Source organism: Bactrocera dorsalis, chromosome 3 (genome assembly GCF_023373825.1).
Source record: "Bactrocera dorsalis isolate Fly_Bdor chromosome 3, ASM2337382v1, whole genome shotgun sequence".
Lineage (NCBI taxonomy): Eukaryota > Metazoa > Arthropoda > Insecta > Diptera > Tephritidae > Bactrocera > Bactrocera dorsalis.
The window spans coordinates 55339614-55483792 of record NC_064305.1 but is presented as its reverse complement, the minus strand read 5'-3'; the positions used below and the strand labels follow the sequence as shown (position 1 = coordinate 55483792).

Sequence of the window (144179 nt, the reverse complement as noted above, 5' to 3'; positions counted from 1 at the left end):
ATCGATAGTGCGAAATTGCTAAGAAGCGCCTCAAAAGATCGATGAGTCATAATTTGGCATGAAATTTCTTCTTACGTCTAGTGTAGTGTTGTACTTTCTATCCCTGTTTAAGAAAAATCCAACCAAAACTTGAAACCAAAGACTTCAACCGAACCTCCTCCGAAAAAGGCAAATATTGTATTATCTTCCAGAAAAGAAAGGTGGAACATGGCAAAACGGTTACGGGTCGATTTAACATCGAATTGCTCAGAAAAATTGTACTTTTGAAGAAGGTGCTCTTCCACAATTAGAATGTCTAAATTGGTCGAATTAATCTATAAACCATTTTGTCCCGGAATTTCTGTTGGTTTCCAAAATAGGAAAAGTTTATCTTCAGGGAACAGTTTGGGGAGATTATCGTCGTCAGGAAGGCTGATTTCCAGACCTCTAGAAGACGTATTTTTCAAACGTATTAAAGAAATTGGCGGCAGGTGTATACGTAAGATGACTATATTGAGAAAGATTAAAAAAAAAGAAAGAAGTGCTCTTCCAATGCTAAAGACTGTAAAATGAGAGAGAGTATTTGAGAAATATCTCTAGAGTAGCCTCTAGATACCTGTAAAATATGGGAACAATTTACAGTTGTTACGAGGACTGTCTGTTAAGAGATGAAAGACATCTGATAGGATACGTAAGATACCCACAACTACTTCAGCAGAGCCCAGCTCTTAAGTTCTTTTTGAGTTTCAAATATGAAGGAATATTTTTTCTTAGACCCTAAACCAATTCTCACGCGCTGCTTAAGAATTTACTACGTCCTTGTTAATGGTACTGGTGGTTGTACACAACCTCAATTGGGGTTTGGGGTCTGAACGCAGTTCCTACAAGCACTAGAATAGTAGAGGATTTATCAACACCTATTATATTCAAAAAATTGTACTTCAAATCGTTGTGACCTTGTTCCTATATGGTACACTGTCATTTTTGATTTTGTGTTTTCTTTACACACACACACACTCGCGTGTTTACTTTGCCTTATTGTATCACAATTTGTCCTTTTTCTTAATATTTAATATTATTGTCCTTTGAGTGTTTTGATTATTCTTTTGTTTTCCCATTTCGAATTTGTTCAATTTCACCCTTAAGCGCGCACGCCATATAGTGCCGCCAAAGGCAGTGGGATGGGGCACTGAGGCTGCGTCCACGGCCTGCCTGTGCCTTTATGTGCGTGTATGTGTGTATGCTTATGTGGATATTTTTCTCTATTTTATCACATACCTCTGCCGCCCCACTCTATTTCGAAAAATTATGATTACATTTGTAAATTTGTTTCCGTTACAGTTTCCTTTTACCCCAGTGTCCTTTTTGGCTCGTTGCTTTTGTCTTTTTATGTTTTCCATTTTCATTTTATTTCCGCTTTCTTGCATCCGCTTGTAAGTAGTTAAGTAATACGGGCCGCCACAATTACACACACACATATACTTCAGTGGGTAAATGTTTGTTGGTAAACGTACACAGCCATATGTGTGAGTGCTTATTCGCACGTGTGGACATATTTTCCTATTTAACTGTAACTGCCTCTCCTGCCTGTGTGGCCGTGTGTGTGTGCACGGCAAGTGCTTTCGTTTGTTTTCCCATTTTTATAGTTTCACCGTCGCTTCTTTTACGGCCTTTGACATTTTATGATATTTTATTTGGATAATATTTTGTCTTCTTTCACCGCATCCCAAAAGCACAAAAACAATATTAACATGAGTTTGTGTGTGTGTGTAAACGCGTAAAGACATAAGTTTATATAAGAAAGGCATTCCTTGGAGTTAAAAAGGATACTGCGATTTGTACGAAATGACAGCAGAGGTCGATACCTTAAACAATTCGACGCTCTAAGTGTCTTCATTATTTGCCGTACAAACTAAGTGAGACCCGAGCCTCGCCTGCAGCAATCCCTACAAGTGTCTGCTAAATAATTTCACCTTAATAGTGTCTGTAATAAATTTCTCAAAATTATGTGCCAATATCTTACTTGCTGTAGTACGAAGGTATAGGTATATTATATAAAAACATACAGCCCATTTCCAGTTTTTATTAAGAGCTTAATGTAAAACTCTTGTTGAATCAACCAAATGATGACTACTCAAGTTTACACTCCAAGTTTATATTTCTATTTAAATGAAACTTTTAAATAATATTTCTCTTTATTAAGACGGAAAATATAAAAAATATTTTATTAGAAGCACTTTTGTCCTTATTTTATCACCGATTTAAAAATCATAAATTAGGTAAGATGCGAGTATATAGATTTTATAATCCTTTATGCCAATATTGTCGGTAGGTATCACTGAGAGGAGGAAATACGGAAAAGGTAAGATCAGATTTGTCATTTTTTGAAAATTATGAACTGAAGTGCCAAGAGCTGCTATAACGGGAGATTCAAGTGGAATTTAATAGCCCTTTTTGAGCTACCATGTTATTGTTTGGCATTTCATCGTGGAAAGACTTACACCTGAACAACTTTAACAAATCATTCAAATTTATTACGAAAATTTACGTACTATTCGCAACACCAGCACCCATCTTGAGACCCAGCATTCAGCGACCGATCTATTAGAGGCTAAAGGTCTCATACTCTGGTTTTACTATGTCAACAGCTTACTTATTAGTTGCAACAACGCCAATAACGATTATATCGGCTAAAGGTCATAAAAAGTAGAGAATTATGCTCGTGTCTCGTATTAAAGGAGCTTAGGACACACCCATAAAAACTATAGCCTTTTCGAAGAGGCACAGTTGGTTTCACTATTCACACTAATCATAATTCTTTGGCTTACGGTCGTTAATGTGAATTTGTTGAGCAACATATCTCCTGAATGGTGATTTGATGCGGCAGTGCTGCTACAAAAACAATTAAATAGCAACAATATGTGTCGCACAGTGTGTCATTTTACAAAAGAAACAATTAATATACAACATTAAGACAACAAATAACTGCAAGGTATAAGATATATATGTATAACATAAATATAGGCCAGTGGTTCCCAAATTTATTTTGTCTACCGCTCACTTTGAGAATAAATATTTTTTTAGCGCCCCCCATTTTTTCACCTATTTAAAAACCACTATAACTTCAAATTAATTATTGTGACCTACAGTACTTGTCCAATAAATTACGAACGAAGTAAAAAATAGTTCTAACTTTAATCATTAATAAAAACATAAATATTTGGCTAATTTTAAAAAAAAAATATTTTTTATATGCTATATACATTAAACTTAAATTATTATATTTTTGTATTGAATCATATTCAATATTTTGTCGCCATATATATACATATACATATATATATTTTTGTTTTTTTGCTCTCGTTCGTAATTTATTGGACAAGTACTGTATATATGTACGTATATTAACGGAGAATTCTAAACGAAACTTTTACTATAACCGGCAACTTGAAACCTGAGCGCAGTAGGTAACATACAACGGCGCTTAGGTCTCAAGTTAACTCTTACGGGCTCCACCTGCCAATAAGAATGTGTCCTCACTATGACGTGTGATCTCTATTTCTTTTACATATGTATACTCATACACTTGTTCATTTTCGTATATGTATTCATTTTCTGTATTTGTTAATTTTGAGTTCAAGTTTGTATTCAATGCTAATGTAGAGACAGTTGACAAGAAGTAATAAAACCGAAAGGTCCATTTGACAAAAAGCTGAGTGTCAAATGATTATTGAAACACAACTTTATAGTATTAAAACAGAGAATCTTTTATTAAAAATTAAACTAAAATAATCGATCCATATATAAAAACTAATGTGAAGAATGAATCTGATGCTGTTAATACGTTTGTTAATATCAGGTTCCAATTTACTCAAGAACAGTCGCAAGTCGCCACGTTCGGTAACAAGCAAACGATTTCTATTTTTAGTAAGCAGTGTTGTCACAGCACTAAATCCACATTCACACAAATATGACGATGGGAATGCTATCAAGAATCGTTGAAGGATTGACCACAATCCAGGGTACAATTGCGAGATCGGTTTTTGTAGCCAAAATTCTTGGAACCATTTTTGAACTTGATTTTTATTTCCTCGTTTGTTGTCAATTCTATAAGTTCTTCTTCCAGCTGAGGTGACATTGCTGTGTTGACATTTGAAAACGGATCCAACACCCAGTCTGATATCGTTAGTTTCCAAGAACTAATCTATCATTCAAAGAGCTGTTGCGGATTTTATTGACTGCTTTGATGGAATATTGCAGTGATTGAAATAGTTTTTCACTTAAGTTTCTAGCAACTAAATGTACGCCAAGGACATCTGGAATTTTATTTTCTAAGTGCGCTATTAAGCCTTTATGGAGCCGGAGCGCCATCCGTAGCAATTGAAATAATATTTTTCAAAGGAATCTCTTCCTCATCGCAAAACTTTTCCAATATATTGAATATGGTTTCGACTTTTGTATCGGTCTCTAAATTTCTAGCAAATAATAGTTCTTCACATATTTTCTCATCTCTACGCCTCTTTCTACACAACGGCTCCATTTTCTTTCTGGGTTTCTTACCGCCCCCCTTGACACCTGCAGCGCCCACAAGGGGGCGTTATCGCCCACTTTGAGAAACACTGATATAGGCAAATAACAAAAGGATTGAAGTATTCAACTCTTTTTGAAGAAAACAATATACCCCCAACGGGGTATATTAAGTTTACCATGAAGTTTGTAACACCCAGGTGGAAACGTCGGAGATGGTATTAAAAGTAAATATTAATCATCAGCATGAGAAGCTTCAGTTCAGTCGAAGGTAATATTTTTCTTTGTTTCAACAAAATTCGACTTTATTTTTTTATGTATGTAGTTCAAAACAAGTCTGAGGCTAGGTGATGACTTCCTTCTTGCGCCTAAATTTCTCCTTGGACTCAACAAATCGTGTTTTTTTTCATAAATTGCTTCCTTATCATAGAGACTATGGTAGCAACGTTTTTTGGAAATTCGAAAAAGGACGAAAATGTTAGAAGAAGGAACCGTCGGTTCCTGTTTTTGCGTACTTGCAACTTTAATCGAGTTTTCCTCAAAACTGTGTTTTTATAAATTTCCTCAATCGGAAATGAATGGAACCATTTATTTTACAATATAACTAGCTTAGGGCAGTTCGTAAGAGTATGCCCCAAATTCGCACAGAGCATCAATATCTTCATAAAGTATATATCTCTTTGATCCTCATTTTATGGTAACTTAACATCATCTACAAATTGTTTTGTCGCTATCGCTTATGAAGCCACTTTTTGGCATCAGCTTATTTAAACTAGTGGTTTGATCCCCCTCCAGGAGGATGGAGTCATGTGTAGAAGTTCACGCACGTAAGGAAAATTCTCTGAACGCCATTCACTTGGGAAAGGCCAGACACGATTCTTTTACTTATGGCTCAAGCAGCTCACGATTTCCGGTCTTAGACCAAGTATCCTCTCGGTAGCCAAAACACATCCGTTTGAAGGCGAGCTAAAGTGAGAAGGCGAAACATCCCCTGCATAGGGTTGTGCGTTGGGCTCGGGACCCGCCACGTAAAAAAAAAAACCCCATTGTAAAACAACAAACAGCCTCGGATGAGAGACCCTCCTTTGGAATATCCAATTGTCGCCACGTAGCGAAGAGAAGAAACGACTGGCGCGCTGTTGTTGACTCGGCTAGAATCGCGTAAGCGGTCTCTACGCCAGTAAAGAAGAAGAAGAAGGTTGATTAACACTCGGTAATCCTTTTTTTATATTCCGCATGGCTTTTAAAACACAGACCTAACTTCAAAAATATGAATTCAATTCTGTTGGTGCATTGTCAGGAAAGGAAAATGCTAGAAACTTATCATCCTGCCTGATGAATAAAAGGAATTTTTCCCACTTTGAGTATTGGAGGGTTTTGAAATGGTCACTTCCTTAAAAGGGCTTCCACTTTATATTATATAACATAGCTTTGAACTAGCATTTTTTTTTTGTTCAAGTAAAGATTTATTTGCAAGAACTCGGCTAATTCGCTGTTGTGAACACTGTAAACTGTGACAGCACTAGCAGAACTGTCACAGCATCAGACCTAAAACGCCTCATTGTTCCCGTAAGAACTTCAATTTACTTCGACCACAAGCAGAGCGTCGTAAAATTGTTGCAACAAATTTTGCGCTCATTCCAGATTTTTACAACACTTTAACACACTTGACATCAGCTCACAGCACCGAGCAGCGCAACGCAGCATAACACAGCGCAGCCAAGCACGACGCAGCGCAGGTCAATTCAATTCGCCTAAGTTGCGTACACTTCATTGCGTTTGTTCCAATTTCGTGCTATGTTTTAGTAGATTTAGTGGCTAGTTCTGTTTCTTTTCCTTTCTCTGCCAGCCACATTGTCTTCAGGCGGCCATTTGCGCTCGCTTAAAGTGTTCGCAGCTCTGTTGGTCTCTTTTGATTTCGTTCATTTTCTTTATTTCAATTTGCAAACTGAATTTGGCCGCCATTTTCGTCTAGTCGACGACAAAGTATCACCTCGCCGAAGACGGCACGACTTCATAAGGAAATTAAGTGAGCACACGCACACAGACACTAATCACAGATGCATAAGTGCGTGTGCAAATGTTGTGTGAGTGCGTAGAAATAAATTCGGCATAATCTAATTGTGTAGCGTCGGAGCGTGGCATTGTCTGACGCAATGAGAGCCTGCGGAAACGCACACAAGCCTACGCACGTCCTAAAGTAAGCTGCAAGAATGTCCTTGCTCATACGTGCTGCCAACTATCCACTCCCTTTTATATGTGTGCGTGTGCATATGGCATATATGTATGTATGTGTGTGTGCATAAAAGCATACAAAAGTAAGTCCATCGTCGGGACACGCATCAACCGGAAAAAAGCACTCAAGCAAAGTCGCTTTATTATTTTGAAATAAAATTTATATATTTTTAGTGGCAGCCATAAACAAGTGAGTACAAGTACACACACACATACACGTACACAAAGGTATGTTGTTACAAAAACAAAACAGCAATAAAAAGCACAAACGTGAATGATGGCGGGGTGGAATTTAACGAAAGCCCAACAGCTCCAACAATTTATGTTTGTCCTTATCTGCCGAGTATACATCTAGCATCATTTACGTAAATGTGTGTGTGCACGAGATATCTTGTGAGCTTGTTTGTGCGTGAGTTGATTGCCGAAAATGCTCCAATTCCGAAAGATGATAGCTGCACTGAGTGGCCCTCAATAAAATGTGCAATCACCAATTCAATATTCGCTTTCGAAAATTGCATGCCTTTCACCTATGTGATCAAATGCGTAGACATACACCTACATGTACACACATACAACATAGCATTAGCAATAAACGATACAGGGTGTTTCACATATTAGAAATTCACATATTACTAATAACCTAAATTAGATTGCCGTCGAACGTTTCTTTTTTCTTGTTTTCATAAAAAGTCTATAATGCGCTCACGAAAAGTTTCCCTCAATAAATTGAATGTTTCGTTGGTTCTTTGTAGACTGCGCTACAGTCTAGTTGAAACGAAAGGTTGTCCACATTAACATCGTTCAGACAGGAAAATATTATGAATCATGGCTCTATATCGTTTCCCATTTACTGTAACATTTTGACCGGCTTGATTTTTGAAGAGGGAGATACCAACTTTTTGACACTTTTTTGAGGATGTAAGGCGTCTCAACTATTGCCAGTGGATTATCATCATTCCAAAATCGACAATTTGGTTTACCAAAAGTGAGGTTCGTCGCTGAACAATATTTGCTTCGGAAAATCGGAATCTGTGGCCATCATTGTTTTGGGCTTATTTACAGAACGTGCGATAAGTTTGATGGTCGTTCGACTTCAATTCTGGCACGAGTTGGATTTTTAAAGCCCACAAAAAAAGATCTTTCGGCAAAATTTTTGCGTGGGATGGCGGATGAAACGCATTCGGGTCTTCTTCGATACTCTGCTCTACAGCAGCAATAGCGTCTTCTATGCTCAACTTACGGCACCTCCGAGAATTCGCATTAACCATTAGAGTAAACGTGGTGTGAATGTGTGATTCATGGCTACTATAATTACCGATTCTGCTTGGTGATTACATCGATCGAATATTGGACACAGGAGGCGATGCGTTATTCATAAATGTTCACGATTTGCACGTTGCTCCGCAATAAGTCTGTTAGATCCTTTGTAGTTAAATACTCAGTCCTCAGAATTATAAAAGATACAAGCGTATTTCATTTCAAATGTCGCCGAAATCATGATCTTCAATTTCAGGTATCAAATAGTCGGTTATCATGACGCGAGAAACCACACCAAACCGTTGTTTTTTTCTTGATGAATGACAGCTCTTGAATCTCTTAAGGTTGCTCTTCGTCCCAAATGAAGTTCTCACAAGCTGTATCGTGTTCGCTTTAAATTTAAGATTTCGATGTAAAATGCGCCAAGTCGTCTCATACGTTAGTCTGAGTTGCTGCGAATGGCGTCGAATCGACTCTCCATGGTCTTCGTGTACACTCTCTGCTACGGATGCTTTATGAATGCTGGGTCTGATTAGGTGATGGTTTTGCGAATAGCACACTCTGAAGGCCGAATATGCTATACAAATAATAAATAAAGATCTGTCAAAACAGTACCTCCATTTAAAGCACCCGTTATTTTCACTATTTTTTTTAAATAGAAAACTCTTTTTTCTTTAAGTAATTCAACATTGAAATATCTTTTTCTTCCTTTTAATAAAATATAATTCAGGACAGAAGAAAGTTCCATCACATCAAGAAATTGTTACGCCAAGTAATGTCGTTTGATGCTCAGAATAAGTAATCGGTCTCGCTCAAGAGTTTTCTTTCAGTTGAAGCTTTTTAAAAGTTTTCTCCTCTCTTTAGTATGTTTGTATGTTACAATATTTGTTTTCAAATCTTCAATTACATCAATCTCCTGTCCCTAAAACTTTACCATTAATTTTACAACTGATTGCTTCTTTTATTTTCCTTAATAATATTTTATATTTTTTTCCTAATTTTAGAATGCAGCATATACAATATATGTACGTGGAATAAACGTTTCACCTGCTTACTATGACAAAGCATTATCTCTGGCAAAATCAAAACATATCATATCGCAACAAATAAGCACGAAGCACCCTCTATTCGAAGATGAACAATACATTTTTATTGCAAATAAAAGCGCTCCTTTAAACCATACATAAGTTATAGCCTTATTGATTTGGCGACATTTGGGCCATCAAATATTTATATGTATGGGTTATAAGCGAGCGATTATAGTGAGATACACCTTGTCTAAAATTAATGGCAGACATTTTATTTTTACTTTTACTTACGCAGCACTTAATGGCATTTTAACTAAAGGTACGGTTTGGAAGAACATACATACATATATTGATATGTCCGCTGACATTAAACCCCCTTGAGGTGGAGTACTTGACGTAAGTAAGTTTTTAAATTCTTACTTTCCAGCACCCAATAAGTATTATGCTACTTACTTATGTAGAAATATGAAAGGTTGAGCATACTGTTGTTAGGTTTCTCTGCATATTCCTTAAGTCTGTCCAGTGAGGTAATTGTCGCGTAAGAATACTCTCGCCAAGAATTAGTGTATATACATGTATAGTCTATATATTGTATATCTCACACATTGATCGATATTTTCTGTCAAGAGTCAGCTATAGGTACTTGGTTCCAAATATTCATAACTAGGGGATTGAACAGACCGTGTTGGTTTTGGACAGCTTTTGGTCATAAGGTGACATATTTTAAAGGAAATATTCGTTCTAAGTTTTATCCCGTTATGTTAATTGCTTCTTGTTTTTGTACACTGGGAAGTGAAAGATTCAAACGGAATTTAAAATTATACTCTATGAGCAGTAGACGTGGTTGTGACTCGATTTTGCCCATTTTCACACCATGACATAGGAATATGAGAATAATGTCACATACCAATTTGGATTGAAATCGGATGAGCGGGATGTGACTTCACTTGGGCGGTGCCATGCGCTTCGTTCAATTACTATAAACTCACTCATAACATCTCGGAGGTAAATTTTAATGTCTCTGACGTATTTAGTTATTGACTTATTGCACTTTTAATAATTAGATGGGGAGATGACGGGTAATCTTCCGATTTCATTCATTTTTACAGCGGCGGTGAGGGTGCTTAGGAGATTTATCCTGAGTGAATTTGATTATTGTATATTAAGTGGTTTAGGAGATATATACATTACACGTTCATTTTTTTAATTTTTAGCCCACAGGCGCCTTTTATTACTGTTGTTAAATTATGGTTATTTATCTTAATTTAGTGCTTTGTATTGGCACATTACTGGTTTTTACTAAATGGCGTTTTGTGAGCGTACAGTGATCCAATAACGCCCATCTACAAAGTGTTTTGCAAGAAACACGTATACCAATATTCAACAAGATACCATAACAATATTTACTCAAGTTATCGCGTTTACTGGCGAACAGACGGACGGAGAGACAGACAATCTGGTGAAAACAGCTCTAAGGCGGCTTTAGATTAACAAAGCTACATAGGTCGATGGATTACCGGTGGAGCTGTTTAAAGCCGCTGGCGAGGTGTAGGAAAGTTTCAGCTGCTAAGCATGATCTGGTCGGATAAATACATGCCCAATGATGGGTAATGCGAGGGTACTCTGGCCTATCCACAAGCAGGGAAATCCCGCAGTCTGCGGTAACTACGAGTATCGCGGAATCAGTCTTTTATTATTGTGCGAAAGACTTAAGCCCATTGTAAATAATACTACATAAGGCTCTCATTATTCCCGTCCTATTACGAGTATTCGGCGCAGAAACATGGTCCGAAATGAGAGAGCACTTGGAGCATTCGAGAAAACGAAGAAGATGGAACCACAAACTTGATGACCTATATGGCGACATGGATGTAATAAATAGCGACCTTTCTACACTTGGGATGTACAAATGGCATAAACTCTTAAAGTATGGAAGCAACTGGCGAAGTTTCGTGTTCTTGTCCCAGACCAACCCTGGGTTTTGGTACCAAAGGAGGAGAATTCAATCTGTCGTAATATAAAAAAAATAAATATTTCCAAAACTTCACAATAAGTGTGCCCTTTAATGTGTCTCTTTTTTGTAATTTGAAAAGCATGAACAATAGTATTATTGTGTATTACTAGTATTACTCTTACCTTTGTGGCAGTTTGTGGAATCCGTCCCAATACTATATCAATAATAAATCAATCCAATTTTTGATAACCTGTTTTCATGTAAACCGTTTTCCAGTGAGGGCGTTCTGCATCGACCGAAACATTTTGCAATCAGAAGGAGCAGGGCTTTGGCTATAATTTGGATGAGGCAAAACTTCTTATCCGCTATTTTCTAAGTAGTTTTTAACCGGTCTTGCAACGTGAGGTATAATACAGCACTCTGCTCTGATCACCTCAAATGCAAAGAACATTACCTTGGCATCATGGATATTCGGCTTTACCGTTGATTGGGCTGGTTGTCCTCGTTTCTCAAATATTAGATGTAGAGTCTTAATGGATTAAATTTTCAACACCAGTCGCAATCCGATGTAAAGACAACTTATTTTTGTTACGTTAAAGCGATAATTCTGACTTCGTCTCTTGAGCTCAATTAATATTATATCCAATCACTTTCCGAATAAACTTTTTGAAATATTCAAACTCAACTCAAATATTCTGCAAACTTTTCTTGTATTTACGAATAGTCTACTTTCTCATCTTCAAATTTTTTGGCTTCCACTAAAATACGATGACTTTCGCCTGAGGGTTTCTTCATATTAAAGTAATGGAGAACTCCTCGCAAAAACACTTTTTCAGGCGCAAAAATCTATGTAATTGAGTGAAACAATTTCTTTTTTCGCTTCAAATGAAAACCATGCTTCGAAAAAGACGCACAAGGTCAGTAGCTGTCCAACGCGTGTTCGGAATTTCGTAACAGAGGAATAATGCTGAGGTTACACTATATGTTGGTAAACAGCGCGAATATAGTTCTAGGCCCAAAAGTTAGTTCAGCAAATCAATCGTTTACTCAAACGCCTCCTTCATATTCTAAACTTCAGGTGTAATTCATTTCAATAGTTTGAGCTCAATAATCTTAAATTTATAAGTAGTTAAATTTGACTCTGGGAAACTGAAAATGGCTTTTTATTATGATCGCTAAAACTGCAATTTGAACTTGGAAAGCTGACAAACATCTGCTGCTTTTTTTGTAAATTTATTAAATTTGGATGCCAATTCTTATTACAATTAAAGAGCGATAGTGCCTCAACGCATTAACTAATTTTCTATAGCTGTTTAGACATTTAAATAACTTTCAATAAGTATTCTCTTACTTTTTAGCTAATAACAATAAATTCACATACACACATCCACACTGCAAATTTTTTCTACTGCAAAAAACTAACCACAAATCCTGAAAAAGCCCATATTACTTTTGATAAATTTAATTTATTTTATATTAGCCCTTAGCCACCTAACGCCGGTCACAGTGACTCTACGTTTTCTTACAAAATTCGTATAACAATGAATAAAAAATGATATTGAAGTATGAAACTTCTTTTAAGTTAATTTTTTGTTAATATTAAATAAAAGATACAAAAGAGTTGATGTTTTATTATTATATTTATACTTTAAACACTAAAATTATGTTAACTTTGACCGACGATAGATGGTAGAGTGTTTAAAAAAGACGTTAGGTGGCTAAGGGTTAAGTGTGTACCTTAGTCACTAAATTTAATTTCTCCAAAAGCGTTGTCCTCCATCAAGTCAATCACAATACGAGTATACCTAATGCAAATTGCAACATCCGGAAACTGTGCGACCAAAATCCTAAACCACCCTGTGTTTCATACAGCCTTCATTGCAACCATTCGCCGTTAGGTGGCGCACAGAGACAAGTCAAAGATGAATTCTATTTTATGTTAGAACCAGACGTTTTTGGTTTTAATTCCTCTGAGAGAGACTGTAGTTTAAAGGAAGTGAAAATTAGGAGCATGTCTTGGCTATTGTTGAGCAACAAGTTAAATGAAGGTCAAGAAAAAGTTGTAAAATGGACGTGACTCCAAGCGCCAATAAATTAAACTGTGTACAACAAAATAAGCTTGATTGGAAAATCTCACTTGAACAAATCACTCCGTCCCAACCAAACTTTGCGAAAGTACTAGATTTAGCGGCCTGAAATTTTCATAGGTTAAAATCTGATATCGCACAGAGTATAATAGTTTTGCTCACACAACAATTAAAACAATTCACGGCAGGTATAAAGTTATATTTTATATTATACAGGCTGTAAAGTGCTTAGCCCAACAATTTGGTCTAACTTTGATCCCAATATCCAAGCGATACAATTACATTAATTGTTTTGATATGTTTGAGATAGACGATGAAAATAATTCCAAATACTGCTTGGAACATTTCCGAGCAACAACAGCGTCCTACAGATTGGAATTAGATGTGTTATGATGTTTAATCTAAACATGAAATATGCTTTTTACCATTGTAAGAAAAGAAGCATTCTTCTTCTTTACTGGCGTAGACACCGCTTACGAGATTACCGTCGAGTTAACAATTGCGCGACAGTCACTTCTTCGCTATGTGGCGCCAATTGGATATTTCAAGCAAAGCTAGGTCCTTCTCCACTTGGTCCTTCCAAAGGAGTGGAGGTCTTCCTTTTCCTCTGCTTCCCTGGCGGGTATACTTTCAGAGCTGGAGAGTTTTCGTCCATTCGGACGGCATGACCTAGGAGCGCAGCCGCTGTCTCTTAATTCGAGGAACTATGTCAATGCCGTCGTATTTCTCATACAGCTCATCGTTTCATCGAATGCAATGTTCGCCGTGGCAAAGCGCAAGGGACCATAAATCTTTCGCCGAACTTTTCTCTCGAAAACTCGAATTGTCGACTCAGTTGTTGTCATCGTCCAAGCCTCTGCACCATATAGCAGGACGGGAATTATGAGCGACTTTTAGAGTTTGGTTTTTGTTCGTCGAGAGAGAACTTTACTTCTCAATTGCCTACTCAGTCCGAAGTAGCACCTGTTGGTCGGAGTTATCCTGCGTTGGATTTCCAGGCTGACATTGTTTTTGGTGTTTACAATGGTTCCCAAATATACGAAAATGTCTACAACTATGATGACTGTTTGTTTGATGACAGAAGATATTTCGTCTTGCCCTCGTTCCCTACCAAATCCATATGATTCGCTTTCTTATCCTGTCTGGAGAAAGCAGAACTAACGGCGCGGGTGTTGAGGCCGATGATATCAATATCATCGGCTTACGCCAGCAGCTGTACACTCTTATACAAGATTGTACCTGCTCGATTAAGTTCTGTAGCTCAAATTATTTTCTCCAGCAGCAGATTGAAGAGGTCGCACGATAGGGATTCGCCTTGTCTAGAAACTCGTTTGGTATCGAACGGCTCGGAGATGTCCTTCCCGATCCTGACAGAGCGTTTGGTGTTGCTCAACGTCAGTTTACACAGCCGTATAAGTTTTGCGGGGATACCAAATTCAGACATCGCGGCATAGAGGCAGCTTCTTTTCGTGTTGACGAAAGCAGCTTTCAAATCGACGAAGAGGTGGTGTGTGTCGATTCTCCTTTCACGGGTCTTTTCCTAAATTTGGCGCATGGTGAATATCTGGTCGGTTGTTGATTTGCCAGGTCTAAAGCTACACTGATAAGGTCCAATCAGTTTGTTGACGGTGGGCTTTAATCTTTCACACAATACGCTCGATAGTACCTTGCACGCGATGTTGAGGGGGTTTATGCCACGGTAATTGGCGAAGATTGTGTTGTCTCCGTTTTTGTTGATTGGGCAGAGCACACTTAAACTCCAATCGTTGGGCATGCTTTTGTCCGACCATATTCTACAAAGAAGCTGATGCATGCTCCTTATCAGTTCTCCGCCGCCGTGTTTGAATAGCTCGGCCGGCAATCCATCGGCCCCTATAGCTTTGTTGTGCTTCGGTCGGAAAATTGCTTTTCGAACTTCTTCATGGTCAGGCAATGGAACGTCTCCTCCATCGTCGTCGATTGGGAAATCGGGCTCTCCATCTTCAAGTGTTATGTTTTCACAGCGACTCAACAAGCTGGAGAAGTGTTCCCTCCATAATATCAGTATGCTGTGGACATCAATCACTAGATCACCTTTGGGGGTTCTACAAGAGTATGCTCCGGTCTTGAAACCTTCTGTTAGCTGCAACATCTTTTCGTAGAATTTTCGAGCATGACCCCTGTCGACCAGCTTGTCAATCTCTTCGTACTCATGCCTTTCGGCCTCTCTCTTTTTGTCTGCAAATGCATCTCGCTTCCCTCTTCAACTCTCGGAATCTATCCCATCCCACAGATGTTGTGGTCGATTGTAACGTTGCGAGGTAGGCAGTCGGTTTTCTCTCCCCCGGACACGGTACTCCTCATAATTTCAGCTGTTTTTTTTTTGCATTTTCCGAAAACCAATGGTATCGGTTGCAGCTGTACGTAAGGAGCTTGAAATGCCATCTCACTGTTCTTTTATACAGAGTTGCTGATGAATGCTCTCAGAGAGCAAGAGTGCAAGTTGAGTAGGCAAACGTTCGGCTGTCTGTTGTGATTGCAGCTTCTCGACGTCGAACCTTCCTTTTGTTTGTTGGCGTGCGTTTTTTGCTGCACAGAGGTGTATGCGAATCTTGATTGCAACAAGATAGTGGTCCGAATCGATGTTAGGACCTTGGAGCATTCGCTCGTCTAAAACACAAGAGACTTTCGTCTACCACAACATGATCAATCTAATTGGTGGCTTTTCGATCCGGAGACAGCCGGGTAGCTCTATGAATTTTCCTATGCTGGAATCTATTACTACAGATAACCATATTTCGGGCCCCGGGGAAGTCGATGAGCCTCCACCTACCTGGAGGTGTTTTCTCATGGAGGATGAATTTACCGACCGTTTTGCTAAAGATATCTTTGCCCACCCTGGCGTTAAAGTCGCCAAGCATGATTTTGACATCGTGGTGGAGGCAGCTCTCATAGGGGCTCTCCAAGCACTCATAAAAGGCATCTTCGGTCCTTCTCTTCCGTCTGGGCGTGGGCGCAAATGAGCGATATGTTGAAGAGCCTCGCTTTGTAGTGGATTGTGGCGAGACGTTCATCCACCGGGGTGACTGTCAGGAGTCGGGGACGGAGTCTCTCTCCCACCATGAATACCACACCGAATTTGCGCTCCTTTATATGGCCACTGTAGTAAATGTCACAAGGACCTACTTGTCTCTGTCCTTGTCCCGTCCATCGCATTTCTTGGACGGCGGTGATGTCAGCCTTTATTTTCACGAGGACATCAACCAGCTGGGCAGCGGCACCTTCCCAATTAAGGGACCGGACATTCCAGGTGCATGCCCTCAATTCGTAGTCCTTATTTCGTTTGCCATGGTCGTCATCAAAAGGGGGTCACTCATCCGAGGCTTGTTGTTCCTTTTCATTGGGGGTGTTTTTTTACGTGGCGGGTCCCAAACCCAGCGCACAACCCTATGCAGGGGATGTTTCGCCTTCTCACTTTAGCTCGCCTTCAAACGGATGTTCTTAGGCTACCCAGAGGATACTTGGTTAAAGACCGGAAGTCGTGAGCTGCTTGAGTCATATGTAAAAGAATCGTTTCTGGCCACTCCCAAGTGAATGGCGATCAGAGAACTTTCCTCACTTGCGTGAACTTCTACACATGACTCCATCCTCTAGTACTACAGATAACCATATTTCGGGCCCCGGCGAAGTCGATCAGCCTCAACCCATTTGGGGATGTTTCGTCGTGAAGGCTGAATTTACTGACCGTAGTGTACAAGCATTAGCATGTAATAATAATAACGGGTGATTTTTTTGAGGTTAGGATTTTCATGCATTAGTATTTGACAGATCACGTGGGATTTCAGACATGGTGTCAAAGAGAAAGATGCTCAGTATGCTTTGACATTTCATCATGAATAGACTTACTAACGAGCAACGCTTGCAAATCATTGAATTTTATTACCAAAATCAGTGTTCGGTTCGAAATGTGTTTCGCGCTTTACGTCCGATTTATGGTCTACTCATTTCTGGTTGAATGGCTACGTAAATAAGCAAAATTGCCGCATTTGGGGTGAAGAGCAACCAGAAGCCGTTCAAGAACTGCCCATGCATCCCGAAAAATGCACTGTTTGGTGTGGTTTGTACGCTGGTGGAATCATTGGACCGTATTTTTTCAAAGATGCTGTTGGACGCAACGTTACGGTGAATGGCGATCGCTATCGTTCGATGCTAACAAACTTTTTGTTGCCAAAAATGGAAGAACTGAACTTGGTTGACATGTGGTTTCAACAAGATGGCGCTACATGCCACACAGCTCGCGATTCTATGGCCATTTTGAGGGAAAACTTCGGACAACAATTCATCTCAAGAAATGGACCCGTAAGTTGGCCACCAAGATCATGCAATTTAACGCCTTTAGACTATTTTTTGTGGGGCTACGTCAAGTCTAAAGTCTACAGAAATAAGCCAGCAACTATTCCAGCTTTGGAAGACAACATTTCCGAAGAAATTCGGGCTATTCCGGCCGAAATGCTCGAAAAAGTTGCCCAAAATTGGACTTTCCGAATGGACCACCTAAGACGCAGCCGCGGTCAACATTTAAATGAAATTATCTTCAAAAAGTAAATGTCATGAACCAATCTAACGTTTCAAATAAAGAACCGATGAGATTTTGCAAATTTTATGCGTTTTTTTTTTTTTAAAAAGTTATCAAGCTCTTAAAAAATCACCCTTTATATAGAAAATATTTTGAACTTGAGAATGATTAAATCAAATATCTTGAAGATCGGACAGTGTTCTAGTTAAATAAAAAAACTCTAAGGAGAGAGTCGAGAATTTTTATTTGATATTGATATTTTTCAACCCTTATTGTTTATACATGACGGAGCGAATGGATTTGGTACGGAAAAATCGCCAACCTCGACTAGCGATTGAGTAGTATACAAGTACATATCTACAAATACATATGTTCAAAACCACTACACATAAGATAATTATATAATACCATGTTCCGACCGAAAACTTGAAGGATTAGATAAGACAGTCTAGTCCTCACTGCTGTTGGAGATTTATAAAACTGATGTTTTTGTCATTAAGAAATTCACATCGTTTAATATTTATTTAAAGAAAACCCTGTGAAAGTAAACATTATATATATATATTTGATGATCAGTTCTGGTAAATTACTCAGTTTGAGACGTTCGCAAATAAATAAAAATAAAGTATATTATAATAAAATAATAGTCGTAAAAGAATCGCTCAACAGTCAGGAAAAAAGTTTAAAAGAAACAACTAAGGAGAAAGTAAGTTCGGAAATATGTAGCTGAACATTTCATACTCATGCTTCATTTCCGGTGTATAAAGTTTGTTGGTTTGTTGGTCCCGATTTTATCCATTTAGATACAAAATACATAATAGTTCATTATCAGAAAAACACGCTACCATAATTTTAATAACATAACTCACACATTTGCCGATATATGCGTTATAGCGTCGTATTAGGTATATGGGGGTTAAATAAATTATTTACTCGAGACAACACATTTTTCGCATACATGCGTACTATTATTAGAAAAGGATTTTCTCGAAATTTCTATAAGATGTCTCACAGATTGACCGATGTGTTCGTTAAAAAGTTCGCAATTGGAAACTTGATCCATATATGCGGTATCTAGGGACTGAAATATATTTGGTCCGATTTGGACACTTTTTGGTCATAAGGTGGCCTAATACTAATAATCTTTTTGTGCGTTGCTGTTTGATTTGCAAACTGAAAAAAGAATATGATGGAATTTAAAATTGAGTTATATGGGATGTAGGCGAGGTTGTAGTCCGATTTCGCTTATTTTCGCACTGGAATATAAAAATGTAGAATAATAGAAGATAATACATATTATATACTAAACTAGCTGAACCCCGCCCGCTTCGTAGAGCGTTATGAAATAAATTACTACTTTTGTTTCTCGTTTCGTACGCTTCCCATTAAACATGCATGGCGAATGAACTTTAAATTCTCCACACGGGTCATGGATCATGCTTTTAACAACGGCAATGAACAATTCTGGATGTGTCGTGGCATCGGGAATTTCTGCCGAAATGACATCTAAATTTGATGGCGTTATTTTATTCACTAACAAAATTAAATATGAGCAACACTCTACAGAGTACATTCAACAACGCACCTCACCAAAAATAAGATAAAATTCAATCGCTCAGTTTCAGTCTTTGCATACATATCTACAGCATACTGATGGAAAAGTCGTCGACAGTGCAAAATATGATTAATCTCATTTTGACGGATCATCAAATGATATGAATAATAATTCATTGCGCTCACCATTTTATTTATTTCAAATCTACAATGAAACAATGCAATCGACTATAAAATAAAATATTTCTCAATAGATTTGATGTAGTTTTCACCATCGTTCGATGGATTTATCATTTTGACATTAAAATGATTCCCATCCTCTCCTTGCCAAAATATAATCGGATATTGTAAAGCATTATAGCAACGATGCGTTTCAGAAACACGTTGTAAATTCGAATTCCTACGATGCAACACAATATCACGCGACTGAAACTCATCTCCGACAATAACAATGGCAACTTCATCAATCGTAGGAGCACTAAATCTCTTGCGTGCTCCCCAAACAGGAATTTTATCAGCTGGAATGACATCATCCGACGGCGTACGATCAAGGGCTGTTTAAAACAAGCGAACCAATTCATTTTCACCGTGCTAAAAATTTTGTAGGCGTTCAACAATTTCTCTTCTCACACTTAAAGCGATAGAGCAACGTCGCGACGTTCAACTTCAGTATTAGAATTCCCAACAAAATAAATACGGAAAAATTAATTGTTTGCATCAGCGAATGGCAATAATGAGACTACTCTATGGTAAATCTGGTCTTGAATCTATAGTGTAGAATTTTCAACAAAGAGAACATAATTTTTGCAAAGTACGTAAAATTCATTTTCATCAGAACGGATGTCAGTTACATTAAAAGGTGGAAATTACTTTAATAGTGGGCATGAAAAACGTGATAAACGAATGACATGGTCGCACCAAACAAATTCATTTTGAAGCATGAATTATACATACGTTTGTAAATTCGCCAAAAAATGCTTCAGCTCAGGTGTAACTCCCAAAACCAAAGTGCTTTGAATGCTTTGCAATGTTCACAAACTACAGACATTTATCCAATATTAACTGATGCGTGCAAACTACTTTCAAATGTATTATTATAGTTGAACGCTGCTCGATTCAAGTTTGCCGATCAACTAAGCAAATGCTGCACATCACTTTCCCGTGCTCTCCTAACTGCTACCGGTGAAGCTACCTATTCTCTGTCTAAATTTAACATTCTCTCTTATTAAATTAATATTTTCTAATTTTTTTATACTCTCACAACAAAGTTGCTAAGGAGAGTATTATAGTTTTGTTCACATAACGGTTGTTTGTAAGTCCTAAAACTAAAAGAGTCAGATATAGGGTTATATATACCAAAGTGATCAGGGTGACGAGTAGAGTTGAAATCCGGATGTCTGTCTGTCCGTCCGTCCGTGCAAGCTGTAACTTGAGTAAAAATTGAGATATCATGATTAAACTTGGTACACGTATTTCTTGGCTCCATAAGAAGGTTAAGTTCGAAGATGGGCAAAATCGGTCCACTGCCACGCCCACAAAATTGCGGAAACCGAAAACCTATAAAGTGTCATAACTAAGCCATAAGAAACAATATTAAAGTGAAATTTGGCACAAAGGATCGCATTAGAGAGGGGCATATTTGGACGTAATTTTTTTTGGAAAAGTGGGCGTGGCCCCGCCCCTTACTAAGTTTTTTGTACATATCTCGGAAACTACTATAGCTATGTCAACCAAACTCTATAGAGTCGTTTGCTTAAGGCAATTACATATACAGTTAAAAAATGGAAGAAAAAGGATAATAAACACCCCCACCACCCAAACAAATGTTATGTTGTAAATAACAAAAATTGAGTTAACCGACAAACAAAAAATGTCAGAAACACTAAATTTTACGGAAGAAATGGCAGAAGGAAGTTGCACTCAGGGTTTTTTTTAAAATTGAAAATGGGCGTGGCACCACCAACTTATGGACCAAAAACCATATCTCAGGAACTACTAGACCGATTTCAATGAAATTCGGTATATAATATTTTTTTAACACCCTAATGAGTTGTACGAAATATGGGCGAAATCGGTTCACAACCATGCCTTCTTCCAATATAACGCCATTTTGAATTCCATCTGGTGCCAATGATGATAGCGGAATAAAACCTTACACAAATACGGTATTTGAGCTGAGGTATCCCTGATGGAAAAATTGTACTAATAGGACTATCACTTTTCAAGGTCCCTGATATCGAACACGAAGAACTCAGTGCCTAACCTAACCTAACCTAATTTTTCACCGAAAATATCGGTAAATCTCTCAGAGTTTAATTCTAATTAATTTTACAGCAAAATAAAAAAAATATGTAAATGACGGATAATGAAATCTCGATTATCACTTTATCATGCGAGAGTATAAAATGTTCGGTGACACCCGAACTTAGCCCTTCCTTACTTGTTATGAATAGCTTCGCGCAAACGACGCTTAACAGTCAAATAGTTATTCCTTGTTGACAGTTTGGCCAGTCGAAGAAATTCGGAGTGCACTACACCTCGATAATCGAAGAAAACTGTCACCATAAACTTGATTTTTCCTTTCTTTGTCGTGGTTTTTTCGGCTTAGGCTCATCTTTGCCACGATATTCGTCTGTTTCCGGGTCGTAAGCAAAGATCCAAGACTTATTATTGTTTCTCAGAGTTAATGTGCTTTTACTTTTCTTAGCTACAATTCAAATTTCAAAAGTTTTCATTGATCATTTCGATATTCCAACGATGCCAGTAAGATCTCTGACTATTAATATGTCATTTCCTTTATTTTATTGACGTGTTGATCATCAGTTGATGTTGAGGGTCGTCCTGTACGTGGCTCGTCGGCAACGCGTTCTCGATACCCTGTGAATAATGTATACCAATCAAAAACACTTATTCGCGGCAAAAAATTATCACTGAATGTCTTTTCCAACAAATATAACTTTATGCACTTCGCACTTCAGAAAGACAAGCGTATAGTAAACGCTAACAATTATTTTGATGAGACTTTTGGTACAGATGTCTCCGACAGTCATACCAACCTAGAAAAAAGTATTTCGACGGATGGGTTTTCGCGCAAAATTTAAATTAAAAAGTCTTACTGTTTTTTGCCCAAAGTTATATACAAGATGCATTCCAAAGTAAACAGGACTTAAAAAAAAGAGAGAACAAATGGTTTTTTCGGCAAAATCAATATAGTATTGTTCTGCTTCAATACAGCTTTTTGCACGGTCGAAAACATGTCGAACGAGTATTTTAGCTCGTTGGCCGGTATGGCCGCAGGATGCCGGTGCAAGCCCTTTGAATGGCCTCTACGTCTGCATAACGCTTTTCTTTCATCGGTAAATACATATTTCCGAAAAGGAAGAAGTCGCTCGGTCCCATATCAGGTGAATACAGGGAGTGCTTAATGGTTAAAATGTGATTTTTTGGTCAAATAATCGTCCTTCGAATGTTGGATTCGGAGCAATTTTTGTTCGTCAGTCAATTTATGCGGAACAAACCGTGCACACACCTTTCGTAAGCCCAAATTTTCAATTCCATTTCCATGAATATCAATGATAATTTCGGCTGATTTTTGATGAATTCACGGACAGTTTCGATGGAATTTCCGGTGATCACGGATTTTGATTGGCCAATACCTTGATGGTCATTTATGTCCTCTCGACCACTTTGAAAACGTTGAAAACACTCCAGCACTCTGCTACGGGATAGGCAATCATCACCATAAACTTGTTTCATCAATCGAAATGTTTCGGTAAAAGTTTTACCAATTTTAAAACAAAATTTAAGGTTGGCTCTTTGTTTGAAGCTCATTTTCACACCGTTAGCACAAACATACTGACACTTAAAACACAATAACTTCATTTCCAACCAATGAACTGTCATGAAATTCTCACTGAACAATCGAAAAAGATAGTAGATTCTAACGCACTAGTCGACATATAGATGGCGCCACCAGAGGTTGCTAGATTCAAAAAGTCCTGTTTACTTTGGAAAACTTCTTGTATTTGTACATATTTTACTTACACTTGGCGTCCATTAAAAGTTACCGAATTGAAAGCCATAAGTACGATTATTTCCATTTAATGTAATTAATTTTACATAATTAATTTATTGAGTACCACGTTTCAAAACATCTAATGTGATGTATGTATGTATTTATGTATGTATATATGAGCGTTGATTTTATTTATTCCAATACGTTATGTCTGTATTGTAGTATTTAATTTTCTGTAAAAGTTACATTCATAAAACGTTTAATGCAAATGCAACACACACATACACACAAAGAAGTGCATGCACGCGCGTACATAAGTTCATCGACTTTCACTTGACTCCTTCTAAAAAATCTCTTCATGTAAATGCTAAAATCGGATTTCTAAAAACTTTCTCTTAAGATTAAATTAACGGAAGTTCCAGCGGCGTTCAGTGTAAACAATATCTCAATAATTTTACGATTTAAGCTAAAATTGTACAATAAATCAATTCGCCAAGCAAATCAGTGCGTTCAACATGTTTTCGTCTAAACTAAATTTTGTCAAATTATAAAAGTTAGAACAATAAATTATTTTTGTATTTCATTCAATTAACTCTAGGAGCTTAAAACACTAATTAATTAATTTAGTTACATTGAGTATACGCATACATATGTATTGCAAATCCTTAGACTACGAGCTAATTAAAAATGCATGGCATATTGCATCATCTTCGCCAACAAACGCACCTCACACACACACACACTCGCATGCGCAATGGCGTGCGAATGCGCTGTGTGCGAGCGTCGTGTTTAAAAATGTCTCACATTGAACTTTCATCTTAATTTTCTACGTATTCACTGCAGATGCCATACTTTTCCTTGAAATTACTTTATTTGCTTGATTCTGCTCAAGAATTATTTCAATATTTGATTTTTCTCGCTAAAAATTCCTTAAAGTTTAAACAATTACTTTAACGTAAATAAATTGCCATCCAGAGGACTATCACATTGGAATGCGGCGCACCAGCAGATACTCGGAGAACTGTTGCCCCTCTACGCCGCCGCCGGTGCTCGCCTCGATGGTGAAGCCGGCATTTAGTAGGCGTGTCAGCACCTGCACCGAATTCAACTTGCAGTAGCCGTTCAATGGAAAGCGTATGATTTGCCGCCAATCGCCCTGGTTCCACGACACGCCGCTGCGGCTGGTCTGTGTGCCCTGATTGGCTTCGGGAAAGACTTCGTCGAGTAGTGAACGCTCGGCGGAGAGCATAATGCGCTCACCCAAGTCGGGTGATATATGCAATGCGACCACTTCGTAATTATATTCGGGGGAGGAGTTGGTGCGCGGGCTGCTTTTGATGCGTGCCGGAGGTGTTGGTGGCGCCACTAGATAATTGCCATTGCGTACGCGATCCTTGCGCATGCTCTCCAGTTGTTTGATCATCGCTGCAAGTGAGGAAATGCATACAAGCATATTAGAGTTTTGTAATATTTTTAAAACTGTACAGTTATGTACTATATGTGAAATTAATACAATATTTTGTAAAATGTATATGGTACTCTTTAGAAGAATGTACCAGATCCCGAGATGGAAACTCGAAAGGCTTAATGGAGTTAAGTTAACCCTAGAGGAGTGTGGCAAGTAGCTGAGAGTAATTTTGGCAGCAAACTCATTGTGGAAGAGAGGATAAAAAGGCTTGTAAGAAAATGCTGAGGGCCTATCACCTGCCCTCAAGCATTAACGTTAGACAGCGGTAGTCAATCCAATTTTGTTTTACCGTGCTTTAGTATGGTGTCAGCAAAATATCATACAGTTTACAGTTGGAGCGAATACAGCAGCTCGCTACTAGACTACTGAGATAGCTAAGAACATAGAAAAGAAATCAATATAAAATTAAATTTCCGAAAGGGTTGCCAGCGGATGAGGGGGGATAGCATGTTATAAGAATATACAGGATCGCCAAGATCAAGTACAAGAGCTCCAAAGAAACTTACACATTCTTTTTACTCACACGGTCAAAAAGCACTACGAGACCGTTGTTGCCATAGTGATAAGTCACAACTTACTGACATCGGATGAAAGCCGGATGGGCATATGTAAGGATGGGACATGCATAAAGAGCAGGGAAGTAGGCAGCAGCCTTGAACACCTCGATTTGAACCCCTGCTCTGTCCAGACTTTCAAGAGTTTGTCTTAGATGTCTAGGAGCTTCAAGGTTTAAGGGACTAGATCTAGTATAAAAATTAGATATCAAGTTTACCTTAAACTTCGCAAAATCATTCACACCAATAATAATTCCAGTTTTTAGTTACTCATTTATGTTGGCTCTCTTTGAAGGGACTATGCTATGCCTCCTAAGTATATACCCGTGAAAGCGATAACTGGAGAACGACTTGAAGTATTATATATTAATAAAAACCGATATGTCTCCAGCTGGAACCCCCCCCCAACAGAAGAACTTGACAAAAACACTTAAGCTTGAGCCCAGTCATCAAATAAGCGACGAATTTTAAATTTGGCACATGAGTTCGCAGTGGAAGGGAGCATATACGGCTCAAAAATATTTATAATTTCGCTTATGGAAAAGTATTGAATTGGAAATCAATTTCTTTTATCGAAAAGTTTTGCAGGCACCCGCCTTTTTATACAACCCCCGAGAGCAGTCAATGGTTCTTTACTCTCAATCAAAACCTTTCTCGCTTATATTATATAAAGACATACATATGTGACTCAATTATGTTTACTTACGTTCCACCTCAAAGTAACGTGCCTCCTCGAGCAGCAATTCGAGATCGGGAAAATCATCGGCAATCAAAAGTCTTGAGTTTCTCATGAAGTTCAGTACGTGTCGGAACATGCCCCCATCACGATCAATGAAATAGTGCTGTTTCAGCGAGTCCAACACAATCGGTATGGTGCCGTTGAAGAGCTTTGCCAACTTTGAGTCCGGATACTTGGTGAGCGTTTCCAATGAGCTAGTGTAAATCGTGCCACCCACATCGATATGTACGGGTGCCGTGTATCTCGAGGCAGCTGCTACGCACGGTATGCCGGTAATGGGCTTGTGATTGGCATGCAAATAGGAACTGGCGCTGGCGGCAGACGTGCTACCAGGAGCGCTGGATGCTCCGCCACCCACGCTGGTCGGCAAACCAATTGGGGGCACCGATGAGCTGGCTGGCGGTGTGGGTGTGGGCGAGGAGGAATTCGAGATCGTCGGTGAGACAGTGGGTGAGGCGCTGCAAGTTAAAGAAGTAAATATAGTCTGTTGCCGCGAATATGTATCTGTTGAAGCTTACCTTATTTTAATGTCGCCTCTGGCAAAGATACGTCCCGTCGATGACAGATCGCGGGGTTCGAGGGATTTTGTATCTCTTTCGCGTTCGCGGTCCATATCGCATTTTTTTCTGCAAAGATGAGAAAAGTGTAAAGATTTTATTATAACTTTTTGTCAAAACTGTACAGTTCATTTAACGAATAATGGTTCAATTGGCACAAATTCAATCTCTGCTCTCTTTGTTAAACTATTTCGCTCTACCTAAACGAAACGAACTACCTATTGCATATCGAAAAGTGAGTTTTGTTGTAGCTTTAGCCTGAAAACTTCAGAAACTGATTGGCGCTCTATTCACATGCGATTTGACATATTTTACGACCGCGCCACCACACTAACTCGCGCACACTTCACGATTCAATCCTTTTCTCTTACCACACACTCCAGTCTCGCGGCATTGGCGCGTAGGTTCTGCGCGTTAAGCTCGTTCGCTGAAGAAAATGCCGCAGTGCCTGCAGCTGCAGTACCGGCAGCGGTGTGTAACAATAACAAGAACACAAATATATGAACACAACAACATTGTGTGGGTTACAGTGTGCCGTCACAGCGTTCCATTTTTCGCCTCATCTACCATATGTAACTGCCGCTCACGAGGTCTTCGTGTATTCCTTTGAGCTATAAGAGGTTTGGGTCGGCATTTTTATTCGGTTTATTTTGTTAGCGCATAAAAGCTTAACTTTTCAGCTTTGATTTTTTGTCTACGCTGAGAGTTATGTAAATCTTTCACAGTTAACACAGTGGGGCACACGCAACAAGTATTCAAAGTAAGAGTAAGAGTGGGTGATTTCCAGTCGCTGCGTCGTGTGTTGAAATGCTCGGTCAATAGGATGATGGGTTGATAATAAAGAAAACGCTTTGAAAGGATCATCTCGTTTTAGTCAAGGTCAACTTTTGAGACAAAAATGAACAAGGTATACAATATCAAGTTTGTCACGCTGTTTGTAACAAACAGAAGAAAATGTCAGAGACCCTAAAAATATATATATATATAAATGAGTTGAAATTCTTCTTCTTGTCTGTGCAAGCTCTAACTTGAGTAATCGTCATGAAACTGTGTACACGTGTTCCTTGTTCGAATCGAAAAGGCTAGTGATATTCCAACCCATTCAAGCTAAAGCAGCCAAATTAGGCCAGGAAAAATTATGCTGGCCCCTCTTGCAATAGCGTGATAATAGGTAAAATCGAATAAAATAGCTGAGTTTATACCCCATACATAGGCCGATATATGAGTTCTCTTAATTAAATTGAGAGCATAATACAACTTAGTGAAATACCAAATTTGATTGTAATCCATACACAATTTCGTCGAATAATCAATGTTGAACTCTTTCGCTATTTTTTTAAATTAAAATTTGCCCACACCTGAAGGTATTTCCCTGAATTTGACCCATACTTATTGCACGGGTATGGAATATTCGATTATACCTGAACCTAACCCTTCCATACTTGTTATATTTACAAATATTAAGTTATTGCAATCGATCGAAATTAAAAGAGGAACAAAATTTTAGCGAAAATAAACTCATAAACTTCGGAGCAAACCCACAAAATTCAAAGGCGAAATCAGTTGAAAAAGTTTGCCAAACTCAAAAGAAAACTGAAGCAAATGCCTGGAGCTGAATTTATAGTTGTTGTTGTTATTTCGAGTCAAAGATTGCATCCGTTTAGCTGCGAAGGTGTGTGTGTGACCAAAGGGAAAATGGCGCACGAGTTTTGCCAAACATGATCGCCGAAAGTGTGCGGGTATGTGGGGTTATATGTAAATATGTATGAACGTATGGTGTACTAGTCTACAGAAATATGAGTTACAGACAGCGACAAGGTTGTATCCCGGGCTACAATAAACAAGGAATAAGGTTGGGTTAAATTGGGGAAGAATCGAACGTTAGATATTCTCGAAAATTGCAAATATATAAAGGGTGTGAAATACTTTGAAAAGAATAATAATTGTAAGGAAAGTTCGCTGATTTTCTAATTATGTATTGATATTAGGGCTAGTCGGTGTGTCTCAATGTGAAATTTAAAAAAATCGATTTTTTTTCATATATCGATTGCTTATACCTTTCAATTCGATATCTCAAACAGGTTTCGAATTATGTTCATTTAAATGGCAGCCGTCAATTGTCAATGTAGGCAATCAAAACGAGTGCATAAGAATAACCGGTAGCGTAGAGCCGCCATTTACAGTGGAGCCATTAATACATTTACCGACTCACTCTCAGTAAATGGCGTACTTGTAGTCAAAGCACCACTCTTTGCAGGTGACGAGCTCGAGTTGCCGCGAAAATCGAGAGTGATCCTTGCGCAGTTTCGCTCTAATTACTGCAGCAGGTTAAACTCTTACTTATACAGAATTGACAATGACATGTGAAACGTGCACCGAGTCCCCGCATGACACTAACCACCTCTTTGCGTATCCTGCTAACCATACACCTCTCGCACTCCTTTCCCCGTCGAAACAGCACGTTTCCTGGGTCTACCATTGGATGCCCTCGATGGCAACTTTTCTAACCCTTACCATCCTAACGGAAACTGGATAATCGTCGTCCCCGACCATATAGGTGCCATACAAAACTATTAATCATAATCCAGTTCAGTTGAAACTTTTGTGTTTGTGAAGAGTTTGTATTTCTGGTCACGGCGACGAACACGACATCTCAACAAAAACCAACAACTCGCTTCTTAATATTTTAGATTGTCAGAAGTACGATATGTATGTCTAATTTTGATTTTATTTCTGAAGACTTCAGTTATATAGAGACTTTCTAATAAATCAAAGCCATATTTTCTTTTAAGGGTGCAAATACAAGTATGTTAGCTGCCTTCACGATCTTGGGATTGTATTCGCTATTTGATTTCCTAAATACTATATCGTATTAAGTGGACCTTAAACAACTAACATTGTTAAATAATTTCTCACAGAGTGGATGATATATAGTGTGTCTTCTCTTTTTAGTACAGTACGGCATTTAGCCACCCGTATACAACGCCACGCATAATTAAGTAAACCACCAAAAATCGTTTGGTTACAAGAAAACTAGAGCAGTCGCAACAAGATTTCGATGTGACTTTAAAGCTGCCCTCACCATTTTTGATATGGTACAATGTTGCTGAAGGCAGTAGCGAGCTAAAATTCATTGCGCCAAAGCTAGAGTTTGTAGCTTTGCATTAATCCATATGTATCTATCCTTTTCTCTGTGTTTCTTTTCTCCTGGAGCACATAATAATATTTCATCGTGACGAAAAATGTGGCAAGCTTAAAATTCCTGCAGGCTCTTTAGCCGGAATTAGTGCCATACATAGAAGGGTGCATTTTCAACGGTACCCAAGTACATGCCACATAGCCACACGCATATGAAGTTGCATGTAAATACAAGAAAGTATGCAAGCGCTGATGTGGGCACTAAACACTTAGAGAGCTGCAACTTGAAGTTTTTCGAAAGTCATATAACCTATAAGCGCTCTGAGCTCACAGTTTACATTGTTTCACAGTGGACCATTCAAATAAAAACAAGAATTCGATAAGCTGTGTCTACATGCTCTTAAAGCCGACGCGTTAGTGAAACAATTAGAGCAATTAGAATCGAAGTCGAGCATTTTGGCTTCGACTAGCAACTGAAGTTTACGTTCGTAAGTAGCTGGCACAGCAAGCAGCGGCAGCAGCGCCTGTTCAATTAGCAGTAAGATATCTGGAACAACAACAACAGTAGCCAATAACATAAACTCTCCGAATGCTGCCTGTGGCGCTGTGTGTGTAATCCTTGTGGCAACGTACATAAGTAGGAATGAGCCTTTATCCGTGTACTCTTCCGTCCATGCCTCCCCAGTGGAACGCTTCGAGTCACAAAAAAGAGAAAACTTTTCTTTCCTCTATATTTGTTTGTGTTTACTTACTAGTATATGTGTTTGTATTTGTATTTAAAAGATATTGCATGTGCATACTCGCCAATGTGGATGTGTTCTTGTGCCGGTGTAGGTGTGCATGTGCAAACATCTGTATCTTAGCATACGTAGAAAAGTTTTTCAGGCATAAACCTTATCTCAATTTTAAACCGCCCTCAGAGGTTTTGTGCTTTGCTTCGGCTCAACTGAAGCCAAAACCGAAACCACACTACACTAAGAATGCCACACATATGTAAAATCCTATAAGCAAATGCACACAAACACACAGACACGCACCAATTCGCTTTAATATCAACAAAAGCCAGCTACGACTCAATGAAGGCAGCGTGGCTAGGGAGTGAGAGATAAAACAAATGAAAAGTACCTACAAGCGGATTTGTTTGAAATAACATGTGTGTTAATGTGTATAGCTCCCGTGTGGGAAAATCTGTCTTGTAAAACAATCTGATAGTCCACATCACGGATATGTATTTTAGTACGTAGTACCCAAGGATTTAAGCAATTACAGATTTAATAAATGTCATCAGACTTTTTTGAGCAGTTGACATGAAAATCAGATCTTTGGTGAACATACTTTTTTCCCAAAAAGTTCCGCAAGCATTAAAATAGAGCAGGTTCTTGCTGATCTCAGTAAATTTAAATTGAGCAGAAATTATCAGTGGTTATTAAAATGTCAATTTCCACACTTGCTTGATTCTCAGCATGGTTTACCTATGCACTAATAACTATAACAGACTATGCCAGAATCCTCCTACCATTTAATAAATATAGCTAAGATGACACTAGAATACATTGTTGATTTAACAGAAGTCCAAATTTTCCAGCAGGGTAGTTACTGCGCTACTTCCGATGCCTAACTTAACAATACGGCGCTTGCAGCTTGATATTCTTATGAAATATCGTTTGTCCTCCCACAATAATCAAAATATCAAGTTCATAGTGCAGGCAAGGCGACAGAATAAAACAGTGCATAAACAGCGAATGAAGTTAAACTAGGGAGGAGGGCGGAAAAGTAGACGCAGCGTCTCGTTGTCGCTGAAGCAGAAAAACTGCACTGAGAAATTATCGCTCGAAGGCGCAACGAGGTAGCGGATATACTGGAAGGCTCGGAACAGTGGAAGCAGAACGACCAAATATTTTTTTATTAAATGTGAGAAGAAAAATTCTGTTAGATCATAGTTACTAAAAGAGTTTTTGAAGACAACACTCGAGCCGATAAAAAACGGTGTGTATTTTGTACACATTCAAGCTCCATTTCATTTACAAGAATACCCGAAAACTTTCAGTAATGATACAAAAAGAGTCTTTAGAACTAAAGCTTAACAAACAACGCTCTGTTATTTAGGTTTTATATAAAGTACCGTTATTTTCTTTTGGAATTGGACATTCATAACCTGAATTGTAGTGCTGAACAAAGTGAACAATCAAATACTTGTCATTGTAAGGAAAACTTTTTTTTGACGAATTTCGTCACAAAATTTTGCAAGTCATCGCCTTAATCTTCGGAGAAATTTTTGAGTTCGATCTACTAAATCATATACTTGACATACAAGCTGACCGATCAAAAACCGGTCATTGTATGGAAAACTTTTTTTCTGATGAGATGCATTTAAAAAATTTGGCATAGATTATTATCCAAGGCGTCGCTGTAATCTCGGGACATATTGTTGAGATCGGACCACTTTATCTTATAGCTGTCATACAAACTGACCTATCAAAATCAAGCTAAAGACCTTTTGATACCCTTTTATGCTATGAGCAAAGTACCTGTGAAGGGTATTATAGCTTCGGTGCAGCCGAAGTTAACGCGCACTCGATACACTGTGCTGCTTTCGAGAATTTGAAAATAAAAGCAGTAAATCACTCGCTACATGCAGGGTAAGGCATCTTTCCATATCGCATACTCACTACTCATTTGAGTAAAACTTTGAACTCATATGGATCTCAGTACACATAAGCACACATATTTACCCATACGAGAGTATGCACTTCCCCTTAAAGTTCTAAACGCTTTGCTTGAAACGTTACGAAAGTTTTCCTTCTCCTCTCATTTTTTTGCAAAATATCCGAACTAATAGACGTACACTGCAACTCCCACTGCCCCAATGCAACAGCGCCATCAGCAACTCCACCCAAGCATAAGCCACCAACAGCACTAACAGCGACTAAAGATTATACTCACACACACACACAGGCGAGTATAGACTAGATGAAGACACACCAGAGAATTGCACCGAAGGCAATATGGGAAACAAAAACACAAAAACGAAGATAGAATAAAACGAGAAAAGCGAGCGGAAGAATCTAAAGCTGGGCAAATCGATGAGGTGGACGATGATGACGACGCCGACGACGACTGCGATAGCGTTGTCGGATGTGAAACAAAACAAAACAAAACAAAAATATTTGGAAAACTAAAATAACAACAATAACAATGGCGAAAGCAACAGCAATGTTTACCAAAAACGAATACGAAAGAAGCACACAAATCAAAAACTCCTTGGGGCCAAGTTAAGAAAAATTCATCGCCTACGGGCATTTGGATGGGTTTCGTTTCATTTGGTTTGATTCTGGTTTCATTGCGTTACCGCTTCTTCGCACAAACACATGCTGGCACATACGACGAATAGGTCCGTCCGTTTGCCAAGCGCTCAGAGGCGCAAGTACTTGGTGCTGGTCTGAGTCCAGGGTCGAGGTGGTTCGGTGTTTGCCTCTTTTTGTTTGGTTGGTAAGATGTTTGTGCGGTGGTTTGTTGTTATTGTTGCAGTGTTGCCTTTTGGACTGAATTAAATCACAACGCTGATGAGATGGCAAATGAAAAACTTTGGCCTGTGCGCGCTCCGACGCGGCGGCAACCCGAGGTAGACGAGGTGGGACGACGTGTCAGAGGCATGAGTGCAGTGGAACAGCAATATGTGGAGGCAAACAATGCTTAGAGCCAAAAGGCGATAACGACACTGAGCAAGGACTCGGATGACAATAATGGTGACGGCAAAGGCGGCGCACACGACTGGGCCGGTGATGGTGGCGATGGTGACGGTGGAGAGTGACTTCGCTAACTGGCTGTTGGGTTAGTAAGAGGATGGCCGCGAGCAATGAAGGATGCATGGCAGTATGGTTGAATGATTCGTAGGGATGATGGTGGACAGGCTACAAACGAAGTGGATGTTGTGAGTATGTATGTGGGAGTGTGTGTATGTGTGTACACGAATGCCCTACAGCCAGAGAAGTCGCCGTAGTGGGAATAGAAGTTACACTCGCTCTTACCTCTGCTTTAGAATACACACATACACACTTGAGTATGTATGTGTATGCGTTTGTGTGTGGGTGACTTATGAGTTGATATGCAATGTACCATATATATTTATACATATTTACATGTTAGTGCATGTATGCGCCTTCGTCTACTCGGCGAACTGAATGTACGTACACATACGAACATACGCATGCTTGTACGTGTGTGCATGTATGCAAGACGCAGCGCAACAAAGTTGTGCAAATATATTTGTATGGGCACTTGTAGATATTAAAAGACTGGAGGGCTTTCAAAAACAAACTTTGAAAAATTTATTAGAAAATATGAAATAAAGAATCCACGTACATACGTCAATACATATACACACTGTACACTACAAACACACGTCGTCTATTCGTTAGTTCAAACACATAACGAAATGTACGTTCGACTAATAAAGCACTGGAACACTGCAACATTTTCAGTGAGTAATTTATTTTTCCGAGGTAGAAATTTTGTGCAATATTTTTCGTTTGCACTGCACTACACTGAAAAAGAACGCATAGGAAGGGTTATGCTCGGGTCCTTCCGAAACAAAATTTAATTAATTTTTTTTTTTAATAATTGAAAGGTTGTAATATATTTCCACGCGTATAGAAAACTATATGTTTTTAAGGTATCGATCTGAAATTTTGCTCATTTATCGAAACCGTCAATATCGGAACCTGGAGCTGGCACCGATCGATCCAGCTCTTGCATGGGACGTTTTGTATTTGTGAAGGGTATTACAGCTTTCGTAACCGTATTTCCATTTTTTCTTGCTTCGCTTTCATTGGCGGACATTTCACAAAAGGAGAGAGCCATAGACCTGAAACCTCAGTTCCCCATGTTTATCTATCAGATTAATTTGCGACTTTTCCCATGAAATTGGATAGTATCCAAAACTAAGAATTGCATGGAAGAGCAAAGAGAGCACCTCTACAACAGTATTTGGTAATTCAATTAGCATTTTAATAATTTACTGTGCTGGCGGCTTTTTTTGGATTAAGTTCTTCTATGAATCTAATAATTTCGGAAAGTGAAGCCCTAAAAGACTTGATCAACTTGTTAGCTATGGCGGGTAAGATTGACAGCTTAAAGTTGTTCTTTCGTTACTTTGAAATATTTATCTTTCTAGGTGATTTGCTTCAATCAGCCTTTTCCTCGGGCGCGTTCTCTCCGGTCAACAAAAAATGACTTAAACATGCTTTACTTATTGGTTGCAGAACAAAAATGTACTACGACTTTGCTAAACTTGTAAAAATCTATAATACGAGGTGTGTTCAATTAAAGTATCGCGAATTTTGTGTTTTTCAAAAATTATTTATTTAGTTCATGAATTCAGGTCTTTCTCCACTTGGTCCTTCCAAAGGGAGTGTTTTCGTCCATTCGGACAACATGACCTAGCCAGCGCTGTCTTTTAATCTTCGAAGCACTTCAAAATATCATTTCGTCGTATTTTCTTCAGCTCCTCCTTCGATGCCGTCTTTTCTCGTCAAGAGAAGCGTAACGTCGTGCTTTCATGGGCCTCTTCAGTTTAGGAAACAAGAAAAAGTCACACTCAGTCCGAAGCAGGGGAATTATCCTGCGTTGGCTGCAGGCATCATTAGTGTGTTGTTTTCGGCCAAAGGTCGCGCACAAGCAACGATGTGTGTGAGCAGGGGCGTTATCGTATTTTTGTTCTTCCACAAATCCGGGCGTTTCAGGCGGATTGCTCACGCAGTTTACACAGCCGTATAACTTGCAGGTAATATTCCTTATTGACCGTTCTTCCTTGTGGCAATAACTCATGATGCACCACGCCCCTGCAATCGAAGAAAACTGTCAGTTACGATTCGCGATACTTTTTTAACACACCTCGTATAGTGAACGACCTTAAAAATTATCGTGTAAACACTTCCGAAATGAAAAGCATTGTTTAGTTGCATTTATCTCTAAGGAATCCTTAGATTTTGCATAGATCTCCATCCACAGTAAGCCGTATACAAAAGTTTGCCCCTCGAGTTCGATCAAATTTCACCTATTATCGAAACATGTTGCTAAGACCATAAAAGTTCCAATCACTTAACGGTTTTTTTGCTAACATAATCTAAACAAATCTGTGGTAGACAATATTTGTTCAGATCTCGTGGTTTTTATAATTCTTAATTAGAATTTTTTGCCGATGATTTGAAACACTTCATATTAGTTTCATTCTAACGAAGTTCAATAATATCTAAAGTTACCAAAATTTTCTTTACTTGTTTAATCTCTTTATTAATTTAACTTCATGCTACTTCAAACTCCTCATCTTTAATCAGATGTCTTGACAGAATTCTCACTCATTTTCAGTTTTACCTTTAAAACTCAGAAAATAGTCCACAATTTATATTTTTAGAATCATTTGAGAGGAAAACTGGAAATCAACACAAAGACCTTGATCTTAGATCGGCCGTATTTATATATGAACGATTCTATAAGCATTTCACCGTCAGGTTTTCACAACTAAGAAATGGCAATATGGAAAAACTCTATATTTCAGACGGACTAAAACGAGCGTAATTCATAGAATGTGTGAACATGTTAATCAACACTATTGCGCATAATACCAACAACTAACTGTGGGCGCTAGCAACTGTGAGTATCGTCGTATGTGTGTATGCTGGTTTGTTTAAATAATTGCAATATTACATGTATAATTGTTTTTACGGTTTCATTGCTACTAGAATATGAATTGCACTGCTCTGAGTTCCAGCCGTCTCTGCTGTGTGCTTTTGGTTGTGCTGCTTGTTGGCCAAAAATTTCATTAAATCTCTCCCATTGTTGAGTTATGTATCTTACATGGGCGCGCCTGCAGCTACTTGTCAAATTCACATAGGCACACACACACACATAAACACATACCTACACGCATGTGGAGATGTGAATAAAAGTAAACTTCTCGGCTCGTGCATTCATTGGGCCTTATGACCGTTGCTGCAGCGGCGGATAACTTCAGTGACTTTCTTTCAACTTCCCGATATTTTACTTGCAATCACAAATTTCTACAAAGAGATGCATTGCTTTCGGCCAATCATCGATGTTTTGTATATCTCCATCGTGTGTGGTGTTCACATACATATGTATATCCGCACTTATATTCACCATAGATTTGTTGCAACAAGATGTCGGCTTTGAATTTTTGTAAAAATATTTCCTTTTCTTAAAAGTATATCAACAACGAAAATCTGTCTTTGTCTACTAATTTTAATAAATTCGTTATCAGTAAATACAATGCATTTAAATATATTTCCAGCATCATCATACTCAAAAATTGAAAAATCCAATCTGTTGGAAGTTTATTTACGCTCCAAGCCCACAAGATGTTATACCCTCAGGGCACAGCATGTTCAAAAAACTAAAAAAATATTTTCGTTTTCCAAAGTGGAGGTTTACGTTTATTGCAGAAAAAAAATAAAAAACTGACTGTCTTGATATATGTAGCTAACGTATATTTAATACTTGCTTTAATCCTTCGTGTTGTATGTAATGATTGCAACTTGCAACTAATTGTTGCGCATATTCCACAGGAAATGACCTTCAGGTATGTTACAATAGCCGAACGATCGATGTTGATGTTAAATATTTTTTTGATATATTGTCATTGAAGCCAAAACATTCTCAGCTGGATTGGAGTCTCGTCACTGTGATGGCTAATCTAGGGTAATAATATGGTTTTCTTGATTCCAATGAGTAAAGTGTCTGTACCTACATTTCGGATCATTCTCTTCATGCCTCAAAAGAACAATAAATATGACCTCATTTATAGATGTCACGTGATTTCTCCCTCTTCCTGTCTTGTCATTCACGTTTCCTGTCTACACAAATGTATTATTCGTGATTGACTAATCTTCAGTTTTGTCCAGTTGGCACCCTTAGTATGCTTCGTTATAAAGACTACTTCAGAGCACAGAGTTTTTTTATTTCCCTGTACGATGTGACACACTAAGAAGATCGAAAAAAACTAACCGAATTGTACGCGTCCCTTATCGCAATTGAACCTGTGTAGCTTTCCTTGAACAGATCGCGTAAAACAAAACTTTATTTTTTGAACGCACTGTAACAATAAAAAATGGCTTTCAGATTTTTAAGTACTCTGTAACGTACATCAGTGAGCAGTAAAACCTTATTTTCAAATTCTTTAAGTTGAAGAATAGTTATTATGGGAACAAAAAAAAAATTAATGCTTCTGAAAGAGTGTTCAACTCATTCACACATGAAAGGGATCGCTTACAATTATTGCCGCTGCACATTTCCTCACACAAATTTAGTGGTAAGACTAAGTGGAAGTATTTTCAATGCTCCCGCGCCAAATATAGCAATCTTATGTAATTAAAAGTCCTGTTGATCCCGCGATCATAAAGCTTAAGAATGGCTGCATGGAAAAATTGAGAAGGAAGTAAATGCGGAAAATGAAATAAGACATAAGAATTCGAATGTAGGTTAAGTTTCGTTATGAAACCTATTGGATTATGGTATTTGGACTTTCCGTAAAAATTGGATAGTGCCTACAAAAAATGAAAATAAATCTTCATTCACTGCTATAAAAAATTATTGCAAGCAGTGTAAAATACTGAACACGAAAACTATTGCTAATTCTGAAAGAAATTTTTAGTTGCGCATAAGGTAAACAATAGTTTTTCAATATGTGATATTCTACTTGACCTTTAGAAATACACTTCTTCAGAACTAAAAACAGATTTTGAGCTTATTTTATGGATTAAACAGTTTTGTTAGTGACATCAAAAAGTAGTCCTGTTTTTACTCCGATTTCAGCAAAGACGGTATTTGGAAGTACTTGACAAGTATGACGTGTATTTTTGATATCAGATATTTTAAAAGACGCATCTATGATTTTAAGCCAGATCATAGTAAGTATAATAAACCATCTTCGTACCTTACTTTAGGTTTCTCGGATTGGATCGGATTAGGTTTCTTTCAAAATTAACGAGATATAAATATAATTTTGAGACCAAACATTTTTACAAAACTCGATATTTTTAATTCTATTTTCTGAATGGACATATCTCTAAGAGCACGCATAGAAAATTTCATATCGTTCTGTTGAATATTTTCGTAAATACACGCAAATTTGAAAGGCGTTTCAGAGTGCTTGAAAGAGCATTCCAGACATCAAACGAGTTTTTCTCAAAATTGGTTTTTTCGAAGTGGGAGACCAACGAGCTTCTAAATATAATTTAACGGCCATTTTGTTATTTTATTTTGCTTACTCTTTTTACTTGCTTTACGCGATTTAACATTACTTTATCAAAATAATCTTTTTTTTTTTGATGAGCTGTAGTTCCTATTCAAAAAACTAATTTTTCTAATACTAAGTCTTAAAATACAGTTAAAAGTTATCAGAAAAAATTTCTCGAAAATGCTTTTTTTCCAACTTCTAACTGTATAACCTTTGTTTCCTAAAATATATAAAGACCGAAAATATATAAAGTCGGTTCACACCTTACTGTAGAAGAAGCTCTGTTTCATGCATATGTACCATCCAACGAAGGCCTCTCGTAAACAGAATTAATCTATATGGATCAGCCTATTTGATGTGAACTATAAAATAAATATTTAAACTACTGAATATTTTAATCAATTAATTCCGCAAGTGCCCCAGAGCTTTAGCACATTGCTTTAATTGCTTCAGGTCAAGCGCAATCTGGCACTTTGCCGTTTGAGTGCCCGAGTGCGTCTCTGACAGCTTGTCATACGAAATTTTTACAGTTTACCGTTGGATGGCGTTGTCGTAATGACTCGTGGACAACGGTTTGAATATTCAATGGCGCTGAGTGTAATGATAATTATGCTTTTGGTACTGTTATGTGGCTAACACAAATGACGCGTTGCAACAACAAAGGTGTATAAACAAGAGCACGAAGGTGTTTGTCAAATGACAACACACAACCGTTGTGCAACAACCACACAGTTTCAATTGTAAGAACGGCTGTGCGCTGCGCCAAAACTCACACTTGCACTGTCAACAGCTACAATGGCTGCAACGGCAACACAAAATAAACGACAGTGCCCAACCGTCAGCGCTGCCATTGACGCGTATGCGTAAACAACAATGCAATAATACACGTGTGCGCTTAATTAATGCAACAGGGAGGTGCGCAGTGGCGGCGCCAGCTGCATTGCCGCCAACTTCATCGACATCGCTGAAGTCTCATTAAGCAATTAAAAGATAATTAACACATTTTTGCACCTTGACTGCCAGTGTTGCCACACAGGTTGGCGGTGTTGTTGCTTTTTCACACGCATCGCCGTGCTGTTTTGCGCTGGGCGAGTTTGCTTGCCACACGCGCTTACGCGGAAGGTGTCAAAACCACTAAAAAGGCAACAACGCAACTTGACTGCCAGCGACAACAGCAGCAACAACATCAGGTGCAGTTGCTGCACGGCGTGCCGGTGTTTGTGGCATGCGTATTTAAGTTCACATATGCTGCGAGTGCACGCGTGTGTATTGATAGTGCCTGTATTTGTTATTGTAGCATATGTTGCTTGTTGCACGGCACTAGCTGCAGCAATAACAAATAACAACAACTCGGACTTGCTCGGCTGATTGCTACAATCAAAAAGTCAATTTGCGCGCAACGCGAAATGGCAAGTTGCCACGTCGCGGAGTTGCAAATTGAGCGCGTAAAATTTACCAACAAAAGTCTGCCTAAGAGGACGGCTAGTCCAAAACGCACACACACACACACACACCTAACTGTGTCAACATAGGAAGTCGCTGGCGTGCATGCTTATTTACATAAATGTGAGCTCTTTTACCGTAGATAGGTATGTATGTATGTGTGTTTGACGGAGTAGCAGTTGCATGTGTGCATATACGCGCTGCAAATATGCATAAGCGCATGTGGTGTTGTTGCCAGCGACAACTGGTAGTTTGTGGAACGCTTTCTTGGCAATGAAGAATTTAGAGTTCGGCATTGGCCAATAAACGACTAAAATATTATGATGTGAAAATGGGAACGGATCATTACACAGTGCTAAAAAGCTCCTAGCGCTCTCTTAGGTTAGGTTAGGATAAGTTCTTTGGCTGATCCTGAACAGCGGTGATCGCGCTTGAATTATAATTATCATATATAGTACTTTGTGAGTCCAGAACAAGAGAAATGTTAACTTTGGTTGCACCGAAGCTCTTCACAAATTCAAAAGATTCCACACAAGAACTTAATTTTGATCCCCCCCCCCCCCGATAAGTTTGTTATGGCAGCATACGCCCTCTTCGAAAAAAAAAAAACACACTTTTACAGTTTTTGAAGTTATACTTCTTAAACGAGTTCGGAAAAGGTTGCGATAATTGTTTAACGCTTACATATTTGCGCTAGCTTGTCGGCGAAGATGTTCGAGCAGCAAGGGAAGCGATGATAATCGGCGATCCTTTGTTAGTTTCTCAACTATTTTGTGTGACTTTTGGTTGAAATATTCTGCGTTGGCTGTTGAAAAGTTAAGACTATACTTCACAGGATCATTTTTGTAGTCAGTCTTCATTTACTTTCTTTGCAAATCGAAAGTATTAGCACCCGCGATGAGGAGCTATATCGTTTTATCTGACAGCGTGAGGTTTATGAACTTCATTTGTAATTTTGTCTTGTGGCATATTAGAAATGATGTTTCTTCGATGATCGCTCGGTTACGGATAAAACGACTTCTGCGTGGTGATTTTAATTAATAAATTCCAAGGTTTTATACAAATAATTATATATAAGAATGCAATCAATAAGTAAAGTATATATGTATATATAATAGGTACAGTACGCATATGTATGCTTGCGCATTATTTTTCTTTCGTTTCTGTTTCATTTCTGCGAATTCTCAACTAACGGGTGATTTTTTTTGAGGTTAGGATTATTCATGCATTAGTATTTGACAGATCACGTGGGATTAAGACATGGTGTCAAAGAGAAAGATGCTCAGTATGCTTTTGACATCATCATCAGAATAGACTTACTAACGAGCAAACGCTTGCAAATCATTGAATTTTATTACCAAATCAGTGTTCGGTTCGAAATGTGTTTTCGCGCGCGTGTTTTTGTTCAGCGATGATGGGACTCATTTACCGCTCTGGTTGAATGGCTACGTAAATAAGCAAAAAATTGCCGCATTTGGGGTGGAAGAGCAACCAGAAGCCGTTCAAGAAAATGCCCATGCATCCCGAAAAAATGCACTGTTTGGTGTGATGGTTTGTACGCTGGTGGAATCATTGGACCGTATTTTTTTCAAAGATGCTGTTGGACGCAACGTTTACGGTGAATGGCGACCGCTATCGTTCGATGCTGAACAAACTTTTTGTTGCACAAAAATGGAAGAACTGAACTTGGTTGACATGTGGTTTCAACAAGATGGCGCTACATGCCACACAGCTCGCGATTCTATGGCCATTTTTGAGGGAGGGAAAAACTTCGGACAACAATTCATCTCAAGAAATGGACCCGTAAGTTGGCCACCAAGATCATGCGAATTTTAACGCCTTTTAGACTATTTTTGTGGGGCTACGTCAAGTCTAAAAGTCTACAGAAATAAGCCAGAACTATTCCAGCTTTGGAAGACAACATTTCCGAAGAAATTCGGGCTATTCGGCCGAAATGCTCGAAAAAAGTTGCCCAAAATTGGACTTTCCGAATGGACCACCTAAGACGCAGCCGCGGTCAACATTTAAATGAAATTATCTTCAAAAAGTAAATGTCATGAACCAATCTAAACGTTTCAAATAAAGAACCGATGAGATTTTTGCAAATTTTATGCGTTTTTTTTTTTTAAAAAAAAAGTTATCAAGCTCTTAAAAAATCACCCTATATTTTGATTGACTTTTGGTTGAGTATCTGCGTTAGCCGTTGAAAAGTTAAGACTTCACAGGACCATTTCTGTAGACAGTATTTATTTACTAATTACTTCGTGTTCTATATAATATTGACTTACTATTTGTAGTATTAGTACACGGTGAATAGTGATTCAAACAAACAATAAAATAAGTGAAAGTAATAATGCGCATAACACAGCGGATTCCGGGTTATGTGATGGTAAGTTTCTCATGAATATTTCAATTGTCCGTAATAGATGCACCTTGTGCATTAAACTTGTGCTCTTGAAACTAATATCAATTGGATTGGCAAAAATTTTAGTGGCTTGATTTTAAATTGATTTTACAGTGGAAAAAGACAGTGCAGTCCATGTTTCAAGAGGGGGGAAAACAGCACAATATTATCGTGAATACCGAGCACGAAAGAAAGCAGAGCGGGAAAAGGAGAAATTGGGAATGATAGCTGGCAGTCAATCGAGGAAGAGGAAAACAGCTGAGGAATATTAGAGAGAGTACCGAGCGCGTAAAAAAGATTCAACGTCTGCTGTTCCATTAATCTCTGCGGGAGCATCTATAACTACTGATGAATCAACGATCGATAATTGACGATAATTGCTGGGCCTTCAACGCGTGTTGATGGATTAATGACGACTGGACCTCCGATCAATGTTGATCCATCAATGATTGGTGGACCTTCTACGCGCATTGATCCATCAACGATTGCTGGACCTTCTACGTTCCTTGCGAGAGATTTCAATATCAATTTCTCATTGCCAGACAGAAGCTATACCATTACTGGCATTCCTCAGAGAGAAATTTTCATTTAGAAATGACCCTACGACAAAAGGAGGTACGACTATTGAGGCGGTTATTCGCGAGGAAAATATAGATAAAATAGATGTAATACATTTCATATCGTATTTTAGTTATCATAATCCAATTGTAAATATTATATATATCAATCCGTCAGAACCCAGACATGATAATTGATTTGGACTTTGCTTTATAATAAATTTAGAAAATTTGGATTTAAGAAAGTATTGATCACTCCACCATATTTTTATTCTTTCCCTCTCGATAGTTTTCTTTCATACAAAATTATATGCATTTCTTGGAATATTATTAAGAAGTTTCACTTCTTCACGCACCTTTTTTTTAAGAGACAACCACTTTCATTAAATTCATGTTTAAAGCATTAAAGCAAGACTTATTTTGGTGAAAAATTCAAGCACAAACACATAAAAAACCTTATAACTACAATTTTTTATGAACAATAATAATGTAATTTTTAAACAAGTTATTTACATATTTTGAGTTTTGTGCGTTCTGTATTTAATATTAGAGTGCAGAACAAAGCAAAATAAAATTATTTGTTAAAAAAATTTTAGTATTTTTTTCAACACCCCCGTGGTTTTTCGCTTGGGGATGGATTCAAACAAACGTTGAAGATAATTTCTATTAATTTCTTCATTCTACACAGCTTCAAAAATTTTTTCCATTTCTTTCCGACTTTTTGGACGCTTTTCTCTTATCCTTTTGCTCATGTAATGGCAGCAGTTCTCAATTGGATTGAGATCTGGACTGATTCCTGGTCACGTCAGACACTCAATTCCACAAAAATCTTTTTGATTTGCAACCTGTAAGTGTTTGTAATGAATTAGTGAAAAATCAATTTAAATTTTTTGTATTCATTTGTTACCATTTTGGCTCCATGACAAAATCCGATTGTTTCGTTTGAATGGCACCTATATACTTTGATGGTCCGATACCGGCGGTTTCACCTCCTTTGGGAGAAATTTCAGATCGATATCTCATAAACTAAAGAACTAGTTGGCGTATATGCAGACATACGGACGGACGTACAAACAGGCAGATTGGCCTGGCTAAATAGACTCGATTCGACATGCTGGTTCAACACTTGCTTCTGTGTGTTGCAAACTTCAAGGGAAACTTAATATACTCTATTCACGATAAAAAAAGAACTGCTACAAATATATTAATGTTGTGAAACATACCTCTTCCAAGCAGCTACTACAGCTAACATCCAGCAATATTTTTAAACCTACCGCACATAAATACGCGTAAATAGGGCAATGACTAGTTAGAATCACTACATTTAAGGAAGAGCTGTAGGCCAAAACCTCGCTAGTTCTTTAGCGATAAAGATGGGGGTCTTCCGAACGCGTCCGTCAATTTGTGCGATTCATCGCGCACTGCATCTAATATTCAGTTGACGTAATCGCCTAGCAGTCGGTAATTCGAGCAACCAAAGACTGGTTTCACATTACGTTTACTCTAGTCGATAATGCGCATCCTCAAAAGCAGTACGCACCAGATGCGCTGCTTCATTGCTATTGTGAAGTATCGAAGAATACCCGAATAAATACATTACCGCCATTGCACACAACAATTGTAGCTCTGCCCATGTACATTATAAAGGATTTTGCATTAGAATCTTGAATTGAGGGTTCACTCGTACAATAATTAAAGCCGACCAAGTGAATGGGATGGCCACCGATCCCGATTTTCACAAGTAAATTTTGTTCAGCAATGAAGCTCACTTTTGTTTGAATGGAATGTGGTTAAAATGCACAAGTCATAATTGAGACGCTGTTACATCCTCAAAAGTCACTGCTTAATGTTCTCTATGGCCAGAGAGAATCATTGGTCCATATATATTAAAAAGATATAATATTGTGATCAAATTGAAATGTGAATTTTTAATTTATACTTCGCGTGTTTTTCGAATCGGTCGATTTTTTTCTGTAAATTGGTAGAACTGTTGGTGACATCTATGCTAAATCGTCACGTCAAAATATTCATTAGTATTTGAGATACGCGTCCTTTTGTGAGGTTCTAAAAGTGAATTCTTCGATTTTTACTATGTCTGAATTTATTGAACAAAGAATTGCGATAATGCACCATCTCATACTGCATTGGTTATTCGTGATCATTTCGCCACATTTTCAACTAATACCACCGCATTCGCTTGATTTACCTTCGTTTAACTTCTGGCTATTCAGCAAATTCACATGACCACTCCGAGGACACCGTTTTGACTCAATTGAGGATATAAAAGCTGAATAGAAGAAGACTCTGATGGCAATCACGACGGAGCATTTCTGCAAGTGCTATGATGACTGGAAAATTCGTTGGCATAAGTGTATTGCAGCGGGAGGGGATTACTTTGAAGGAGATGAAATGTACAAATTCACCTTTCAATTTGATCACAGTAGTATGTACAAATATATAAATTACTAACAGCTTTGCATGAATTGGATGATGTTGATTTTGACGACCTTTAATTGCAATAACTCGGTGCTACATGCCATACAGCGAGGGAAACAAGCGATCATGCGATTTAGCACTGCTGGACTATTATTTGTGGGGTTGTGTGAAGTTATTTGTCTACGCAGATGAGCCCGAGACGATTAGCGTTTTGGAAGACTATATTTGACGCGTTACTGCTAACATACTGCCACAATTGTCGCAAAAAGTACTCGAAAGTTAGGCCGCTGAGCTTTATAATGTATCTAAATTCTTGGTCATATCATTAAACTATATGCCTTTCTTCTTGAAAACCACATGTCTAAGCAACACAGTTTTCAGTAAAGCATACTAAAGTAAGCCCTAACTTATTTCGAACCGACTTTAATTTGGTCAGTATCGAGAGCCAAATTATGCAACTCAAAATGCAATTTACTATTGTTTAAAAATTTCGTATGTATGTATGAGTGTATACATGTGTGTTTATGGAATGCAGTCATGGATTAAAAATTGTTAGTGGGAAAATTTACACTTCAATTGAAGCAATAATTTAATATTTTGGAAAATTGGAAATTTCTTTGCACATGCATAAATTAATTAATTTTATTTATATTTAGTGTTTATATTGGAAAAATGGCAAATGTTTTTGTGACAAAAATAAAGTCGCTCGAGTTCAATGCTTTCGAATTTCACACAGAAGTGCATGCCAAATTGTGAGCATAAAAAACTCATCAAATCAGTGAAGCTGAAATTATTCATGAATTTATTAATTAATTGTGCATTATAAATTACCAATACTATTGAATAGTTCAGCAAGCCGGCGCATTGGTAAAAGAAATTAATTAAATAAAAGCTCACAAATAAAGTTGCCTATGTCACATGCAGCAGCCTGTACAGTACAGTACGAACGAAAAATATGCGCCCAATAGCTGCAGCCGAACGAGGCAAGGCGGCTGAGGCCGAACAAACAAAGCTTAATTGTGGAAAAATAAATGACAGCAGTATGAATTTCATACGAATTTACAGTTTAATGCTGCACGACGCGCTCAGGTGGAAAGCGACGATAATTGGTTTCGACGCAGCAGATTATTATGAGTGGCAACGCACGAGGTGTCGCTATGCCGGTGTGTGTGGCTGTGTAAGTGCGCGCGTGTGGCATGTGGCAGCACCGCAAACTGCTAATTGATTGAATTTGCTTATTTGAGCAAATCATAGGCAATTTGTTAGCAGGGGATTTGTGTGCGGTGTAACGGTAAGTAACAACAACAAAAACAACAGCCTACCGGTTTTGCAACAGAAATATAAGAAAAAGTTGCTTACCTTCCTACATATTTACGTGTAATTTCTTGCCATCAGTGCCGGAAACTGCCAAGCAATGCACTACTAGGGTGAGATATAGTGTTTAGAGGCCCACCCCATGCTCCCCCAGATATTTACTACTCTTACTACGGGAGCCAAGCGTATTTCGCAGATGCTGCCACATGCCGAATAAGGCATACCATATGGTAGGAGCACAATCACTTTGTGTGGGTTAATTAACGCAAACAGTATGCAACATGCAGCATGGTGTGCTTGCAACAGCAATTGGGGGAACGGCTGTTGTGCATCTTTTGACTAGTGAAGCGTATTGAAAATCAATTACGAACATATTAATACCCCTCACAAACAAATAGGCCTCCATGCAGAAACAACAACAACAACAATTAGTGTGCTGCATAGCATTACGTTCTTGTTCGTGGCAGTTGCATTTACACTTGGTTGCATTTTGCATTCACTGCATTTAAGCCGTTATAAACGTGTTGTTGTTGTTGGTGGTTTTGCTACTACTGCGATTGCTCATGCAATCCGAAATTGCTGCCTATATGCTAGATGTGAAACGTTAATTGACTGCCGCAAATTGCTGCATGCGGCAAGCGCACAAAGGCCTTTACGCAATTCTTTTCGCCTTTTCACTTAAATGCACCCGAATTCGCTTAGCCGAATTTACTGGTAATTAACAGTACTTTGGGTTGATCAGCTTGTGTGAATGGCATTTCGCCAAATAAGTTGTTGGCTGTTGGTTGTTGCTTCTTGTTGCTCGGAGAACTTCTTTGCAGCAGTGTGAGCGCCCATTGTACTTCCATTCTCTAATCAGGTAATTATCAAGGTCTCAATCATATAGCGAAAGAACGTAAGAATATACCATAACTTAAGGAAGTCAGTCCCAACGTTCCTCATACTTAGCATAGACTTTTGTCTATTGTTCTCTATTAAGTACACCTAACGGTTAAAGAAGTTTAACTTGGATATGAATGTGAGAGAGTCGATAATTTGAAGAAATTACGCTATCTTTTTCGAACTATCCACTTACCTCAAACTTAGAAACGATTTTCTTCTTGGAAAAGATGTCACTAAAATGTCAGAAGAAACCAAAACATATTTTGAAAGCTTCTCGCTATCGAACCGGATTGCTGGAGAACGGTTATAGAAGATGCATTACTCTAGATGGAGACTTTATCGGAGCATAATATCATAGCATTATTTAAAAAAGTTTAATTTCCTTGTTAGGTTAAATTATCCTAATAAACTATCTGCAAATGAAGGGTTTTTTTGTATTTGAATTTAACTTTGAAAATGTTACTATTTAATAGCCTCGTAACCTAGCGTTAGATTATGCAAGCAAGCAATAACTAGACTCTCAGTAGGTAACTCGGTTAATATCATCTCGTCACCCAGCGAGAGAAGTAAATTTAAAGGCAGGCGAGTTGGTCCATTCAGAGGTAATTGGGAACACAATTCACGGAAGCTGTCCCAAACCAGCTCCTTCAAGGGTTATTTAAGCAACGGCTCCTAGAGGAACACCTTAGGTCACACAGTTATTTTGGTTTAGTGGTGGTGGTAAACAGACCAAAAAGCTTCTACTTCTAGGGAAAAGGAATATTAATTATATTGTAGGGGTCATTACTGGACACCTATGTTTAAGATCCCATCTTCAGAGAAGTGGATTCGGTGAAATGCAGGACATGTGGGGAAAATCATGAGATGTTGGAATGTTATTTATGCAATTGTCCAGCCTTCAGCTGGATGAGACGGGACATATTCCATTGTAATACAATGAGCCTAAGGTACCTAAGTGACGCCGACTGGTCTGCTCTCATGCATCTCACTTTTTAACCAACCAACCAACTTTAATCTAAAAATAAAACTTCCGAAAAGTTTACTCCGATTTATGGAGTTCTGGTAATACTTTGCTTGAAATGTACGCCTACAGAATATTCTCTACGTTTTTAAAATTGCGGACTTCATATTCACTAAATCACAATCTCCTGAAATCCAATAAATCAGCAAATCTCCAAATTGACTCACTTTGTGAAGAATTTGATCTTATTATTTTGCTAGGTTTGCTGCTTTTTAAGCCCACTCGAACACTGCTGCTATACATTAACATGTATAAATACACCCTGCTGGACACCCACTGCTTCCGAAGTTGTTTGGTTCTCATCCTTTTTGGAACAGTACAAATACTCGAGCATACGAATCTACGTATTTAATAAATTTTGGATTTTGATCGCGTTTCGCTTCCACTTCTAAATAAATAATATGTAACTTTAGTTGGAATTAGGCAAAGAAATATTTTAAAATTTTCCCAGTAAATGTCCCTTGCTCTTCAAAAGTTTTTTGTGTATGTTTCATCTCTCTCGAAATTTCAAAAAGACGAATTTCGAGAAATTCTAGAGATTTTTATGATTTAGTCTGAGACCAACCTATATTTTGCGAATGAGTTCTTATAAACGCTTCTCGTGCCACGAAGTTGAACGAATAATTTATAATGTTCGCGTCCTTGATCATGTCAGCCATCAACCTTGGCTCTCAATCACTTCCATCAATATTCTCCAGTTTCCGATATTTTGCAATTATTTGCCTTTTATATTGTAATTAAATGTTCTATGGACCAAGTTTTATCTCACAATCGTTGACCGATTTAAAATGATTGCAAGCTGGTGTGGATTAGTTAAAAATTTACTACTTTCGTACTTGACCGACTAGTTTGAAGTTCCCTAATGGGTTATCACATCAATGCATCCATGACACTTTGGATATGAGTTAACAGCAAACTGAATTCTCCTTGGCAACTTTTCAATTTCGGAATTACCCAAAAATGCCTCAGTGTACGGTACACATATCTTTTTTGTTGTCTTTCACACCGCTCAAAGCCAAATTTGTGATTTTTTTCGTGTTAACCCGGGGTGTGTGTGTCGGGCCGCCTCGGTTATCTTTACGTCATCGGAGAATTTACATACTTACACACGTGCACACATACAAAAGCAAATGCTTAAATGTTGGTATCCTTAGAATGTGCCCCTGTTGGCCCTTACCGCTACTTTCACTTACTTTGTTTACTTTTTTCTGTTTTTTGTCGGATTTAGTTTCGAGCCGAAATCAGAATTCACAAACCAAAGTTAAAAAGTTTACGAGCTTCTCGGCAAATTCGCAGAAATATTTGGATTATCAATATTTTTAAATTAAATATTTGCTTTACAATATTTCACATGCTTGAAAAATATAATTTTAAAGAAAAACAATTTTATTTTGTCAAAATTTGGTTTTATATATTATTCCATATATACATATATTCGCCGCTAACACAAGGTTCCTAGTGATCTTCCAACCTTTGCATAATATTCGAAATAATCTTAGTCTCGGCGATGAACTTTTTTGACATTAAATTTGTATTTAGCGATGATTCTATTGAGGTCTGGGGACAGGGAAAAATTACTGGGGACCAGGGTCAGAGAATACAGTGGGTGGATGTGGAAGCGATTCGCAGGGCATTTCATACAATTGTTCAGTAATTTTTATTGATTTGCGTATGGTCCTTATGAAATAGCGTATCCTTCTTACTAAAACGGATCCGTTGTGGTAGAAAAAGTTCCTTTCTTTCAAAATTGGTGACTCATTCGTATATCAGTGCTATTTCTAGTTCTCTTTCTTTTTCAATATGCCAAAACTTGCGCTTGACGCTGGAGAATTAGAGACTTCAGACAACTTAACATTACTTTGTTTTATAGGTCAGATTCAACTGAAAGAGAACTCTGGAAAAGTTGATACCAACGTTTCAGCCTCACTCGATAATAGAAACAATTTTTTGAGATTTTGGAATTTTACTTTTAATGTCTTTTTTATAAGACCCTTTTTCAAGCAAGCTATTTATACAGAGGACTCTAGAAAATCAAGTTTCTCGCTTAACTTATTTCTGGATTATTCTTCAAGTATATCCACGCTTTGATCTACACTTTTCTCATTTCTCGGAAATATACCCTGTCATGAAAGTGTTGAAAAGTTAGTTTTGAGTTCAACCACAAATTCTTGACTAAATATCATTAACCGATCGTTTTTATTTACCATCCGTCAAAATGAGATTGTTTTTTTCTTTCAATGCAGCAAATATGGCGCTGAATTGAAATTCCAACTTGAACAGTCGAACTATTACACCCAGAAATATGATTGCTAACCATATTCCTCATATTTTGCACACACGCCCACACACACAATAATCCGGAAAGTGCAAGTAACTCCAAGTATTCGTAAAACTTGGGAAATAATTTCGTTTAGTGTTGCAAAACGTTCACGGAAATTGGATTGCGATTGAATTGTTTGTTTTTGTTGTTGCAAAGGCTAGTGCTCTGGTTGTGATTGTGAATGCAGTGTGTGGCATGCAGGAGGTGAATTCTCGAAGGGAAATTGAAAAAAAAACTACGAATAGTGATGATCCTGACGAAGGAATCAAACACTACAACCAAAATACCCTGTAGGAAATATTGCATAAATAAATTTAAGTTCATTTCCTTAATATTAATAAAGACCTCTAAGATATCTGCTGTTATTTCTAGTGGACTTAATCAGCACTTGCTTACAGTGAGTTTGCACACATTTCTTTAAATTGCTTTCGACTCACTTGGGATTACCAGATCAAAAGCAACAACAAAGCAGATATTTTTTATTCTTGTACACTATCTTTGGTAAAAGGGCCCAACGAGCAAAGTACTGGTGAATCGATGGCACGTATGTATATTGTATAATTAGCATTTAGCGCCCTTGCTTTTGCATAGTATACATTTCCTGCAGGTTATGTATGGCAAGCTAAGAGCGGTCGTATGTGTAAAAAAATAATGTGTGTCTGTAGCGGTATCACTGTACCCCCGGCAGTCACTTCTCAACCAAACTTTTGCAGGAATGTAAGCAAATGAAGATTGACGACAGACAGGTAAATTGGAGGTAGGGTTGGTTGGTTGAAGGATAACGCCCGTGGCACTATAAAAGACGAATGAAGCGCACACAACACTGCTTGTAGGGAACAAACCGCAAAAAGGATAAAGAAACACGAAAATTTAGCTCGAAAGCTAGCCACACAGAAAACGTCCCTTACACAGTTACATAAAACGCTTGGAGTGTGTGCACGACGGAATGTGGACGTCTGAGAGAAGAGAAAAATTGCAGATTTAAGAACCGATTCTGCCGTATTCGGTATTTTAAGCAGTTAAATAGCCAACTTTGCTAACTACTAATCGAAAATAACGTTCATATTATCGGTTTATAGATATAGTCATGGCAAAAAGTGTGTATACCAAAGAAGTTTTTTTTTCAACCAATTTCGTTTCTGGTCGTTAGGAACTCACTTGGCCATGGCAGGAATACATTCATGCCAATAAAAATGTGTTTTGAGAAGAGATCGTTATTAGAAAAACTGTTTACTTCAAAACTTCGAATTTTGTTTGAACCAGTATTGGTAGTATTCTAGCAACTATAGAATGCTTCGCAAGCTCATAAGAGTAATCTTGTACTCTGAGTAACCCACAAATGCACATTTCTATTTAGTGAATACATTCGTGTGTGGTATTTAGTAGTAGAATTTATTTGTTGCATTTGTTAGTGTATCAATTCTCCTTTACTGCTTGTCTTCGAATTTCCCCAAGTTTTCTATAATGAAATTTTAATGGCCCCAAGTTACGTGCCATACATGTAAGTATGTATTAACAAGAGATGCCACACGCACACAGGCAAGTGCAGACAAGCATCAGATACCCGCAGCGTAAACTATGGCGCACGCGAGGTATTCACATATTCAGATGCCTTCGTGTTTGTAAGCTTGCGGCAGCCCAGCAGTGAAATCAACTAGTTAATCTGTAACAAATCTGAACCGCTACTCTAACTAGTGAAACGACTCTATTTCTCACGTATTTAACCGGTATTTTTTAAGAGATGATTCTTTAAGAAAATTGAAATCTCAGATATTGGTCAGCAATATATCAGTTACATAAGCGGTAATCGAGGCTATTATCTTATACATAGCTGTCTAGGTAATCTATATTCAAAGGGAACAACCTGAATTTAAATTTCTTTAGGTAGTCTCTGTTTTGCTTACAAATCGCTGATTCCCGACGTAACACACTCTTTCTCTGAACCACCAAAATACTGTTGCGAGATGTTATGTTCTTCTGACTAATTCGATTTTAAGCAGAAAATACAAGCTTTGCACGGGTATTTCTCAAACTACCTTGCGTTTTCACTGCAGGGTTAAAATGATATAGACACATTGCTATATTTGGGACCACACCGAACTCTGTGACCTCGGGCAAAGGTGTGGGATTCAATATGCCTACGGCAATGTTGCAAGTATTTTTGTTTTTCTACACAAATTATATCCGTTGGCAGAAATTTCGTTTGTGCTTGTAGGATGCAGTGAATGTTGGGAATCATTATTGAGAACAGAGCAAAGAAGAAAATAACGGATGATCGAGGTTTGGCATTCAAAGAAAATACGAGGCTTAGGGCACAAGCAGAGAAATTCAACATATTGATACATATCTATGTGCATTTGAATTTTCCACCCTAAACTTGCTGGTCTAAGAGTAGTGTATTATTGAACTATGTGGCCTAAAATAATGCATTTATGATAACTGTCTTTAGCATTCGGTCTCTAATTACTGAAAGATTTTTTCTGATAAGTCAATAATTCTTTTCCTTGTTGTTGTGTTAGCGGCATGAAAGCGTAGATAATAAGCTATGCCTGCCGAGTTGACAGCCTTGCTACATCGAATTCGTTGATGTTGCTATGGTTCTATAGTCCTGCTTGAGTGTTTAGACGGAACCGGACTATAAGGAGAGGGGTGTTAGATGAAAAGGGTTCGTTGCACATGCAAGGAGGTAATTAGAGTAATGCGGGACTCATTGCGTGATAGGATCACTCTAGATTCTTGTGGTCAATTTCTACGACAGTCGGTTCTAGGTTACCAGAATTCATCAGAATTTACTACGTTTTGTCTGCGTAGCTGTTTAGTTGAACTCGTTTCAATACAAAATCATTTTTTATGATTCCAATTATTAATTTTTAATGAGTAATAAAATAATCTTCTGATGAACGTAAATATGTTGGCCATCCATCGACCAGATTCCAAGAAATTATTAATTCTTTCTAGTTTGCGCTCAAAGAGACGTATGATAAATGTTCTCAAGTTAGGAGTCATTGGCCCGATAGAATTCCGTGTCCATCTCCGCAACATAGGCTCGACTGTTATGAGAAATTCCATCTCAACTCTCGTTCTCAGTGATTTCTTTATCAAAATAGCGAGCACATCTCCAGTTCATTTGGTGTTTGAAAACTCCGAGTAGCGCTTCCTAGTACCATTTAATTATGTAAAAACAGGTGGCAATAATATAACGTGAGTAACAGCAATTCCCAAATTGTCGACAACATCGACAACAGCAATTGTAAATTTTAAATTGCACAACGAAAAAGGTACGAGACGTATACAGAAAACAAATGTAAACATAAACACTTTCAGAAGAGACCAGCAGCAGTCAGCTTCAACACCCACAACGTCAGGCAGCATTCATTCTTACATGCACAGGATAACTAACGGATTGCTGATAAAAAATCTGTAAAAATGACAAACAACCAGAAAATGAAACCAAAAATTAATGGCCAACTTTTGTTGTTCTAATTTTGGTTGACCGGCACGAGACAAGTGCTACCAAACAACTGACCCACACACACACGCGAATGAGCACATACATGTGCACACGTAAATGTTAGGTTGGCTTCTACAGTCCGATATTATGTATTTAGTTGGCGACTCACCCATTGTGACCCGAGCAATTTCCCCACATAACGAATTGTGCAAACGCCTAACAAAAGTCCATGGACCATAATGCCAAGCTGTCTTAGTCATAGTATGTATATGTATTGAGGATAGTATGTACATATATCTGTAGCATCGTGCACACAAACATTTTGCTCACAAATTTACGTAGAAGACAACTCTTCAAAATTTTCATCCAAAAGACTGGCCGCGGGCACTGCGAACAACACTTAACTGGCATAGAAAAGATAGAGCCGCCGGTGAAAATGGACTAGAATAGACACGAAAGGCGGATGAGCACAGAAATGTGGCAAAGTGTGTGGTTGTGAAGTTGTTGTGGGTGGTATACCTAGACGTTACTACAACCAATTTTACACTGTAATGTTACATCTATGGACTTATGTGTATGTGTACTTACAGACCCACATTTAGGCAATAGCCGCTTGCAATGAACCCAAATGAAATTTCATGGACGATCGTAATGGGAGATTCCAAGTGTAGCCAGGTCATTCTCCATCTGGTCTTTCCAAGGAAGTGGAGGTCTTCCTTTTACTCTGCTTCCCCCGGCGTTTACGATGTCGAATACTCTTAGAGCTGGAGTGCTTTTATCCATTCGGACGACATGACTTAGGCAACGTAGCCGATGTCCCTTAATTCGCTGAACTATTCCAATGTCGCCGTATATCTCTTACAGCTCATCGATCCACAGAATGCAATATTCGTCGTGGCTAATGCGCAAAGAACCATAAATCTTCCGCAGAACCTTTCTCTTGAAAACTCGTAACGTCAACTGATCAGATGATGTCATCGTCCATACCTCTGCACCATAAGCAAGACCGAAATAACAAACGACGTCAGCAGAGGACTTTACTTCTCAATCGCGTTCTCGGTCCGAGGTATCACCTGTTGTCAAGAGTTATTCTGCGTAGGATTTTGAGACTGACACTGTTGTTGGTGTTAATACTGGTTCCAAGATAGACGAAATTATCTATCACCTCGAAGTTATGACTGTCAACATTGACATGAGAGTCAAGTAGCGAGTACGACTGTTTGTTTGATGATAGGAGATATTTCGTCTTACCCTCGTTTACTGCCATATCCATTTGATTGGCTTCCTTATCCAGCCTGTAGAAAGCAGAACTAACGACGCGAATGTTGAGGACAATTATGTCAAGATCATCGGTAAACGGCAGCAGCTGTACACTCTTTTAGAAGATGGCGCCTGCTCGATAAATCTCTGCAGCTCGAATTATTTTCTCCATCAGAAGATTGAAGAAGTCGTACGATAGGGAGTCGCCTTGTCTGAAAATTCGTTTGATATCGAACGACACGGAGAGGTTCTTGCCAATCCTGACGGATCTTCTAATACCTCTAGAGTTACATAATTATTTACATCGACCAACCAAGGTTATGAATTAAAACTCTTTTCCCAAAAAACAAATTTATACTATGTGACGTCTGAAAACACAGAAATGCCGAAGATTGAATGTTTTAAGAATTAAAACTTTGAACTTGAATCTCTGCTTTAATATGGCATAAATAAGTTTTTAAATACAAATATCAGGAGATCTTTCATTTCAGCAGAGAACGACCAAAAAATCATAAATATTCTTACACTCCCTTCCAAACATAAATGCAAGGCATTACGTAGAAGTGTAGATTATATCTGACGGAGTAGATGAATACCAAAAAGAAAGCTTCTAATACGAGTCCGAAGTGTGTACCCCTTACATGCATCAGCTTCAACAAGCGGCCACATTCACGTATGGCCACATTCTCGAAGTGAGATTAATCTGCGTTGTCTTCTCCTTTGGAAATATGTACATATCCACGTGGGCAAGTGTATCGTGGTTGCATGCAATACACTCTGCTTTTGTTATTATTTACGACTACCGCTACGGCCAGGGAGCTACAGCCGTCATCCGTTCAATCACAAAACTACCATGGGCACATAAATTGCTATTGCTCATGCTGACTCCTGCTTCTGGTTTCCGTTGTGCGGACAGCTGTGTTTGCTACTGTTTTGCGAGAATTGTTGTTTTACAATTTCCACCTTTGACTGATGCCTTCATCATCCTCATCTTCGACTTCAGCCACCGCAATGCTCTTCAAATATACATAAATTCACTGGTTCAGTCTATGTGTGGCAGTCTGGAAGCGTAGCGTGTAAATTCCAACTGGCTCCGTAGCTGCATGTGGCATGATGAATGAGTATCTTGCAGTTTTCTTCTTAATGTGCAACGTCATTTTTCAATTTGCAACGGAGAGAAAAAGCGCCACTACTTTTCTTCTATGTTTATTGGTCAAAACAGAAAAAATATTTTCATTTCATATCGACAACACGGATGTGGTGATAGTAGGCAGGAAGCGCTTGTTGTCCGTAAAGGTTGACCGATACAGTCTTTCTCTAATTATGCGTTCTTTTGACACGGACAGAATTCGATGTATTTGTAAGCATTGCTGCGCCCATCTTTAATTGATAATATTCCCGGATCCGCGAAAGAGATATTTGAGGTTATAAATGCAAGATCCACGAGTGAAGTTCAAACCAAATGCCTTAGATATAGCACAGACTAAGTCGATTATATCGGCCGATATCGGATAAGTCGTGTTTTTGTATGGAAAACTTTTTCATGTGTGAAGGGTATTATAGCTTGGGAGCAACTGAAGCGTTTTTTCTTGTATGGAAAACCTTCGCATTTTTCGTGGTATCTTCACGAATTTGACTTGGATTACTGCTTAGGGTAAAAATATAATAACCGAAAAAATTGTTCAGATCGGAATACTATAGCATATAGCTTCTATACAAGCTGAACACATAGTTACCAAAAAAATGCACATGTGAAGGGTATATTAGCTTCGCTGCTGGCGAAGTTAGCGTTTTTTTGTTTTCTTTCATTCCGACCTGAGGGGTAATGAAAGTAATCAGTAATATTGTAATTACATAGATGCTTCAAAGACATCATTGTGATGCAATAATGTTTGGGGAATACATATATTTGGCGATGTAATATAAATCTGTCTGTTTTCTACATACAGCAGTTTTTGCAATAGTTCTTAATTAATTTTTCTACTTAGTAACCTTATCACAATCAACAAATTAAAAACACACTGAAGTGAGCAACTGCAGCTCCATGTCAAAGCAAAGCCAATATAAAAACGACAACTTCTCAAAGCAAATTACTTGCTACAAATCGCCTATAAACGGCACAGAGCAAACGACAGATAGAGCGCAAAAAATAATACGCAATAAAAAATATTATAAAAGTAATGGAATAAAGGGAAAATAAAAATATAAAAATAATATAAAATCCATGAGAAAGCCTTTGGCAATTTCGCATTTAAGCACACATAAAAGCCTGACAAACAACAACAAAAAACTGCACTAACGTGTATATAATACAAAGGTATACATAGCTACAGTGATTTATAAAATTTTTCACAACACGCCTCACACACACACACACACAAATGCGCTTATAACTCGAGTAAGCCCTGCTGCACAAAGCACTCAATCGCCCGCCCCCCTGGCGCACCTTTTGAACCCCCCACGACATTCCCTTTAAACTACAGAGCGACATAAGCCTCTATGGTCGCACTAACCCCACCGCTCCAGCGTCGACTGACCACCCTAGCACACCAACACCACCGCGCACATGTGTTTTATGTAGTTAAAGTTAATCAAATCGTAATTACCAGAAATATTGCCCCGGGCATCGAAAACATTTTAAAAGCAAACTTGTTTAGTAAATATAAGTACTGAGGCGCATATAGCCGCACTGCTGTGTGTGTATGTGGTGCAGCGCAAAAATATAGTAGGTGCACATCACACTCGCCTTCACACACTTACATATTTATAGAATTATACCTGCAGCCATATTTTGACGACGAACAGCGTCCAACACTCGGCTACGAACATGCGATTGGCAAATGCACATTAGCAGAGCTGTGAGGCAGGGCATTTTTTGTGTGTTCTTTTCTTCTAATACTTGTATCAATCCATGCATGCATGTATGAGTGTGTGTTGTGTGTGTGTGTGTAATGGCAAAAATTTAAACAAAACATTGAAACGAAAACAATATGACTTAAATAAAAAATTAGCAATAAAATACTTGTATATACTCATGTATGTATGGCTACATGTATGTATGCATGTATGTGGCGATATGACAGGCAGTTAAGGTTGGTTGGAGGTGTTGGTGCGGTAGGTGGAACACAATCGCCGGCGGCCAAGTGGACAAAGCATCATCGTCATGACACAACCGGTTGCAAATGTAGCAAGACAAATTGACCGCCGCATTGGGCATCGGAAAGCTAATGAATACTCGCACTAGTGTGGGCCAATTCAAGAATTATATGGGTATTAAAAGTTATTTGAGCATTTGTGCTTAGCCTACTGCTCTAAGAATGGAGAAGTCACTTTGTATTGATTTTAATAGTAAAGATTCTCTGGCCACTCTTGAAATAATATCAACTAACAATTTTAAAATATTAAGGTACAATCTTTTTCCAATACAAAAATGAGCCTGTGATTAAGGCCCTCCTTACATTGATAAAGCGCTTCAGTTGAGAAAAGCTTTACTTTGGCAGCGAGCGATCAAGAAAGTAACTTCGTACCGACGCTTTAAAACCCTGAATAAATCAAAAAACAAGGACTTGATTTTGATCGGTCAGTTTGAATGGCATCTGTATGCAGTGGTTTGATATCGACGGTTCCGACAAACGAGCAGCTTCTTGAGGAGAAAAAGACGTGTGCATAGTTTCAGATCGATATTTTAAGAACTGAGGGACTATTTAGGGACTCTGACCACTGATAGACGGACAAACTCAGCTGATCATGCTAATCTTTAGATTAGGTCTGTGATTCGAGTCTTATTTTATATAGCGCTTCAGTTGAGCAAAGCTCTTCTTCAGAGCAATCTTCTATCAGGTAACTTCGAATCTCGAGCTGTATATTTTTCTGTGACTACTCATAGAATATCTTAAAATCAAGAAAGGCCACCAAAAGCTTACTAAAGCTTTCAACTAGTTTCTGTCCGACCGGACAAACAAAGTTAAGCCTAACAAAAGGGTCCTTATTAATTTGTGCTGTATTTCCCGAACAAGGATGTTAACACTACAACTGTCATAGTTTCCGCTACAAAGTAGCGACTGATGTCTTTTTCTAGTCAAAATCGAACCACGAGGCAATCTTGACTTGATCGGAGGACTAAGTATTGCAATACTGAAAATTGCGGATTTTTTGTGTGTTTGTAAGTGGTTTGCCGTAAGAGAAACCGAGGATCTGTTCAAATCAATGATGAAACATCTCAAAATTAGTAAAGGTTGATCGACTTTGCCGAGTATAGAAATACGGTTACCTGTAGTACTGGATTCCGAGGTCCTAACATTGAGTCGGACCACTCTTGTAGCAGCGAAGGTACGCACGTCAACAAATATAAGGAAGGTTCGAAGTTGAAAAACTGCAATCACAACAGACAGACGAACCATTTTCTACTCGTCTGCACTCCTGCTCTGTGATATTACATCGGTGAATGCTTATTATCAATATTTGCATCAGAGTTATTTAATCTATTAGAACTATTTGTGGATAGTAACATCAACCAAATATACAAACTTCTATTTTTGTATTCGCACATCGGTACATCTTTCAACCTTAACACTTTCAGTCAGTTACGTAATACCGGAAGTCAGCTGCACAGAAACACAAACGGTAGCCAAGTGATTAGCTGAAACTATTTGCTTGTCAATGAAAATGCAACAAGCTGCTATATACTCGTATGTACCAATTCTACTTAGTCCACCACCAGTATATCTAAACAATTCTACAACGATTTACTACACGACTCTTAACCAGTCGGTCTTAAATATACTGCACTGTACTAGGTCCGTTGACTTCGTACAAGATTCGTGCATAAATGCTATGTACAATTGTTTGTGAGAAACGCCTGAAGCGCTCCGATGTCAAGTAAGTTACGAGCTATCAAGTAGGCAGAGCCGGTTGCCAGCCCCCGCCACTAGAAGGTGGTGTTGGCGCAATGAGCAGAGTGCTCCGATTATCAAACGCAACATTAAGTTGAATTATTTTCGCAGTCAAGAAATCAACGAGCCAAAGACTTGAACATCTATACATCAACTGCATACGTCCATCCATCCAGTCATTCCTCCAATCCTACTTACTACTCTACTACCAATGTCCGAAGCATCCCATTCTCTCCTCTCTGTTCTCTGCTGACATTGTTACAACATGTGAGAATGAAATTTAGATATTATGATGATTTGATATCATAGGCAGTTGCATTTGCATTGTCTAGTTATTTATATAATTTTAACACAAGTACCCTAACCCAGTAAACAAATTGCAAAATTTTAAATTAATTAATGAATACTTGCACCCATTTTCAAGAGCTATTCTTAGTATTTGCCTAGTGGACAATAATAACTTAAGTTCAAAATATTGAATGATATCTCAGCTATCTAACGCAGGAAACCCCACGATATTTGACGTGGTATTCAGGAAAAATTTGCCGAAAGTATCGCAGCTGAACTTTTTTCTTCCCTTTAGTTATTTCTTATATTGATTCCTAAATATTTTATATACTCGTATTTCTAATGTTTACTCAGTGTTTATGACAAAACTCTAAAATGCATAGTTTTTTTGTCTACGGAATTGTATTAATTGTGCAAAACTAAAGTTAGGCTTACAGTTCTTGCTTAACTCGAGATCCCTGTTTTGCTGAATGGGTAGTGCAAGCACAGGCGTAAGTGCCCTTAGTCTACCATACAGGTGTTGGCGTGCATTTAAATACGAGTTCTCATTCATAGGTTCATTTAGGGCTTTTGCAAAGCGCAAACCTGGCAAATTAAATCTTCTCACTTCTCCGTGGGGCAACCCATTTTCATGTAGGTATCTGTGACTAATATACATTTATTAACAAATTAACTAATACTCTTCTCAAATTACCTTTTTTTTAATTTGTTACACAAGACAATTTTGGATGCTGAATAAAAGTTTTATTAAAAACTCCTGTTTAGTATGTAGGAATATATTGCAATATTGTTCTCACTGAGTAAAGCTATCTCTGACACGGAAATAAGTAATTAATTCAAGTTTTGGGACTAAAAATGAAAATTTTATACCTGAATAACAAATTAAAAAAATGTTTACTTTAGGTTTATAATTAAAATTTACAAAAATTGTGTGTATGAATTTAAAATTATCATACGGTGCTTCCATTCTCCCTGTTCTACTATTTTGATTATCTTTGGAAAAGAGAATTTTATTTTTAATACGATTTTAAGGTAGATTAACACCGCTTGTGTTATTTACGAGTACATTTAATTACTTTTAATCAAATTAAAAATTTCCTCATTGTTTTATTCCAATTTCCAAAATAAAAATTTCCGTTTTTTAATTAAGGATTCATGAAAAAATAGTTGTAGTACAAAATCTGCAGTATTAAGACGAGAATTATATAAAGGGTTTCCAAGTGATATGATTTCTTTCACAAGAAAAAAAACGCTAATTGTTAATGAAATTCTATTTGTGTTTTTATTAAATGTGAAATACAATCGATACAATTAGTTCTGAATATAATCTCATTCAAATGGCCTCCACGACTTCTTTTGTAGGAACAAATTCACTGAACCCAATTTTCGAATATTTTTTCCATTAAATAAAGTTGTATGTCATGAATAGTATGTTCAATATTGACTTCTAAGTCTTGAGGAGATGGTTTATTGCTAAGACCCAATGACTTCACATAATCCCATAAGAATTATCCTAACGCAAGTAGTGTTAAACCACAACTTCATGGAGGCCATTAAAAGTCAGACTTTCTTGAAATAATCGAATCACCAAACTTTGTATCTAATAATTCAATTGGAACCAAATATTATCAAAATCAAATTCTTAGCATAGGAGCCATAAAAGGTTGGTTATCATCGATTTATACCGCTCTCCATTGACAGTAACAGTGTCACCAGCTTTACTTCGAAAGAAGTATGGGCCGATGATTCCACCCATAAATAATTCATAGATTTTTTTCGCACCATAATCGACAGTTTTTTATTTACCACTCCATTCATCTGAGTGCTCATCAAAGAAGACGATTTTCTTAAAAAAAATAGTTATCGTTCTTACAAGGCAAAATCAGCAAATTCACGACGTTTACCAATGGCTTAAGTTTTTGAGTGGGAACAATTTTATCCAGATGCGAGCCCGAAACTTTCCTCAAAATCCGCCAGTTATGGTTTGAGACAGTCACAATTCTTAAGAACATCTTCGAATCGACAAATTGCCATCTTAAACAAGACTTGACCGACCGAAAGCAACATTTTCATTACTTCTAGCGGTTATTTGTCTTATTGACACTTGAGCATTATGTAAAAAAAAAATGTACGCTCGAAATTTAAAACAATTCGACGAATAGCGAGCACAGGTGGACGGTCATTACGACCTTAAATTGGCAAAAACGCACGAAAAGTTGCAATTGGAGAATGATTATTTTGATTATAAAAACGAAGAATTAGTAAACGTTCTTCTTGCGTAAATCTTTCCATGATGAAATTGTAAACATTACTGGAAACAATGAAAAGCAAGTAAGGAAGAGATAAGTTCGAGTGCAACCGAACCGCAGAGAATGTATCAATCGAACATATCACAGATGGAACTGAATATTGCATTTTCAAGTATTTCAAGTTCTCAGTCATGCCGCTTCGTTTTTAATTACGGATCTGATAGGATTTATCACGAATTTAATCTGTATACGTTGCTACACTTTGTAACTTTAGTGGTAACTTAGCATTATTTATTATATTCAAAAATGGAGAAAGTCTTTAATTTTGTTTCTGAAATAAAATGGCAAATTTCTGGATTACATTTATATTGCTTTATATTTTTGGGGTAATTTCCCCATTTCCCTCCTCTGAATCCGCCACTGTAACATATGGGAGTTAGAGTAGTATCGACCCGATTTATTAACTATTATCATGGTACATACTAAAAAAATGGAGTAAAGTCACCTGCAAGTTCGAAAATCTTTATATACGTTATATGGGAGCGCAGGGAAATATTGACCCGATTCAAGCCATTTCTGATACACATATTTACTATTGCCAGGAAGGGTTCTTTCTCAATTTCAATTGCATATCCCATACTTTCACAAGAGTATAAAATGTTCGGTGAACATTGTGAACTTAGCCTCTCCTTACTTGTTAAAAATGCTTATGTTTAATTTTTCCCACATCTGCCCTTCTACTGAGTTAACCAAACATCTTCTTCTCTAACACTCTTACAAAACCTAGTTCCCACCTCATTAACTGCTCTCCCACAAATATACATATGTATAGAAATATAAATATATGCATATGTGTTATATCCTCATATAAATATAAAATATTATTATCGCGCTAAAATCGTTAATGTTGCACTAATGGGAGCATTCAAGAGTAAAACAAAAAGCACGAGAACGTGCTGTCATCTCTGGTGCCTCAGTATAGGCCCATTCATACATACATATGTATGTGTGAAGAATGTATAAATGCGGTTGTGAGAAATGCATGAATTGAGGTTGATCGGTATGTGAAAGGAAATGTGATTGGTTCCCAACAAACCGCGTATTCCCCAAAGCTCTGCGTGGCATAAACAACACACAACCACGCACACTAATACTCAGAGTTGTTCACAATTGCACGGTGATAAGCGCACAAGAATTTATGTAAAAGATGTGTATGTGCATCGCAAGCCGGCGTTTATTGCACTTACTCCCATGCATGAGAATATACATACATATGTATTTGTGTGTGCATGGGATTACATTGAAATAATTACCCATATTTCACCGGCTAAAGGCGACTCATCTTCAGTGTTGCGTTACAGCGACGACGATTTTGGCTATCGCTTTATAACGTGCTCTTGTTGCCTCGTCGCCTGTCGCTATGTTATTGTGGCCACGGCTGTGTATTTAGTGTCAATCACAACAACAATAATACCCATAAGATTATTGACGGCAAAACAAATCAGCCGACACAACAACAACAACAGCGGCGATAGCTACATCGTCGGCGCAGCCACAACCACAACGACAACTAAATCAGCGTGATTTTCGTGCGAAAATCTCGCGATTTACCCGCCGGCTATACAACATATTCAACAGCAACAGCGGTCAATAAGAGGCGAAATAGCCACAGTCGAGCCGATTCAACTGTAGCGCAACCAACTGAAGATGTGCCGAACGCGATTCATGTGGCCGGTTGCTGCCTGTTGGCGCGATCGCTGGGTAGCCGAGTTGCCGAATTGGCTTGCGGAAAGCTTTGGTTGACTTGCTGGCCGTTGCCGAGACCGCGACCGAGGCCGTTGCCGATTGTCTTATGTCCACGAATGCGCTGAAACCGCAGGCGTCGCGTCGGCTGTTGCAACTCGACGGTTCCTGTGTATGTGGGCAGCTAGATAACCAAACGGATAAATCTACAAACAGCCGTCGAATTGGTGGACCTGCCCGGCGGTAAGTAAGCGCTGCAACGCCTGAATTGACGCACCGAAAGGCAATATGTTGGTTGCGCTGAACTGTGGATTTCGGCAATGCACGACGAAGCGTTGCCATGAAAGCCGCAAATCCCACACATATATTTGCAAAAACAAAAGCAACAGAGCCAGCAACAACAAGAGCACATATCAGGAGATAACTACAAAGGGCTGCACGTTATTGCGAAGTACCGCGAAGTCCCTGCCGGCCACTCGTCATTTTGTTCGGTGCGTTTTCGGGCGTTTGTGATGTCGACTTGGTTTTTGCATCGTGTGAATGCTCGGTTTAGCGCCGAATTATAACGAAATAAGATCATCATTTCAGGGTTTTGTTTTTAATGGTGGTTGCGACAGTGTGAATTCCGTACATAACGGTAAAGCTCAAAAAACTAAGGATTGACATGTTCGTCTTCTTGAGACATTAAAAAAGTATCGAGGTTTCTGTGTGATTTTTCCGTACATCAATGCACCCCTCTTCCTATGTAATAAAAAACTAGAATAGATTTTAACTTTGTTGATTTGGGAGTAACTATAGGCTCTATGCTTAATTTTAGTATTCATTTGGATTCATCGTTTTGAAAGCACGGGGTTTGCATGGTTTTCTTAAATGCTGGACAAAATATTTGATATCCGTGTGTTACTAAAACTCTTGTTACAACTTTGATTAAGTCTATACTGGAATATGGATGTGCGCTTTGGTTTCCCTACTTTTCCCCTTAAAATCTGTTCAAAGACAATTTTCAATTTTCGCCTTAGGGTATGACCTATGTGAATAAAGGAGAAGAAGAAGAATGTATGTAAATTTTTAAGTGAAGTGAATGAAAGGATAAATGATAATAATTTTGCAGGCTCAGATGACATACAATGATACAGTCAGCAAAATGTCTCAAACAATTAGCTTGAAAAATTGTGTCAGCAGTAAAGGCTTAATTTAAGAAAACTTCCCAGAAACTTTTGGTATTGATGTCAGTGGTAAACTAAGCATTAACCAGTTCTGGTTCTCATCACCGACATCACATATCTAAATCTGCAACTTTCGAAGTACGATCAACGCTCTACATTCTGAACTCTGCCTTTCTGGCTTTTCCCAACAATAACAAACATAAATCAATCTTAGTTTGCAGTTTGCAGTCGCTGATGGATGAATGGCTGTAATTACAATTGGTGTATAATGATGACTTTATTAACAGCAATTATAATAATAGCAACAGCAACAACATAACGAATATCAATTTAACCGTTCATATGTCGTCGGCTGTGAGCCTCGGAAACGGGCACAACGATTTCTATTGTTAGTTGAATTGTGTGATGAATGTTGAGTAGAAATATGCATTTCCCAGTGAACGTGTGTCACGATAAGCATAGGCACTGAAGAGTGCTTCACAGAGCCCCAGGCGATGTGCTGGCATTTATTTGCCGCAATCTTGGGTAATATGATACAACTGCATCACTGACAATAGGTACTGACTACACTCGTATGTGCAGTGACTGCAACTTATTGACTAGCGACGGGCCACAACGCGGCAGCGTGAAAGGGAGAGGAAGTGTAGAAAGCGACGCCAAATACAATATTCTGCCATACGAAAGTCATATCTACAGGCGAGGGCACAAACAACCGTCGCCTGTGCCCACAACGCTGCCGCCTGGGTCAAAATCAGCGACCATTTTGCTGTCAGGCAAAAGCTATGCGCGCATTCGTTGCTGAGTGAGAATTTCGCGGTTTTCACAACCAAGCGGATGATGGCAAACAGCTTGTAAACAACAACAATAAGTCCACTTTGTTAGACACACAGCCGTCCGCAGCCGACGACACCGTCGCCACAGCAGCAAACTTAGCGTCACTCCGTCTTCTCTATGTTGTTGCTGCAATCATTCATTCATGTAATCACACAAACACGAAATACATACATGCACCTATACACACGCACACACACATCCGACTGCATGCATTCATTCACCGCTGTTGCTGTAATTGTTGCAATGCTGTTGATATTTGCCTGTCAATGTATCAACGCCGTCGCAATGGAGACAATTTCCGCCGATGGAAATTGTCTGAGAATCACTTCACCGCAACGGTTACACGTTCGCATTTTGTGGTGTTTTCAATTTACCACTCACACAAAGTGGTAGTGAGTTCGTATATAAACACACATACATGTATTGGCACATACAATACTAACGTAGTTGTGTGTGACACGTATTGCGTTTGGATGGAACCAAATTGTCGGTGAAAGAAGTCTCCAACTGCCTCACTCTTATATGAAACTTCACCTTAGTGTTTCACTGAATTTAGTAGAATCTTGTGTATTGTATTTACCTAAATCCTTCATTTAACATCTCATTAACTTATACCCTTCTCATACATTTCACTAACTGATTTTGAAGGATAAACTGCTAGACCTTAAGCTAACCCAAAAAGTCTGGTATAACCTTTTAGCTGTAATGGTGCCTTGTATTCAAATATATGTAATTTGCTTGATTCTGAAGAATTGTTAATAATGTAGGATAGAGAAATTCAGTTCTCCACTTCTTCGACTGAGTTGAAGTGCTCATTGATTTCTAATTTTTATTACAAAACTTGCTAACCGATGACATTGAAGCATAACTGATTTATATGAGAAATGAGAGACTTTTCAAAACACTTTGATCGCTAAACTATAATCTATGTCAGGTAAAAGTATTTGATATATAGTAAAACAGAAGGACTAAAATTATGACTGAACTACAAGCTCAAGAAAGTGTGTACTAATTTTATTTTTATATCTAACATTGAAATATTATCATACAATTTTACTAAAGAGCTCTGACCATTATACATTGTGCCATATATTTATAGACATTTTGTAGACATATCTCCCAATTTAACTAATATGAATGACGTAAAATCAGTCTGACGAACGGATATGTTTACAATAGGTAGAATATTCGGAATAAGCAGAGCAGGAAAGACATACCATAGTTCCATTTCAAATATTTTTGGATGAAATTTGCTAGTATATCGCTATTCGGTATAATTGAATTACCTATGATGAGATGAAATATGATCATGGAATTCTAAGAGCATTATAGGCAGGGGGCATGGTAGAGGCTCGATTAATTATAACCAGTAGAGCTCATACCAGTAATTTTCGATACTAGAATAAATCATATGAAAAGTTAAAAAATCTTTGAGAAAAGTAAAATGAAGTAAGAAAAAGGGAAAATAATTCAATTAAAAATTAGTAGAAAATAAAATTTCGCTTGAACAGAATAAAATTGGCTAAAAAGAGGGTTACACCATAAGTACACACGAGCGAGGACGTTGTTGTGGAAGAAGAAAATGTTTTATGCTAATTTGCTAAAATGTCATTTACAAAAAAGGCAAAATTACAACATATTTCCAAAAGTTCTAGACTATATATTGTTTCGAAAAAGCTTTATTCTATATATAATGTAATAACAAATTTTGGTAACTGAATAGCAGATTTTCTTCTTCGCTTTATATATTACTGATGTTGATTATGCTGACTTGGAAACAAAACGTATATTATAGAACCTATTTTTTGTTCATTGCTGTGGCGAATAAATAGAAGTCTGTGAAAAAAGGGATACTTTTCTACAAAACCAATCAAAGAGAAATACACGTCGTATGAGTAATTCTACTTTTTATGTTAACCTAATCTACAACTGTATAGTAATTGATTCAAAATTTTAAACTTTATCTAAAATTCTTTTGCAAATAATTACGTAATTTATAATGTAATACAAAAAAGGTAGCACTTACCTTTTGGGGCAAGAGGAATCCACTGTCAAAGCTGCCCTTTGCTCCAAAGCCACGAAAGAAGTTCTGGAAGAGAAATTTAAATAAATGTTGTTGTAGAAATTTTTCTATAGAGCTGAATAAATAAATATATCTTTTACCCATTGTATGAAAATTAAATACTTAAAACGAGAAAGCTTATAATAAATTCCCAATAACACTGGTAGAAACAAAATTTGTGACATAAAAATTCTTAGGGGTTTCTAATGCAGTTTGATACCGTGAAGTCAAATCTGAAAATAGTATTTCCATCACCCACATATATTCTGTAACCTACCGCTTTAGATTTTACAATACATAAAATATCTTTATTACGATCGGGGATTTATCCGGTTTAGACCAGTTCTATCTGCTTGTTTGAAGTCAAATCAGCATATTTGCGATCATTTTATTTTACAAAATTTATCAGTAGACTAACGGTGTACAAATCGGTTACGAGTTAAATGTTTGGATAGCAAAACGTTTTTTTACGTTTTAGAAATTACTGTCTTTAAGATTTTTAGGTACAATGCCCACCCAGGCAGTGCTAATGGTTTGGAGTTACAGACTGCTATTTTTGCCTCACGAATATTAAAAGTATTGGACCGAAGTGCAAACATACGGTTAAGTAGTGTAATTTACCATCACAGTGAACAACTTTCTACTCCAAAAGCACCAGAATCTTGGAGCCTCGATGAAGAACTAATATCGACTAGCTCTTCAAGTGATGTTACAGAAAACGCAAAGGGAATGACAACCGATCCTTTATTTGATTTACCAGAATGTTCAGCAGTGCCGCATCTAATTTCACCAGGTGAACTTAATGACTTAGTTCGAGATCTAAGCCTTTCAAAATCGCAGTCCGAACTTTTAGCATCCAGACTAAAGGATTGGAACTTTTTCCAAAGTAATATTACTTTTTACAGAAAATGGCAGAAAGACCTCACAAATTGCTTTCTTCAAGAAGGGCATCTAGTATACTGTTCAGAAGTTAACCTTTTGTTTAACGCACTAGGATAGAAACATGATCCTCGTGGTTGGCGTCTATTCATTCATTCCTCTAAACTTAGTTTAAAGAGGGTATTGGTTCATAACGGTAACAAATATTCATCTGTGCCCTTAGCTCATGCGTTTCATATGAATGAAGAATTTTTGTTTAGGCAGTGGACAGAAATGGAAGAGGGTTCTTGAATCTGAAACAAAAATTTCCAAGAGTCAGTGAAGCAAAAATTAAGAAGGGCATATTTGTGGGTCCGCAAATAAAAGAAGTAATGAAAGATAAAACAATTGAAGAAATGTTCAATGAAACTGAAATATGAGCCTGGAGTGCCTTTAAAAGTGTTGTTAAAAATTTTCTTGGAAATGTGAAAGCTGATAATTATAAAGATGTTGTGACTGAACTACTTATTACCTATAAAAAAAATTGATTGCAACATGTCCCTTAAAATTTACTTTCTGGACTACCAACTGGATTTTTTTCCCGAAAATTTAGACGCTGTAAGTACAAAGGTAAGTGGAGTATTGTTAAGGAATACTACAAAAGCAAAATATCGCCGGAAAACATCGACAGTAACATTTTAAGGTACTATTTGGTTAATAAAATAATATAGCAATAATATCTATCGCTGTATGAAACAAAAAATCCTCATAGCAAAAAAACTAAAGGTGACTGAAGAAATCTGTAGCTATTTTCTGCATTTATGGCAATTTTTTACATAATAAACACTTTGTTCAGTTCATGTCACAAGAAACAATTGGACCTTTGTTTACCAGTGTAATCAATATGAAAATCTTTAAGCAGTAGTTTTCAACAAATACTTATGTAAAGTTTCTAAATCAAATTCTAAACTGTTGAAGAATTGGTAATTTCATAGGTTTTATAACAGATAAACTATTTTTCAATTATTCTTAATGTTATAGCATAACATATTTTATGGATATCTGAATTCAATTTTAGACACTATGAAGGTGTAAAGTGGCTTTGTACTTTCAATAATCCATGACATTACCGCAGGATGTGCTGCGATAGATCTGTACATATGGGAGTATTTATCAACGGTAGGAAGAGACTAACTATTAAGTAAAGTAAGCGATCAGTGTGTGGCGCCTAATAGATAGTCTGAAATGTTCGTACCGTTAAATTTTTATTTTTGTTTTCTCATTTTGTTATTGAATATAATTGAAATGGAAATTTGATATTTATTGAATTGCAAGTATCTCCGGTTTAATGACATGAGAGAACATTAAAGTTCTAAATTTGAATAAAATTGCATTTTCGCTTAGTCTGGCTTGTCTGCTCGTGTAGCTTATTAGCATAGAACCCCCTACTCCGTCGCTATTAGATTTATGAAGTCTAGCAGAGATCTTGTCACATTTTATGCTCACTTGGTCATTTCTTCAATGCTAAGCAATGCGGAACAAAGATCATCGCGTAATTTGTCATATCAATGCGGAAGGGCTCCACGATTTTGCGTAAAACAAGAAAACAACGTTACTTTGGTGGCACCGAAGCTATAATACCCTTCATATGCGCATTTTCAATAGTGTAAAATGGTATAAAAGTATATTTATCATGATTTTGAATGGTTAGTTATAGGCTTTGCTGTTATAGTCGTCCAATCTGAACAATATTTTTGGAGGTATCGCGAGATAGTAATCTACTCTAAAGTTATATTGTCAAATAGACAAGTTTTCCATAAATAGGCTTGAGTTTGATCGATCAGTTTGTATGGCTGATATATGCTCTAGTTCCGATCTGAAAAATTTCATCATATATCATAGCGATTTTAATCTACGATAAATTTCTAGAAGGTATCTTCTCAAATAAAGCAGTTTCCATACAAAGACAGGATTTCAATAGTTCTCTTTGTATGTACAGACGGACACGCCGATGTCATTTTACGTTTCTTCTTGGGTGTTACAAACTTCATGGCAAACTTCATATGCCCTGTTCTGGGTATAAATAAATGCTTTACTCAGCCTTTGAGCAGTCCTTTGGATTAAGATTAGCATTGGCATTCCAGAAAAAGTCCCCATCAAAACATATGTTGTGATCCAAAAATTGGATTATTATTTTACAACACTTATAGCGACAGAATAAGGGATACTTTTTTAATGGGCTAAATGATCAATAAAATCAGACTAAACGAAAATGCAAATTTAGTGACTTTTATTATCTAAAAGAATTTAATGAAATCGTCCATTAAAAGCTTTTGTGAGCAGTAGTAGTCTTATATTATTTCCCCGTAATGTATCGAATGGAAAATAAATAGTATTCTAATTTTGTGTGTTCTGCCTTTCTTTAACGATATCAACTTTTCAGACTGTCTATTAGACGCCACATACACTCTACAGAGTGATATCATATAGCAAAAGTACTAGATAATCTTAATAGATAAAAATAATAAGATGAAGAAATTATGAGGAACTAATATCTTTGTGGGTTGGGATGGTCGAATAAAAGCTAAAATAATCTCACAAATTATGTAGTTACACCAAGAAAAGCTGAGTATAGTGCAATCTGTACAAAAGCTGTTTGAAAAAGATTATTTTTTGGAAGCTAGTATTAATTGTGAAATCAATTTGTTTTTTACAAAGAGAAGAATATACACTTATTATAAAAAGTATCCATATTCATGCCGACCAGACAGACGAACGTGCATATACGCTACAAGGGATTCCAAGGTTTTTACAGACTGATTTCTTCTATTTTTGAAAGTATTCTGTTCTAAAACATATTATAAAGTAATTCGAAGGTAAGGAGATATATAATATGAAAATATGTGATGATGAGGCCAATTTCGCTTGGTTATGTAGATTGTTTAGATGGAATGGATTGCAGTTGAGTAAAGAATTTTATGGATTGATTTCTTTTATTTCTTATCTGAATATATTCCTAAATTTGAGGGTAATGGGAGTATAGAAACCAACTTAGAATAGTTATTTTTAGAGCACTCCCATACGTCAGTAGAATAACTCGTCACTAATTTTGGAGCGTTATATTTATTAATTGCTTAGTTTTCTATAGTGATAATTAAAAAACTTCTTGTTATGTTATGACCCATAAGCTTGCTCTGTGGCCTATTTTAGCCCATGTTGAAACTTATCTTAGAAATGTTACATGCTAAACTATGTATGAATGTGAAAGTAAGTTCCAAAGCTTGAAATTTTAAAGAAAAACGGACGGAACCAGATATTAGTTGAACTTATGATAAAGAGTTATCTGCCTTTTTACCAGTTTTGATACCTTTGCACTTACTTCCGGTTCCCCCAAAATGACCAAACAAGCCGAAAGCGCGATATAGTCTCGCCATTCTGACCAGCTTCACGTAAGTATGTATGTAAATAAATTCAATTATTTTGAAGTGGCAACAAACAACTGTTAGTTGAGGCGCTAAAGCAAAATTTGCAAGAATATCAATATATATGACATGGTATTTATATAAGTGTATTCAAATATTTGTATGCCTACTTTATGAGTTATTTTCGCAAATTTAATTTGGATGTCGAGATATGGCTTTGTGTAGCGCCCACCTTCAAAATACATTTATCAACCCTTGGTCATTATTTATATGTCTCTGAAGTTGCGGATATTTAGCATGTGAGAGAATTTAAGTATTAATCGTTAATCGATCGTAACGATGTACATTATATAAGCACTTTGAAATGTTGGACTCACAGTTTTGAACCTCACAGAAACAGTGTATACAGGGTCACAAGATATGTGATGATATTGATTTGCTACGATGTTTTAAACGCCCAAAAGGGAACGTCAGAGATTCTATAAAATATGTAATGAAACGATCAGCGTGACGAGCTGAGTCGATTTAGCTATGTCCGTCTGCCTAAATATACGCGAACTAGTCATTCAGTTTTTGAGATATCAATGGAAAATTTCGCGCACGTTCGGACCACTATAGTATATATGTAGATGCCTTACAAACTGAATGATTGGATTCAAGCGCTTGCATGGAAAATTTTTTCATTTCATGAGATATTTTCACGAATTTAGGAATGGGTTATTATCTATGGCAATAATGGAGTATCAAAAGAAATTGTTCTGATCGATTCAATATAGCATGTACTTGCCGTACAAACTGAACGATTGCAATCGAGTGCTTGTAATTAATATCTTGCATTTGCGAAGTGTTTAAAGCTTCGGTGAAACCGAAGTTAAAGTTTTTTCTTTTTCATAATATTACTCACAAAATATTCTTCAGATTGAGGAAATGCACTTTCACGTATTCAACAGCAACTTTTTAAAATTCAAAATTTCACAAAAGTTCACAGTTTCACTTATTATATTTTCACCAAGCAAAATATTTTACTCCAGAACCCGCCTAAGTAGTTTAGAATCACTGGCTTCGACTTTGTGGCAATAGATTGTTTGTTGATAACTCGATTTATGACTTTGTCAACAACTTGTGTTTACTTTCACACTTTATCGCTGAGCACTGAATTTTACCTGACTTGCATTCGCGCCGAATGTCCGCTTCGAACTGAAGTCACAAGTGCACGCGACTGGCCGCCGAGACCACGCTGCTTGCTGATATGGGCTGACTGTTGATTGTCGGCGCTATTGCCGTCGCTGTTGTTGCTGCTGCGCGTGTTGGTGGTGGTGGTTCAAATGCTCTGCACAACCGTTTACTACTTGGAGCGCCAACTTGGCTTTCGTCGTGGGCCGTTGTACTTGCTGTGCCGCTGCAGCTGGTTTGATAGCGCCGCTGCGATGTTCGTTGCAACAGTCGTTGGCGAACTTGTCTGCGACAACTTGTTCGTTTGCTGCACACGCGCTCTTCGACTTGCCACTTGCTGCGCCCTCCCTTACACTGGCCAACTGGCGTAAAACTTGTTTATGCTTTGCTGTTGCTGTTGCTGTTCTGTTTATTGTTATTGCTGTTGTTGTCGCAACTGTTTGCAGTTATTTCCTTTCCGCTCGCACTCTCTCAGTGTCTAGCGCTCTCGCTTAGGCGCACACACAAATGTACCCACCTTATTCCTAGACGACCTTGATGTGGCGCAGAATCCTCCGCTTGCTTTGTTGGCTTTCTTCTCGCCGTATTGTTGTTATTGTTGTCGCTGTGGCGCGCTTTTCAAATGTTTCCTTCAGTTGTTTACAGCGGTTGCGGTGCGCAGTGTTGTTGTTCGATTGCGAATGTTTTGGTTTGTGGCGGCGACTTTTTCTCTTTTTGGTCGCTAGTTCTTCGCCCCCTTGGTGGCACACCGCTGCGCTCTGCGGCGCCTCGTTCGTTCACGTTTTTCTGGTTGACTTATCTATTTCCGGCTTCGAATGTGTGCCACTGTGTGTGTGTTGGCTCCGCTATTATCTGCACTTATGTACAAGCGTTTTTCTGTTTTTGCTCGTGTTGTTGCCGCTGCGCTAATAGCTGGTGGAGTGCTGTTGTTAGACTTTTTATTGATTGATGTATGGGAAGTTGTTGGTCTTGTATCAATGTATCCAAATCGTTGTAGTTGTTCAGCCTTTTAGCTGCATATCTGTAAGTAATTAAAATGAAAACAAGATTAGCAAACTGCTGTGCCACTTAGCGTCTTGAACGACGGCAATTTACTAGGAATGTCGTCGCTAACACATGTGATCCTTCTTCGTCACGTTGATTAGCAATAAGTACTAATACTAGTTAATAATCGATACTACTCAAAGACTATCGCAAATATCCGCTTGAAACTTGACTCCAACCGTTTTTGATATAAGCAATTGAATGCTAATGTTTTGGTCGAAAATTTAATCGTCACCTGTCGAGGTCCTATTGAAAAAGGTGGCTCTGAATAAGGACAGAGTAGGCGCCAATTTGTCTTACAATGTCAATATAAATATTTTATATATTCGAAACATGTTTGATAAGATGTAACTCCCAGCATAAATCGATAAGTGAAATCGTTTTTATGCCTTTAGGTGTGGGGTGTGGCCCCTTAATTTTGCAACATGTTATGGCGTTTCAGTTTTTTGGACGAAACTATGGATCATAAGCAGCTTTTTAACACTTAACACATGCGGTCCACATATTCCGATTTTTATAAATCCAAGGGAACTTAAATTTCATAAGTTGTCATGAAAAGGAAAACAACGTGCGGAATTTTATTTTGTTTATAACTTGTCAACTTATAGCAGAAACCATGTGTTACAAAACTAGTTTGAGGTAGCGAATCGTAATACTAGTCTACAGTAGTTTTGGTGCTCTATATAACGGGTGATTTTTTTTGAGGTTAGGATTTTCATGCATTAGTATTTGACAGATCACGTGGGATTTCAGACATGGTGTCAAAGAGAAAGATGCTCAGTATGCTTTGACATTTCATCATGAATAGACTTACTAACGAGCAACGCTTGCAAATCATTGAATTTTATTACCAAAATCAGTGTTCGGTTCGAAATGTGTTTCGCGCGCGTGTTTTGTTCAGCGATGAGGCTCATTTCTGGTTGAATGGCTACGTAAATAAGCAAAATTGCCGCATTTGGGGTGAAGAGCAACCAGAAGCCGTTCAAGAACTGCCCATGCATCCCGAAAAATGCACTGTTTGGTGTGGTTTGTACGCTGGTGGAATCATTGGACCGTATTTTTTCAAAGATGCTGTTGGACGCAACGTTACGGTGAATGGCGATCGCTATCGTTCGATGCTAACAAACTTTTTGTTGCCAAAAATGGAAGAACTGAACTTGGTTGACATGTGGTTTCAACAAGATGGCGCTACATGCCACACAGCTCGCGATTCTATGGCCATTTTGAGGGAAAACTTCGGACAACAATTCATCTCAAGAAATGGACCCGTAAGTTGGCCACCAAGATCATGCGATTTAACGCCTTTAGACTATTTTTTGTGGGGCTACGTCAAGTCTAAAGTCTACAGAAATAAGCCAGCAACTATTCCAGCTTTGGAAGACAACATTTCCGAAGAAATTCGGGCTATTCCGGCCGAAAATGCTCGAAAAAGTTGCCCAAAATTGGACTTTCCGAATGGACCACCTAAGACGCAGCCGCGGTCAACATTTAAATGAAATTATCTTCAAAAAGTAAATGTCATGAACCAATCTAACGTTTCAAATAAAGAACCGATGAGATTTTGCAAATTTTATGCGTTTTTTTTTTTTTTAAAAATAGTTATCAAGCTCTTAAAAAATCACCCTTTACTAAGCATAGAAAAAGCCTGCGAAGTTCTATTAGGAAACCACGGGAATATACATAAAGCAGCTATATTTACGGATAGCCAGGCGGCCTTCCTGGCACTGTCTTCACCCATGACAAATTCCAGTATAGTTCACAACTGCAAGAGAGCACTAAGCTCAATAAAAGACAAGCCCCAACTAAAATTTATCTGGGTTCCCTATAGGGTTAGCTATACTCGTATATAAAATGTCAAAAGAGAGACAAATGTCCAAAAGAAATGTTATGTTTCAATAAAACGCCTTTTATAAGATTTTCTAGTATAATTTTCCAGTTGACCGTTTTTTAAGGATCATGTGACGATCTCATCAACTTTAAAACTTTTTTCCAGCACTGTTAGGAAGCCTTTCGATCCTGTTGGAATCACACTCTTTTTTCCTCACTATACTTTCATAAATTATACGGAAATTTATACAGATGACCAGAGATTGCTGTATAATTCCTAACTTGATCATGTATTAAAGCAATGAGTTCATTTCCAGATAAGAATATGGCGTAGCCGTGTTACACTCCCATTCACTTTCACTGGAAGACTGTATCTATTTATTCCAAATGGAAACGAGCTTTTCATTGAGTAAAATAGGAGACTTTGCGAACTTTATTATAAGTGTAAATATCTCTTAGCGTTAATTTTATTAAAAGCTTCTATAAATCAATAACTAAATGATCCAGACACATTAAACTTTTTTCCAGGATGATACAAGATACAAGGGGACGTGGTCAAAATTATACGATGGGCGCAAACCGCTCATATTTAACTGAAATCAAAATTCGGGACATAACATTATCTTTAAGCCCCCATTGTGAAAATGAGTGAAATCGGTCTACAACCACGCCTACTTCCCATACAACACAATTTTAAATTCCATTTCATTCTTTCACTTTTCAGTACATCAGGCACCAATGAATATATTCGGCTAAAAATTTAAACAAAGAGTGCATATGAGGATTGTAATCCGAAACCTAAAAATTGTCAAAATCGGAACATATCTATTCAAGTGCCCATAAGTCGAATATGGATACCCGACTGCCTTTCGCTAACTTTTTAACTTAAATATCGAACAGTAAGTGAGATATATTATTGCAAATCATAGAGAGAAGCTTCCTGATAATAGTATGCCTGTATGTCAATAATGGGTTGAATCAGGTCATTACTTCTCTTAGGCCCCATATACCCAATATAAAGAATTTCGAACTTCCGGGTGACTTTATACCGCATATATCAGCCAGTGTGGGAGTTATCTTAACAAAATTGAAAGAGCATGGCTTTCAAATAACGCTGCATCTTTGTGTTTATAATGAATAAAATCGGAAAAAGTTGCGATTTCTTGAGAACCTTAGTCCAAACCCCTTAATTTATTAATCCGAAGAACGAAATAGAAATGAAATAGATAAGAATTTAGAAAGATTGTTGGCGCATTCATTCAATGCAACAGCCAGCTGAAGAAGCAACCAGTCTGTGCCTGTGCATGTATTAGTGCGCGCCCGTGTTGACGTTGATGTGTTGGGTAATTATGCCACTGGAAAAGTGCTCATTTTATTATAGCATACAGTAAGGCGTATGTAATTGCTAAAATACGCCAACGGCGGAACTTAAATATTATACACTAAACGCTACTGTTGCTACCGCCTGCCACCCCACCACATACACACATGCATGTACATGCAGCTGACTGTCACCGCTGTTTGACAATTAAGTGCATAGGAAGAGTTGCAGCTGTTGCGGAAACCAATATGGCGGTTATTGTTGCAGCATTGCTATTATTTATCGTTATGAAGATTTTTGTTATTGTAAGTGCTTTTGTCTATGTGCGTAAAAGTGAATTTGCATATGTATATACATATATATGTATGTATATATGTACACATTTCAGTTGTCACATTGTGGCAAATAATGTTTTAATCAACTACAACAAAAGCGACAGGAACACACGAGCATATAAATAAAGCTTAATACATTTACAACAACAACAACAACAACAACAACAAGACCAGTGTACGTGTGTAGTGCTTGGCAGGCATTGCCTCAACAATGGCAGAGAATGCTAGCTGAAATAATAACGGGAAACGTTGGCGGCAACAAAGCAGCGCATTGGGTGTGTTGCATGTTGCACATATGTGAGTGTGTGTGTGGCGAGCGTATTGATATATTTCAAATACAAACATATCTATTAAATGCGCATATGCATGTATAAATATGACGGCATTTATATTTGCACACATGTATGTATGTATGTAGATATGTATGTGCCCAATTTATACAACTACAACTTGAAATCAAAAATTGCAACAACAAAACTAAAAAAGGCATTACAAGCCAATTTGGAGCATTTGCGCCGGCGGCCAACGGTCGGTAACAACACACACACACACACTTACGAGCGCACTCAAACTCACTTATATGCATAGTCATACACACACACACACAAGTGCTCAGGAACACAAACTCATTTCAAAGCGAATAAAGAAATAATATGCGCGAAATTCGTCAGAAATCGCAACGCAATGAAATGAAACGAATGCCACAAACGAACAAAACAAATACACAGACAGCGCGCGAGTGTAGAACGGCGCGCAAGGATCGCATAAGAGTGGCATCAATGGAAAAAGTTTTAGTTGCATGAGAATAATTGGCGCCACATGTAATCAACAACAAAGTCGGGAAAATGAAAAACTGTGCTGCTGCGCGGAGAAAAAAGTTGCACCGCTTTGTTCATTCATTCATATTCAAAGCGCTGAAATGTTAAAATCTCTTACATATTCTTATGTATGGTAGCCATGCCTTTGCTATTTTTCACATTTCAGTTGACCGAATTTGTATCCAAAGCCTTTTAGTCTTAAAATATTTTCCATTACATCAAAATAGATCAAATTTACTCAAAAAATACATCAACGATTCACAATAAATTATAAGCTATGCAAACCATCTTTTCGGAATTCTCGTCCCGCTTGCAATGAAATTGGTATCAATATTATTCAACATCCTCAAAAAAATCTTATCATTGAATCATCACTGTAGTACAACTTTTATTAAATGAGAATTTCAAACGGATGGCCAACCTGCTCAGAAGATGACTTCCACGATATGTTTTATATACATTATGACAAAAAAGTACCCGGTAATTGTTAATAAAACGCAAGATATTGAATTATTCATCATTTTGTCGCCGTCAAAGTAATCCCCACAAGATGTAATACACTTATGCCAACGATTTTCCCAATCCTCGAAACGCTTTTCATAAGCACTTTTTGGGATGGTCTTCAGTTTCTTTAGCGAATTTTGTTTTATCTCTTCGATAGACTGAAAACGGGTTCTGCCGAGCGGCAATTTCAGTTTCAGGAACAAGACAAAATCACACGGAGTCAAATCTGGTGATGACAGTGGTGGATCGATTGTATTCATTGCGTTTTTGGCTTTAAATTCCACCACAATCGCTTTCTGTTTGAACAACAAGTCGAGCAAGAACGCGTTTCTCACCCAAAATCATTCGAATTGATTCGCACGAGATATCGAGCTCTCTTGCCAACTCTCTAACACTGGCCGTACTTCACTTTATTAATATTTTTATCAGTTGAAGAGATCGAAGGTCGTCTAGAACGTATTCAACGATCTCTAGACTGCCATTGAAGGCGTTCAACTACTTTTAGGCGTTTGTTTTTTAATCACCGTAAACCCTTTCTAAAATTTGCAACTTTTCCGCAAACGAAATTTGGTTAGAAAGACAAAATTTAAGACAAATTCTTTGTTCAATATTTTTATTTATTGTAAAAGTCGTAATGCACTTCTAAGATGAGTAGACTTAAGCAGCTGCTGTAAACAGACTGGTCAACAAATCACGCTCATATTGGGCATGGTAATTAAGGACAGTCCTACCAATTTAGCGAAATATATTTTTTTGAAATATCATTTACCCGGGGAATTTAATTACAATTTTCGGGCGCTTTTTTTGTCACAATGTACTTTCTTGGAAGGATGGGGTCATGTGTAGAAGTTCACGCAAGTGAGGAAAGTTCTCTGATCGCCATTCACTTGGGAGTGGCCAGAAACGATTCTTTTACATATAGCTCAAGCAGCTCACGACTTCCGGTCTTTGGCCAAGTATCCTCTGGGTAGACTAAGAACATCCGTTTGAAGGCGAGCTAAAGTGAGAAGGCGAAACATCTCCTACATAGGATTGTGCGCTAGGTTTGGGACCCGCCACATAAAAAAACACCCAATAAAAACTTCGGCTATAATCGCGTAAGCGGTGTCTACGGCAATTAAGAAGAAGAAGAAGATACCAATTTTGAGACAAAAATATACTTTTCTCTCAATAAACTCGTTTGTTTTCATTAATCACTCAGCTAAAAGTAACATAAATTTGGTTGCCCTGGATTACGAATTAATTCATGAACATATTGAATGTGCTCTTGTTTTTACGATTATTACATAATTTATATTTAGATCAGTTATCGGAAACTGAAAAAAATTATTTTTCCAGTCATAATTAAGACTCTTAGCAGGTTTCTTACCGAAAATTTGCGACAAATTATACGGAAGGATTTTAGCTTGGAGATATCTACTACTATGAGCAAAAAATAATAAGACTTAATTAATTGTTCATAATTTTAAAATTCTTAATTTATTTTTCAAAATCTCTATTGTCCCCTCAAAGTAATCCACCTTGGCGCCAATACATATATGTATATTTGCCAACGCTTTTTTCACTCCTCAAAACAGTTTTCAAAGTCATTTTCCCGAACAGCCTTCAATGCTCGCAGCAATTCACGTTTAATGGCTTCAATCGATTCAAAACGGTTTCCCCGAAGCGATCGTCTGAGTTTGCAGAATAGCCGGAAGTCGCACGTAGCTAAGTCAAGCGAATACGGTGGTTGCGGCAGGATTTAGGAATCAATAAGTTTGTGACAGTGCGTTATCGTGGTGTAAAAACCAAGAGTTGCTGGCCCACAATTCCGACCTCTTTATACGAATAATGAATTCGCGCAAACGATTCATAAACTCAAATAGTATTCCTTATTGGCAGTTTTTTCGGTCGGAAGGACTTCGGAGTGCACTCGACAATGGAAGAAAACTTTCCACATAACCTTCAGTTTTGACCTTTGACATCGTTTCCCATCCGTGGATCTGCCCCTGCGGCAATACATGAAAGATATAGATTTTACTAACGCTCCGGGAAATGAAGCGTGGAAAAATTTTGCCCTGATAATCTGATAGATTCATAGGTAACCATAAAGCACCAAGGTGTAGACAAATTTTTTTTAAACATGAATAGGAGCAGATTTTGGTATTAAGTTAAACTATCACCGTAATCATCTGAGTAAATTTTCGGATAATTAGAGAAACAGAGAGAGCAGTTCAATGAAGATCTCAAAGTATTGGAAGAAAGGTATGATTTCAAGATTGATGGTATCATTATGCGATGGCAGATTACTGCTGGTTCTTAAAAATATATTGCACACTGGTAAGTTATGAAAGATATGCAAGTTAAGGAGTTTTACTGAAATAAAACATATATTTAAGACATCTCTCTATATGTGTACTTCCATGTATCCTTATTTTTCAAAGTAAACTGGCATTATAAATAACGGGTAATCTAAGTAAATGTACGATATGGAAACGTTTTTTGACATATCACGCGTGAGTCGTGTCAGGCTGTCATATTATCTTTGTTCCAATGGCGAAATTGAAGCTCGTGAACTCGGCCACATTGCAACAATTAATGGATTTACTGGGAGAACACTTCGGCGAGCAGATAATAGCAAGTTTTCGGCTGTTCGATTGGCCACCAAGATTGTGTGATATCACACCGTTTGACTCTTTACTCGGGGATATATAAGGTTTAAGGTCAATGCGGACAATCACGTTTCGATTCAGGCCTTGAAAAACCTTTACGCCTGTCATTCGCCAGTTACCAGTCAAAATGCTCAATTTCAATATTTGAAAAAGTTAATCTTTGAAAAATAATAGACAAAAAGAGTTCTTTCGAATGATAATAAACATTCCCTATTAAATTTGAATTCAAATGCTTTTCACATTAGGCGAAAATTTAAACGAGAATAAAAATCTTATTAGGTACACTTTTGGGAAATTGAGAAATGAACAGAAACTACTCTTCACAAGAAAAAAATGTTTTCATACAAGAACTTGAGTTTAATCGTTCAGTTTGTATGACAACTATATGCTATGGTTGTACGATCTGAACGATTTCTGTGGAGATTGCACCGTTGCCTTAGACAATAACCCATACGAAATTTGGTGAGCATATTTCTTCATAGTTTTCCATACAAGGACTTGATTCCGTTCGATCACTTTATATGGCAGCTATAGGATAAAATACTAAGATATCTTCGTTTCGTATATATTTACTATTATTTTATCGGGTTTCCAATGTTTCCTTCTGGGTATTACAAACTTCGTGGCAAACTTAATATGTATATCCTGTTCAAGGTACACACACTTCATCTTGAATCGAACAAAACGGTTTCGAACATTCGAACTGATACTTTATACTTTTACCTTCACATACTGTGAAACAATTATTGCCTTCGCTTAAATGTGTCAAGCTTAACTTCAACTTTAAACACACACAACCGTTATGTTAGTATACTCTCTCATACACATCGATATGAAGAGCAAACGAGAGCACACGCATATGCAAGAGCTTGTGTGCCCGCAATTTATACTTATAAAATGAGCTCGGAGATGGTTTTAAATGCGAATGAAATTATGACCGTCGGCGTTAATTTCTCCACACTGCCGCCGCAGCCGCCGCCGTTGCCATCAATAACAACAATAAATGCCACGTATATCAATTCTTTGTACGCCACCCCTCGTGTCCTCCTGTGTTTCACTGCGCTGTCATACACGCAGTCTAAGATTTCTGTGTGTGTGTGTGCGTCTGCACTCATTTCTGCCCCAGGCTTTGCGCTGCTTCCTTTCGCCCTGCTTCGCTGCCACCTCGCCGGATTCCTTGCGAGTTTTTCAAGCACGACGCCTTTGCATAACTTCGGGCTTCGATGTCGTACGTCTGAATGCATTCCTTCAGTCACCCGGCGCGACTACCAAACGACGGCTTGCCACCGAACTGCTGCGATAGTCGCAAATTTGCATGTTGCATGTAGCAGGCTCGTATCTCTTGCGGGCTTAATGTCGGCGGCAGCGACCGAGACGACGACGACGGCGTCAGCAAAGGCATCACCGCCTCTCTACGGTCGCCCTGTTGCATTGACGCTCTCATTTCTCTCAAAGCGGTACTGCTGTCGCATTGAAGGCCCTTGTCCCAGCCGCCTCTTCCGCCACTCTCACACTGTGCCACACACACGCACCCTGCACGCGCTACCTCACAAAGGCCCGCCCATTCCGGCGCCAACCCTACAGCCGATTGAGACGCTACACTAATTACAGCTGAATCGCCGCTAGCATATTTGTTTCGAAATATTGCTCGCGGTTAATTTATCACAAGTTTTTCTTTGAATCGCCGGCGGCTGAAAAATGTTGCCAACGCCTTTGTTATAGCTATTGCTTTTGCTGCCTGCCACAGTTGTGTGTTTCTGCTTCTATTTGTGTTGTTGCTATTTTGTCATTGCGCTGGTTATTTCTATCAATGCTGCTGCAGCTTTCTTGTTGTTATTATACATAGCTTGCGGTGTTGTCGTTTTATACAGCTGTGAAATTGTGATCATCTCTGCCGCGGCCCGCACCCCGTGCCGGCTACCTGGCCGCCCCTCCTCACTTATCACTAAGCGCCCGCTTGTCTAAGTATACCTTCATATTAAAATTGTTAGCCGCTGGGCTTTAATTCTATTCTTTTTCGTCATCAACTGCATCCAGCGCCAACATCATTATTGCCGATTGTATTTCTATATGAGCTGCAGCGCAAACGAACGCCGACATTATTATGCAGACAAACGTCATCAGCGGAGCAATTATTTTCGAATCATACCCAACAAAGTGGCCTGCAGTTAGCAGTCGGCTCTAAAGCCAACGAGATATTCATTATCATCGTATATACCATATATATATAGGTATGTACATATAGACTTTTATGCAAATACAGCACATACACATAAACGGATTATATCACTTATATACCGTCAATCCATCGCCTTTCCCACCCCTTGCATCAATGAAGTTTATTAGTTTTTGTTATACTCTGGCAACATGTTGCACCAGTCAAAATCGTTTAGTTCACTTAGCGGCTGTTTGTAACACCTAACTAATCGACATAGATATATTATCGATTAATGTATGTCAAATTTATCAGGATGAGGAGGACTCGATAAAATCGAAATTTTTATGCATATTTTCAAAGTATGTTCTGTTGAGAATAAGTCCTCTAAAATTTTATAATGATCAGAACAAAGTTTTAGCTGGCAGCAGCACACTCCTACCAATGTGCCCCAAATACGTGCCAAAACTTTAAACGCGATTATCTGAAAATAATATTTTTCAAGTTCCCGTTGAGCAAAGTTTCTCTAGGACCTAACGATCTCATTTTTAAATACTGAAATATCGCATATTTGAAAGCAGGAATTTTCATTTCAAAAGTATGTTTTTTTGGGTTGAAAAACTGAATTTAGAGAATTTCAAAAATCAAATTTTCAGTAAAAATAAGTGGCGCAATTTTTACCGACCAAAATCATTTGTTTTGTAAGCTATCAGAGGTCATCCAAAAAGTGATGATACTGATAATACTGTGTTCAGGTAAAATAAAAAATAGATACATACTTCTTCTAGCTCGTAGATGTACCTAATATAAGGATCTTAAAACTTTATTTCATTTGGATTTATAATGTACTATCGAATGTCTGAGATATTTCAATATAATTTCAATCAAGTGAATATATAGTCCTAGATATACTGTTGGTGCCTAAGGTCCGTACATGAATAGCCTCAGTCTCTATTTACTACAATACATACAATATGTTTGTTAAATTAGCAGTCTTTATGCCGAATACAAGGAGTGTTCCAAAGTAAACAGGTCTTTGAAAAAAAAAAAAACTAAACCAATGGTTTTTTTCGGAAAAATCAATTTATTTTATTCAAAATAGTCTCCTTCTGGTTCAATACAGCTTTTTGCATGGTCCAAAAGCATGTCGAACGAGTGTTTTAGCTCGGTGGCCGGTATGGCCGCCAGTATGCCGGTGCAAGGCTTTTGAATGGCCTCTACGTTTGCATAACGCTTTCCTTTTATGGTCAATACGCGGAGTGATTAATGGTTAAAATGTAACCTTTGGTCAAATAATCGGTCACAAGCGTCGATCGATGAGACGGCACATTATCGTGCAACAAACGCCAACTTTCATCTTCGCCATATTCGAGCCGAACACACGGCGCACCAAATGCTTCAAAACTCCAAGGTAGAATACCGCATTAACGTTTCCATGAATTTCAATGATGATTTCGGCTGATTTTTGATGAATTCACGCACAGTTTCGATGGAATTTCCGGTGATCACAGATTTTGATTGGCCCACATGTTGATCGTCATTTATGTCCTCACGACCACTTTGAAAACGTTGAAACCACTTGTGCACTCTGCTACGGGATAGGCAATCATCGCCATAAACTTGTTTCATCAATTGAAACGTTTCGGTAAAAGTTTTACCAATTTTAAAACAAAATTTATTGTTGGCTCTTTGTTCGAAGCTCATTTTCGCACCGATAACACAAACATACTGACACTTAAAACGCAATAGTGAAGCTATTGTATTTCAATGAAATGTCATGAAATTCTCACTGGTCAATCGATAAAGATAGCAGATTCTAACGCACCAGTCGACATATATAGATGCCAAACGATGGTTCATCAGAAAAAATGAAAACGACCACGCTCTTACTTGACAGAAAATGGCGCCACCAGGGGGCGCTAGATTCAAAAAATCCTGTTTACTTCGGAACGCACCTTGTATATAGGTCAGAGTATTACTCACTTGCTTGGAAACATTTTGTCAAGCCTTCCTTAGTTTAATGCCAAAAGTAAATGAAATCAGTTCATTACGTCCTCGTCGCTTTATTGAATAATCAATAGTTTCTAGAAAGCGTTTGATTTAAATATATTTATGTGGCTTTAAAAACGATTCAAAGAGAGCAAATGTATTTATGACTTACTTCGTAGTAACTGTACCTGGATTGTATTCATAACATGGAGTTACTTGTAGAAGTGAAGATGTCGACATTAAAAATTGGAAAGAGCATAGACACACAACTTTTAAATCAACAGTTGAAATATTTCATTAATTTATCCAGTTATATACCATTTTTAGTAAGTCATGATCTGTTATTTTTTTCCATTGTATCCAGTATTGTTTATAATTTTATCTTGGAAAGTTACACGGAAGAACAAAGTTTACAAATTATTAAATTTTATTATCAAAATAATCATTCTCTAATTGCAACTTTTCGAGCGGTTTTGCCATTTTATGGTCATAATAATCGTCCACCTCTGCTCGATAATCATCGAACTGTTAAAAATTTCGAGCGTACATTCTCTTTTCCTAATGTTTAAGTGTTAATAAGAGTAAGAACCGCTTGAAGTAACGAAAATATTGATGCCGTTCAGGCAATTGTTGCTGAAGAGCGAATTTGTCGATTCCAAGATGTTCTCAAGAATTGGGACTGTCTCACACCACAACCTAGCGGAGTTTGAAAATGGAACTGAAGCTATTGGGTTTTGTCCATCAACGGTCCGTACTCACTTTGAAATGAAGCGGTGACACCGTTACTGTCAATGGAGTGCGTTATAGATGGATGATAACCAACTTTTTATAGCCGCATTTGGAAGAAGTTGATCTCCACAAAATATGTTTCCAACAAGACGAAGTTTTCCACATAGCACGTTCAACAAAGGAATCATTGCGATAAAAGTTTGAAGCTTCGAATATTTGAAGGAAATGTGACATTGAATGGACCGCAAGAAGTTGGGATCTAACATCATTAGACTACTTCTTGTAGGGCTATTTGAAATCATTTTTCTTTAGCAATAAATCAGGCGGCTCTCTGAATGTGCTATTCATGACATACGACTTGATTTAGTGGAAAAAATATTCGAAATTGTGTTCATCGAATTGGTTCCTGCAAAAGAAGTTGTGGACTCCATTTGAATGATTTTATATACAGAACTTAATTGTTTGGATTGCAAATCACATTAAATAAAAAACATTTGAATTTCCTTAACAATTAGCGTATTTTTTTTAAGAAATCATAACACTCTTATTGGAAAACCCTGAATTATCTCTAGTATTATGAATCCGGATTTGTCATACATATATCAATTTAATTGTTAAAGGCAAAACAACTTTTAAACTGCTTCCAGAGGATTACATCGAAATTCCTTAAACCGAAAATTATTCAAACCGGTGAAATACTTTGTGACACAGTGCTTTACGCTGTAACACTACTCATTAAATCTGAAGGAAAAATTTGCGCCTGATGTGCTTAGAGGTCTGTGAGGTATTTGAGGTATACTGATTGTGATTTTAAGTTCCAATATTTTGCAATTATTTTTGTCACTTTAGTAATTGGTGGTGGTTTCACCCCTACACGCGTTGACTGCAACACAAAAATCCTACCTGTAAGGAAATTTGTACTATCATTTTTGGTATTATCAACCCAAAATTTATCATAAGCTACCTCTAACATCGCAGTCGCGAAATCACTGTAAACTAGTGTAATTAGGATGATGCATTATAAGCCACACTCAAATTTGCATAAGAAAAACAAGCTCGACCAACGCTAAAAGTAATTAATTTTAACATTTTAAGCACTTTCTTTAAGTTCTTTAATAGCTAGCTGTATAACAGTTATGAAAGAATTATACGGATTTGTTACAAATACAAGTGCAAGCAATTTGAAGCACTCTCCATAATCGCCTTTTAATTGAAAGAAGCTTTGAAAATTTCCCATATCATTAAGTCATTAAATCATATTCAATTTTTGATTTACTATACGCCCCCAATTAGGGCTCAAGGCATGCATAGAAATGGCTATAAAATGTCTCAGCTTTGTTCGACGAAGTGCAGTCACTTATACAATCGTCAGGATTTATTAGCCTCCGCAATGGCTATCAATAAATTGGCAAACTTTCGCACTTTGGAGCCCATACTCACCTTTTTGGGTTTGTGGCAAGGAGGAGATAGTTCATGGTTTAAGCGACATTATCGATATTACCAGTTATTTATGCATACAACAATTACATTCACCTTTGCATCCCTCATGATCTTAGAATTCATTTACAGTGAAAGTTTGGACTACGCCATAGACGTGCTAAAATACATGCTCGTTGAAATGGCCATTATTAGCAAAGTACTCAATGCCTGGTACTATGAGCAGCAGACAGCCGAATTAGTGAATGAATTGGCGAACAGTGCAACATTCGAATTACGCACGAGCGCCGAAGAGCAGATGTGGCAAAAATCACAAAAAAATTTCCGCAAACTGACAATGATCTATATGGGTACGGGACTGAACTCGGCATTCTGTGCTTTACTTGCGGCGGCATTAATGGGCGCCAAAGAACTGCCTTATGCCTTGTGGTTGCCTTATGATTGGTGCGATACTTATTTTTGGGGCATTTACTGTTATGAGTGTATTGCGATGCCCTTCACTTGTTTGTGCAACATTACGATCGACTTATTCCAAGCTTATTTGCTATTGCATTTAACACTTTGTTTCCGGGTAATCAGCATGCGCTTGGAGCGGTTGGGGGATGCCGGTAAGGAAGACGCGATCACCACAGAATTGCTCAATAACATTAAAATGCATCAGCGTGTGAAAGAGTGAGTCAACGAATATACTGACTCTAAAAGCACATGATTTCCTTTATTTTCATTTCAGATTGGCTTTAAAGTGTGAGCAGGTCATATCAATAGCCTTGTTATCACAGATAATGCTTACTTTCCTAATCCTTTGTTTCATAATCTACAATATGCAAAATGTAAAAACCGAAAATGATATTGTGAAAGAAATGCATTTTATACAATAAAAATTTATATTCTCAGGCACAATTTAGCGAAAATCCCGCACACTTTTTAGCCATGTTGCAGTACGCACTAATCATATCTATGGAGATGTTTCTACCCTGCTACTATGGCAATGAACTGACTGTAGAATCTGAGAAACTGGGCTTTCACCTCTACAGCTGCGATTGGACTGCCATGTCTGCGGTCAATCGACGTCTAATTTACGTGTATATGGAGTCTTTGAAGAAGCCAGTGGTATTATGTGCTGGCAGATTTTTCGAAATCGGCATACCAATCTTTTCCAAGGCAAGTTTTTCAATACCTTCAAAGATTAGTTAAAGCGTCAAATTTTAATACTTGTACCCTTTCAGGCCATGAATAATGCCTACAGTGTATTGGCCCTTTTGCTGAATGTCAACGATGACGAACAACACTAGTGAGTTCAAATGGAGTTTTAAAAGTACAACAATTAAAGCCAATTAACATGTTATTGATAATTTAATAAGTAATTGTTGACGGCGTTAAATTTTTTGTATTTATCATGTAAGGAAAAGCTAAGTTCGAGTGTAACCGAACATTTTTATAGTATCTAAGGATCAAAGCCGGGGGAAATACGTTCAGATGTTGGAAAACTTTCTATTAAAAACTTTATCCTAAAAGACTCATGGACTCCCTAAGCTTCATTACCACATTTTGCATCGTATCCGAGATATTTATATTTAATTAAAACCAATTAGCTTAAATACATAATATCAATCAAAGAAACTAAATTTAATAGATTGGATATATGTATCTATGATGAAACATTGACAAGAGGATCGGAAATCATTGTATTAGGTATATAAGACTTAGACCAAAATCTGGACCGATTTCATCCCTTCTATTGCTGTACAACGTTATTTTCAAGAAATCATATCCAATTAATTTCATTAAAGTATTAATATAGTTAAGTATCACAGATATCGATCAACATAAGCGATTTAAAGCGGGCTAGCAAATCGAAACCTACTAAATTGAGTATATTGGGGCTAGGAGAAAATCTAGATTGTTTATGTCAACTTTTGGCATCGCTCTTGTATACTGGATATATTTCCAGGATTTATAAATACAACTCACATACTGACTGAAATATTCACAGCAGACTTTATCTGCTAGAATAATGGAATTCCTTGAACATATAGTACGTAGTATATATACAGTTGTCGGGGTTATTCGCTGACCACTTCGATTTGCATGACCCATTGATCCATTTTTGATTTAAGTATGTTATAAGAAGAATATTCGCTACTAATTTAATATTACATATGTATCAGAAATGTACCCATATTTTAGACTGAGCTGTAGTACCCATATTTGGTGTATCTGCGGACTTGAAAACTGACTGTCCGATTGCAACTATTTGTGTGATATCAAACCTCAAAGGCGCTATGCAACATGGTGCTACAGAGCATAATGAACGGTTGTTTATATCGCTTAAAAATGATAAAGATAAGGGGATCTAGTTCTAGATTTCCTTCTTTACAAAAAAAAGACTCAGAAACTTCAAATTTAATGGGAAAAGTTTATTGTCATCTCGAAAAACTCTAACAGTGTGATATCACACTAACTTTGTGGCTAATCGACCGGCACAAAACGTGAGATTACCGGCTCACCGAATAGTGCTCTCAATAAACCCATTCATTAATGCGTTGTGTGGGAAGTGGCACCGGCTTGTTGAAACCAATTGTAGCCGAGATCACAAGTTTCAATTTCAGGCATCAATCGATTATCAAAGCGCAATAACGGTCCCCATTCAGCATTACAGGCATAATTTTTTGAAGAAATATAGACCGATGTTCCCACCGACCCACAAACTACGCCGAATCGTTGTTTCTAGCACCTCTGGATGAAACAGCAGCTCTTTAATCTCTTCAGGCTTCTCATCGTCCCAAATGCGTCAAAATCCGATAAAGTAGTTTCTTACGTTAGCCGGAGTTGCTAAGAGCGGGGAGGAATCGACTCTCAACAGTCTACATGTTTATTCTTTGCAGAATGTGAATTCGCCTGAATGGCCTTCGGTTTCACTCCCTCAATTAATAACGCCTGAGATGAAGATTGAGATCTAAACTAATCTTATGATTTTTCAAATACAGTAGTATGTGTTTATAGAGCCATACGAACTCTGACGTCTCTCACCACTTGTATAGGGTGATTTTTTAAGAGCTTGATAACTTTTTTAAAAAAAAAACGCATAAAATTTGCAAAATCTCATCGGTTCTTTATTTGAAACGTTAGATTGGTTCATGACATTTACTTTTTGAAGATAATTTCATTTAAATGTTGACCGCGGCTGCGTCTTAGGTGGTCCATTCGGAAAGTCCAATTTTGGGCAACTTTTTCGAGCATTTCGGCCGGAATAGCCCGAATTTCTTCGGAAATGTTGTCTTCCAAAGCTGGAATAGTTGCTGGCTTATTTCTGTAGACTTTAGACTTGACGTAGCCCCACAAAAAATAGTCTAAAGGCGTTAAATCGCAAGATCTTGGTGGCCAACTTACGGGTCCATTTCTTGAGATGAATTGTTGTCCGAAGTTTTCCCTCAAAATGGCCATAGAATCGCGAGCTGTGTGGCATGTAGCGCCATCTTGTTGAAACCACATGTCAACCAAGTTCAGTTCTTCCATTTTTGGCAACAAAAAGTTTGTTAGCATCGAACGATAGCGATCGCCATTCACCGTAACGTTGCGTCCAACAGCATCTTTGAAAAAATACGGTCCAATGATTCCACCAGCGTACAAACCACACTAAACAGTGCATTTTTCGGGATGCATGGGCAGTTCTTGAACGGCTTCTGGTTGCTCTTCACCCCAAATGCGGCAATTTTGCTTATTTACGTAGCCATTCAACCAGAAATGAGCCTCATCGCTGAACAAAATTAAAGCGCGAAACACATTTCGAACCGAACACTGATTTTGGTAATAAAATTCAATGATTTGCAAGCGTTGCTCGTTAGTAAGTCTATTCATTCTCTTTGACACCATGTCTGAAATCCCACGTGATCTGTCAAATACTAATGCATGAAAATCCTAACCTCAAAAAAATCACCCGTTAGTATCAATAGGGTTGAGGTTTGGTAAACCTATTACTACTAAATTAAACCACTTTTGCCTATATTCAGGGGTCTCTTTAAACACATTCATACATAAGAATTCGCAGCACACCTATAGTATACTAACAATAAATTTATCCGAATAAAAAGCTTCTATTATCCAATTCTTTCTAATCGAACAGCAAACGACAAATATTTCATTTTTTAACACAAATGCCAAAAGTGATTTTAGTAAGAGACTAAAAATACAGTCATACTTTCTCATATCGAATCACAACACGCAGACATACATATGTATATACACATCTACACCTGTAGGTTCGTGCACAAATTCATCCTTTTGTAAATATTATTTATTATTTAAATCTGCATCTGTTGTAGTTCGGAATATCAAAGCTTTGTATTTTTTCGTTCGATCACAAATTTACTTAGCTGATTAAGAAAAATCATAAGAGAAATGATAGTTTTAACAGATTGAATTACCACATTCGGCACAGTAAATGGAAATAGTCATGAGGCCATTGCTATAGCAGTGATAGAAAACAGTCTCAAAATTTTTTGTAGTATCCAACCAAGGTGACAGTACCGTTGTCCGCATAAAAGCCCTTTCATTGGTCGTTGAAGTCGTTTAAAAAATAATCTCTATTTATTAAATTAGTAGGCTTAGATGCTGCAGTGACCAGCCATGCACGTGACTCGGGAACTGGGGTAGGTAAGCGCACATATACCGAGGATACACTAATTTCTGTCTACTAATTTCTGTATACCTTACATTCTTAGTAGAATAATCTGTCGCATTTGTCCAACGATCATTTCGACTGAAAGAAAAATTTAAATCATGACAAAGAAGACCACATAGCGCGGTAGATTACCTTAACCCGAATTCTCACAGAACATGGCTATTATAAAGTATATTTCAAAAACCACTTGTCGAGGTAGATGTCTACTTAATCTTAACCAGCCATTCACCGACTCAGCTCGAGCAATTTCTTTTGGGGTTTTGGGTAGTACGTCCATTAAAAACTTCTTTATTTTTTACGGTAAAAGATATAAAGAATTTAAACCATCGATTACAAAGACAGCACTTTCCGCAACTCTACGAAACACCGAGCACTGAGTGCACATATGCCGTGTATTTATCTCAACCGTATTGAAGGCTGAATTTGCCGACCATAGTGCCAAAGATACCTTTTTTACCCACTCTGGCGCTAAAGTCGCCAAGCGTCACATCGTTCTTTTGTTCCGTGGGGTGTGGTCGCAAATCAGCGATATTTTGAAGAACTTCGCTTTGTTGCAGATTGTGGCAAGACGTCCATCCTCCGGGGTGAATGACATTACTCGGCGACGTCTCTCCCACCACGACTTCCATACCGAATTCGCGCTCCTTTATATGACCACTGTTGTAAATGGCACAAGGACCTACTCGTGTCTCTCCTTGTCCCGTCCATCGCATTTCTTGGACGGTGTTGATGTCAGCCTTTATTTTAACGAGGACATCAACCACCTGAGCAGCGCCACCTTCCCAATTAAGGGTCCGGACATTCCTAGTGTATGCCCTCAATTCGAGGTCCTTATTTCGTTTGCCATGGTCATCATCAAAAGGGGGGTCACTCATCCGAGGCATGTTATTCCTTTTCATTGATATAATTTTTTTTCGTGGCGGGTCCTAAATCCAGCGCACAACCCTGTAGAGGGGATGTTTCGCCTTCTAATTTTTGTTCGCCTTCAAACAGATGTTCTTAGGCTATCCTGAGGATACTTGGTCAACTCGAAGTCGTGAGTTGCTTGAGCCATATGTAAAAGAATCCTTTCTGGACACTCCCAAGTGAATGCCGATCAGAAAACTTTCCTCACTTGCGTGAACTCCTTCCTCCAATTAAAGAATCCAAGTGTAGACAAGTTCTTCTTCATCTGTTCTTTCCAACGGAGTGGAGATCTTCCTCTTCATCTGCTTCCCCGACGGGTATTGTGTCAAATACTCTCAGAGCTGGAGTGTTTTGTCCATTCAGACGACATGACCTAGGCGGCATACCCATTGTCTCTTATTTCGTTGAACTATGTCAATGTCGACGTATATCTCGTACAGCTAATCGTTCTATCGAATACGGCGACCTTTCCCTCGAAAACTCGTAACATCATTAGATGTTGTTATTGTCCATGCCTCTGCACCATATAGCAGGACGAGAATAATAAGTGACTTGTAAAGTTTATCTTTGTTCGTCGGGAGTGGACTTTATTTTTCAATTGCCTACTCAGTTCAAACTAGCACCTGTTGGCAAGAGTTATTCTGCGTTCGATTTCGACGGTGGTTCCAAGATAAACGAAATTATCAAAAACCATATCCCAAATATTAAAGGACTGGTTGTGTATTTATATTAACACCATTTATGTTGAATCTTGCAGCCTGATGGGTCTTCTTGCCAGTAATAAGTACGGTTTCAGTTTTGCTCTATGCTAGGGTAAGTCCATTAGTTTCAGCCTGACACTCGTTGGTAGTATGCATTCATGTGCCTATATGTTATGTAATGTCATTTGTCTTGACATCTCAGCCACTATTGTTCTCTTCATATGTAAGTATGTATGGCAGTTATGGCGCGCTGATATGTTCTTAATTATTGCGGTTGTTTTGGCTTTATCAGCCACATTTCAACGCTCCAATCAACTCTTCTGCCATTTAACTTGCACTAACACGCGCTCACACACATGTGCGCGCACAGCCAGCTTTAGCTTTAACACACACATGCACGCACGTGCACATATATGCAAATGAGCACAAATGCTTATATTTTGTCATTGTTACTTCTGACTGTTGGCCATTGTTCTTGTTATTGTATTATTATAGCTGTCGGTGCTATCGCCGTTGATGCGTCCGCCCCGCGGCTGGGATATTTTAATTGCGCACAAACCAACGTCTGCACATAATTCATATATATATCACATACATACGTATATACGTCTGTATATACATGTATATATGTATATATATATATACGTTTACATATGCATATATAGTACATTTAACGCCTGCAGTGTCGATTCTGCCAGCTCACTAATACATTTGCCGCCCTCTTTTACACGCGACTACACAGCTAAAAGTATTCACGTGCACGCGCGTGTGTGCGTGTATGTATGTGCACTTACTATAACTTCGCAATTGTTATTACGCTCTGACATTGCTCGCAAATTTTGACATTTTGATTTTACGAATTACAGGCTTTTTGGTCGACTTTTCACCCGCGGCGTCGATCCGTTCGACTACACCGTCACAGCGCCGTTCGGCGGTCGAGGTCCGGCATGCAGTGGGTCAGATTGTGCGCACACATAATCATATGAACTTTGGTATGCAATTCGCCTTTAGTCCTTACAATATTGACATGATGACGTTGGCATACACACATACACCCAGACCAACTGTCGCCTGTATGTGCATATGCGGAAAAACGGAACTTGCTAAACATTGTTATTGGAATTTTTTAGGCGCTCGTTCGGCTGTAGGGCCTCTTTTGATGTAATCAGAATTAAAAATATTCCTTTTTTAATTGCAGCGCAAAAGTAATAGCGAACGCCACCGCGCAACCGTCGGGCATATTTTAAAATTTTTGTTGTTGACGTTGGCGCAAATAATTTTTAGAGAATGCACCCAGAGCAATGAAAGCGTGTTTTCATAAAGTTATGAAAATCGAAAACAGTATTCGCTTGCGCGAGTATACACGATTTGTTGTACCTATTTATACATATGTACATATATTTACCACACAATAGAGCCAAATAGCATGTAAATAATACATACATAAGTATATGCGTGAGTAGCAAGAGAAAAAGTCGAAATAAATAAGATATTTCTCTTGCTATTTTTTGCTGTTTAATTCTGTATGATCATTATTAATTAATAAAGGATGCTTTTTCAGACATGTGGTTTTCATTAAGACAATACATTTCTTGGAGTTCGTCTTTTTCGCAGCTGTTTCTTGATTTAAACTTAGTTTGGTTTGTATTTTTATAATAAATAAATCTATTAACCGCAGAAGCGCTTTGTCTCGCGTCGTGAGCCTGAGGCGTGGCCACCAAGCTCGTGCAATTTAACAACACTTACATATTTTTTGTTGGGTTACGTAGATTGCCTTCTTTATTTTGAGATTTGGCAACCCTTAACTTCATAGTCAAGTTTGGCATTTTTAATGTTGTACATACTCAGAATGTTTTCATATACCAACGCTTTTTGTGTTGTTTACAGTAACTTAAAATATTCACCTCGACTAAAAAATTCAATTAAACCGCAAAGACTTTCGTGCTATTATTCTTTACCGCTTTATGTGTGAATGAACTCAGCAACAGTACCTCGATGAACTTAATACAACTTTTGGCGATGAAGCTTTAAGGACCAGTGTTTATCGATGGGATGGCTAATTCGATCGAGGTCGCAGCTCACTTCAAGATGAATTTCTTTAAGGTCGTCCAACATCAGTTATTGTTCCGGAAACTATTGATGCTCTGCGCAAACTATTTATAGATAGTCGTTTGACCTATCTTGAGATTAAAATAACTATAGGCATTAATGGGACTAGGATACATTCAATATTGAATGAACATTTGATTGTAGAAAAATTTTTCCACTTTACCATTGGAAGGTTTCAAAAAAGGCCCAAATATAATAATACCGCTCGACGTTTGAAGCGCTCGGAGTACACACCTCAAACTTTAAACGTGTTTTTTCTCAAAACACACTTTTTTTAACTGGCGGACATGATACCGGCCGAACTACTCAACCGATTTGCTACATTTTTTTAAATGTTCACAAAACACCTGGCTATCGTCCCTTTATTTTTTATAATTTATGGCAATGTTATGACAAAATTTATGTAACAAAAACTGGGGAAATATTAAAAAAAAAACTTTAATTACTTTTTTATTTATCAACATTTTTTCATGATTCTAGTAGGGACGATAACCAATCACGTACTTTTAAGGAATAAATTGGGTTTTTGTGTTTCAGATGATCCAAACATGAGAAATCGTGTCCGCCAGTGAAAAAACGCATCTCATTCACCCAGCCATTTCTCCGACAGATGTCATCAAAAAATTCCGAAAAAAATTTGTTTATACACTCCACGATATACCTCATGATATGTGGAAAAAGTTTTATTGTAGAATAAAAATTTCTATAAAAAAATGTCAAACAAAACAGGCCAGATTACTCTACTGACCCCTTAACAAATACTATAGTGATGCTTCGAGACATGTCTACGACATCGTGACAAATGATGACACGTGGACGTATTCGCGTGCATCCGAAAGTAAAGAGCAGTCGACTGCATGGGTGTTTAAAGATCAGCCGAACCCAACAAAAGTTTTTCGCGCAAGAAGCACTTTTATGGTTAAACTGAACATGTCGCAACCATACCACTAGAACAAGGCAGAAAGGTAAAGTCTGACTAGTACATTTGTTTGCCAATTGTCTTTCACGAAATTAGGAAAACCAACCGCCGGAGACGGATCACCCTTCACGACTAAAATGCGAGTTCTCACAGATCGACAAAGACAATTGCTTATTTGAGCACTGAAAACATGGGTGTGATGAGTAATCGACTGTAGAGTCCTGACTTCTCACCGGTTAACTACTATTTAAATAGGCGGCTGATGCGTTCAGAACACGTATTTTGAAGATAACTCAATCAGAGGGTAACAACGCTTCGACAATTGACGCAAGGAAAAGTTTATATACATATATAGTAGGCAAAATTTTGAAAAAAAAGCGAGTTTGTGTGATGCAATTGCTGGAAGTAACTCTTAAAATTGGTTTGGGATTTATTCGAGTCTGCCATGACATTTTTAAAATATAATGGCAAGATAGATAGGTAGGTAGGTTGGAGGATGTCTGACTAGGCCTTCAGGAGGCCTATTGTGATACCACCCAGACTAAAAGGCCCTAACACTACTTGCTTACTGATCATGACAATATATATAAAATAACGTTAAGGGCCTGATCTGGCATTAACAAACAGGCTAAGACAAACACGACAGATGATTTCTTTAATGAAACAAAATGCTTTCATTAATTTTGTAGAGATGAATTTCTGTGCTATTTGAAATCCCGTATTAGGTATAGAAAAATAATAAATACGGCATTGCTATGTTTCTTGATGTCCGCCAAGCATTTGATAAAGTCCGAAAAAACTACCAATGCATTATTATTTGCTGTTAAAGCCTTACTTGCACAATCGGACGTTCTACGTTAGATGCCGTTATTCTCAATCAGATTTGAGACCTATTTTTGCTGGCGTACGCCATGGCAGTGTGCTCGCGCTTTTTAAGACCTTCCAGTGATCAACTCTAGCTCCACAGTGGCTGTAATCTATGCTGATGATAGTGGTGGGCGTAAGTGGCTACCTTACTACTGCTTCCAGAAAACTGTAGATGCAATTGAATGCTCTAGAACTGTGGCTCATTATGGTGAGTTGTTACTAACAAACAAATGCGGAAAATATTTCGGAATTACACTTGATAAGAGGCGCACTTAGAAAGATACGTAAAAATAAAAAGAACTCAACTAAGATTAAGGCTGGCGCAGCTATGCTGGCTCCTTAGGTCAAGATACTGCCTCGGTCTGAAGAATAAGTTGCTAATTTATAAGGTATTACTTAGCCCCATCTGGACGTATGGCACTCATATATAAGGCAGAAGAACGAATTCAAATTTAAGAGTGATTCATAGTTTTCAAAATTAAAATCTGTACACCCTGGTGGGGGCTCTTTTCTATGTAAGAAACAATGTCCTCCACCGGGATCTAAAGTTGTTTACTGTAAAAGAAACAATCGAAGAATTTAGCAGAAGATATCTCTTCTGTTTTGAGAATCATGAAAATATATTTGCGATTCAACTGCTGGACAATATAGTAAAATCTAGAAGATTGAAAGGAACAATCTTTTCTGTTTGAAATTCACATAACAAACAAAAAGAGTATAGGAATACTGTCTTTATATTTCATATCCTGGTTTAAGTATAATATTAATAAAAAATATTTAAAAATAAAATCCTTTTTTAATTATTCAACGAACTAGTTACTTGAGCCATTGACAATGGTAAAACTGTTCTAGAATTGTACTGTTCGACTTGCTGAAAATTGTTAAGTTCCTGTTGGAAAGTGTGTAAAACTCTCCTTACAAAACTTGCATTAATTACCAAGCAATTCATATTAGATATGAGTGACAAGTTAACATCGTTATATTTCACTCGGCTATGCCACATGTGTGTTCTCCCCCACTATGGTGCAACAAAACTAAACTGCAATATTTACCTTTTCCCAAAAAGCTCGCATACAAAGAAAATGAGAAAGAGTGTACATAACTGTGAGGTGCACAAACAGTTAGGTATGTGTATGTATGCAACAATGTGTGCTTATAGTTTTTTTTTATTTTGTGTGAGCCTTCGCCTTTTGCCACATTTTGGTCATTTAAATGCCACACAATCTGTCCGCCGGCTACTTTGCATATCAACTTTAAATATTTACACGCCTTGAAAATTTTTAAACAACAAAAACAAGCTTATCAATAGTGTATGGCAACAATTGAAAAACAAAACTTGGAAATGGTTAACTTCGACTGCGTCGAAACTGTAATGCCCTTTACAAATACAAAATATTCCTTAAAAAAATTTAAGTTCTATTGGTCAATATAAATGGCAGCTATATGCTATAGGGATCCGATCTAAACAATCTCTTCGGAAGTTTCACTATTGCATTGGACAATAACCCGTGTCAAATTTGATGAAGATATCTAGCCAAAAAGTTTTCCTCACATGGACTTGAGTTCGATCTGTCGGTATGTATGGCAGCTACATAATTCTATAGTAGTCCGATATCGGCGGTTCAAAAAAGATCAACTTCTTGTTGAGAAAATAACGGGTGCGAATTTTCAGATCGATGTCTCAAGAACTAAGGGACTAGTTCGCATATATACAGACGGTCATGACTAAATCGACGCAGCTCGTCAGAGTGATAATTTACATATATAGAAACTAGCTCTATGTACTTCATAGGATCTCCTACTTTTTCTTTTGGGTATTACAAACATGGTGTCAAACTTAATCCACACTGTGTGGGGTATAAAGCTACAAAAACATTTAAAGTCGTAGAGCAAAAACAAAAACTTTTAACTAACCACACAACCATGAAATAATTACAAACATTTTTTTCCTGTTTCTTTCTGTACACCATCATACATACATATATATGTACAAACACGTGAGTGCGCTCCGTTGGCGAGTCATTTCTGGTTCTCACTCATTCGCCAAACCATTCACTCACTGAGTCACTCGTGCGTTAGGTGGCTTGATCAGTGTTTAATATTTGTCGCATTTAGGTAAATATATACATATAATATATATATAAATATGTTAATATGTGTGTAGTGAGTCGGGGATAATGTGTGTGTGTGCATGCTCGCCCATATTTTACAACAACAATTTGAGTGTGCATTTTGTATGGAAATGCAGGAATGCAGCCTCGGGCCGAATTGATAATCATATTTTGTTCAAGTCACGAAGGTTTACACAGTTTTGCGTTGCTTTGACGTTTTCATGCACTGCAGCGCTGTTTATGTTATTGTTGCTGTTACTGCAGTTTTGTCATACACCTCTACTTTACCGTTGCCGCTGCAGCAGCCGATACGTATGCAACGCATTCGGGGCCATAACCCGCTCGGACAAGCTTCACTTTGGCCGCTCTGCAGTGCTGCCTTTTTATTGCTGCTGCTGCTGCTGCTGCTGTTATTGCTATTGTTGCAATTTGTTTGGGGTCAGAAATATTTAAACACATCTCAAAAACCTGTCAATGCGTGACATTTCACATTTACCTCATAAACTAAGTGCAACGTTGCCCCTTGCCTTGTTTGCTTTTGTTTTGCATTCACCGCTCCTGCTGCTGGCACTTACAAACACACTTACAGACATACGTGTGAGCATGTGTGTGTGTGTGTCATAATGCGGTTTCACTCGCATTTGTATGTGTGAATTAATTTTTAATGTATGAAAGCGCCCGAAGCTTAATTTTTCGAAAACTGACAGTTTGATACTTTCCGTTGTTGGGCACGTTGCATTGTTGCCTCCGCAGACCCCACCACGCTTAAGGTTCCTGTATTGCTCCCCATACGTTTGTATTTGGCTTTCCTTTCGTTTTACGCTGCACTCGTCGCAACCCATCCGACCGCATTGGTGAAATGCGAAAAGGATGAGAATTAAAAGTATATAGAATATTGCCGGGGGCCATTAGGACCAGTTCCTCACCGTCAACAATGGCAGTTAGTCTTTAGCGTTATTCACAATTATTGTTGTTGCCTTCGTGGATTGCTTGCTTTCGACGCTGTAATATGATTTCTTGAAAAGGACCTCAGCGCAAAGCAGATTCTTGTGTTTGTTTGTGAGTGTGTGTGTACGTATGACAACATTAACAACACCAGTAATACTAAATAACGCCACAGTCCAAAAACAGAAACAAAAACATAAATTGAGTCAACCGAAATGACTAGGGGCCAGAATTCTGCTTGAGCATATAATTTTTCAGTTGAATCGGTGTATCGTCGTGTTAGCATATCACTTTATGTACATACACATGTACATACCACATTCCCGGTGTCACTGTGGCGATTGGTTGTCAAAGCGCGCAGACATCTCTGCGATTGCGTGCAAACCGCAATCGTTATAATCATCACCGTTTTGGTTATATCTCCGCTATCCCCTCCAGATTACTCTGTGGCCCGCAATGCCGTGTTAGCCGCCAAAAGCACCTTCACCTCGACGATTGTTCGTAACATTGAAGAGCGACTTTTATTTGGCTTGCATTAAAAACGGTAATTTGTGCTTAATAACGCCATCAATAGCAGTAATAGTTGTTGCTGTAACCGGGATCGGAACGTAAGTAATAAAAGGTCAAACATGGCGTAACGGAACACATATATACTATAGATATTTTGCTGACGAATACTAAAATGTTACAGAGCTCTTTGAGTCGCGGAAGTCTGATTGTTTTAATATATGTCTGGATGCATTCATTGCTATAAAATCGGGTCTTGTATTCCAAATGGAAATAGTGAAAAGCAATTCCCGATTATTTCCAACCTATTTCCTTTTAAGCATTTAAAATTTTCTAGAATAATAAAAGGGGTTTCGTATAGTCTCGGACGATTTTGGCATTCTTTGAGAAGAAGGGGAATGATAGCTTTCCCTCAATACTCCCACTAAATAGATTCCTTTAACCGCCTCGTTCAGCTATATTTATGCATAAATTACATAAGTATTGAAACATTTGGTAGTTATCGTTAAAGAGTAGACGTTATGGGCGAAATTAAGCGAGAACGACGGTTTTACAATAAATATAAAGTCTATAAAGTAAAACGAAATTTAAAGAAAATGGCGATTATTGGTGACTCGACTGTCGTGGCAACGGATATTGTCAAGATCAAAGACGATGTCTCTGTGGCAGATGAGACAGTCTTCGCAGTTTTTGGCCCAGGTCCGTCGGGTGAAATCCACTGTTTCTATTGTGCTTTGCTCTCTGCTATATATTAGTGGATCCATCTTTCGTCGCCGGTCAGACAGAGGAACTCGATGAAGTGCTCTTAAACAGCGTCCCATACTGCTGTGAAGTGCCCTAAATATTACAGTTATTAGAAGTGAGCAAACGCGTAAGCCAATGCGCTGACAGTTGTCTTATATCCATTTCATGCCTGCTAAGCTCTCTCGCATCTTCAAACAGTCAGTACGTTTCTGGAACAAAAAAGGTAAGGAATCTCCATATACAGCGTCCAAGCACTAATTAACTTAACCATACTCGTACCAATTGATTTCCCATAGCAAGATTCGTATCATCAAGAGATATTGTTATTTTTTCCATTTTGCTTAACTCCGCGGACCAGACTTCTTCCAGACGCGGTCAAAACAAAAGGAACAACAAATGGGATTTGGACGAAATTTTGCAGTAGTCGTTATAAAATTGCAGATTTCTCATTTGATATTCGTAGTAGCGCTATCAAGTGGTAAGAGTAAATCATGAGAAAATAAATATATGGATATTTTTTAGTTGCATAGTCTATGTATGTATATTAATTTCAGTAAAGCGAAGTTGTTGTTTGCGTGCTGAAGTTTCTAATTAGTTTCAAACCTCCAACATTTGAATCAGCCAATTAATTTAAATTTAGGCTGTGGACCTTCAAGAGCCCTACTCAACTTTAAGAACTGTCATCAGCGAAAATAGCAGTAATAATGTTCATTCCATAGAAAGTCAGTATTTTGTCGAATATAGACGTTTTATCCAAAATAATTGCCTATATTGCTTGCAATTGTATGATCCAGCAAAAATGTTACATGGCTTTGAAGATTCATTAACCTATTTAATGAGTGATCCAAGTAGAGTTACCTTTTTCAAGCCGTGCCAAACTTTTATGTTCATTTTGTTTACTATTGTTTGGCATTTAACAACGTTCACAAATCCTTCAACTTTATTACAAAAATTTAAGATCTGTATAGAATGTGTTTTGCGCGCTTCGCTTTATTTATGATCAACATAATCGGCCTACTGAGCGATCTAGTCACAATATCATCACCAATCTTGAGACCCAGAATTCATTATTCGATAATATTCGACTAAATAGACCACTTCCAGCGCGCAGTGAAAGAAATATAGCAGCCGTAGTGAGAGTGTACACGAAGACCGTAGCAACAACTTAGTGCATTTTACATCGATATCTTATATTGAAAACGTACAAAATACAGGTTGTGCAAGAACTGAAGCCGCTCGGTCTCTCATCGCTTTGCTTATGGACTTTTGAAAAGTTCCAAAAATATCTGACGTTTCCGAACCATTTCTGTTTAGCGCATTTTTGAAGGGATTCAAGAGCTGCCATTTCATCCAGAAAAAACAACGGTTTGGGGTGGTTTGTGGGCCGGTGGAATCATCGGTTTATATTTTTTCAAAAATGATTACGGTGAAAACGTAAACGCTAATGGCGACCCTTATCGCGCCATGATGGCCGACTATTTGATGCTTTTAATTGATGCTCGTAATCTCGGCGACATTTGGTTTCAAGAAGATAGCGCCGCATCCCACACATCGAATCAATCAATGCATTTATTGAGAGCACTATTCGGTGAGCAGATGAGTTAACGTTTTGAGCTGGTCGATTGGCCACGAAGATCGCGATTTTGTGATATCACACCGTTAGACTTTTTCCTGTGTGTGTATGTAAAGTCTAAAGTCTATGCGGAGAATCCCGCCTTTATTCAGTGCTTAGAACAAAAAATTACGCGTGTCATTCGCCAGTTATATGTCGAAATGTTCGAACGAGTCATCGAAAATTGGCTCAACGTATAAACAAACTTTCATCCATAATGATCAAAAAATAGTGTTCTTTCGGATGATAATAAACATTCCCCATTAAATTTGAAGTTTCTGTGCTTTTTCCTTAAAAGAAGTAGGGAATCTCGTATGGATCACCCAAAGTTTAAATATTTTATGAGATTTGATATCTAGCATAAATACAAATTCGGTTATTCTACCATAAAAACTGTTAGAGGCTTGTATGGCTTGCACAAGCGTTTCTTAGTTTTTATCCTCGATATCCAAACAAAGCAAAATTCAATTCCAATTCAATATACTTAATAGACTTTTAGTCAAATAAAGTAAACTGAGTTAACTAGTTCGGTACTCGTGTGGTTCTTCGCTTTCATGCTGGAGAAGCATCTCCCTTACATACATTCATCTTGATTTCGTGTTTCTTAAGCATCCGTGGATATTTTAATTTTTAATTTGCATGCGCCGATACTTCCCCCTCCCTGTTCCTGTACTTCCACCATCAATCGCTTTCGGGCACTACTGATGACTCTCGCTTTATTTTGTTTATTTGTGGCTACCTAACAGCTCCACCTCTGTCTTTCACTTATTTAAGCGCTTCACTGGATGCGAGCCTCGCTGAGTTTTTGTTACTTTGGCCTAATCGCTGGCGGCATTTTAACTTTGGTAACACCGGTTCGCCCTCCAGCCATTCAAAGCGACTTTAACATAATGCTTTAGCACAAAATTATTGCCTGTATTGCTGTGCTGTGTCTGTGTTTCTGTTTGCCGCCGCCGCTTGCGTCGCCACATCTCCGCTCCATTTGCCAGCTGTTACCATCGCTGCCGCCGGCACTGCTGCAGCTGCCTCTGCCGCTGCTGCTGCTGCCGTAAATTGTGCTTTGGTTGCTTTTTTGTGTCATCGCTGCCGCCGTCATCATTGTATTTATTTCTGCTGATTTTATATTTGATTTGAAATTAACGCCTTTAGCTAATTTGTAGAATTTACCTGTTTCAGCTTAAATGCACGCACACACTGCGTTTTCTCATTGTCGAATTGAAATTCGTTCGAGGCTGTATTGTCATTTCAAACTTTAATAAATACACTCACGCAAATATGTTCACTTGTGCATGAGCATAAATAAGTACATATACATACATACATTGACATATACATATATATACGTATAAATATATTGGCACATTACCACAAACATGAAATCGTGACTATTTTAGATGTTCATATACAAATCATGGCACCCGATTGCATACACATACATGCATGCTATACATATGTATGTACATATATATGTACACAGGAATCTGTATGTATATCGCTCTAAAAGTAATATTGTGCTCAAATGTTCTTGAGGCGTTTAGATTTGTTTTCGCATTAGTTGCAACAAGTACACATTGTTAAAGCAGTGAATTGTAGCGAAATATCAGATTTAATTTGGGTCCACTGAAAACCAAATTCAAGAACTCGATGCTATTTTGAATATAGCGCCCTTCATAACTAGAAAAGTAAGGAAATTAAACATCTTTCCTTGAAAGTAACACAAATTGCGTCCGATTCTTAGCAAAATTACTACACTAACTGTTCGACCGAAGGTCAAATCCTTCCTAAATACCTCTAAAATTGTATATTGGTTTTTAGATATATGTTAGTATATATCGGCCAATATTTGAGTTATCTTAATAAAATTGAGAGAACGGTTCTTATTTATCAAAAACAAATATTCACTTCCGACGAGGTAAATTTTATACATACATATCCGTCGGTACAGGAGACAAATCTCTACGAAATTTAGGACTCAGCTCATACATTTTGGGAACCATCTGTCAAAATTGAAAATATTAAATGATATTGAGTATCGCTCTATCGTTTTCTGTCTGAACCACCTTAACTTTGCCTTGGTGAAGTTTATCATTTCGAAAAATTGTATACATATCGCTCATTTGCTGCAAGACCGGCATAATTCAAAAAACGTGATTGTGGAGTTAAAGCTGCAGAATTGTTCGTTATATCATACTTCATGTTGAGTGAAAAATTCATATGAATACCTCTTATATGCTCCGCTTGAGAAGAGGTGTAAGGTTGGAGTCACCGTGTAAGGTTGTAGTAAGTTGAAAACTTTAAACGCGTTTTCTGGCGAATCGATTTTTTTGACTTATGCCGGTCTTGCAGCAAATGAGTGATATATATATAGTATGTGTATGTGCCACTTCCCAGATATCTAACAAACCGCGAACCGATAGTAGAGTTACAAAACAAAACCTTCATCAGCATAGAAGATTTTCTACAGTCTCTTCTTCTTCTACCTCTTGGCAGTTTCTATTGTATATTCTTTGTACAGTCCTCAGGCTGATGCCTTGTCGTCCAATAAAACAGTTACTTAGCGAGTTAGCGAGTCCTTTTAAATTTCAATATTTTAATTTATCATATGGGTGTGTACAAAAAAAGAGACAATAAGAAGAAATTTAGAAAATGAATAAACTTAATAATGTATGGTAGATGAGTTACAGGGTTTGTCCGGAAAGTAATAGGACTGATTTTCTTGCGTGCGCGCACCGACTGGATTCCTAGAGGGTATTTCTAGCTAACGAACAAGCGACTGGTCAGTTGTCTCCGAGCACCTGGAGAGTCAGGACAAGCATTTTCGCTCGACGTGTTTCTGTGAGTGGTGCAAGCCAAAAATGCAGCGTTCGTTAGAGCAGAGGTACACGATTAAATTCTGTGTGAAACTCGGTAAATCTGCGACAGACACGTTTGATGTGATCAAGCAGGCTTACCCAGATGTTGCTCTAGCCAGAAGCGGTGTGTTTTGGGGGGCACCAGGCTTTTTTGTAGAGCCGGGAAGAGGTCGCTGATGAAGGCCGGAAGAATGAGTAAAACAAAAGTGAAATTGTCTTTTTTGACAAGAAAGGCATCATCCATCATGAATTTCTTTCTCCTGGAAAAACCACCAACGCTAAGTTTTACGTGGAAGTTCTCAAGAGACTAAAACGAAGGGTCAATCGGGTCTGACAAGACATCGGAAGTTGCACCACGACAACGCCCCGGCTCACACCCCCTTTCTTGTGAACAGCTACTTAACCAAGGCCGACGTCCCAACGCTTCCGCAGCCGCCCTACAGCCCCGGAATTTTTTTGTTTGATTGTCTGAAAAGACCGATGAAAGGGGTTCCAAGCAGCATGCACCTCGGCTCTTAAGTCTATTCTGGAGAATGCCTTCCGTGACGCCTTCAATGCTTGGAAATCGAGCTGGCAGCGCTGCTTCGACACAGAAAGATCCTATTTTGAAAGTTTTTAAATAATTGTAACAATTGGTTCAATCAATTTTTTTAAATCGACTCAGTCCTATTACTTTCTGGACAAACCCCGTAGGTTGTGTTATTTAGTGCCAGAAATATGTATATACCGAACATAATAATTTTTTCTTAATACATGCTAACTTTGTAGGTTGCATAAAGATAAATTTATCACCAAAATCGTTATCATACTCGTATTAGGCTTGAATGAAACCAAAAAAATAAATGGCCTTATTTAATTTGATATAATCGATATAGTTTTTATATATACCTGGGCCTAGCTTCGGAAAATTGATATACGGTTTTTCCACAGCACCCAAGATACAGTGCGCGAAGTTTGTTAGCCGCGCTCCTAAAATAGAGAGAAAGTAACTGTCGCATGCAGTTTTAATATTTTTGTATATTTGTTAGCTGATACTTGTATACATAGAGCAATTAGCATGCCTACTAAAAAAACAAAATGTGAATATTGTCTGATAACTGTTGCGAGATTTCCTTAGCCGCAGTCTTATTTTCATCGTTTGCGGTAAGTTCTCTGTGCTTTAAATTATTATTCGTAAAGTTTTGTTAACATTTTGGCTTTTTCAATGAATTTATTATTAGTTACAACAGGGTGATTGCAATGGCTTGAAAAAAGATAGATAAGATAAAATTAAATTTTTTTTAAGAAATGGTTTTTTTCAACAGATCAATCAGCAAATTAAAATGTCTGATATTAGCAGAGAAATATACCATATCCAATAAAAAAATCAAGAAGAAATACCAAGATAAAACGCCGGCATGTTAATATTATTATGGAAGAAGCTACTACAGACTGTTTGAAAGTCTCTGAAATATTAGCAAAATTAAATATCCCAACTGGAGAAAGAAGAACTAAAAATGTTTTAGCTGCAAACATAAAGTGGAAAAGCCATTGAAAAAAACCCAACTTAAGAATGTCCACAAAGGAGCATATAACAAAAATTTTATTTAATTTTTATTTTTACTGGCGTGATCTGCCCGAAAATAATCCCCCTAGAATTAGCTGTAATTTCGCAGGTGGATCTGTAATGCTTTGGGATAGGGTTTTCTACCATGGAAAGCTAAAACTTTGTTTTATTATGACATGACAATGCCAGGATCCATGTTTCCAAGAAAGCAAGGAAGTGAATGGCGTGAATGGCCGGCCGATTTAAACCCCATCGAAAATGTTGGAGGAGTATTTTCAACGGCTGTGTATGCGATTGAGCGTGCGTATAGTTAAGTTTTATTTTAAACATTTTCCCTTATTGCTTCTGTAATACATTTGAAATGTATATATTGCATATTCTCCCTTTTTTCTTAATAAATAAGTATTAGAATATTCTACGTTCAGTTACTTTTGACAACAATTCTTGTGTTAAACCACCAAAAAGCATGCGACTAATGTTCGCCGAAGCTATGACTGCCGGGATATGTCAACCTCAGTCTTTCAATAGCTAATAATTCTCTAATTCTTTTTGAAACAGAAAGTATTTAGATGTTTCCAGCTTTTTCAATACAACTTTGACAGTTTGCATCCAGCAGTACTTTTAAACCCAAAGCATGAATGCAGGTAGAAGAATATCCAGAACTCCCACGATTGCGGCAAAATGAACTTTGCTAAGAGCAACGAGTTTTATAGATTTCTTACTTTATACTTTAATCCAGAAGAATTTTGCAATCGCGCAGAGGCTGCTGGTCAATACGAGCAAGCGAGGTCCAGTGCTAAAACGCAATATGACAACGATTATTCAACTCGTTCCCATTCAGATGTAAGCGGAAAAAACTCATTGTCCCTCATTTGCTCCAGCGACTTTTCTCCGTCCACATATCCCACATGAGTGAATGGGCGGAGAAACTGCCAGCAGAAGTTGCATCTACGCTACACTTTTTATGGGTGTAATTAAAGAAGGAGAGAATTTCAGAGTGACCTTGTTTGGACCCCTTCATATACACAGGTTCTCTAAGTCTTAGATAGACCTTCGCATCAAAGCAATTGCCGGCAATATCCAAGGTTGCAGGTGCGATAAGAGAAGTTTTTCGGGCAGGCTCGATTTGCTAAGCAAGCCTTTCACAGTTTTACTAAATGTGAGATTACTAAGCTGTTTACTATCCCTTTAAAGAGAGTACTTTCGGATTGCTCTATGTAGGATACAATTAAGTTTTAACTAGTTCCAAAGGAAAATATGGGTATAGTTGAAAATAGATAAGTGAAATATGACACTGGCCTTTTCAAATCATATTTGAGACAACAAAACATGCGATTATTGCGGAGACGAGACTATCGAGAATATTTGTTCCAAGAATGGCAATTTTGAAAAAAGCATTCGAGATATGGTGGAGTCAGAAAAGCAGTGTGCGAACTATCAGCCAAAATAATGAAACACCAAAGAGTTGGAGAGCAACAACATAGAAGTGAACAACAAAAAAGGCAACGGACAACTAATACACGACACACAAACCATGACTACGGCAGACAAGAATGATTTTGGGACAAACGCTGTAGAAGGGGGTTATAAGACCAAACAAGGTAGGGTCAAGTAAATACAGCTTGTTACTGAATGCGTTAGGATCATCACGTACGTATGAGTAATACCCAATCATCCTCCCGACGTGATACTTGAAGTCACTAGGAGGTTTAGTTCGGATTAAAGTTCCACACTGGCATTGGGTTCAGGCTTTCGATGCTTCCTCCACGTAAAAAAAGCACAAAAGAGAGTATATGTACATATTCGTTCCATATAAGAAGATAAAAAGTAACATTTGTCACCTAATCATTTGAGACTAATCGCGGACACATGCCAGCCTTGCCTCATTTTTTACAGGGAAATGTTTCAGCAATTAGGCTCCTAAATACCTAGGATATTCCTTATTTTTATTCTTTTAACGAAATATTTCAAAACTCTTATAGGCCTACTAAAAGAATGACTATCTTCAATTCTTATTTCGGTTGTAGAAGAGCTTGAATAACAATACATAAGTACTTTTACATATCTATAAAAATATGTTGAACCTAAAAATAGATAAGAAACTATTAAATAATTTTTTTAATCACATTTTATTCGATGAAATGCAGCTGTTAAGGTCAAGGAAATCTTCGTCGACGGATTTGAAGCAAACACGACCTACACTTTCGTCTCTTTCCTATATGTAGTTGTAAATGTATGTATGTATGAATGTGAACCAGATAACTGTTATGCGGCACGTGACTATGCGTCGTCTCACACACAAGGGTGCAACAAGTTGCCGCTTTTAGCTGTGATTACTTAGTTGGCTTTGCACTGTTGTTGACATTTTTCAATTCAATCTTCGTTAACACAATCTAATTGCGAATAAGTGTGATTAGCGATGAATGCACAAATTCAGCTTTGTTTTTGAAACAGCTCAATAGCAACTTTGCTAATACTTCCGATAGAAAATGGCGATTCCACTACTTAAAACTTAATTTTATGTTTCAAAATGCTTTAAGAACTTACACTGGTCTGCAAAGCCACAAATCTCTGAAACACTGCACTACTTTAATAACTTTTAAGTGTTTATTTATTTGATTAAAAAGTCTTTGTTTAACTTTCTTTCGAGCCACTTTAACGCGCTCACCACAACGGTTAGCAAACTGTATGAAAAGCAAGCAACGACTGAGCAACTTGGCGCACAAAGAAACAACAAACGCAACGACCAAACCATGCAACCGTTCCATCAAACTGGTCGTAAGCGAACATTGCGGCGCGCGACCGACGCGACAGAGAACGTGTGTCTAAGCACAGGAAATGCAGTGTTGTTGGTAAAGGCTCGGTTGGTGGCGGTGGTGGAGGTGAGGTAGCGAATGGCGCGACAGTAAGCGCTTCCGGCGATTAGTTGGTTCCAACAGGTTCACGCCGGCATTTGCATACATCAACTACCACGCTTGTGTATGCATGTGTATGTGTGCGTGTGTTTTGCCTTTGCGTGCTCTGTGGATGTTAGAAAAAGAGTCCTCGCTGCGGGCGTTCTGCATTGCCTCGGGTTATGCGTTGAATGGAATTTTAATACAAATACATTTAGCTATAAGCACACACATATTTATATAGCCGTATATATATATACAACCTAAGCATACATTTGTGGGTATGCGTGCGCCGTGGGGATGAGGGGGCAGAAGGTCTTGCGGGCAGGCTGAAGGCGAAAAATGTTGCTTTGAAACTTGCTTCATTTAAATGTAGATTTTGGTGAAAAGATTTCGCAAATATATACTGACAAGTCTACATACATACATATCTAAGTGTGTAGATCACTGTTTTGGCAAGCGGAATACATAGATACACTCATATATAAGTATGTATATATGTACATAAAATTATGAATAAAATTAAGACATGTTAATACCGCATTAAATGAACTATGCGAATAAAGTGTTTTATATACTATAGAAATACATATACAGAGGCAGAGTATATAGTACATACATACATATAACCTACAAAACTTAATGTAAATTGTGACATTATGAAAGCTAGAAGAGTTGAGTGTAAAGAATGGCGCGTGGTTCAGCCAGCTAATATATCGATTATTAGTTGTTTTTGTTATTATTTTAGCGACGAATTGGCAGTGCTTCGTCGGTTGGAATTCCGAGTCAGATCGGAGTACACAAACCCTACTTTCGTGGGAACGGTTCAAATGTTGATATTTTGATCTATTAAAACATAAATACAACAACAATAATATTTATTTACATTTTTTTACAAGTTTAACAATATTTTATTTCAACTTTTTAAATTTTGGTATTAATTTTAGGGTTTGTTATACTCTGAACAGGATATATTAAGGCCGAAATTTTGGTAAAATTTCAATTTATTATTTGAGAGACCGCCATTTTGTCAAAAAATTTTATTTTGCTTATTCCTTCGACTAATTACTAAATTTAATATTACTTTATCGAAATCTGTTTGGTTTTTCAAATTTAGAGGATTCGGTTCGATGATATAATGGCTACCGCAAACGTTTTCTTTGAGAGGAGCTCCCACAGATCAGCTATAGCTCCTTTCCAAATCAAATTTTTTAATAATACAAAAACTTAAAACACATTTAAAAGATACTATAATATTTTTAGAATTTTTTTATCAATAAATTTAAAAGTTTTCTGGAAAATTCGCTTTTTTCGGCTTTCTAAATGTAAATAACCCCTTAAGTTGCTGCAAAATTTGTAATACCAAGAAGGGCACATCGGAGATCTTATGAAATATATATATGTCTAAATTGTCAGCATGACAAGTTGAGCCAATTTAGCCATGTCGGTTTGTCCTTCTGTTTGTATAAGCGAACTAGTCTCTTAGTTTTTGAGAAATGGATCGGAAATTTTGCTCACATCCTTTATTTCCCAGGAACCTGCCCATTTGTCGGAACCGCCGCTATCGAACCACTGTATATACATACATATGAACGATCGAAATGAAGTTCTTATATTTTAAGTTCTTTATTTGTGGAGTATATTCCAGCGTGGGTGCAACCGATGTTAACGTTTTTTCTTAATTTTACTTTAAATTATTTAATTTAAAATTTTTTTTAGTTTAGTTTTAAACTTAATAAATTGTTAGTACATATATTTTGCGTGTTTTAATTTCGTTGAAATTATTTTGCTATTTTTGAAGTCAACAATTGTTCAGGAACTCTGCTTTTGCAAGCAACAATTCTAAATGGTGTACACATACATACCATACGGATATATGTATGTATGTGTGTGTAACTCGAAATGTCGGTACATAAATTCGAACGGTACGATGTTGAGCGCTTATCAAAATGACAAAATCTGAATTATCGCCACCAACGGCAACAACGCAGCAACTTTGCCTGGTGCAACATCATAATTGCAGCGACAACTTACATACACCAACACAAAAACACACACACATATAGGTGGCTTAGGCAAAGACAACTGCAACAAATTGTTTCACTGCTGCAAGTGTGGCAAAGTGTTCGCATTCCAACTCTAATGATTACATCTAAGACGAAGCGGCACTGCTGTGAAAAGCAAAAACATCAACAACAACAAAAGCAAAAACAAATTGCCATAAGCAACAGAGCAGCAACTGTCGATTTGCTTGCCACATTTGCCAGAATCAACAAACAGCACACACACACACATCCACGTACATGCACACACACATACTCACATGCATACACACTAATATTGGCACTTGTAAAAATTTACATAGAAAATAGAGAATCCCCAGCAGCAATAAAATCGGCCACAATCAGCAGCACACACCAATACAAACACACACACACAAGAACATAAGCACAGTTACAACAAGAGCAGCAACGTTAACAACACACTACCACCATCACCACCACGGTGGAATCATCGGTCAGTTGCATGCAGCAGATCGCCTGCGTCACCGCACACGGCACCAGCAATATACACCTCAACCAACCAGCCGCCCCCTCCCCCAGGAGTGCGGTTAGTTGTGTACGGTCATAAACAAACAAACAAACAAGAAACTAAGCTATGACACCACACCCCAACGTAGCCGGCACAGCAGCGCGCAGCGCTGGCTGCGCTGACGTAACACAACGCGCCTCACCACATCTTATCGCACGGCACACAGCTAACCGCAGGGGTCCCAATCTCAGACGCAGCCGCTGATTCTGCTCCAGCGCGCCAGCGCCTCAACTATGCCATTGCTGCCGCTTGGTTGGTTGCCTGCGCCAAATCCGCTCGCACCTTCCGCTCGCAGAGCCAGCCATCCAGCGCCTTGCCTCGCCTTGTGGCGCCCGCGGGCCTTTCGCTCGTAATTATAATATTTCATCCCAAATGTGACCGCCGGCACTGCACCAATGATGGATTTCAACTTTTGAAAATAATACACGGAGCCACTGCCAACCACCAGCGCCACAGCCACAGCGGACGCCAGCGTGAATGTGTTTATACATATTGTATATGTATATATGTACATAAATATGTTGACAGTGTTTGGCAGCTGTGTGAGTTTGGGTGTGAGTGTGGCATTGTTCGGCGCACAGTTCGCCGCCGCTTTGGTCGCCGCCGGCGCTACCATGGCTGACCTCGGGCAGCACAAGTGCTGATTATGAATAAAAATTTCATGTTTTGCTCTCATTCCCCTCGCTCTGTAACCCTGCTACGTTCTTCCACATTCATCGCATGCTGCGGGGCTTGCTGACTACATTCAGCGCATTCTTATTTCTTCTACTTTTTCTATTCGCATGTCTGCCGTTTTGTTGTATTGTTGTGATTACCTTATTGTATATTTTTTCACATTTCACTATACATAAATATGTATTTATATATGTATATATGTATGAATGTGATGGAATACAGCTATAGCCCTATGATGGATTTCGCGTGAATTTAAGCTGTGAATCCAGTGCAACAGCGAATCGAACAGTTTAACAGATGAGCAAGTAATAGTCAGTTAGATATTCTCCCTCGTGGATTTTATATTAAGATACAAAGGTCAATATAAAACCTTTAAATGAGGTCCGAGATCCCAGGAGGGATATGATCACCGCTCACTCTAATTCAAAATTTCAAGATCTTCTTCCAAAAAAAACAAGAAAAGCCTAAAGTTGTAATTAGTGGTCTTCTTAATCAACATATACAGAGTTTTCAAATATGAGTGATGTCTTTGGAACAAAAAACATTAAACCAAATCGTAAGTCATGAATAGCACGTTTAATATTGACTTCTAAAGCTTGAAGAGCTGGTTTGTTGCTAAAGCCCAATTTTAAATCTCATCTTCTAGGAGACCATGTAATGTCACAATGTCTTGAAATAATCAAATCTCCAAACTTGTCTCGTGATAATTCGGTTGTTAAGCGGGCTGTGTGTGCAGCACGTAGCCCCACCTTGTTGGAACCCGATGTTGTCAAGATCAACTTTTTCCAATTCAAGCCAAGAAAAGTTAGTTATCGCCGCTCCATTGACAGCCACGGTGTCACCAGCTTCATTTGGACAGAAACACCGGCCGATGATTCCAACAGACCTAAAACCACTGTAAACTGTCAATTTTGCTGAATGTAATGGGTGTTCTTAAATGATTTGTTAATTTTCTTCGCACCAGAATTGAAAAATTTACTTATTTACTGATATGGAGATGATTCTCGTACTTAAAAAAAATTGTATTAAGTTGTTTCAAGGCAAAATCAGCAAAGTCTCGACGTTTACGGTGGTCCAATAGCTTCCCGACGCTTGAAATTTTCAATATCAATAACGAAGTGGACGATTATTATGACCATAAAAAGACAAAAACACTCGCAAAGTTGCAATTGAAAGACAATTATTTTGTTAATAAAATTTAATAATCTGTAAGGGTTGTTCTTGTTTACCTTTCAATGATGAAATTGTAAATATTACTGAATACAATGAGAAAAAAATACAAAAAAAAAAATATTAAAAATGACCGAAACGACATTTAGAAATTATATCATCTCTATTGGCAAATCCGGTACATTAAAAGATATTAGTTGTATTTCATTGGATTAGAAATATTTTTTGGAAAAACTGGAAATGTTTAAAAAATAAATGTTTAGTACACATATTTTGAGCTATGGAAAGAAATATTCAAAATACGAATCAGTTCATGTTTCTCGAGATATTTTGGTTTATATTTATACCATCGAAATTATCGCGCCAGTATATTACAATTGGCGTACTCACAACGTGTCATAAATCATCGTAAAATCATAAAAACATTAATTTTTTTACTGGTTTAAAAAATTGGTTGTTGGATTGTATACTTAAATAAGCTTACGCTAATACAACTCTGAACACTATGCTTTCGGATCGGTATAACTTATTACTTTATGAGACTATGTGAAACCCCTAAATATATTCGTACTCCTAACAAAGGCTGTCTTCAAAAATTGTAATGAGCACATCCACCTGCCATGTTACGGCAATGTTAAAGTTATGAAATTACAGCAATTGTATGCAAATTAATCCTTAGAAATGTCAAATTCATGCCAATCATCTGTGAAGAATATGGTTATATATCGGTAATTTCTGACGATTAAACTTCTAGATACGGAGAAAAACCGAATATAAAACCTGTTTTGTGCCCTAAACGTTAAGGTAGATTAAAGTAAAATAACGACAAAATCTGGAGAACCAGTAACGGAAAAACTTAAAAACTCATGCTCATGCTTGTATTTCAAGAATGTTATCAATAAATATGGGATAGTTGATATTGTTTATTAATAAAAATTTTATATTTTTGTTTATTAATCGATCTTATTAAGCGATGTTTCACTGCTTATTTTTAGCCGAGTTAACAACAATTCGAGATACCAAGTACAGCCAGATCCTTCCCCATCTGATCTCTTCAACGAAGTGGAAATCTTCATCCTTCTCTGCTTCCACCGGCGGGTACTGAATCTTCAAAATAGAGAGCTGGTTAGCTGGAGTATTTTCGTCCATTCGGACGACATGACCTAGCCAGCGTAGCCGCTGTCTCTTAATTCGCTGAACTATGTCGATGTCGTCGTATATCTCATACAGCTCATCGTTCCATCAAACACGGTATTCGCCATTGGCAATGCGCAAAGTACCATAAATTTTTCACAAACTGCTCTATCGAACACTCTCGAGCCCGACTCATCAGATAATGTAATTTTCCATGCCTCCGCATCAATAGCAGGACGGGTATTATGAGGGACTTACTTGTATAGACTTTGATCTTTGTTCGTCGAGAGAGGACTTTACTTCTCAATTGCCTACTCAGTCCGAAGTAGCACCTGTTAGCCGTTGAATTTCGATATTGAAAGCTTTAGTTATCTATAGATTATTATTTTTTTTTGGATTGAGAAGTGCAATTTGGCTTTTGCTTTGTAATGGATCTTTGTGCTGACGGTTAACTGCTCATTGCGTTAACCCACTTTCAAACGTGTATTATCTTGTGGCCTGAGAATAGGAGAAATTAGATGGAAAATAAATGCAGTGAAGATTTTGGATACAGAAAGAATTCGAAGCCGAATTCTATTATTTTTTTAATAATTTTTGATACGATGCATGAAGCAACACTTTCTGTCTCTCTAAATCACGTCACTTTTCCGTCATTTCATCTCACCCCAATAAAGCTTTCAAGATAGTCAGCGAAAATAACTCCATGTACTAACTAAATTTTAGACAGCTGTCGTTTGCGTATTTCCATACTCTGAGTTGATCTGAATCTCACTATCTAGCAGTTCATGCTCAGATTCACTAATTCGTTTTTGTTTTTGAATGAGATTTCGTTTCGTTTCCATATCCGCTTTGTCCAGATTATTCCTTTGATATATTTATAGAGCAGTGAAGAAGCCTTCAGAATTGGTTAAAATTTAAGCAAAAAATAAGAGTAGGATGAAACTCAGGAAAAAAGAAAAGAAAATAATAAAAAGAGGGGCAGAATAGTTTAAAGGCGATATAGGGGTAGTAAAATTTTTAGGGTCAAAACGGATTGTATTGTTTTTCGGTAAAACTACCAGTGCTATTATTTATTATTTATTCACTTTATATTGACTTGAAATCGGAAGAAACACTAATTTTCCATAGAAAATTTTTACTTCAAATTATTGCTTTTTAAACAAGTCGGTAATCTCTTCCTTCGTTGAAATCTTTATCTTTTGAGAGTATGTATATAAAATATTTACCACTTTATGATAAATTTTTTCTGAAAACACATAAATAGACCCCGAGTTCTATGGGTTCGTCCGCAACAGTCTAATTTGGAATACCACTGCGTTCATGCTCTCATGCGATCTAAGTATCTTCTTGTATAGAATCTTGTATTTGATGTATTTCTTCGCCCCCTATTACTAAAATTTATAATAAAAAACAACAAAAAACATATCTACCAATATCTGGTTTTTAGGCGAGTTCAAAATACTGTGCAGAAGACGTTTTTTGGAACTTATTTTTTGAATTTTTAACATTTAACTCCATAGGTAGTGGTATAAGAAATTTCTCTTCCCTTAATATCAATATTTAATATTCTAGTCACCATCTCGACCAAATGAAAAACGCCGAGTTGTAATGCTAATTTAGATTTTGCAGTTTAGTAATATGTGAATAGAAGATATTTGAGAGTCATGTGGTATAACCGTTAAGTACGAACAGAAACTATGCAACACCAGACACTTACACTTCCTCAACGTGAAAAAAAGCTCTTTCATAGTATAATATTTATTTGAGTATGTGCTTTAGATGAGATATTATTTTACAATATTAAATTGTTATAAATTTTGAATGCAATTTCATGTTCGTTTTTCCATTACACTTTCCCGTTGGTAAAAAAGGAAAAACTTGTTCAAATATTGACATAACCAACATATAAAAACCAAAAATCTGACATATTAATATTTTATGCAAAACCTAGTAAAAAGCCGTAAGCGCTTGACTGCAAATATCCACAAATGTCACAATACCGAGTTTACAAATTTAAAAAATTGCCGGCTGTCAATGAAAAATTCAATGTTGCTTATACGCACTGGCGTTTGAATGAGCAAGTAACACATCTGTATACATATGTATGCACATGCATTTGGAAAAACTTGCTGCCCTAATAGGCCGTCATAGCACCACACACCTAAAATGGCCCTAGCAAAGTACACAGAGTAAACAAGGAACCGAAAAACATAAATACGAAAAATTTCCAAAAGATATGCCACATGAAATTTTATAAATCACAGCAGTGCAATGCGAAATGACAAATTGCCCGCGATTTATAATAAATAATTTCATGTATTCCAAATATTTTTTTAATATTAATTTTTGCGGATGCTTGTAAAAATGTACGGAAACATGAAAGTAAAAAGTATTTAAAACTGAAAAAAATGCATACGTATTTGAGCATATCACATAAGTATGTGTGTACTTGTATGTATTGCTCGTAACAGAAAGCAAGCAGACGAAGGCAAAGGATTACCAATGTAAAAACCACTGCACGTTTTTTGTATATTTATATGTGTATTTGCTCGTTTGTTTATTTGCATGTGTATGTGTAACGTTTGTGTGACAAGCAGCGAAGCAAAAAAAGTAGTTACGGAACTTAATAAAAGTCGGAAATGTCAATGTAAATATTGAGCGATATGTCACCGACCAAAGCATCGACATGCCAACGAGCTCTTATAACTGGTTTCGCCAACAAGGATGAAGCTTAGTTATAACTTAATTTCGTCGCGACTTTGAACCGATTTCTCATTTCGTTTCCTGAAGTTTAGCTCCCGAGAACCATCACAGTTGTTTTCTAAATGGTGGTATTTTTATTCTAGCGAGATTTGCTCGACCATATCAGTCTCGATTCCAATAATGATTACATATACCTTTTATTTTATACGTTTATTAAAACCCTCAATATTACCTAGACATGTCGCAAAAAACTGTACTAAATTCGGGCGAAGGTATGCAGAAGTGGACCCTTTGGTTGCACTATGGTAAAACCTTTATGTTGCTACTTACTTGTCCCATCGTCGCTTTCAAACTATTAGGTGCTCTCAATGAAACAACATATATCCGTTATGCTTATTGTAGACAGGCATTCAGAGTTTGATGATTAATTGACTCCAAGTCTTCCACATTTGTGAAAGACTTGGGCATTCATACGGCATAATGGCATATGAACAAAAAAGCTGTGTTATAGCAATGTATTCAAATATGCAAAAAACTGTTGTTTCCAAATTTTTTGAAATTTTCTCAATTCTCATAAGCTTTATCAAAACCAGTTAGTTCTAGGTATTACAAGATATTTTGTATTGACTTTCATAAGAATTTCTTTCTCCATTCTGTATCATATCATTCGAAAATTCATTCGACGAAATATTTTTTTCTAGGTTGCTATGACTTTCAGTAACATCTGTGCCAAATGTCAAATCAAAATAGTGAATAGTGTTAAGTATACGCTTGCCTTTCTGAAGTACATAACGTGCATTCGGTGATTTTTACGATGCATGAAATTATTCAATAAAAAAGTTTTATTTAATTTTGAAACCGAAAGAGGTTGGAAGAGGCTTTCGGTGATAATTGTTTTTCGCGAGCAAGTGTATTTAATTTGTATAAATTATTCACAGAGGGTCGAGAACTCGTTGACGACGAACCACATCCAGGACGGCCATCAACATCAACTAATGATTAATGAATAATAATAAAGGAATTAGTCATTGAGAATCGACAATTAACAAACAGAAAACCATTTGAAAGATCATTTGGGCCTGAAAAATGTGAAAGCACGATTGGCTCCGAAATCACTAAATTTTTTCAAAAAACAGTCTATGAAACAATGCATTTCCAGGATGTCAGGAAATTTATTATTACTGGCGATAATCTATGCTTACGACCTGGAAAGAGATCGAATATCATGGTGAGCTGATCCAAAAAAACCACGTCAAAGCAAGTCAAAAATCAGGGTTAAGTTAACAGTTTTATTCGATTATCGAGGTGTGGTGCACTCCGAATTCCTTCCTACCAGCCAAACTGTCAACAAGGAATACTATTTGCTTGTCATGCGTCGTTTGCGTAAATTCGCTATTCGTAAATAGAGATCGGAATTGTGGACCGACAACTATTGGTTCTTCGTGAGTTTTTTGCCAAATTTTCACCCAATATCGTGTCGCAGCTGTCGTATTCGCCTGATTTAGCTCCGTGTGACTTCTGATTATTAAGCGAACTTAAGCAACCTCTCCAGGGAAACCTTCTTGATACAATTGAAGACGTTAAACGTCAATCGCTAAACGCAGTGAAGGCTATTCCGGAAAATTACTTCAACAACTGTTTCGTTGGCACAAGTACATTAAGGCCAAGGGGAAATAACTTTGAGGAGTCGACATAGATTTTGAAGAATAAATTAAGAATTTTAAAATTGAACAAAGTTTTACTATTTTTTTCTCATAGTATACGTAGTATATCCAAAGGCCTTCGATTTAACACATTAATCAAGTTGACCGTAATTTCTATATCTAAAGGATAATAGAGACCGTTATGCATTAACACATAACCATAAATAGCAGGTGAGTTAGAGAGAACGTTAGATAATAGTAGAACTACTGAGATATTTTGGCAGGTCTTCTTCTTGGTAGGTCTTACTTTAAACATATAATCTACTCAACTTCTCTGACTTTTCCTTTGAGGTGTTAGAAACTTCGTGGCAGAAATTGTTCAGGGTATAGTAAAGTACTTATCCCACTTTTTAATCTGTCTGCCCTGAAGAGCTTCACTGTCTTCAAAATCATATTTCAAAGGCTTTATAAAGTCATTGAAGTTAAGACTTTGGTTTGCTGGGTTTTCCTCAGATCTTTTTCACCACTCTTTACGAGCACATGATGGTGCATGAATATCGCCAATATGAATAATAATATTTTATATTTTATTGTATATGTTTAAATGCAGAATGTTACAACTGGGACGCATAATCGCAACATTCGGCATCACCTCCACCACTCGACATCTCCGGAGCCCAGTTCGCTGCATGCCGCACTTATTGATGGCATTCGTTGCAACAGCACTTTTGTGCCAAACTGCACTTAATAAGTGTGCTGCATGCATTTTATTTTCAACTCTTTCGTCCCTCTGTGGTCATTGGTTGTGATTGGTGCTTAAAAAGATATGCGACTCAATTTTTGCGCATAGCAATTGATGCACCCTTGTCGTAGTGGCCATTGTGGCATGAGGAGATGAGCCACGCCATATTTTTTATATTAATTGCACCCCTCATACTGTATAACATCGTATTTAAATACATTCGCCGGTTCATGTTTCATTCTTTCCTCGTTAGCAGTGTCCGCTCAGTTAATATTCATTGGAAGAGTTCAGACTGCCAGTCATCTGTGAATCATTCATAATTTTTATGAGGTCTTTTTCATTCGAATTTATAAAGCCGTGAACTTTCTCAATAATTATTTCAGTTCAGTTAAATTTAAATTCCATTGTCGTGCCTTCTTTTGAAAAATCCAATCAAATCCAATCCAAAATAAAGAAAAGTAAGTTAGAATTCTTTTAATTAGCTAATGGGCTGAGACTCCCAGTGTTCCTTTCCAGTATCTTGTACATAAATAACACTCTTCGGTAAAAATATTTGTTGTAAAATTAAAAACTAATTGTCCCTTTTTGATAAGAGTAAATGGCAATAGTAAATTTATTGTTAGTTCTAAAAATCGCAAAAAGATTTGTAGAAATATCAAAACATAAATAATAATTATGTATTCTGGACTTTAAGCAATATTAATGGCTTTTTGGTATTTCAACAATTTCTTTCATAAAATAATTTTTTCTTTATCAATGAGAGTCTTCCATTTGTCTCTTTACAGTCGAAAGCGTTATAGATGATTGCGTTTGGTTCTCGTCTCAGAACAAGCACAAGCCAACGCCATTTCTTTTAAAAATTTCACCCATAGGGGAGTCACTATAAGTTCTGGCAAGATACCGTGACAGGTCAAAAATTGTGGCTAATATTGCGAAAGGCTATAAGAATCCATGTTTTGCAGCCGTATCGAAGTGTCGACATTACATGGCAGTTGAATATTTTTATATTGCTGCATCGAGCAATATTTGAGAAGCTCCAGACCGCAGCGAGGGCACTAAAAAATTGTATTCCTTATGCGGTTGATGATGTCTTCCCTTGATCCTCCATTTACTGACACTCCTATAATATTGCCCAATTAACAAAGATATTTCACATTTTCAACTTCTGTACAATCGACTTGAAAGTTATGTATACTTTTTTTTTATAGTAGGAGGAAGCATCGAAAGCCGGAGTGCGGGACTTTAATCCGCTAAACCTAACCTACTCCCACCTCATGTCTCTCCCACGGGACCACTGAACAAAGTATTACTTCATGGGAGAGAAGAAGACGTTTAAGTCTCCTCTAATGCACGGACTGACTGACGCCTAATCTGTTCTAAATGTCTCAACTTTGTCATAATTAGATTTGCCGCTCTACTGACAGCTTTCCACTTTACAGAGGACTCACACATATGTGCAGTAAAATTTTCCACTGTGATACTACCTCCCAGGGTGGTTTTCAACATTTCCCTTATACTTGAAAACCGTGGGCAATAAAAGAACACGTGTTCAGAGTCTTCTATATACTCTGTACACGTCGGACAGTATTGACTAAAGTCATGACGATATTTGAAGAGATAGCTTCTGAAGCAACCATGCCCACTGAGTATTTGGGTAAGGTGGAAATCCAGGTCTCCATGTTTCCTACCTATCCACGAGTGTATGTCCGAAATCAGTCGGTAGGTCCACCGTCCTTTGCATGAAGTTTGCCACCGCTGCTGCCACATTGCAATGCTTTTTATTCTCTCTTCTCTTTTTGCTGTGGTAGACGTCTCTGCTAAGTTATATATTCGCGCGAATTCGTCACCCTGGATGTCAATCGGTGCCATACTGGCTAATACCTCGGCGGCGTCACTTGAAATAGTTCGGAAAGCACTTATGACTCGTATTGCTGAAAGCCTATGCACTGTGTTAATTTGTCTACCATATGATTTTGTTTCTAGCGCCTGTATCCATATTGGAGCCGCATACAGGATCACTGAACTTATTGCCTTAGCTATTAAACATCGTCGGCTGGAACGCATCATTCTAGATAACGCATTATATATTTTATTCGCTTTACGTGTCGCATTTTTCAAGTATTCTTTGAACTTGAGTCTTGAGTCCACTATTACCCCAAGATACTTCAACTGCGACTGTGAAGTAATCTCACATTCTCCGATGGTCAGCGATATTTTCTCCCCAATTTTCCTTGAGCTTATGAGCAGGACTTCTGTTTTCTGCTCAGCCAGCTCTAGACTCATAGTAGTAAACCATCGGCGCAGACCATTTATGCTGTCATTGCATTTGATCCGGAAGTCATCCAGATGTTTAGCTACAGCTACCACTATGAGGTCATCCGCATAAGCGACTGTTTTCACATTTTTTGATTGCGGTATTCTTAACACCCCGTCGTACATCAGGTTCCATAGCAGCGGGCCTAAAATCGAGCCTTGCGGTACTCCACTGGAGATAGTGTAGCTCTGAGTTCCCTCGTCCGTCTCGTATAGCAATCTCCTATTTTAAAAATAACTCATTATAATATTTATCAGATATGAGGAGCATGTATATCGTGTAGAGCCTTTATTATATTTGCCCACTTTGCTGAGTTGAACGCATTCTTCACATCCAGGGTTATTAGCGCGCAGTATTTTTTCCTACCACCTTTCCATCTTTTTCGGCTTATTGCACATTTTGCAGTATTTCTCTTAGTGCGTCAATAGTGGACCTCTTTTTAATAAAGCCGTATTGTCTCTCTGATAATCCGCCGGCTTTTTGGATTGCTAACTCCAAGCGGTTTCTTACAATGCTTTCGTACACTTTCCCAATTGTGTCGAGCATGCAAAGAGGTCGATAAGATGAAGGTTCTTCTGGTGGCTTTTTTGGCTTTGGGAGTAGAACCAGACGCTGTATCTTCCACGGATCAGGGAACACCTCTTCTAATATACACGCATTGTACATGTTAACAAATAAGTTGGGTCTTAGAGTTATGGCTTCCTTGAGGGCTCTATTTGGTATACCATCTATTCCGGGCGCTTTAGAGTTTTTGATTTTTTTCGCAATAGCCAAAAGTTCGTCTTCTGTGACTAATAGGGGTGGCTCCGTAGCTTCGTTTCGTTTAGTATAGGAAATGGAGGCATGTGTCGGGAATAACGCTTCGACAACATGTTGCTGAGACTTATGTTTAAACTTCGACATACAAATTTTGTATGCCGTTCCCCAGGGGTCTATGTTCACTTCTTCACAGAGCTTTTCGAAACAGGATCTCTTACTACGGATAATGGCTGACTTCAGGAGATTTTTCTGATATTTAAATGATTCTCTGAGGCTGATTTCGTTATCACCTCCCTGGTTACGCTGGTGGCGGCGTCTAGCTGAGTGACAGAGTTTCCTCAGCTTGGCGATTTCGTCGTTCCACCAGTATACCGGCTTCCTATTTATATTGCACCTCGTCCTGCGCATAGTTGCATCGCATGCTGCAACTAGCTCCTTCTGCACAGCGGATACTAAGTGGGCGGCATCTTCGCCTGATGCTTTGCCTCACTCCAAACACACTCAAAAACGCCAATATCAAAGTCTTTTTGCCGCCAGCTTCGTTTTCGACAAGTATTTCTACGACAGAGTTCCGTTTCCTGGGAGAGCGAAACTTCGGCAATTATAGCCATGTGGTCGCTATTTGTATACATGTCTGACACCTTCCACTTTATATGCCTGCTAAGCGCAGCGTTAGCAAACATTAGGTCTATTATTGATCCTTTATTTCCCTTTGTCCCACTGTTTATAATCATAAGGTTTGTTTGACTCAAGAATTCTAAAATGAGGCGACCACGATGGTTTGTGATTCTACTACCCCAAGCAGTAGACCATGCGTTGAAATCTCCCGCTATTATTATTGGAGATTTGCTTCTAATTTCTAGAGACAACTCCAGGAGAAAATCTTCAAATTCGATAATTGTTGCACTAGGTCAAGCATAGCACCTTACAAAAAATATTCCTTGTATATTCGCCCATGTAAAGCCATTATGGGTTTCTTTGTGAAGGCTTGTCCTTTGCAGGCCCATATTGCTGCTTTGCCGCTTATATCTTTACACCATGTGCTTTCCGAACGTTGAGAATATTGTTCGCTTAATATGGCGACATCTATGTTTTCTTCTAGCACCGTCTGTTTTAGAAGGTCTTGTGCTGCAGCGCAATGATTGAGATTGAGTTGCAGTATCTTCATTTTTTCGTTGACATCAACATATCTGCGTATTTAGGACAGGCCGTACTCAGAACAGTTATGTATACAGGTGTTGGTGATACTCATGTTTTTGGTATTGCGGGTGTCAGTTCTGAGACCTACTTTCGCTGCAGTTTCTTGCACCATATCCTGTTTTATTTGCCATATCAGCAAAGGTGTTTATCATCTAATCGAGACATAGTTTAGATCAAGCCTTGTTGTAATAGTAGACTCAAGGAGAAGAATCAAACCCGGGATATATTCGTGGATAGATAGACAAGATTTGGACCGGAATTTCCACCTCACCCATATACTCTGTGGCCATGGATGCTTTAGAAGCTATCTATACAAATATCGTCATGACTTTAGTACAAATTGTCCGACGTTAACAGAGTGTATAGAAAACTCTGAAGACGTACTCTATCATTGTCCTCGGTTTTCTAGTATAAAAGAAAAGCTGAAAAGCACACTTGGAGATAGTCTCACGGAGACTGCACTTATGTGCGAGTCCTCTGTTAAATAGAAAACTATCAGCGAAACGACAGCTTTAATTATGATAAAATTGAGACATTTACAACAGATTAGGCTTCAGACAGTCCGACTTAGGTTTAGCGGATTGAAGTCGCGCACTCCGTCCGTGGCATTTTACTCACATTATTGTGTCACAGTGTGAAAACGAGCGAAATCGGACTACAACCACGCCTACTTCCCATATAGCATAATTTTAAATTCCGGTACACAACTCAAGAAACAATTGATATAACAGGATAGAACTTTGCATTAATACATCCTTTGAAGTATGTCACGTTATGACGGAAAATTGTCCAATTCAAACCAAAGCTGTTCAAGCCCTAAGTACCGAATATGTGGACCCAGTGCACATATTTGACATTTTACCGAAAACATCGTTCAATGTGTGAGTTATGTAACTAAAATTCAAACAGTTACTTTCCTGATAAAAGCATGGCTTTGTGTCAAAACTGGGTTAAATCGGATCAATATTTCCTTTAGCCCCCATATAACTAATATAAAGCTTTTCGAACTTCCGGGTGACTTTACACTGCGTATATCGGCCAATATGTGAGTTATCTCAATGAAATTACAGTGCGTGTTTTAATCCTATACACAGTTACAGTGTACACTTTGTGCCTAAAATAGATGAATTTGAACGAAAACTTGACATAGCCATTATACTTGTATATCGATGATCAGAATTTTCGAACATATTGCTGACTTCACTCCATATGATTGTTGATTGTATGTGAGGTACCTTAATGGATCTCAAGAAACATTTTTTTAGTATGTAGCATGTCAATAGTATGTGTTACTAGATAGATAAAATCGGGAGAATACTACTCACAACTTCCTTATTTCCCTGAAAGAATTTCTCGTACTCTAATTCTTGCAAGTTGCAAGAGTATAAAATGTTTGATTACACCCGAATTACTTATTTTTAAGTGTTTTGAATGTGGTTGTACTTTCTTTTTTATTTGGACAGTCTGCCTGTTGCTATCCTAAATTAGTTTACGTGCCGTCATACAAAAATTTAACGCAAGATTTAAATTTGCTGGCATTTCAGTTAATCTCTTCTCAGTTGATGAAGTTAAAACACTATAATATATAAAAATGAAATTTGTTGAAATATTGTGCAAATTGTGTAATAATTAAGACACGTTGTTCTATCTATGTGTAATGCTCCATTTTTAGTAAGCCTAAACTGTCAGCTCTTAATACGTTTGAATATTGCGTTATATGTAATTATGGGATACCCTTTCCAACTTTTCTGAGGTCATCCACTGGTAGAAGCAATTTGTACCTTATCTATTTTCACTCGAAATAACTATTTCCAAAATAGATTGTATTGAGAAGTTTAAAAATTGTTGAAAGGACAAGCTCAGAACAGGGTTGCATTTTTATATTATTTAGACATAGGAAAGGTTCTTGTATATACCCATAAGTTCACACATAATGAACCAACATGTACTTTATTTTAATTTAACCCTAGACGGTCATCCTTCGTCAAAATGACTACGAACTATTTTATTTTCATTGTAAATATGTTTTTAATTGTTCGTGTTGATCTCCGCTTTCGTACAGCGATATAAGTTTTCCTCTTTATTTTTGACTTGTATTTATTAATAATGAAATAAATAAATAAAAAAAAAAAAACGCGTTCATTATTTCGACTCACACCCTACTGAAAATGGATTTGAAATATGTCGTCGTCATATTGACAAAGGATGACGTTAATGTACAAAAAAAAAGGATGACCGTCCAGGGTTTAAAATTAAAGTTGCAGAAATTTCTGCTAAATTATAAATATTTTCAGGCCAATTTAATTAAAAATTAATTCCAATTATTTGCACTCGCCCACAAACTGTTGTCGATTTTTTTCACATTTTCATATTAATACACAAATAAATAAAAGTCGCATGCATCTAAATATTTTATTAGTTAACTTGTGTGAATGCCAACGTTTTTTCCAATTCAATCTGATTGTACAATAACATAATTAAATTAGTACAAAACCATTCATATTTATTAATTATGTATTTTAATTATTCCAGTATTTGTTAGCTCGGCAAGTATTAAGGCCTGAATTACATAATTTTCTTATCGATGTTTGTGGTGGTGACGGCAATGTTATCCCAAAGAAGTGTGCATACCACTAATTTGAGCAAAAAATAGTAAGGCTTTGTTCATAATTTTAAAATTCTTAATTTATTCCTCAAAATCTATGTCGTTACCCTCAATGTGGTCCCCCGTGGTCCCAATACACCTGTGCCAACGTGTTTTCCAATCCCCAAATCAGTTGTTGAAGTCAATTTCCGGAATAGCTTTCAAAGCGCATAGCGATTCACGTTTATTGACTTCAATTAACTCAAAACGTTTTTACCGTCGTTTGAGTTTGCTGAATAGCCAGAAGTCACACGTGGCTACATTAGGCGAATGCGGTGGTTGCAGCACGATATTGGTTGAATATTTGGCGAAAAACTCACGAAGAATCAATGCAGTATGCGACCGTGCAATGCCGGGGTGCGAAAATCAATAGTTGTCGGCCCACAATTCCCGCCTCCTTTTACGAATAGCGAATTCGCGCAAAATACGCATAACACTCAAATGATATAATCGGAGAAAACTGTCAACATAACCTCGACTGTGGACCACACAACTGAAAAAACGTGGCCGAAATTTGATTCATCACACCCAATTTCATTGAACTTCTTTGTTGAATAATTCCACTCATCGTAAAAATTTCCGAATGCACATTATGTACTTCAGAGAGAGAAGCGTATAGGAGTACTAAACACTAAAATTTAAATTCAAATGTCTGACTATTTTTTGCCCACAAACCTTATAAAAAATCTTAGGAAAACGTTTGGAATAATCAGAATTAGTGCTGATTGTTTATATGGTCTTCTCCAGAAGCTGGGACGTGAAAAGTATTCAAATTGGTCTGTTAAAAGCATTGTAATAGCTCAGACTACAACTAGCAAAAAAAGGAGTCAACTAATGCAACTGCTCATATGAATAAAAGCATGTGATCAACAGGATTTACATTTCACCGTATACCTCCAATTACCATATCAAAGCACATTGTGCCAAGTATGAAATCCTATATGATCTATATACCACATAACTGAAAAGACTTTGACGGAACAGAGTATCACAAACAATAAATATATTAGATTCTTCTTTTAGAACAATTTTTTCAGAAATTGTCTAAGTTTCATAGCAATTTATATAATCGTTATAAGGATATTATTTCCTAAGCGCTATATTTTAGCCCTTTATGCTACTTAAGAATTATACTACCGTCCAACTTTATTGACATACCCTCCTTAATAACCCATTAGTAAAGATAAAATTAATCATTTTATTGGCATATGGGTCCTAAGGTAAGGTGTAGACATTTGGTATAATTCTGGAACGCAATCCATATGAGGTCCGAAGTTGTGCTGATTTTTATACTCTTGCCACCAGTTGCTACAGTATTGTAGTTTTGTTCACCTAACCGTTGTACGTATATATATATATAGTCCACTGAATGACTTCGATCTATATCACCAGTCCCTAATACTCACATTGTTTGGTCGCAGGGTCTCGTGCACTCAGGATTAAACGTCAATAGTACGCAGATATGTGCGAGATATTCAGCTCGGCACATACACACATATTATTTTTTAGATTTATTAATATTATTATTAAAGTTATGTGCATACATTAAGCCATGCATATGAATACAGCCAACCCTTGTTTGTAATAACTACTTTTAATTATTTATTAAAATTCATATTTCAATATCCCACTTTTTATACGTTACAATGAGCACACATTTTTTTTGTTGCAATAGCAACTCTTTGTGCTATAAATACAACTTTCCGCAAATACAATAGTGCAATGAAATTGTAATGAACCGAAAAAATTACATTTTAATATTAATTAATGCAATTACGCTGACATTTCTGTAGAAAAAATGCTTTATAAATAACGAAATACCACTACATAAGCACAGCGTTGCAAGCAGTATTGCTTGGTGTGGATCTATGCATGTGTTGGATTCTCTGTACGGACCAAAATAAATTACACCCGAAGGGGAAATTTTGTAATTTTTTGTTTTTGTTATTGCTTTATGTGTATGATTTTTGAAAAGAAATGGGATTGTTTTTGGTGTACAGTGTTCTCAGATTTGTCCAAAGCCTACGCCTCGTCGCTCTGCAACGAATATGACAAAGCGTAATTGCAAAAAAATAATAGAATTTCACTATTATTTTTATACTCTGAACAAAGTCTATAAAGTCGGCCACCAAGAAAACGTCGGAAGACCTATAATATATATAAAAAAAAATATTTACATTTAAATACATATATATAGATGGTTTGTATTAAAAAATCTATGAAAATTGCATACAGCCTTACTTAAAATGCTGAATACCTCGAGAAGTATTAATGATAGCGATTTTGACCTCGGAACTTTTCATAGCAAACAAAAATTCTTACAAATGTGTCCTGAACATTTTTTCTAAAGTTGCTGTCATTTACGAGATATATACAAAGAAATGCGAAATTCTTCGAAAAATCGGATCAAAGCGATGCCTTAAAATACCTCTGATCTGTAGGAATTTAAAGATAAAAACTCACGATTGTAGTGTATTTTCTATGGAAAAATTTTACAGGCCTTGGTCGAGTTCTTAATGTTAGTATTAAGGGCTAAAATTTTTAGGGAATTTGCAAGGAAATTTCATGACGGGACTGAAAAAAATTAATTGTTCAAAAAAAAAACACCCTACACACTATATATATTTCTGGCCTAATAATGGAAATAGGAATATTTATTTTTTGTTTTGTTTTTTTTTTTGTCGTTGGATTTGGCTCGTCTTGGAAGACCCACACGGTCAATTGCTGTTTTGTTACGGGCTCATACGCATCGATCCATGATTCGTGACTTGTGACGATCTTATAAACGTCTTTTGAAGCACCGCGATCGTATTTTTTCAGCATTTCTTTACACCAATCCACACGAGCCTTTTTTTGAGCGATTGTCAAATTGACCGGGATCCAACGAGAACAAACCTTTTTTAAGGCCAGGTGTTCATGCAATATTGAATGGGAGAAATGCATAGGCATGCTTCTATCTGAAGGTATGTTACATGACGGTCTTGCATTATCAGTTCACGTACGGCATCGATGATTTCTGGCACAACGGCTGTTTTTGGACGACCTTCACGGAATTCGTCTTTGAGCGAGCGTCGGCCACGATTGAATTCGTTGTAACAGTTTTTCGCAGTGCTATAGGATTGTGCTTCATAGCCATAGAAAGATTTCATCGATGCACTCTTGTCGTGATAATCCACTTCGAAAGTTGTGAAAAATGATCGCACGAAAATGTTCATGAGTTAATTCCATTTTTTGGCCGAGATGAATTTTTTAATTCCCTGTAAATAAAACAATTCACGATTAAATGACAAAACGTTCTGAGTGATGTTATGCTAAAAAATGTCAAACTTTCCAATGGAAATGTCAGATTGCACCTGGCAATACTTACAGTTATGGACAATAAAATAGAATCAAAGGTGTTGCTTTGAAACAATATCATAATTTTTTTGAAATTTTTCATCTATGTAGTAACTTTTCGGCATAATAACAAAGGCAATAATATGTACTTTAAAAAAAGAGGAAAAGATAGCATTGTCGAGTTTTACAGTTAACTGTAATTTAAAAAGTGTAAATAGCATGATCGTGCTTAGTGACAAAATAATAGAATCAATAGCGAAATAGTTTCATAAATGAAAAATGTTGAATTTAAAAAGCGTAAAAAGTAGTTATATTAACTTAATTAGATCTGTGGAATGAATAATTGTATCAATTATGAATTTATTTGAAAAAATGGGTCAAGCAAAACATTGTTTAGAGGGGGAAAGATTGTGCGTCCAAAATTTGCAAGGGATGGGTCATGCGTAACGGCAAATTGCAAATATATGAAATATGTCTCAAATATTTGTGTTTGATGCCTTAAAATGTCTGAAAAAAGAGCCCGATCACAAAAAAATGACTGCGCAAGTCGTTCGAAATATTGCATGATTGCCGATGCGCGTACCGTTAAAGGCCTCTGCAGCCATTCAATAAGAATTATTTGCAAAAATTTCTTCGAGAACAGTAAGAAGACGACTTGTGGAGAAAAATTGCTTTGGCACATGGTCCCGAAAGGTGCCAATGCTGAGAAAATGGCATAGATACAATCGTACTCAGTTTGCAAAACGACACATTAATTAGTGCGGAGTTGAAAATTAAAAAAAAAATGGTTCGACATTTTATAGTCTCAATGCAAAATTAATATGATAGGAAATGATAGTTATGCATGAGTCCGACGTCCAAAAAACAAAGAAATGTGCGTCCGCTACACGACTAGGTCTTTCAAACGCTGTGGGGGCAATATATTGGTTTAGTATTGTTTCTCATATTGTGTTCCGGGACCTATATTTTGGAAACAAAAAAACATAGACCGCCATATATACGTTAAGGTTTTAGTTAATCTCATATTCTCAAATGCTGGCTGGAATTGGCTTTGCATTTTGGCAATTCCAACAAGAGAGCGACCCAAAACATATTTCGGGTCTTGCCAAAAAGTGGTTTTCAGATCATGGTGCTAGCGTTTGGCTTGGCCAGAGTAATCAGCAGATCTGAATCTCATCAAAAACTTACGGAAAATTGTTCAGGAAAATATTGCACCCCTTAAACCGAAAAATAAAGCAGAATTCTGAGAGAAGGTACAAAGGTCTGGTATTCTGTTCCACAGAACACTTTCGGTAGCCTAATTAGGTCTATGCTTAGAAGATGTGCATCGGGATTACACGATTAAGAATACACTACAATGTACTACCAATTTTTTTATTAGTTCCCTTAAAAAAATATTTTTCTTTTATTGAAAAAGTTTTTGATTCTATTTTTTTGTCCATCGAATTTTTGAAATATATTGTTTACCTTTGTTTTTGTAATATTTATGAATTCTTTTGTTCCAATATTTTTACTGCTACCAATAGCACTTGATATGAAGTACATAATAAAAATATAACTTAGTTGAATTTAAATCAAATTCATAATTTTTTTGAGAATGGAAAATTAGTACCACGGATGATTCTATTTTATTGTCCATAACTGTATATCGGTATTCGGCTTGAGACGATTGTCTCATGTCTCTAATTGTCACAATAGTAATTAATTGACTCTGTTAGTCAGGAGTCTCATTTTGGTATTCTGCCAGATACATTAAAGTAGCAGAAAAAGCAGAAAAGCTCTTTCATTTTATAAGAAATTTCCACGATACTTAAATGGGTTATTGTTTAAAGCAATGGTGGGATCTCCTAAGAAATGTTCAGGACCACCACAGCATACAGCTGACATTAAAACTGAACAACTGGAATCATTTTTTATTTGCGAATAGTATTAATGCTTGAGGCTTTGGTACAGCCGAAGTTTACATTTGTGCTAGTCTTTCTTTTTTTGGTTTTTTATTTAGAATAGGCACTTGAACGTTGCCTCACTCTTTGCTCTTTGCTAGAATGATGACGTTGAAGGATATATGAATTGCTGCCACTTTCAATTATTAGAAAAATTTATCAGCAGTTCATTCTGTCATAATTTTGGTGAATTTTTGTTTATTGCGGTATTTCACGAATGCAATACTGAGCAACAAAAAAAGTTCTGTTCTCATGAGAGGAAATTAATGCAGATTCGAGTATCTAGGCAATGGCTCATGTGCCGCGGATAAAAGCCGTGTAGTTGAAAATTGTTTTTGTTTAACATTAAAATATTAATTAAAATATGCCAAAAAAATTGAAAATTTTCTCGTTGAATATATAACAGTACGTAACCAAATAGCAGCTTTGTACTTATATTTTCATTTAAGTAGTCGTTACTAAGCTCCAAATAAATTAATAAATATTGTTATTGAATAAATGAAAAGTATTTCAATTTCAATTACATAGAAGATTTATTTATTTTTCTTTGTTTCACAACTAAAACCAGAGGCACTCATACAAACAAAAGCATAAGCATGTAAGCTTACATGCGAAAGCTACATTGAAATGAAAGCTACAATGTTGAAAGTCACCCAAGGAACTGAATAGTCATAGCAGACGTTACATAAAATAATTAAAGTGCAGAAAGCTGAATTTTAATGAAATCTGGTATGTTTCGCACACACACATAAAATCTTGTAAATGTATTTAATTCCATTTGCCACTAATAAACATTCCAGCATGTCTACGAGCTTGTTTTGCTTCGGAGCATTTATCTAAATAAATTCATTTAAATGTAAAAAGTCATTCGAATAACATATGGGTAAAAATACTTTGCTAATGATAGACTTTGTAAAACGAAAGTGCATACGTAAGTGTACGCAGATGTTTATATAACAAGAAGTAAACTGAAACTATTCAACAGTCATTGCATTGGAGAGCATGTAGAATCCTCTCGGTGGATTTAGTTAGTAACCACATGCGAACTAGTAACAACCATGGAGTCAAATCGATAACCCATAAACTACTTTGTAACTAGTCTGAACTGCAGGCCCAAATAGACAGCTGACAGAATTTCTTATGGTAACTAGTATATTTCACTATAGAATATTGAAGCCAAAGCTGATGTGCTGTAATACGAAGAGGCCTTCATGATCACTTAAGGGGGAGCCTGATTTAGAAGCTTCAAAAATCGATTTTTTTTTTTTGTTTTGCTTAAATCTCTTTGAAAATAATTTAAGAATATGTCTTCAAAGTTTTAGATGAGAATTTGAAATATTTTCGAAGCTAGAAGGAAAATACTGACCGAACGTCTAGCAGATATATGAGCGATTGGGCAGAAAGCGAAAACTTTGATGCGCAATTTCTCGGTTTTTAATTTTTACGATTTTTTTTTACTTGGTGGGCAGGATAGAAAAAAACTAAACATCGTGTGGAATTGGGGCAAAGTTTATTATCTTTAGCATTAAATTATCTTCTAGTTAAACTAAAAACAACTAATAAAAGTCAAGTTTGAACATATTTTTAAACAACATAAATAATTTTTTTTTTGGTCAAAAACTACTTTTTTTAAATTTTTAAAAAATTTCTAAAATTTTAACCTTTTTTTGCAATTTTTTTAGGTTAACTAGATAAATTATTTAAAAATATGAAATAAAAATTTTGAATTAAAAATTTTTTGTTTCCGATAGAAATAGCGACCTACATTCTGCCCGCCGCCCGACAAATGCACACGCGAAATGCATCGGGCAATTGCTTCCCAAAGGCGGAATATCAAAGATTTTGTACCCAAAAAAAATTGTGAATGATGCTTAATTATATAACTATAAACCCTAGAAATTTCGCTTTAATCAGTTATTTCTTTCCTTCCCAAAAAATCCTCAAAAAACGATTTTATAAAGCCTCTAAACCAGGCTACCCCCTTAAATTAATTGGAACTTCGTTAAATTCAGTACTTATGGCCGTTAAGATATCAAATATTCGGAACGCTTCAAAAATTAAATTCAAACGTCGGGCATGCTTTCGTCCGACCATATTCTACAAAGAAGCTGATGCATGCTTCTTACCATTTCTTCGCTGCCGCATTCGAATAGCTCTGCCGGCTTTACAGTCCTTCAGACGGGTAATTGCTATTCGAACCTCAGTCGGGCAATGGAACATCTATTCCATTGTCATCAATTAGAAAATCGGGTTTACCATCTCCTGATGTTATGCTTTCACTACCATTCAGCGGGCTCGAGAAGTATTCACTACATAATTTCAGTATCCACTGGGAATCAGACACTAAATTTAATCTGGAGGTTCTACAAAATATTCTCCGATCTTGAAACTTTCTGTTAGTCGCCGCATTTTTTCGTAGAATTTTCCAGCATTACCACTGTCGGCCAGCTTGTTAAGATCTTCATACTTACGCATTTCGGCCTTTCTTATTTTTGTCTGTAAATGCGTCTCGCTTCTCTCTTCAACTCTCGGTATCTGTCCAATGGTTTCATTTACCGTTGCACAGTTCCCTTATACCGAGTTGCTGATGAGTGCTCTCAGAGAGCAGGGGTGCAAGCCGAGCAGAAAATCGTTCGACTGTCTGTTGAGATTGTAGCCGTCCGTGGGGTTTCTCGGACGATGGTGATGTCAACCTTTACTCTTACGAGAACATCAACCAGCGTGACAGCGTCATCTTCCCAATTAAGAAACGGGATACTCCAGGTGTATGCTCTTAAACCGTAATCCTTAATACATTTTCAGTGGTCGTTAGTAAAAGGGGAGTCTCTCAATGTTGGAATATTTTTTATAGTCTTTGATATTTTTCCACCAATTTCTACAAAAAGTTGTGTGGAAAACTTTACCACTCCGACTTGCCTCCCTCTCAAAACTCAATAAAGTTTGTTTGGATTTTCTTTGTGTCTTCGGAGTATACCCATAGCACCCACAATAATTTCAAATCTAAACTAATAAAGTAAGTAAAAGACTGTATATTGAATCAAAGACTAGATCAGTATCGTACAAAATTATAAGAGACAAAAAACTAATTAAGTCTACTTATCGACATTGTTTGATCTTTTGTCTCAAAATTGTCAGATGTGGTCTAGATGTACTTCGCTATCTTACAGTTGAACATACTGTTAATTGCAAACCCTTAGTTTCCGTTGAGCTGATGAAGAAATACTGCTGTCTTGACAAACTCACCCCTTTACTATATGCCATTTCGTGCACGTAAAGGCAAGTAATCGGATTGTCTCATAAAAAACAGAGAAAACGGAATGAAGCTCTGTGCTCCACTGGTAATGACTTTTAAAACACTAGAACTAACCACATGAAACTAATGATTTCGCCTGTAGTTTTCACTGACACACTTACTTAGCACTTTTCAAAGGATATTCAGCAAATGTGCGCATTTACACACAATAGCATTTGTATGTGTGCGTATAATTTAAATATTGTGCAAATCCTTGTACGTAGTCCTCCATACAGTGCACATTGCAGATTGACTTAAAGAAAATGAATTTTTCACTTTTCTGTGCAATAACCGTATGCTATTTGCTGGCTTGTGTGTACTTTACCTATTCTTATTCCTGCGTGTATATGTATGTGTCGATGCTTGAAATCCTTCGCCCTGCGGCCAATTCGTTCGAAAATTACAATTGAAAGTTAAATGTTATTGGTAACTTTTCGGTATTCATGTTTTATTTTAATGTTTTTACTCTTTATACTTACGTGCCGACCCCCATCCCTTGCTGCCCGATTACCTATTCAACAGCGTCGTAATCTTTTAGGACTCCTCCTGCTCAATGCTGCTCAGTCGTGGCACAGAGTCCTTATGGATTTCAATGCATCAATGCCGCATTCATTTGAACCCACTTTATTATTATTTTATTTTATTTTCGTTTTTCATTCTTCATTTCATTTTGTTTTATTTCATTTCGGTCCAGTTCAGTTCATTTCATTTGCTTGTGAAATCGTTTCATTCATTTCGCAATGCTCGTATTTACTTAATGTGAGTAAATGAAATATAATGGCTTCGTATGCACGTGTGTATGTGTATGTGTGTTTACGTATGGGTATGAAAAGCGTACAAGTTAGCGATAAAGTGTTCAAACAACGAGCCCATACCCACTTTGACCTGTTCACCGTTACCAAATTGCAGCGCTTGGACCGCAATATACATACATACATACATATATGGGAGAATATGCAGCGGTCCGCCTCCTTCTCGCGCAGTCAATATTATCGAACGTTCGCGCACTCGTCCCCGATTCCCTTTTGAAGGTCCGCCATGGTGCAGTTTTCCCATATTCGTTTGATTTCTTTCATATTTTCTTTGCAATTTTTTTCTCGTCTTTAGAAACGCTTGTTTTACTTTTGTGTACTCAAGCGAATACAATTTAAATGGAAATCGTTGCTTAAAAGTAAGGATAATGAGGCTGGCATTATTCAACGCCGTGGCGCTCATTCATTCTTTCCACGTTGAAACACATTTACATTTGCAAGTGAATATATTCCTGTCGGAGATGGTAGATTGCCGTTCAAAAGAAACTTCAAGGAGCCGCGCAGCAGTTCCAACAGGTAAAAATTAAATTCATGGGGTAGAAATGATGGTGGACTAAAGGTAAGTAAAAGTTCGAACTCGTTTCCTTTCATTCTTTTAAAATATATGCATAACTAAAGCTGCCTTCGTCGGTATGAAAAGAAGCTATTGCGATACCGCTATGTCTGAGTGTGGCACTCTTGCCAACAGATGCTACTTTTGACTAAATAGGCAATTGAAAAGTAAAGTTTCATCTCGACGAACAGGTACCAAACTCTACAAGTCCCTCATCATTCCCGTCCAGCTATACGGCGCGGAGACATGGACAATGAGAACATATGATGAATCGTCATTAGGAGTGTTCGAGAGAAAGTTTTGTGGATGATTTGTGTTCGCATTGACAAGGTCAAATGCCACACTTGATGGAACGATGAGCTGTAAGAGATATACGGCGACAATGATAGCAACTACGTTGGCGATGTCATATTGATCGAATGGATGAGAATACTCTAGCTTGCTCGATCAGTACCCACCGGTGGAAGCAGAGGAAGAGGAAGACCACCATTGGTGGAGAAGGACCTGGGTGCACTTGGTATCTGCAGTTGGCGCCAAATAGCGAAAGAAGAAACGACTTACACTTGCATTAACCTCGGCTATAACCGCTTTGTGATGACGGCTCCAAAAAATAGTAACTTTCGAAATAGAGATTTGAATATTTTAATAAAGCACTGCCAGATACGCAATATCCGCAATAAATTCACCAGATATGTTATTTCGAAATATTCAGAACTTTTATCATTTAATTTTTGTTTTATTAACATCGTTATTTAGAAAAAAATCGCAGATCTAGGTCTCTTATACATATACTTAAGTTATTATTACCGTTTACACAGAGAAAAAATTAAATTGGTATTGTTAAGTTTGCGAAGAAAATCCTTAAGCCTGTTGCAATCCAAGGTAACAGCTCTAAGATGAGATCGGGAAAATAAATTAGAATTGACGACAGAATATTGAAGCACTACAAACTGCCTTTTTTGTTTTTTCTTCTTTTTGATAACTTCTGACGTTAAATGCCATAAGAATATGCAGAAAAGATGACTAAAGATAAAGTGAAACGTGTTCAAATAAAGATATAGCTTTGAAGCGCTTTGAAAGCAAATTAAAGATTATAACTTATACATAACGATATTTAATGTATATTAAGCTCCTTTTTCCTCCACTTTGTTAGAGACAACAGCACAAAGCGTGCCGCCCAAGAACGAGTGGCATGATCCGTTCGTCTACAAAAGCCGGTTTATGACACAAAAAGTGCGCATAGGTGATATTCTCTTTTCATCCATTTCAATTCAGCAAGATGTCATTCAGAGTATCCATGCATGGTGTTCTTTTATTCTCTAGCAGTTATTTATGCGAAAACTATGGACTCCAAACTCAATTTTAATCTTTACGCATCTTCCACGGTTTTTAAAGCTAAAGACGCTCTTAGTTTTGTTTTTATAATCTAGAGATCCGCTTAATATAAAAATTCTTTTTACATCTTTGGTGAGGCCTATATTAGAGTATGCTTCTGTGGTTTGGAACCCTAGTTATGAGCTTCATTCGGAGAAGTTAGAGCCCGTTCAAAAACAACGGGAGGAGGGTAATCGTTGGGTATTATTATTAAAGTGTGAGGGCACCAATGATTGTAGTAACGCTAGAAAGTATCTAGAAAATTCTAAAAACAACAAGTTAATGAGTTAACATCAATGGTGTCTGAAAGGAGTGTGTAGATAGTCAGTCACTCACGCCATCAATTAAAATGACAAATGAGTTCAACTTTCAATGTTTCTGCACAGCTTTTAACAATGAATGAAAATGTTAATTTTTGAGTAAAATCCGTTAATTGATTTTCCTTTACTGTAAGAGAACAAAGTTTTCAGTGGGCCAAAAATACAACAGTCCACCGACAAGATTTTAGCCAGCATTTTTTTCATCCTCCAGGGTTGTTATCTTGCTGCGATAAGGAAGCTGAGTAAAAGCAATGATCCTAATGCCCGGTTTCACAATCCATACTTAAGTTGTGCTTAAGATAAAACAGGAAAATAGTGGTTCACAGCCCATACTTAAGTTATGTTTAAGTACTCAAAATGAGAGTCTTAAGCAGTGCTTAAAACAGCTGATTTATGCTTTGAATTGTTTTGAATTTTCAGTTATTTGTGAAAAGAAGAATAATAAAAAAAATATTTTTTGTGAAAAAAATATGTGATCGGATTGAGATTGCGATTTTGACAGTGACCCAGAATACGATGGCCCGTGGAATATTATAATAATGCGACGAACAAAAGAAATCAGATACCGGCCAAAATTCTTCAAGCTATATGACGATAAAGATTTCCGCGACAAATTTCTGAATAGCAAAGAAACAGCCTGGAATATGCTTCATTGTATTCGACTACAAATTGAACACATAATTATGTATACATTTTTTTAGGAATCATGCACTATCGCCAGAACAAATGTTTTTGCTTATATTGTGCTTTTATGCTACAGGAAGTATGTTGAAGACAGTAGGGGGTTTATTTGGAGTATCTAAAAGTATGTTAAGTATTTTATGGATGACATTTGTAAAACATAAGTGATATGTATAAGTTACACATAACGTTGCCATATATCATAATAAAATTTTATAGAAATTAAGCATTGACTTTGAAACGCAAACGACGTACCCAGCCGGTAAGGTCAAAGGTGAGTACCGAACACAATCCTTTAAGATGGAAAACTGTAAATTGATGTAACGCAATAGCAAGGGGCATCTTTCGTTTAAAATTGTTTAAAAGTTAGGCGTGACCTTGCCCCTGAAAAGGTTTAATATAAATCTCCCAAAGCATTCAAACCATATCGTCCATCACACAGGACAAATAATTTCAGCGTCTCTTGCGACAGTGTGAAAATAAGTAAAATCGAATGATAAACACCCCTTTCCAGTATACAAATCAAGCAACAATTATTATATCGAGATAAAAATTGCCCTTAAAGTGTGCCATTATAAGTATTCAAGACTCCAGACTCCAGAGACTAAAATTGAGTTTTTACCGAAAATATATGTTAATATGTGTTTTTGAAATTTGGAGAGAATCTATTTGTTGATGCTCAGTAATCCATTCAACAGACTCTATTCGCTGTGCATGGTCAGTAAGCTTCAGTTGATATAAGGTGCCTTATTGAAACCCTGGATTAATTTTATCAGTATGTGGCATATTAATTGCAAGTAGTACTGGCAAAAATAGATGAAATCGAGACAATACAATCAGCAATTTCCATCTATTACTTATAGTGATTTTCGCTATTCCAACAATGTTTATGCCGAATATGTCGGTCCGTGAAACATATTCTCTAGTTTACCTGAGCAATATCAATATTAATGCAATCAGCCCGTCCAATATATCCCACAAAATCATTTCCGTCTTTTCACCTGACAGAGGATTCTAACCGGCCTCGATCTTGCAAGTTGCAAGAGTATTTAAAGATCGACTAGGTTCGCACTTCGTAATTCCTTACATGTTTAAAATAAAGTTTGGTGAACATCCGAAGGTATTTCTCGAGCTTTTGCATTCCAAAGTTGTAAGAGTATAAAATGTTTGGTTGCACCTGAACTGGGCTCTTCCTTGCTTATTAATATTGATGTAACTCAAAACCTCTCTGTGAAAAGTGAACAGCTTCTTGGGGAAAAAGGACGTGTACGAAATTTCAGAAAGATATCTCAAAAACTGAGGGACTTGTGTGCGAATATACAGACAGACATGGCTCAGCTCGTAACGCTGATCACTTATATAAAGGGTGATTTTTTAAGAGCTTGATAACTTTTAAAAAAAAAAAAAACGCAT

At 37.4% G+C, this 144179-nt stretch overlaps 2 protein-coding genes and 1 non-coding gene across 4 annotated transcripts; 2 read left to right on the top strand and 1 right to left on the bottom strand.

Moving 5' to 3' along the window:
• Positions 1-23261: 23261 nt before the first annotated feature.
• Positions 23262-112679, bottom strand: LOC105227699 (BTB/POZ domain-containing protein Tiwaz). 2 transcript variants are annotated; one of them, XM_011207190.4, is made up of 6 exons: positions 112533-112679; positions 74407-75696; positions 69187-69249; positions 26471-26578; positions 25920-26410; positions 23262-24616 (listed from the first exon to the last, which is right to left on the bottom strand). In XM_011207190.4, the coding sequence occupies exons 4-6, from the start codon at positions 26563-26565 to the stop codon at positions 24174-24176; spliced, it is 1029 nt and encodes a 342-aa protein (XP_011205492.1). In that variant the 5' UTR covers positions 26566-26578; positions 69187-69249; positions 74407-75696; positions 112533-112679; the 3' UTR covers positions 23262-24173. The 2 variants fall into 2 exon arrangements, with proteins under 2 accessions (XP_011205492.1, XP_011205491.1); XM_011207189.4 differs by having other exon boundaries at positions 74666-75696.
• Positions 41162-41372, top strand: LOC125777912 (small nucleolar RNA U3). Its single transcript, XR_007422455.1, has one exon. It is a non-coding gene; the product is annotated as a small nucleolar RNA U3 (small nucleolar RNA).
• LOC105227706 (odorant receptor 94a-like) lies at positions 88932-96985 on the top strand. Its single transcript, XM_049452055.1, has 4 exons — positions 88932-90157; positions 90216-90315; positions 90380-90529; positions 96636-96985. The coding sequence occupies exons 1-4, from the start codon at positions 89352-89354 to the stop codon at positions 96936-96938; spliced, it is 1359 nt and encodes a 452-aa protein (XP_049308012.1). The 5' UTR covers positions 88932-89351; the 3' UTR covers positions 96939-96985.
• Positions 112680-144179: the final 31500 nt, after the last annotated feature.

Coding starts and splice junctions, on each gene's coding strand:
- LOC105227706 (XM_049452055.1), top strand. CDS start 89,352: ATGCATAGAAATGGCTATAAAATGTCTCAGCTTTGTTCGACGAAGTGC. Junction 90,158..90,215: donor ATGCATCAGCGTGTGAAAGA/GTGAGTCAACGA, acceptor TTTTCATTTCAG/ATTGGCTTTAAAGTGTGAGC. Junction 90,530..96,635: donor ACCTCTACAGCTGCGATTGG/ACTGCCATGTCT, acceptor ATTTTACGAATT/ACAGGCTTTTTGGTCGACTT.
- LOC105227699 (XM_011207189.4), bottom strand. Junction 26,579..69,186: donor GATTCCTCTTGCCCCAAAAG/GTAAGTGCTACC, acceptor TCATCTTTGCAG/AAAAAAATGCGATATGGACC. Junction 26,411..26,470: donor AGAGGCGACATTAAAATAAG/GTAAGCTTCAAC, acceptor TTTAACTTGCAG/CGCCTCACCCACTGTCTCAC.